A 121,896-nucleotide genomic window follows, 5' to 3' on the forward strand; every position below is an offset into this window, starting at 1 on the left:
GAGGACTATGTTAATCAATGTATAAGTTAATCCCCATGTGCTTCCAAACTGGATTCGAAGCAGTGTTCCAGGTTCAGAGCAGACCTGGGCTGGGAGGGCCTGAGCAGGTGGGCAGGAGCAGCGAGCCGTGGGAGATCCCAGCAAGCCGTGGGAGACCTGAGGACTCGGCTGGACTCTGGCTTCTAACAAAGGTGACCTTTTGAAGTCTGCAGTAGCCTGAATACCCTGGGACCTTCCCTGGGAAAGGCGGGGGGGTGGGGGGGTGGAGAGGCTCCGAAAGCCTGATTGCTCTTTTTGAGATTTTCCACAGGCTGTTCCTGCACTTCAGGAAGCATTAGAGGGAAGCAGGACCTGGCACAGCAGCACCACCCATCTGCATACTTGCCTGCGAGTCAGCGCCATGCTTCTGGACAATTCTACATGCTGTGGGCCTGGAGCAGAGATTGTTCTCTGAGTGACGATGTTCACCTCCCAGCAGAAGCTGCCTTTTGCTATTGTCCATTGCCAAATTGAGCAACTGTACACTTGGTGTGCTAGCCCCAGAAATCCCTGGGGGGTTACCTGGATGTGAAAAGCCACAGGACTCCCCCATCTCATATATTCTGGACACTGGCCCACAAAGGGTGGAAACAATAGTTATTTATTTGGTTTCCTCTCTCAGGAGTGAAAATACCAAGGGAAATTACGGGTGCAGAACAGCAGGCTCTTGGGTGAACCAAGGAGCACCAGTGCCAGCGCCCAGGGATTCCTGGCAAGAAGCCGCCTACCATTTTCTTGCTTTTTCCTGAAACTCAACCCTGGTTAGGACCCGAAGGCAGAGAAGGCTGCTTTTTGTTTTTAAAAGAGAGGCAAAATTTGCATAACATAAAACTCACCACTTCAAGAGCTGGAGTCAGAGGCATTGAGCACGTTCACAGAGCTATACTAACACTCCTACCTATCTCCAAAACATTTCCTTCCCTCCCAAAGGGGACCCTATGCCCATCAAGCCATTACTTCCCATCTCACCACCCCACCCTGCCCCCAGCCCCTGGCAGCCTTTCTGTCTACTTTCTGTCTCTGTGGACTTGCCTATTCTTAATATTTCATACACATGGAGTCGTACAAAGCATGGACTTTTGTGTCTCACTTCTTCCACTTAGCATAATGCTTTCAAGTTCATCGGCCATGTAATATCCACCAGCACTTCATTCTTTTTTTATTTAAGTACAACTGACATATAATATTAGTTTCTGTACACAGTATAATGATTTTATACTTCGTTTCATTTTATAGTCCAATAACACCCCATTGGATGACAATACCACATTTCATGCATTCATCCATTGACGGACATTTGGGTTGTTTCCACCTTTTGGCTATTGTGAATGATGGTGCTATGAACATTCATGTACAAGTTTTTGTTCAAACATCTGCTTTTAATTCTTTTGGGCATATACCTAGGAGTGGAACTGCTGGGTCACGTGGTAACTCTGTGTGCTTAACTTTTGGAGAAACCACCAGAGTGTTTTGCAAGGGCTGCCTCTGGAAAAGCCCACCGAACACCTGTGCCTGTTGTTGTGTCCAGGGAGCAGAGCCTCTGCATCTGTGGGCTGTGTGGGGCTGAGCACCCTGGAATCGGCAGCCTGTAGGCATCCTAGAGCATGGGAGGGTCAGGTCAGGCACTACCAGCTCCTTCTAAGCCATGTCCTTCCCCCACCAGATGGTGTGAGGAGCGTCCCACCCCTGTGGTTGAAACCGAAGGACAGTTACCAGGAGCTGCACCTGAAGACGTTCAGTCCCTAGGCCATTCACCCAGAGCCTGGTCTTCAAATCCCAAATACATTTCCCATGAAATAGAGAAGCAGGTCTGAAAAGACTTACTCTTCCTCTGTTCTCATGATGTCTGTGGGAGAGTTGGGTCCAGATGCGGAACCCAGGCCTGTATTTCATAACTTACAAGTATGTCACAGGTATTTCTGGCATGTAGTTAATCCCAATGCCACATTTCTGCTCAGGCCTGGAGACCAAGGGCTCCACGCAGGAGCCCTTGGCCTGCACAGAAAGTGCTGTGAGCCCTTGACCTTCAGTGTGTCTATACCACCACCATGCCCGTGCTGCGGAGAATAGGCAGCCTGCAAGTTGCTAGCCAAGCTTTGCAATAGAAATGCCGATCCACAGAGGTTGCTTTGCTTGCAACAGGCACGTGCATGAAAGTGGTGACTAAATCATCTGGATGGCTCAGTGGGTACAGCATGCGACTCTTGATCTTGGGTTCATGAGTTGGAGCCCCATGTTGGGAGTTTGAGATAATATAATATAATATAATATAATAATATAATATATTTTTTTTGAAAAAGAGAATCACTAGGACAGATCTCAGGTATCACCTCCTCTATCCCCCCTTATTTGATGAATATTGAAACTGAGGCCTGGAGCAAGGATTGAGCAAGCTGGTGGGCACAAAGGTCACAGAGCAGGACAATAGGGATGAGTTTAAGCACTGGATTCAGAGAGAAAGGAGTCTGAACCACAGCCTCACGCTCATCTGCTGTATGATCCCACACAAATGCTCTTCTCTGTCTGGGTCTCAGTTTACCCATAGGTAAAATGGGAATAACATGGCCTCTCAGAGTTATGAGGATTAGAGATCGTATAATGCAAAGCACCCCAGGCTTCAGAGGTGCTTGGGAAATTGAACAACCCTTCCTTTTTTATATCTGTTCCTTAGTGTGCGGCTCAGGCCACTCGATTAAGTGGCCTTTGTACTTGGAGCATCAGAAAAGCCCTGCAGAACAGGGACTTCTGGAGAGGCAAATGGCCACTGCACATCCCATCCCGAGTGTATGCCAAACGGGCCACAGGGTAGTGGGCACCAACCACTGGAAGGAGCGTTGCGGAGACAAATGAAAGGGCCACTTGTCTAACAGTCAATATCCCTTTCAGAATCTAGGCATGTTCCGGGTCAACATCAATAGAGCAAGGCAGAGAGCTGAAATTCACCGTTCTGTTTTCCTTTGAGTGACATGGAATGCTCTTTTTCTATGCAAAGAAAAACAGAACAACCCTTGCCATTGTTCTGACATCAATTCAAAGTGCCTTCGGTGGGAGCCATCCCCTCCCACTCCGCCCCCCAAGGCTGAGTCCCTTCCAATCCCCAGTGGCTGGAAAAGCTCCAGCTAGGTTTGCCAGGGAGAACGCAGGGAGTCCAGTTGCATAGGATTTTCAGATGAACAACAAATAATTCCGTAGTGTAAGTATGTCCTAAAGTTTGCATGGAACATACTTAGTTGCATGGAACTACAAAACTATTCATTGTTTATCTGACATTTCAATTTAACTGGGCATCCTGTATTTTTATTTGCTAAAACTGGAAACCCTAGCGCCAGCCAAACCAGGCAGGAGTTTAGACCGGCGCCTGGCCACAAATCTAGGTCACTAGGCAAATTGCAGCAGGGGATCAAGCCTGACTGAGCTCCCGCCCCGGCTGCCCAGACCTCCGGAGGCAGCCATCTTGTGGATGGCACTGAAAGAGGGACACAGCCAAACATGCTCCGTTTCCTTTCTGTGCTGGGCCACGGGGGCAGCTGAAGGGAGTTCAGCTCCCAAGAAGGAGTTCTCTGCACCCAGTTCAAAACACAGTTGGTCTCAGTGGTAGGTGCTTTTCGAGCCACTCTGGCAGACTGGTCAGCCTCCCCGTCCCAGCCCCAGCGGCAGCCTGCAAGCTCAGCCCTGCCCAGTTTGGGAACCAGTCCTGGTTGGGCAAGGCAGCGCGACAACAGATTTTCCTGGAGTGCCTGCTCATGCCAGCCCGTCTGGGAGGCTTCAGAGTTAGGCTGGGGGGCCAAGAGAATACAGCCCCGACCTTCCAGGAGACTGAAGACTGCCATTTGCCGAGGACCACTTCTGCGCTAGACCCTTCGGAGGAGACACTGCGTTCAGCCCTCAGAGTAATCCTAGTGCTGTTCCGGTCATCCCATTTTACAGACACACATAAAGAGGCCCGAAGACAGGCTGGGAAGTGGGGGTGCCAGGATTTCCACCCAGCTTTCTCAGACTCCAGGATACAGGACTGTGCTCAGAGTGTGGAACCACAATACAATGTTCGGGCGACATCCTGGGAAGGGAGGGGTCCAGGGCCCCTCGTGGTAGGAGACAGGATGCTTCTTAAGTGAGGAGGCCCCTGATGCTGGCCTTGCAGCACTGGAGGACCTTGAGGGTGTGGTGGTCCACAGAAGAGGCACCCAAGGCACCCTCCCGGAGTGGAAAGCGCTGTGGCCCTGCAGGAGGACAGTGACACGGGGAGGAGTGGACACTGAGGTTTGTTTCCCCACATGGCTCAGACTTACGATGTCTTCCCCAAGTGGGCACTGCGGTTACCTGGCTCTACCTCACCCCTCCTGGGCAGGAGAGAACAACAGCTTCCTCTTCCACAGCCCTGTTTTAAAAGACACACTACACAGGAGAATGGCCACAGCCCCACAGACGGAGACACCCACGGAGGGGAGGCATCCCCAAGGGGCCGGTCCTCAGCCTCAGCAGTCATTGCCAGGCTCCTTTCCTTCATTCATCCCTTCATCTGTTTCCTCGGTAACAAACACTTCCCGAGGACCTAGTAGGAGTGAGGTGTTAGGTGTGGGGTCACAGATCCAGGCCTCGCTGCGCTGACAAGGGCATCATGGTGGGGCTCCCTCACTGTCCTCTAGGGTGCGCGTGCCTCTCTCGCCACTCTTTCAGAGCCCGGCTAGGTGAGGCGGGTGAGACGGGTCCTTCGCAGCTGCCCCCTGGCGAGGTGGGCTTCAGCAGTCCCCCTGCAGGGAGGCAGGTGGGGCCTTGGCTGGTGGCAGCTTGAGGGTAGCAGGTGTCCACCGCAGAGTCCCCCAGGCAGGCCTACGTCTGAGGGTCCGCCTTCCGCTCTGGCCGGCCGCCAACCGGGAGGAGTGTCCCGTTCCCTCCGGCTTTGGTTCAAGGGGGAGCCCACACCGGGGTTCCTGGCAGTCGCTACCCTGCCGGACCCACCCACGCGGCAGCCCTCCCGGGCTGGGCCTCCTGCCAGGCGGCCAGGCCTGGGCGCCCCTTCTCCCGCCCTTGAGGGCTGGCAGCCGCCCCCCCAAGGCCCGGGCTCCTCGGCAGCGGCAGCGAGCCTCGGCGCCACCCCGGGCCCTTGACCTCAGTCCCCCGCCGCCCCGTTGTTGGCCTGGCAGGTCACGTGCCCGGCCCAGCGGGCGACAACAGGCCAGAGCCAACCCCCCTCCCCCCCCCCCCCCGCCAGGGTTGGGCCACAGGCTCGGCCGAGAAGCCATCCCTTGTGCCCTTGCCCACTCACGGGGCGGCAGACGGGGACCAGGACGGGAAGCTTCCCCAGGGCCCGGCCTTTCCCGCGGCACACGGCCCGGCTCTATCCCTGGGGCTCGGCCACGCCGTGCTTCCCTCCTGAGTGGGCCCAGTCCTTTCCCCCAGCCCGGCGTGCAGCCTGCTCCCACAGTCCTGCCCTGCTCCCTGCCCTGCAGACTCCTCTGCCTCTCAGCCCTGGGAGGCGGTCACCGCCACCCCAGCTCACTCCTTCCATGGGATACGGGGCCAGACATCTGGGAAATGTTCGTGGAGGCTGCCCTCCGTCACCAGGAGCATAACTGCTGATTCATGCAACACGTGTTTACTGAGCACCTGCTGGGTGTTGGGCACCATGCCAGGCCCTGAAGACAGAGTAGGGAGTGATCAGGTAAGCTCTTGCCCTTAGGGACCAGCCATTCTAGTACATAAAGCAAGACACACCAGGCCTTTCCTGTCACAAGTCACCCCGCTGTGATCAGAGGCATGTATGCAGGCGGGTGTTTCACCATTTAGCCATTACTGAGCTCACCCTGCCCTGAGTCCTGAATTCTGCTGGGCACCGCAAGGAACGGGAGAGAGCAGAGGGACAGGAGCAAGATTAACCAGCCCTCAAGAAGCTCCAACCCCAGTGGAGAATAAGATGTGCAAACCCATAATTATACTGGAAGCCAGTAAGTGCTGTGCCTGAGGTGACTGTGAACACAGAAGACAGTGTGAATGGGCCTGCTTCCTGCAGAGAACGAGAGCAGAGCCATTTACTGAGAAGGGGGGAAGTTCATGCTTGCTCACGAATACCCTGGTTATTCCCAGAGCATGGCTTGCAGCCCGGTGCTGCTACCGTGGGCAGTGTGGATCAGTGGGATGCGGGATGGGGTGGGGGATGGTACATTCACTAGGACTTCCAGTCACAGCTGAATTATGCATAAGCAGGGGCGCCTGGGTGACTCAGACAGTTGAGCATCTGACTCTTGATTTAGGCTCAGGTCATGATCCCAGAATCCTGGGATGAAGCCCCGCGTTGGGGCTTAAGATTCTCCTCTCTCTCTCTCTCTCCCTCTCCCTCTGCTCCTCTTCCCTGTTTGGGCTCTATTTCTAAAATAAATAAATAAATAAATAAATAATAAATAAGCAAAATTATCAATTTTGGTATAAGTATATTCTAAGTATTGCATGGGATATACTTACACCAAAAATAATCGTGGTGTACATGAAGTTCAAATGTAACTACATGACCTGTGTTTTTATTTTGCAAATCTGGGAACTTTGGGAAAAGAGGTGTGGCAATGGCCCAAAAGGACCTTGTCTGAGAATGGAGGCATTGATTAGAGTCCCCGGTCTGGTCTGGTGCTTCCCTCAGATGAAAATGTCTCCCCAGGGTCCTGGAGCCCTGGAGCAAGTGTTGATTGGTGTCCAGCCAGTTGTTTGCTCAACCCTGTGCAATAAAGGAGGGACAGCCACCAACTGGGGAAGGAAGGAATAGAAGAAGTAGGATGAGTCCCACCCAAGGAATAAGGGCAAGAGGCCTAGATGCTTCCAGGATGATTTCTGAAAGGGGCTCCAGACCCCCACATCAGGCACAATGTCCTGAGGACTGCAAGTGTGGAATTTGTTATTTTCCCTGCATGGGAAGACACTGGCTGGCTGGCTGCTTCCCCCTGGGGGTGAACAATGAAAAAGGGATGGGCAGGCTCTGGGTGCAGCAGGGGAGGGGAGTGTGAGCTGGTTCCATGCCAGCCAAAACTCAGGGCTCCGGGCAGTGCAGGTGTGGCCCCAGGAACTGCAGTGGCATCTGAGGAGGCTGTCCCTCTCAACACTCTAAGCCCCTGCCCTTGGGCCCTACTCTTGGTTCCCGTGTCCCTTCCAGTCCTCTCTCTCCAAGGCTACTTTCCAAAAACCTGGCAGGCTTTTCCTGTAAGCTCTCTCCTTGCCACTTGTGGTGCAAACTGAGACTCCACGTCTAAAAGACAGTTGCCAGTGCCTTTGCCATATTGGGGCTCCTCGACTAAGGGTGTACCAACTGACATCTGAAAAAGCATAACTACGACCACCATATACCCAGCCCGACAGCCATCTAAACCCGGAGAATCGCCGAAAATGGAGAAAGGGAGCACGGGGTCAGTGGGCACTGGTGTTCTCTGGCCATGGATCACACAAGGCCCAACACACAAAGTGTACACAGCCCCCATAATTGGGCCTAAAATTAAAATGCTAACCATGGTACACAGGAAGAAATTTACAAACTAGCAGCGATTTTGTTTGCTTTTTCGCAAGCTCAGGGCATTTGGGGGAGATTCTTGTAAAGGTCCAGATCTCTCCTGAAGCAGGCACACCCCCAAGGATGGTTGAGGCAATCAGTGCCTTCTCTTTAGGTCCCATAAATCCACTATAGAAATTGGAGGCCTTGGGAAGCAGCCCATCGGTCTTAGAGGTGAACGTTAAAAACAAATGAAGCAGCTAGTGAACACAGGCAGGGGGGAGATATGGCAGCTGCTGAAGCTTGCCCTCTACACAGTGCATCTGAAAGCGCGAGTAGCAGTGGGGCAAAGGCAGACACATTGGCCCTGGGGTTGATCATCCTTGGGTTCAAGAGCCACCTGACGTGAGGAGGGTCCCCCACACCTTTCTGAACTTCCATTTCCTCATCTCTAGAATGGCCATAGTAATCCTCCTAACCTCTCAGGGCAGTGGTGAAATTTTAATAAGATAATAAGTAAGATAATAAACATAAATACGATATGTTCAGGGCTCAGGAAATGGACACTCTTGTCAGAAGCACGCAAATGAATGGCCCTCAGACAGGAAGCAGTGGGAGTCGGGCTAGAGGCGTTTTGTTCACAGGGTTACAGCTCTTCACTCCGCACACGTCACCCAGGCAGATTTCTCAAAAGGGGTTTCCCAACAGTGGCTCCCACACTTAGAGCTGCCCTACCTGGCATGGGCTTGATTGCGCCCCACTTCCCGCTGGCCTGTTGGCCACCGTGAGGTTGAGGGTGCAGAACTGATGGCGTGGGGGGTGCGGAGAGTGGAGAGGTCTGTGTTCCTCTACCAAGGTCGTGTTGGCCAGCCCAAGGTGGTTGGGCTGGGGTACTCGGAAGGGCTGGAGCTGCTGCTGAAAACGTTGTGTGTGAGACGTTTTTGCCTCGAGAAAGGAGGGGAGGGGAGCAGAAACCACCTAGACTTGCTCCCCTACTCTTGTGGACACTTCTCCCAGTGTCATTCAAGAGCAGAGGGACCCCCAGCACTCATGGCCAACCTTTGCTGAGAAGCTGAGAAGGAAGAGGAAGCAAGAAAGCAGCTGGTGCTAGTTCGTCATGATGTGTGCGGAGACTGTTGTGGCCTGTCCCTCTTCTGCTGAGAGAAGGTTAAGTAAAGCGTCTGGGAAGCCTTGAAAGAAAGCCTTTCTAGAACTGACAGAACAATGGCTCAAAAGAACTTCATGTTCTTTTGAACTTCATGAAACTTCATGTCTCAGTTCTAGAGGCTAGAAGTCTAAACTCAAGGTGATGGCAGAGTCGTGCTGGCTCTGAAGTTTCCAGAGGTGGAAACTCCACTGGCTCTTCCAGCTTCTGGTGGCCTCAGGTATTCCTTGGCTTGTGGCCTCATTGCTCCAATCTCCACCTCTGTCTTCACATGGCCTCATCTTCTGTGTGTCTTTGTGTCTTTTCCCCTTCTTACGAGAACATCGGTCATTGGATGTAGGGCCCACCCTAAATCCAGGATGATTTCATCTCAAGATCCTTAACTAACTACACCTGCAAAAACTATTTCCAAATAAGGTCACATTCTGAGGTTCTGGGTGGACATGAACTTGGGGGAGACGTTATTCAACCCACTATATGCTCCTAACTGAATTCTGCAGCAGTGTAGACATTTCAGAAATGATCTTTACTAGATATTATTTAGGAAGATATCATTGATTGAGAAAAATGTGCTTCAGGGGTATCTGGACAGCTCAGTCCATTGAGCATCTGACTTTGGCTCAGGTCATGATCTCACAGTTCATGGGTTCGAGCCACACATCGGGCTCTCTGCTGTCAGCACAGAGCCTGCTTCGGGTCCTCTGTCCCCCTACCCCTCTGCCCCTTACCCCACCTCAAAAATAAATAAACATTTAAAAAAAGAAATATGTGCTTCAAAGTAGCTTCTGTTGTCATCAAATTCCCCTCTGAAGGGATAACCACAGAAACACACCCTGCTCACTGCTGAAATGCCAGTCCCCAGAAGAGTACCAGGTATATAGTACATGCTCAATAAATATTCGTTGGCTGAATGAATGTAATGAAATTCATTTAATGGCCAAATGGACTAGCCCTTCGGCTAAGAGAAACTGGTTGTGGGGCACGAAGTACCAAGTTTTCCCAACTTCTTACAAAAAGAGTGTGAGGCATTTTTGACACAAATCTCACAAGTATGAAAACAGTCCAAGCTAAGCCCCTCTGGTCTGCCCTGCCCACCCTCTGGACAGTCCCCAGGGTACTTCCTGGGGGCACCAAGAGCCACGTGGAAATCCCTGTTGTAGGTCAGGAGTCAAAGGCAAATGAAATGTTTGAGTGCCAGTGATACATCACACAGATCACCAAGGACTACCCCTGAAATTCGCTTGGGAAAATTCAACAGCGTTTTATTCCACCCCACAAGCATTTACCAAGAGTCAGCCTACACCGTGTACTCTAGTAGAGAGTGCAATTGTTGTCTTGCAAGCTGGGTGGTGAAAATGATTGGAGAGTGAGGAAATACCCTTTCTATTAAAGGGGCCCCATTGTTTTCAGGGTGCATATTTTGTTTTCTTTGATTTCCAAAACAGAAGTGCAATACTAAACAAGGTATTTTTGTAACTGTGAGGAGGGAAAAAAAAAGCCAAAAAAGCATTGTCCATGTCTAATTGGACTAAATTGAAGGGCTTGGCTGCCAGGATTACTGTTTTGAAAGAGATCATGCTGTGTGCCAGCTTCCCAACTGGTAGTAATGCCCCATGACCTTCGGGATAGTCTAGACGTTTTAACGTGGCATTCTTCTGCAGCTGTCACCATCTTCTGCCTCACTGTTAAGCATTGAATTGTGTCATCCCAAAAGAGGCTGAGGTCCTAACCCCCAGTACCTGTGAACGTGACCTTCTTTGGAAATAGGGTCTTCTCAGATGATCACATTAAGATGAGGTCATTAGGGTGGGCCCTAACCCAGTAGGACTGGTGTCCTCATGAAAGAGGGGACATTTGAACACAGATACAGAGGCACATGGGGAGGACACCAAGAAGACCAGAGTGATGCTGCCACAAGGAGCTACCAGAAGCTGGCAGAGACGCCCAGAACAGATCGTTCCCTAGGACTTTGAGTGGGAGCACGGCCCTGCCCACAGCCTAATCTCAGACTCCTGGCCTCCAGAACTGGAAGATGATACATTTTGCTTGCTTAAGCAGTTCAGCGTGTTGTACATTGTAAGGGCAGCCCTAGCAAAGGAATGCACTCACCTTCCATCCTGATCCGTCCGGCCGCCTCCAATCCTATACTCCCACTACTCTGTGCCTTGGCCAAGAGGAATCAAACGTCCGGGTTTACTGGGATAGTCCCAGCGTGTGTTTGTTGTGCCAGCATAATAATGAACAGTGCCCCCTTTCAAAGGCATCCTAGTTGGGGCGCCTGGGTGGCGCAGTCGGTTAAGCGTCCGACTTCAGCCAGGTCACGATCTCGCGGTCTGTGAGTTCGAGCCCCGCGTCGGGCTCTGGGCTGATGGCTCAGAGCCTGGAGCCTGTTTCCGATTCTGTGTCTCCCTCTCTCTCTGACCCTCCCCCGTTCATGCTCTGTCTCTATCTGTCCCCCAAAAAATAAATAAATGTTGAAAAAAAAAATTTAAAGGCATCCTAGTTTGGACTGTGTATTCTGTGGTCACTGTAGCATTCTTCTGCGCCAACTCCAGCTTCGAGCGATCTCCCTCTCGTTTGGTACCTCGTTGCTCAAAACCTGTCCCAAAAATCACTGCTTCTATGAAACACACACCACCTCAGCCAAGATTTCATCAGTTGGTCCTCTGGGTCCCCAGAGAAGTTTATACGTTTCCAGACCACGATACTTGTTACTATATCATGTCAGCCCAAACATGCCCTTCTCGGGGAAGCCTCCCTGACATCCTGACTGACTCAGTGCCCTGGTCACTGCTCTCAGTGTCCTGAGCTCTCCTCCCTTCATGGTTTGTAGTCTGGGTTGTAATGAGCTACTCGGGGGAGTTCATATCCACTGCAGTAATCTATTACTTGCTCCTAACCTGTGGCAGTGGGGACCGTGTCTGTGTCCTGGCACACAACTTGAATAAAAGAGCATCTAGGTGTTTCTTTGAGTGCTTATCCTCCCTTCTAAAGTTGTCGGGATTAGGTACCCTAATCCTCTCTGTGTCACCGTTAGCACCTAGTACTGTGTTTAGAACATCAGAGGTGTTCAATGCCTATTTATTAAGAGCATGCTTAATTTAAGAGCCTAACTCAGTTGCTATACAATACTATGAGTCAAAAAAGAATACTGCATTTGCTTCCCTCATTGAAGGATATTGGGGGCTTTCTGGACAACAAACACAATTGAGACAATGACCTCTCTCAGAGTGACTGTTCCACTGGGAAAGAGAAATGATATAGTTACAGTAATCTCCTGTCCAACAATGGCTGCAAGGTGAGGGAAGATGTGAGAAATGGCCCATTTCAACCTCTGATCCAGGTGATTTCAGGTGAGAGCTGTTATAGAAATGCACGACTAATAACTCTACATGTGTATTGAGTCACTGAGAATTTGTACAAAATTCTGATTTATATGAGCTACACCAGGTCTCACAACACCTTCGTGAACTAGCCAGGGCAGAGAAAGAAGCGCTGGAAGCTGCTTTTATTTAAAAGGGTCAAATAGTGTGTCTCCAAAGTCACACTGGTGACTGTCCAGGAGGGAGCTTCATACTTGAAAATTGAGGTTCTGTTCCCAGCTCTGCCGGCTACCAGCACAGTTACCTTGAACTACCTGCAGCCTCTCTGAGCCTTGGTTTCCTCATCTGTAAGAGGGGGATTATCACTCTATTCACTTGTCTTCAAAGGTTGCTGTGTGGACCAGATAACAAGATGGGATGAGAGTGGTTGGGGAACTTGAAGTCACCGGATATACTAGGGGCCTTCCAAGATGGTCTTCCCAATAAACCCAGAGAGAAAAGAAAAAGAAAGAAGTACCTTACTGACATTAAGATAGACATATGAATTGGTGGGATAGAATTGAGAGCTGCAAAATAAATGCTTACACATATGGTCGTTGATTTTTTTTTAATTTTTATTTTATTTTAAGAGAGAGCAAGTGACAGAGGGACAGAGAGAGAGGGAGAGAAAGGGACAGAGAGAGAGGATCCAAAGTGGGCTCTGCACTGAGAATGCAGAGCCCAATGTGGGGCTTGAATTCACAAACCGTGAGATCACGACCTGAGCTGAAGTCAGGCACTTAATCAACTGAGCCACCTAGGTGCCCCTGGTCATTGATTTTCAACAAGGGTGCCAAGACTATTTTGTGTAAAAGAACAGCCCTTTCAACAAATAGTACTGGATATCCACAAGTGAAAGTATAAAGTTGGACCCATACATCATACCATACACAAAAATTACTCAAACTGGGGTGACTGGGTGGCTCACTCTATTAAGCGTCCAAGTCTTGATTTCAGCTCAGGTCATGATCTCACGGTTCATGATTTCAAGCCCAGCATTGGGCTCTGCACTGACAGGGCAGAGCCTGCTTGGGATTCTCTCTCTCCCTCTCTCTCTGCCCCTTTCCTGCTCACTTGCTCACTCTCTCAAAAAATAAATAAGCTAAAATTTTTTTTTTTACTTATCTCATAGTGGACCACAGATCTCCATGTAAGAGCTAAAAGTATAAAACTCTTAGAAGAAAATAGTGGTAAATCTACATGGCCTTGGATTTGACAACTATTTCTTCAATATGGCACCAAAAGTACAAGTAAGAAAAGAAAAAAAATAGGTAAATTTGACTTCAATAAAATTTAAAACATTTGTGTTTCAAGAGAAACCATCCAGAAAATAAAAATACAAGCCACAGAATGGGAGAAAATGTTTGCAAATCATATATCTACAGTGAACTTGAATCTGAAATATATTAAGAATTCTTACAACTCAACAATAGAATATTTTTTTTTAATTTTTTTTTTCAACGTTTATTCATTTTTGGGACAGAGAGAGACAGAGCATGAACGGGGGAGGGGAGGAGAGAGAGAGGGAGACACAGAATCGGAAACAGGCTCCAGGCTCTGAGCCATCAGCCCAGAGCCTGACGCGGGGCTCGAACTCACGAACCGCGAGATCGTGACCTGGCTGAAGTCGGACGCTTAACCGACTGCGCCACCCAGGTGCCCCAATAGAATATTTTTTTTAATGGGCAAAAGATCTGAATGGACATTTCACCAAAGATAATATGCAAATGGCCAGTGACCTAATGAAAACATGGTCACCATCACTAGTCATCAGGAAATGCAAATCAAAACCATCAAAATGAGGCACCACTTCACACCCACTAGGATGGCTAGAATGAAAAAGTAACAACTGTTGGTGAGGACGTGGAGTCATTGGCAGCTTGATACACCTTGCTGGTGGGAACGTAAAATGGTACAGCCACTTTGGGAAATGGTCTGGCAGTTCTAACAAATGCCAAACATAGCATTACCATATGATCCAGTAATTCTACTGGTGTATAGCCAAGAAAAATGAAAATGCATGTATATGAGGATTCATAGAAGCGTTATTCATTCATAAGAGCGTGGAAACAGCCCGAAAGTCCATCAATGGATGCATGGATAAACAAAATGTGGTAGGTATGTATACACACAATGAAGTACTGATTCATGTTACAACATGGATGAACCTTGAAGACATTATGCTAGGGGCACCTGGGTGGCTCAGTCAGTTGAGTGTCCAACTTTGGCTTAGGTCATGATCTCATAGTTTGTGGGTTCAAGCCCCACATCGAGCTCTCTGCTGTCAGCACAGAGCCTGCTGGGGATCCTCTGTCCGCCACTCCCTCTCTCTCTGCCTCTCCTCTGCTGGCACTCTTTCTCTTAAAAAAAAAAAAAAGAAATATTAAAAAAAAAAGAAAACATTATGCTAGGTGGAAGAAGCCAGACACAAAATGCCACATATTGTAGGATTTCACTTAGATTAAATGCCCAGAATAGGCAAATCTATAGGGAGAAAGTTGGCAGTTGCCCCAGGATAGTCAGGACGTAGAAATAGGGAATGACTGCTCATGGGTGTGGGATTTCTTTGGGGAGTGATGAAATGTCCCGGATTTACTCTTTAAAAGTTATTTATTTATTTTGAGAGAGAGAATCCCAAGCAGGCTTTGCACCATCAGCACAGAGCCCCAGTACAGACCTCTAACTCAGGAACCATGAAACCACCACCTGAGCTGAAGTCGGATGCTTAACTGACAGAGCCACCCAGGTGCCCTGGTCCCAGATTTAGATCGTGATGGTGGTTAAACATCTCTGTGAATATGCTAAAAACCACTGAGTTGTACACTTTACGTGGGTGAATTTTATTTTATCTCAATAAAGCTGTTAAAAGAGAGAGAGAGCTCATGTAATGTTCTGTGTTGGGGGCAGGGGAGAGGAGAACGAGAGGGGGAGCTTAGCCTAAGCAGGTTTCCACATGCAGCACTGAGACCAGGCTTTCCTGGAGCTCTATTAACTGTCTGAGAATTGCCAGCCCTCTCATTCCCAGGCACTTGGGCTTTGCTCCCATGAGCCCCATCGCTGAGGAAGGACAGGTGAGTTGTCTGCCGCTCTCACTAGAAGCACTGCCACTAGAAGAAATGCTAGAAGAAACATCACACAGTTTACTCTCTTGGGGCCTGACAGAGGCAAGGATTAAGAGCTGGAGAAGGGGCTGAGGCTCCATCCCGCTCACAAATAGCTACCCCTGGAAAACTCATAAGATTAACAGGCTTCTTTGGGTGGGTGAACATGCCTTCCACTGGTCGAAGTGATCCCCAGGTGCTCTAAGTGGAAAGGGAGGACCTTCCTCAGACTCTCCCTGGGGCACATGGGAAAGAACTCCCCCCAGCTCCCCACCTCTGATGGGTGCGATCCTTAGGATGCAGGTTCTAGGGAAATTCCAAGGCATCTGCTCCCCTGCACACCCCAGCCTTTTCCTTGATGCTTTCTTCAGAGTGGATAAGAAGGGTTTAGGGGCGCAATCCGGGAAAGGACCCTCCCCAACAACTCCTGTGAGTATTTGGCGGTGACACAAAGAAGAGATGGTGGTGTTTATCTTGGAAAAGACTCTTGTTCTTGCTTCCCTCATTTTTCTAGCTGCCTGGGACTTGGGCTCTTGCTTGCTTCTGGCTCCCTGCGGGAAGTTTTGTTTTGTTTTGTTTTGTTTTGTTTTGTTTTGTTTTGTTTTGTTTTAACATTTATTTATTTTTGAGAGACAGAGCATGAGCAGGGGAGGGGCAGAGAGAGAGGGAGACACAGAATTTGAAGCAGGTTCCAGGCTCTGAGCCATCAGTACAGAGCCTGATGCCGGGCTTGAACTCACCAACTGCGAGGTCATCACCTGAGCCAGAGTCTGACACTTAACTGACTGAGCCACCCAGGGGCCCCAGAAGTGGGACACAAGACCTTCTGTCCTAGGTGGAGGCCGACGTTGAGGGGTACAATCACGTCTAAGATGAACTATGGAGTCTAGGTTTTTTGCCCCCCTTAGTTCAGACTACTGTGGAGGCTTAATCTTTTCGAAACAATTGTAATAAAATACGCATAACAAAATTTACCATCTTAACCAGTTTTAAGTGTATAGTTCACTAGTGTTAAGTGCCCTCACATTGTTGTGCGACCAATCTCCAGAACTCTTTTCATCTTGAGAAACTGAAAAATCTGTCCCCATTAAACAAGTTCCCATCCCTTTCCCTCTAGCCCCTGGCACCCACTATCTTATGTCTGCATGTATTTGACTAGTCTAGGTGCCTCATATAAGTAGAATCATTCAATGCTTGTCCTTTTGTGTCTGGTCTCTTTTACCGAGCATAGTGTCCTCAAGATTCATCCATGTGGTAGCATGTGTCAAAACTTCCTTCCTTTCTAAGGCTGAATAGCATTCCATTGTATGGATAGACCACACTTTGTTTGGCCATTCATCCATTGATAGACACTTGGGTAGTTTCCACCTTTTGGATATTGTGAACAATGCTGCTATGAACATAGGTGTACAGGTAACTTTTTTGCAACCCTGCTTTCGATTCTTTCGGGTGTACATCCAGAAGTGGACTTGCTGGGTCATATAGTAATTCTATCTTTAATTTTTTGAGGAGTCACCATACTGTTTTTGACAGTGGCTGCACACTTTACATTCCTACCAACAGTGCACAAGTGTTGCAATTCCTCCACCTCCTTACCAACACTTGTTATTTTCTGGTTTGGGGGGGGGGTTGTTTTTCCTAAAGGGTGTGAGGGGATATCACATTGTAGTTTGGATTTGCACTTTCCTAATGCTTGGTGGTGTTGAGCACCTTTTCATGTGACTATTGGCCATTTGTATGTCTTCTTTGGGGAAATGTCAATTTAAGTTCTTTGCTGTCTTTTTTAATTGGTCTATTTGAGTTTATGTTATTGAGTTGTAGGAGTTCTTTATACATTCTGGATATTAATCCTTCATCAGATATGTGATTTGCAAATATTTTCTCCCTAGGTTGCCCTTTCACTGTGTTTGCTGTGTCCTTTGATGCACAGAAGTTTTTAATTTTGATGTAATCTAATTATCTATTTTTACATTTGTTACCTGAGCTTTTGATGTCATACATTTTGAGTTAATCTTTTGTGTAAGGTGTCAGGTAAGCATCTAACTTCATTCTTTTGTCTGTAGATATACAGTTTTCCCAATGCCATTTATTGAAAACATTGTCCTTTCTCCATTGAATGGTGATGGTACCCTTATCAGAAATCATTTGATCATGTATGTGAGGGTGTATTCCTGGGTTCTCTCTTTTTGTTTTTTAATTTGAGAGACAGAGAGAGAGAGAGAGAGAGAGAATCTCAAGCAGGCTCCACATTCAGTGCGGACCCTGGGATCATGACCTGAGTTGAAACCAAGAGTCAGATGCTCAACCAACTGAGCCACCCAGGCGCCCCATATATTCTTTTTATTCCAGTACCTCACTATTTTGCTTACTATATAGCTATGTGATTTGTTTTGAAATCAGGCAGTGTGACGCCTCCAATGCTTTTCTTTTTCTTCAAGATTGTTTCAGCTATTTGGGATCCCTTGAGATGCCATATACATTTTAGGATGGATTTTTCTATTTCTGCAAAAGAAACAGAATTGGGATTTTTACAGAGATTGTATTAAATATTTAGATCCCTTTTGGGTGGTATTGATGTGTTAACAATATTAAATCTTTGAATCAATGAACATGGATGTCTTTCAATTTATTTATGTCTTTGTTTTCAGCACCTTTTGTAGTTTTCAGTGTACAAATCTTTCACCTCTGGTTAAGTTTATTCCTAAGTATTTTATTCTTTTTGATTGATTAATCTGAATAACAAAATGTTCATGCTCAGCAAATGTTTGCTGACATTCAGGTCTTTTTCTCTTTCATTTCTTGTTTTCTCATATATTCTCTTCTAGGTTTAATGTTGGGTCTCCGAATATTTCAGTGTTTGAGAAGTAGCATACTATTCACCTCAGCATGAATCAGACAGCCCCCTCAAAGACAAAGATAAAGTTCTTTTTAAACATCTATTTTGAGTAAAACACACTTGAATGTATCATGAAACAGTTCCTCATAGGACTTCCTTCCTCAAAAAAGATTTCTTAGTGTAAGAAATAGAGATTTTAAAAACCCTCATTATTAGGGGCAAAGGATGGGCATCTTGTGAGCTGATCTTTCTTTTGTGTGGCTTTGGTTTGATTTGTGATATGACTGGGGTCTGGAGCAATTTTCTCACCATGCTGCTTGTAGTAGACTAGACCTCAAAGCCATCCCCAAACACCCTACATTTGTGTAGTGATGAGGGAGACAAACAAAACTGGCCCTTGGAAACATTGTAATGTCATAACAATAATCTCTGCATGTCTGGCCCCTATGTCCAAGAGGCCCTGAGACCAAAAAAAAAATTGTGTTTCTCTTTGTGTGTGAGTGTTTTCATGTCCCATTACTTGGCTCAAACTTCCACCCAGCACCTGGGAAAATAGACTCTGCTGACCAGCGGGGCCTCTCCAAGGAGGCCCCAAACTCAACACTGAGTTCTATGAGAAAGTAGAAGGGAAAGACCAGCAAGAAGCAACAGAGCTCTCATCTGCATGTGAACAGAGTCCAGCTTGACCCCTTGGTGTTCTGGAGCCCCTCTGTGTGTGTGCTTATAGGTCATTGGCAGTTCCCAGAGAGAAGATGGGGGGAAAACTTCTGGTTTCTAGAGTCTACGGATGTCAGGTTCCCCCTGTCCAGACTCAGCTCCCAGGTAAGCACTCCCTGTCCTGCCCCCATGGGGCTTGGCCACCATCTTCTCCTGGTGGGGCTTTTTCCTAGCCTGAGCCCATCTCTTGCCTTGTAGCACACCCTTGGTGTGTGGAGGGCAAGCTGCACCACCCTCTCGCATTCAAAACCCTGGGTCTCTTGAAAACAACCAACCAGCCAAACAAAAACAGACAATTGTGGGCAGTCTCAGGAAACTTAACTGAGGCTACTCACCCTCCTGCCCCTGCCCCTCTAAACCCCAGCATTACGGAAGTATAACTTTTCCACAGTGAAATTCATTCATTTCAAGTTTAGAGTCTAATGAGTTTGGGCAATTGTATACAGTCAGGTGATCACCATCACAAAGTATAGAACATTCTCATCACCCCCAGAACTTCCCTCTTGCCTCTTTACAGTCAGCCCCCTTCCCACACCTCTGGTTCCAGTCAACCACAAACCTGCTCTCTATCACTATAGTTTTGCCTTTTCCTAATGTAGTGTAAATATAGTGTATTGTGTATTGTTTATTTCACTCAACATAATATTTTTGAGATTCATTAAAGTTGTAGCATGTATCAATGGTTCTTCCTTTTAATTGCTGAGTAGTATTCCATTGTATGCACACATCACTGTTTAGCCATTCATCAGTTGATGGAAATTTGAGTTGTTTATCTTTTTGACTATTATTGTGAAAGGCTGCTATGAAGATTTGAATACAGGTTTTTTTGTGAACATAAGTTGCCATATCTCTTGAATAAATAGCTAGGAATGGTATTGCTGGGTCTTATGTACATTTACCTTTATAAATCACTGCCAAACTGTTTTCCAAAGTGGCTACATCATTCTGCTCAGGTTACTTTTTTAATAATAGCTTTTTTTTTTCAGAGAGAAAGCCTGAGCTGGGGAAGGGCAGAGGGAGAGGGAGAGAGAATCTTAAGCAGGTTCCATGTCCAGTGCGGAGCCTGAGTCAGGGCTTGATCTCACAACCTTGAGATCATGACCTGAGCTGAAATCAAGAGTTGGACACTCAACCGCCTGAGCCACACAGGTGCCCTTGCTCAGGCTACTTTTTTTTTAAGTTTATTCATTTTTGAAAGAGAGAGAGAAAGAGAGAGAGAGAGAGAGAGAGAGAGAGAGAGAGAGACATGAGTCGGGGAGGGGCAGAGGGAGAGGAGACAGAATCCCAAGCAGGCTCCATACTGTCAGCGCAGAGCCTGATGTGGGGCTGGAACTCAGAAACTGTGAGATCATGATCTGAGCTGAAGTCAAGAGTCAGACACTTAACCGACTCAGCCACCCAGGCGCCCATGCCTACTTTTTAAATAAAGAGCAGAGGTGAGGGGGCCGTGGGTAGAATCACTTACAATAAGCTTATAATGTAGATACTAATGTCCCCATTTCCCAGATGAGGAAATTGAGGTTGAAAGACATGTACTGCCCCCAAAGTTACACACCTAACAAAGAAAGGAAGTAGCTGGAATGCCCAGGGGCCTGCTCCTGCCTTCTCCCACCTCCCTTCCTATCAGCCACAACCCGGCAGCTTAGGGACACTGCTGCCTTGACATTCTAGACAGCACATTCTCCTCTGTTCTTACTGTGCTAGGACACAGTAACCGTGAGAATTGGCATTTGATTCCTTTTTTCAGAGGAAGCCGCCAATGATCAGAAGTAACTTTCCCAAGGCCAACAGCCTTCTCCTTCTATAAGAATGCCCCTTCCCTTCCTCCACCCTCCTCCACCCTGGGCTTGAACCTGGTAGAACCAGGTGGTTGCAGTTCCCAGCCTACAGCAGGGGTTGGGACTGGGAGGTCAGAGCACCAGCACTGGGCCCGTGTGTGAGGACACTAAGGGAACAGGAATTTTCCCTTCTCGGACCTGCTTCCCACTGAGGACTGTAGAAGTGGGATCAACATAGACCCATCCTTGGGCCTGCATGCTCCATTTGCCCTAACTTCAGAGAACAGGATAAAGCCCCAGAGGACAGGAGGCACCTCCAGCCTGTGCCCTAGTCAACACCGGAGGGCCTAGGTGGGGAGATGGGTGCACTGTGTACTACCCAGGAAGGTTATCAGCCTTAATGTCACATGCATTGCTGCTCCCTCCCTAGTGTCTCAGAGCCAGCTGTCTACTGACAGGCTCCTCTGCATTTGGTGTGTGTGTGTGTGTGTGTGTGTGTGTGTGTGTGTGTGTAAAATGCAGGGAAGCCTGAAGAACCCCCAACACACACACAGATACACACACACTTTGAACTACGAGATGCAGCTCCAGCCTGAGAGACAGCAGGACTGGGTCAAGAATACAGTGACCTCACCCAAGACGAGGTGGTTGCTCCCCAGTAGTGCTCCATGTTTACAGTTTTCCAAGTGCCCTCCCCCCTTCACTTGATCCTCACACCTACACTGTGAGGCAAGGGTCACTGTCTACATCCCACAGGCCTGAGACTGATCTTTACTGGCCCTTTCTGCCTGGGCTGTATCCTTCAGAGCTGGAGCTGGGTTAACCTCTTTAGGAGGAGGAGTGTTCTTGCTCTGTAACCCCCATCCCCTGGTTGAACAAAGGGTTTCATCCAACTGTATGCAAGGTCTTGCACCGAGATGCTGCCCTCTCTCCATGGCGTTTTCCCCGATCCCTCTGCTTCAAGACTCAGATTATTCAGTAACCCACCAGGCAGCCTCTCTGGCGTGCAATGCATGCAATCAAGAAGCATTTACTGAGCACTTTTTGAAACCCAGTACAAAAGTGAATGTGATTCAAAGAAGTTCACAGTCTGGGGAGGGGAGTTGGCAGGCTGACATGTAAGCAAATGATGACATCAGCGTGATGAAAAGGACGCTGGGAGAGCTAATTCTTCCTGGCCCGGGAACAAGTGCTATTCTGCTGCCCTTCCAAGAGTTTGGCCAATGCAGGAGAAAGAAACAGCAAGTGTAAAGGGCTGGAAGGAGGAAAGAACATGGTGCATCCAGAGAATAGAAAGAAGTTCTCTGTGACTAGATCAGAATTTGGGGCGAGGAGAGAGAAGAGGCACATTGGGAGAGTAGGTGGGTTGAGTCTGAAGGGACTTGTTACTCATGTAAGAAGTCTGGACTCTTCAGTAGGGTTAATGGGTGTGTGTGTGTGTGTGTGTGTGTGTGTGTAGTGCGTTTAATGTACATAGTGACTTATGACTGTATATAGACACATATGAAAATACACACACTAGTATCAGGTAAAACAGTTGTGTTTAGATGCTGGAGTACTAACAAATATAAGAGGAAAAAGATGTTGAAGAGATCCTGTTTACCATCATTTACATGAAGTGTTGATGTATATATATTATATATTAGTAATTATTACGTAGCATGAGGAATTTTACTCCTGTTCTTCAATGTGTCCTATTAAGTTTGGTTTATTTGATGACACACGGAATTCTTTTCCTGAAGTTGTCTTGCTTCTGTTTTTTTTCTTTTCCTTTCTTTTTACTGTGTTAATGGTCGCCTGTCCCTAACCTTAAAAAAGCAGAAGGAACTTTGTCCTTAAATGTTTCCTTTCACTAAGTCTCAAGAGAGTTCTTGGAAAGATACTGGCACGGCATGAAGTACACACCTCAGCTGTTCATTTGGTTTGTGAATTGCAGATTCTGGGCCAGAGTCAGTGAAATTTCTTTTTTTTTTTTTTCCCTTGTAGTATCTCAACTTCACGCAGCCAACTCTATGTACCCAATATCAGTTCAATTTAGTGACATCCGCTAAAGTTTTATCTAGAGTTTTCCCTCTGGATTTCCCCTTTATTGGAGAAAAACAATGGGACTTAGAGGAGTCCTGGGACTACGCTTCCCAGCGGCCTCCGCCGGGCTGCTACTCCAACTTCCCTTGCTGGGGCGGCCCCTAGCATCTGGGCCTTGCCCACTGGCATCGTATTTAGAACTACAACTCCCAGATGCCTCCAAGCGCCGGACCTTTCAAAGAGGGCTTCCCAGCAGCCTCCCGGGTGAAGAGCCCCGCCTCTCAGAGTGGCTCCCAAGGCTCTACAGGCGCCTTCCACCCGCCTCAGCCATGTCACGTGACGCACACCCGCCAACCGACGCACGGAGGAGGGCGGCGGGCGGTGGCCAGGGGCGGAGAGGCCGCAGGGGGCGGGCCCTGGAGGGGGCGGAGCGGGGCCCGGGAGCGAAGCAGCCTGGCAACGGCGGTGGCGCCCGGAGCCCGAGGTGGGTGAGCGCTCGCTTCTGGCTTGGCTCCGAGCCGGGTGCTGCGGGACCTGGGGGGGAGGGGGGAGGGGGGCGGGAGGAGGAAGTTAGGACTCCCCGGGCCGACGGGTCCCGCGTATCCTCGCAGCACCCGCGGGCGTAGGTGGCGGGGGGGGGGGGGGGTGTCGCCCGAGCGCCTCGCTGTCCCCGCCAGCCAGGGCTGAGTGAGGCCGGTGAGCCGCAGGCAGGTGCCTCCGGCTTCCTCGAGTTCTCCCCGCCCAAGGTCCTGGGCTGGCGACGGGCGAAGGTCGGGACGGGAATCGGGGCCGAGGGGAAACCCTGGGGGCGTCGCGGCCGCTCCCCGGACTTTGCTTCCCCGTCCTGTGGCGGCGAGCGCGCTGGGCGGCCGTCCTGCCTCCCCGGCGACGCGCCTCTGCTGGTCCTCGCCTTGGCCGTCCGCCTCGGGTGAGTGCCCGCCGCATCCCCCGCGGGTCCTGCGGAGCGGCCGCAGCCCGGTGCTGTCCGGGAAGCCTCGGTGGGCGCTCTCGAACAGAGTTTCTGTGTCACGCACGGGAGGTTTATTTGCTTTTGCAACAGTTGAGAGAAGATCTGAGAAGGAACGGTTAGTTCCCCGATACGCAGTCGGAAGTATGCACAGGCACGAGCAAGCGCCCTTTGCCGGGTTGCCTCCCTTAACTGTCTTTTGCTGCGCTCAGGAAGTGAAAACTAATTTTAGTCTTTGCCTAGGCAAATATGAAATGAATCTGCTGCAAAGATTATATTATGGGCTTTATAGACACATATGAAGTATGGGGTGGAGTGAATTGTGACTAGCTTTTAAATAGACATACTAGACCTTCACAAGAATGGAACCATGGAATGTTAGAATTGACTGGGACCTTGAAGTTCATAGTAGTTAGTTTCTAGGATGGGGAAACTGAGGCCCAGAGAGGGTAACGCTGTTTAATGTGACCCAGGATTTGGGGCATCCTAACGGCAAAGCTAATATCACAAGTCAGGTCTCTAGGGAGTATCTTGGTGTCTAACCCGGGTACTTTTTATCACAGCTTAGTTTTGTTTTTTGTAGAGTGTCCACCTTAGAATCTTGAGACTGAGCCAGTGATTTTGCTATAGTTCAAACCATTTTGAATTCCTTCAAAACGAGTTTACCAGCCAAATAAGACAATCAGGCTTGTTACTTTATAGACACACTTTGCTTTCATCCAACATATGTTTTGGGCATGATCTCTTATTACCAGATTTGATCCAGTGACTTTTGGCTGTTTCACTAAACCAGATCTACCCTTGAGAGATTCCACTCCATGGAGTAGATTCCAACCAGTGGTGCTGCCAGTGCATAGCAGCCTCCCCAGGTGCTTGAAAGTACAGAACATTCATTGGGGCTTTTAGATTCTAGCTATTAAATGATTGGTCTCCTTACCTTAAAGTTATAACATATAGTTATCAAGTTCTCAGTGGCTTCATTTACCCATCAAACCCAGAAAGCCCATAGTGTGCCTGCAGTGTCCCAAGCACTGAGAAGACAGCAGACAGTACTACTGATGAAGCTTTACAGAGCTTATGTGTGGGGAAGAGGACAATAAAAAAAAAAAGTAAACGATATATTTTCTAGTGGAGATGAACACTATGCAGAAAAATAGAACTCCCAAACTCTATGTCAATAAAACAGGCTGGCATGTTTGAGAGTGACTTGGGAATTACATTGAATTGTTAGTTTTTGAGTGTCAGCTGCTGCTTCATTAAAATAAATAATCAAATCCAAAAGTAAATCTGTCTAAAAGAGATTCCGTGGAGTCATCATTTTTCTAGCGATTGCCTCTTGGATCCTAAATTCATCACGGCATCATTTTTACTTGCATTTTTTCTCTTACATGCAAACCGTGCTTTCAAACACCTAGCGGGGTGGTCTTCGAATCCCTTGCTATCTCAGTAGTTACCTTACTCTAGCTACAGAAGGCTCTGCTGAGGTCAGTATTCCTTGTTGATTTCATGCCAGTGTCAGCCTGCCTCAGGCTACCTTACACAAGAATTTCTCTTCTTGCACTTTGGTTTGTACAGAGAACCTACTATCTGAAATGATCCGCAATCTTTGGGTTATATGGTTTTTAAAGAAAAGAGTTCATTTTGATGTTAGCTCTAGAGTAAAGAAGCATTCAACGTCTTAAAAACTAAAGTGCTAGTGGGGTGCCTGGGTGGCTGAGTCAGTTAATCATCCGACTTCAGCTCAGGTCATGATCTCATGGTTTGTGAGTTTGAGCCCCACATTGGGCTCTGTGTGGGCAGCTCAGAGCCTGGAGCCTGCTTCAAATTCTGTGTCTCCCTCTGTCTCTGCCCTTCCCGCAGTCACATTCTGTCTCTCTCTCAAAAATAAATAAACATTAAAAAAATTTAAAAAAAACCCTAAAGTGCTAGTAAAATGGCATTCGTGATAGCTTACTCTACAAGTTCATCTGTTTGTATCTTTTCAGTTCTCTCCTATTCTGTATGTTCAATGGCTTGAAAGCAAATGTTTTCATTCTTACAGGTTCTGAAAAATGGCTGAAGTTACAAAAAAAATACTCAAATATTCTTTGTTCCAAAATGAAAGGAGGATTAACAAAATGTAGTGACTTTAAAAACCACTGAAGGAACATGTGGTTCTTGCTCTTATTGAGAGCTCCAAAATAAGGAGAAAAGCAGAGCCTCTTCAAGGCTTAGTAGGTGACATTTTGAACTGGTGGCCAAAGGATTTCGAAGGCCAGAGTTTCTTGTTACTTCTAAAGTTTTTTCAGTTTTATAGAAGAATAAGAGTTTGTTTTCATTATTCTTTAGTAATTTCCCTTCCCTGCTTCTGACCTCTTTGAAGTTCTGCTTTCTTTATTTTCTAGTTTCTCAGTTCATTATTCTTTTTTGGCAGATGGGGGAGGGGCAGGGGCTGTCATTTGCCTACGAGGTATTGACTCTGGATTTGAATCCTGGCTCTAATATTACCTGTGTGATTTTGGGTGAGTTACTTATGCCTGTGCCTTAGTGTCCTTATCTGTAAAATGAAAATAATACTGATAGCACCTTCCTCAAAGGGTTGTTGTCTAGACTGAGTGATAATCTATGCTAAGTGCTTAGAATAGTGTCTTATTTTCTTTGAAAGATAAAGAAATGATTCTAGATATGTCCTAATAAACTTTTGAACATCAAATAAGCGTGATTTTATTTTTCTAGACATTTCTTAGCATTTTGTGGGTGACTCGAGCTTTTAGTTTCAGGTGACATTGGCAGTGGTGTCCACAGTTCTTGCAGTGTGAAGTTCCCGTCAGCGTTTGGACTCAGAAATTACTCAAGGCCACATTTTGTCTGTTTCTACAAACATGATTAGAACAAGAGTGGCCTTCTTCCATTTGCTCTGCTTGGAAAGCAAGAGGGTACCAGGAGACCCAGTTGGAGTTAGTCGGGTGAGATCCAGTTGCCATCCTGTAGTTGGAGGATGGTTTTTCATGTTAAATGTTTACAACATATTTTTTCCACCTGAGCACCTGGACAGTCTCATCCTTTTCCTTTTAAGGAAAGGAACCTTAAAAGGTTCCTTTAGAACACCTCTTTAGCAGGCACCTCTTTAGAACATTGGCATCACGCGCTACCATGAGGATGTTTCTACCTGAGGAGTTTCTACCATGAGCATGTTTCTACCTGAGGATGTGAGGGGTGATAAAGGAACCCTTTGTGTGAGGTGGCCGAAAGCTTCCTGAGTCTGGATTCCAGAAGCTGGGTTCAAGTCCCATTTCTGCCACGTCTTAACTCTGTGACACCAGATACGTCATTTTACCTCACCGCTGCTGCCTCTTCCATTCGTACGATAGAGTTGTGAGCCCTACCAAGCTTCCAGAACTTTGCAGAGAATCACATGTACAACAGTACCCTTCATAGGCTGTGCAGCATTATTATTACTGCTTTCATGTGTTATATAAGCTGTCACTGTTTGGAGAACTGGTGTAAGAGAGCAGCGTCCCTCCTGTTGTTGGCCCACCTGCCCCATGGCTGTATGTGTGGCCTCTGCCTTGCTTTCCGTCTTCTGTCAGCATTGAAAAATGTGGGTGTTTCATTGCCTCTCTCAAATGGACCTGAAGCCATTGGCACACCTTGCGAGCTTCCATTTTATTTATTCCCAAGACGGTAGTACTGTATAGCCAACAATCACAGGGCAACAGCAAGCGATCTCTGCATCAGGAAATATTGCCTGCCTTTTTCTGAAGTATTTTGGAGTGAAAATCTTTCCTTTTTCAAATCGACACCTTCCATTAGCTCCTCAGTGCAGCTTGAGGCCCTGCAGAGCTCCTCCATCCACAGTAGCCTGGATGCTCTCACTCCAGGGGTTAGGGTGAGAAGACATCCAGGGCATTGATTGTGCTCCGGGTCCCTGCTGCCTTCATGTTCCAACAGAACTGGGGCTTAGTGCTCTGTTCTTGTTATTTGAAGTTGTTTCTCAGGATCCTGGAAGGACTCTATTATAAGTAGCTCTTTGAAATGTCATGTACTTAGGTTCGTCCAGTGTTGCTGAGCTGCAGCTCTTTGTTTTGATACGTAGTACCTGAATATTTCAATATCACTTGTTCCATCTTCCAAGCTTGTGCTGAAAGTTGGGGCTGAGGTTGGAGACGTTTTTTTTCCTGGGCAGGTGAAACCTAACATGGCCCTCTACACACAGTAGACATTTAGAAAACACTCTTTGACTTGAACTGGACAAGTGGAGGGGTAGTTCAGAGTTGTTTGGATGTGTTCATTTCAACAAATCGGGTTGTATGTATAGAGACCATATCCATATCTCCCCCCCCACTGCACGATGGAAGGGAGCTCATGCTGAGCCTTCCCCCCACCCCCACCCCACCATGGTTGATTAGCAAATGAATAAGAAAGTTCTTTGAGTCCAGTGATGGGAGAGGTCTCACACATTACATTCCCAGCCTCTGGATTTTTGGACTACTGTCACGAGCAGTTTGAGTTTAGGTTCATTTGTGCTTTGCTTGTTGGTAGATTTCGGGGGGTGGGGAGGGGTATGGGAAGTTGAAGGGTAATAATTAAAAGTAAAAATAAAAGTAATTTGTTTGTAACTCATTCCTTTCTTATTCCCTTGCCTGAAAACCTTGACAACACCGTGATATCCTTTCTTTAGCTTGTGATAATTGTTACATATCTATATTGTGCCCTTGGGCTTTCTGGGAAAAGGAAGCGCTGTTTCCCGGAGCCTCTTGAAATGGAACGCGCTGCTATGTCCCGGCGCCATGTTTTCCCCTTCGTGGGAGCTTCAAGGGACAGGTGGGTCACAGAGGGGATTCGTGGCATCAGATGGTGGTGCTTATATTGCCCTTGGCTGAGCCTTTAGTTTCTTTATGGCCCCGAGATGACTTAGGTGGGGACTTAGAACAAGGGCTGTGCTGTCAGGGTTTGTTCCAGCAGTCCTGGAATTGGCCTGAGCTGTTTTGCTAAAAGAAGAAACGTATCCCACGGCAGTGACCCCCAGCCATGGCTTGTCAGTAGTAGGTGGGTCAAGGTGACAGGGACGAGCCACACCATAGGAGGACAGTGCCATTGACGCTAGTCATGTGTCAGGCAGGATATGAGAAACCTCAGTCAAGATTCCATTTTGAGCTTTCTGGTCCTGAAGTGTTCCTTGCAGACACTGATGGTTCCAAATCTGAGAGAGAAAGTGAGTCCCTAGACAGAGGGCAATTGGATTTGGCCCTCACCTCTTTGCAGCTCTTGCCGTGAGGCCTGAGTTTTTAAGGTTGAGGCTGAGTGCAACCCTGCCGGCCATTTCCTTTCTTCACCGTTTTCAACTCTGACAGGGCATGATCATTTCTCCAGAGGTTCCCGTCCCTTCTATGCCACAGAACAGTTTTTCCTTGTTGATAAAAAATTGTCCTGATGCTCCTGCTGTTCCTCAGCTCCTAGGAGCCCAAGAGCAATGTAGAATTTCAGTGCCCCCCGCCCCCCATCTACACCTAGAGTCTGCATTTTGATGACAGCCCTCGGTGATCTGTTTGTAAATTAAAGTTTGAGAAGGCCAGTTTAACTAGTAGCTCACATCCCGGCTTCCCCATGATCCTTTGAGACCTTGTGGTCCATTAGAAAGATAATTTGAGCCACATGTGTAATCCATTTTCCTAGTAGCCGCATTAAAAAAGGAACAGATGAAGTTGATTTTTATAATGTATTTAACCTAGTATATCCAAAATATTATCATTTCCACATGTAATCAGTATAAGTATTAGTGAGATGTTCCCCTCCCCTTTGTTTGTACGAAGGTGTCGAGGCCTGGCATGTATTTATATTTCCGCCACCCCTCCATTTGTACTAGGCACATTTCAAGTGTTCAGGAGCTGCATGTACTTAGCGGCCCCCGCGTTGGACAGCACAGCTTCGAGAGATACATTTTGGCCTTGATTTGCTGTCGATGCCTGAAGAGCAGTTAGAGCCGTGGTCGCCTCAGTAATAAACTTGCATTCATGATCCATGTTGTAACCTGTGCCAAGTCCTTTGCCCCTTGTGATTACGTACATCCCGTATGAATCCTCACAACATCCCACAACTTTGTCACAACTTTGTTCAAGACAGTTCTCTTCTCCGTTTTGGCTTGGTAAGTGGTATGAAGAACTCGCCCTTGGTATATGAGTGAAATGCAGGCTTTTTTCTTGACGGTATCTTCAAAGAACTCATGGATTCCGCCCTTCTTCTCTGGCTCATCCTAAAGGGTGTGGACTCGCTAAATAGAAGTTTCCTTGCCACGCTGGCTGCTCATTAGAATCACCTGGGAACTTTAACGACCTGCTGACCAGGCCCCACCCACAGATGTTCAGATGTACTTAATCAAACATAGGCTTTAAAAAAAAAGTTTATTTTGAGAGAGAGAGAGAATGAATGGGAGAAAGCAGAGAGAGAGGGAGAGAATCCCAAGCAGGCTCCGCTGCCAGCACGCAGCCTGACCTGGGGCTTGATTTTATGAACCACGAGATCATGACCTGAGCTGAGATCAAGAGTCGTTTGCTTAATCGACTGAGCCACCCAGCCCCCCGCCCCGAGACATGCATTGCTCGGCGTGCAGGTCGGCTTGAGGGCAGCTGCTATGGGAGTGTATCTCCGGCACACTGAGTGTGCTTAGAATCACCTGCACTTTGGGCTGGGACACAGATCTGACTCAGTGGGTCTGGCGGGTCGGGAGAGCAGGCTTCAGTTGATGCTGCACCTCTGTGGCTCTGTCCCCAGCCCTTTGACATTAGGTAGCCGGCCACCTGACAAACACCTGAGGGTGTTTCCCAAACTACAGGTTCACTGGCAACAAGCCTGGAGTTTCTGATTCGGTGGGTTTAGGGTGGGGCCCAGGAGCTGTATTTGAGAAGGCATGTTTTCCACACTCCACCATAAAGTGTTTAGTTTACGTTTTATGTAGGCGCACGTCTAGCGCACCTTTGTTTTGGGCTATGTGGATGTTGACTGTTATCAAACCCCTTTTCTGCCTTTACAGAGCTATGTGATTTTCCTCTTGAAACCTGTTAAGGTGATGGGGGTATTTTAAAGGATTGCCTAATATAATGTAGCATTAACCAGTTTGCCTGTTGGCGTGAAACCAGCGTGTTTCTTTCTGCTGGATTGGATTGGTTAATATTTTCTTCAGGATTTTGACATCTGTATTTGAGAGGGAGATTTTGCTTTCCTGTACTTGATCTAGTATCGCTTTGCTAGCCTTGTAAAGTTTCTTTTCTCTGGAACTTTGTGTGAGATTGGAGTTATGTGTTTCTTTTTCTTTTTCTATTTTTTTTTTTTTTTTAAGAGAGAGGGAGAAATCTTAACATGCTCCACGTGTGGAGCCTGACTCAAGGCTTGATCCCATGATCATGACCTGAGTCGAAATCAAGAGCCGGATGCTCAACTGACTGAGTCACCCAGGTGCCACCGTTTCTCCAGTGTTTGGTAGAATTTACCCCTAGAACCACCTGGGCCTGGTATATTTGGAGTGGGAAGATTTAAAAAAAATTTTTTTTAATGTTTATTTTTTTTAATTTTTTTTTTAACGTTTATTTATTTTTGAGACAGAGACAGAGCATGAACGGGGGAGGGTCAGAGAGAGGGAGACACAGAATCTGAAACAGGCTCCAGGCTCTGAGCGGTCAGCACAGAGCCCGACGCGGGGCTCGAACTCACGGAGTGTGAGATCGTGACCTGAGCCGAAGTCGGCCGCCCAACCAACTGAGCCACCCAGGTGCCCCATATTTTTGAGAGAGAGAGAGCAAGTGTGTGAAGCAAGGGTCAGAAAGAGAGAGGGAGACAGAGATTGCCCCCAAGCAGGCTCCGCACTTTCAGCTCAAAGCGAGATGTGGGGTTCAACCCCACGGACTGTGAAATCATGACTTGAGCCAAAGTCAGATGCTCAACTGACTAAGCCCCTGGAGTGGGAAGATATTAAACTACCAGTTAATATATGCCATTTCTGTGGTTATGTCTGTCTTTTCATTCTTAAATCTTTTTTTTTCCTTTGGTTTATTTATATTTTGAGAGAGAAAAGTGTGAGTCAGGGAGGGACACGGTGGGGTGAGGGGTTGGAGAGAGAGAGAGAAAAAATCCCACACAAGCTCTGTGCTGTGAGCGCAGAGCCTGATGTGAGGCTCAAACCCACAAACTGTGAGATCATGACCTGAGCTGAAGTCAGACGCTTAACTGACTGAGCTACCCAGGTGCCCACATTCTTAAGTTTTAATATTGTTTGTGCCTTCTCTCTTTTTTTCTTAGTCTTACCACAGGTTTGTCAGTTGTGGTTATGTAGTATGATGTTTGTTAGGATGTAGAAATGAATGAACATAATGACATTCCCCAGTTTCTTTCTGATTAATTTTTAATGAGTAAAAACTTTATATCATTTTAAAGTCAAATTTACATCAGAGTTTATTCCAAAAAGCCTTACTTACATCCCTGTCTCTTGCTGGACATGCTGTTTCTATCCCCCATCTCAGGTAATTGATATTATAGTTTTTAGTTTCTTTTTCTGTTTCTTTCTTTTTTTTCTTTTATGAAATGCTTCACGAATTTGTGTATCATCCTGTGCAGGGGCCATGCTAATCTTCTCTGTATCATTCCAATTTTAGTTTATGTGCTGCCAAAGCGAGCATTCTTCTGTTCCTTTCGCAAATTTGAGCAAGTGTGTGCACACACATATTTGCATTTCCCCTCTCACACCCAAAAAGCATACTGTGTACACTATTCAGCCTCTTGTTTTTGTCACTTAAAATATATCCTGGACATCACTCTTTTCTTCGTTTTGTCCTCTGTTTGGACTTATTCTGTGGTTTGGATATTTCAAAACATAGAATTTTTATTTAGTTCTAGTATATTCTAATTTCCATTGTGATTATTTCATTCACCTGTGGGTTTAGAAGTGTCTTTTTAAATTTACACATACATTTAAAAAATGTTTATTTATTTTTGAGAGAGAGAGAGAGAGAGAGACTGAGCAGGGGAGGGGCAGAGAGTGAGTGGGACAGAATATCTGACATGAGCTCTAAGCTTGAGAGCAGAGAGCCCAATGTAGGGCTTGAACTCACGAAATGCGAGATCATGACCTGAGCCAAAGTTGGATGCTTAATTGACCCAGCCACCTAGGCACCCCTACAAGTACATTTTTTTAGGTATTTTTAAAACTGATTTCTAACTTAACTGTATTATGGTCAGAGATTGTGACCTGAATACTAGTAGTTCTTTGAGATGTGTTGAGGGTAGGTTTGTACAGTATTTTGTGGTTGGCTTCTTTGTCTTAGCATAATGCTTTTCAAATTAATTCATGTTGCCTCAGGTATCCATAGTTGGTGACTTTCTGTTGTTGAGCAGTGTTCCACAGTGATTTGTTTATTCACTAGTTGATGAACATTTGAGTTGACTTAAGTTTTTGGCCATTATGAATAAAGCTGCTATGAACATTTGCTTATGAGTCTTTGTGTGGACTCGATGTTTTCATTTGTGTAAATACTTAGGTGTGGCATTGCTGGGCAGTATGCTTAGTGTATGTTTAACTTTACAAGAAACCGACCAACTATTTACCAAAGTGCTTGTGCCAATTTGCATTCCCGCTGGCAAAGCAAAGCATGACAGTTCTGCTTGGGCCATATCCTCATCATCCTGTTATTGTCCATCTGGTTAAATTGTAGCCTTTCTAGTGGCTGTGTAATGGTAGCTCACTGTGGTTTTAATTTGCATATTCCTGATGTCTAACGATGGTGAGTGTTTCTTCATGGGCTTATTGGCCATTTGTACATCTTCTTTGGTGGAGTGTCTGCTCAAATCTTTTGCCTGTTTCTTATTGGATTGTCTGTCTTGTTAAATTATAAGACTTCTTTATATATTTTGGATACAAGACCTTTATGAGATATGTGATTTACAAGTACTTTCTCCCAATCTGTAGCTTACCCTTTCATTTTCTTAATTGTGCCTTTGAAAGAGCAGTGGTTTTAATTTTGATGAAGTCAGGTTTATCTTTTTTTTTTCCTTACAGTTTATGTTTTTGTGTTCTAAGAAATCTTTGCCTAACCTAAGTTCACAAAGGCTTTCTCCTGTGTCTCCCACTAGGACTTGTAGTTTTAGCTCTTACGTTTAGATCTTTTGTGTCCGTCCCCTCTCCTCCCGAGGGTTCATATCCTGTGTAACCCCTTTCCCTTGAGTTTACAGCCTTGTGAGACCTTGAGGAGAGAATCCAGGTAAGTTGTACCCAGACTCCTGACCCATGACCCACAGAAACTGCAAGATAATTGTGTGTTGTTTACAGCTACTGAGTTTGTTATGTAGCAATATAAAACTAATACTTCTTCATTTCAAGTTGTTTTGTATATTGTGTGAAGGGTCCAGACTCACTTATTTTTCCATATGGATATCAAATTATTCCAGCATCATTGGTGGAAAAGACTATCCTTTCCCATTGAACTACCTTGGTACCTTTGTTGGAAATCAATTGACCATTGTTGGGACCTCCAAAAGATGAGTCTAATTCTGAAGTCAATCTTCAGAATTAGTGGCAATCTCTTTGCACACTTCTCTATTACTGCAAACTGCCTGTTGGGCAGGCAAACTTAGTCTTGCTAGTATCACACTGTCTTGATTACTGAGGCATTTTTAGTAAGTCTGTAAATTGGACAGTGGAGATACTCCAACTTTTTTTTTTCCCTCTTCAAGGTGGTTTTGGCTATTCTCGGTCCTTTGCCTTTCCATATAAATTTCAGACTCGTCAGTTTCTACAACAAAGCCCATTGAGATTTGACAGGGATGGCATCGAATCTCTAGATCAACATTAATATCATAAGAATATTGAGCCTGCTGGTCCTTGAGCATGATATGTATCTCCATGTATTTAGGTTTCTTTAATTTATCTCAGCGGTGTTTTATAGTTTCCCTTGCATGAATCTTGTACACATTTTATTAAATGTGACCCTAAAGAGTTCATTTTTTATATTATGCACATAATATTTTTACACTTTAATGTCCATTTGTTCATTGCTAGCAATACAAATACAATTAATTTTTATTTTGACCTGTATATCCTGCAACCTTACTAAATTTACTTACCAGTTCTAATAGTTTTTCTATGGCGTTCTTAGGATTTTTTGCATATATGATCATGTCTGCAAATACAGTTTTACTTCTTCCAACATGTTCTGCGTTTCATTTCTTGCCTTATTAAACTTGCTAGGATCTCTAAGAGCTATGGAATATGCAGGCAGCAAGAGCAACTGTCCTTGCCTTGTTCCCATACTTAGTGGGAAAGCGTTCCATCTTTCATCATTAAGTATGATATCAGCTATAGTTCCCCCCCACCCCCCTCAGGTGCCCTTGACTGTTCCTAGTTTGCTGAGGTTTTTTTTTTTTTTTTTTTTTTTAGTGATGATTAGATGTTGAACGGTGTGGGTAGAAGCCATGTCTCAGGTACAATCTTTAGGAAGCTAGTATACCTCATGAATAGCCTTGTTGACGCTACATATCACTGCATTCCTATCCATCACCAACCACCACTATCCAGCTTTTCATCCTAGTGTTGATAACAGAATTTCTATCTGGAGTGTGGAGAGTTTTTTATTCTTCTATGGAGCATCATATATTGCTCCTTCACAAACCATGGAAATTCTCTGCCACATTCATCTTCTCTTTCTTTGCCATCCTTTTGACACTGGTTTGGGTTCTTCTTCATCTCTTTGCCCTTTTTATTTCTGCCTTTTTCCTGAGATTATTTTCTCACATGTATGAAAGCATTCTCCCTGCCGATAGTGCCAAGTTTTAGAAGTGTGTGTGTTCACGTGTTCAGCCCTTTGCCTTCTCGTAGAGCTAGGCTGGTTGGCCAGCGTGTTTAGGACTCTTTGCCGTACTCCGGCAGTCAGTCCTAATTACAGTGGGTCACTGCAAGCCTTTCTCTTTCTGAGTCTCCAAAGCATATGACGATGCCAATCTTTGGATGACCCTTTGGACACTCCTTTCAACTGCTGGCAGACTGCCTGTGGGGCAGGCTAACTAGTCCTGCTGCTGGTCTCTGCTAACCTCCAAGGTCAACCTACTCTTGTAAATTAGGACTAATAAAGATTCATCAGGCCCAGCATTGGCAGCAGTTGGCAACATTTGCAAACCTCACTGCTTTCTCCTTCTGGCCCATGTAGAGAAGGGACAGGAAACTCCAAAACTGTCCAGCTCATGTTTGGAACTCTTGTTTCGAATTGCATTCAGGCACCTTAAAAAAAAATATCCTCAATGGTGTCAAATCCTTGAGTGAGGACTTAAAATTTAGCTTTAGACCAAAATAATTTTGAGGCTCATCTATTAGAGCAAGTGGGCACCTGTATTGTGGGAAGCATTGGTATTCACTGAAAAACTGAGATATGGTAAAATTTATGGGATGATGTCTTATGTAGCTCTAAAAACTCTAAAGGCAGTTTCAAAAGAATAGGAAGAATACTTTGGTTGGCGGTAGTGTTACTGGACAAAGTGCACACCACCAAAATGGACTGCTTTGAAGAACTCCTCTAGCCAAGTATGTTCTGATAGGCATCTTAACAGAGGCCTCCTTACATCACACTTGTACCTCATGGGATATTTATTCTATTTCTATCCACCAATAATGAAGTTTTCCCATCTTTCTGATATAGTTTGCAAAGACTCTTCCATGATACAAAGTAATCTTACAGTGGGCGGGCAAGAAGGAATGTACTGGTTCCTTGCCTCCCAGACGTGGATTTGGGGAGAAGAGGCACTATTTGTTTACTCGTCTGTGAAATGAAGGCTAGAGTTCCTGTTTGTGACCATCCGATTTTATCACATAGAGATGGAATTCCAAAAAAACCTTTTTTGTTCAGCTGTGTAAGCATGAGGCATTCCTCATTTTTCATTTGATCATCTACTAGAGCGACAAATATCTGTTAGTGCACAAGAGGGTCCTACTGACTGGGTTTGAATTCCGATTTTGATGGTTCTTCATGGACACATTGTTTAACCTTTCTGCTCCTTGGGGTTGTGTGTTTTCGTATGAATATAGTCCTAGCAGTTGCCTTATAAGGTTGTTGGGGGGGGGGGGTGGGGATTGAATGAGTTCATCTTGCTTAGGAGAATGCTTGGTACATAGTGGAGGGTCAGTAAAATGAAGCCATGCTCATTGCCCATGAGTACATGTTCTCTTTTGTTGTTTTTTTTTAACTATACAGTATCACTTGTATGATTATCTTTATTACTGTTTAACTTCTACCTATTTGTTGTCTTTATTGCCAGTTAACTTATATTTGTTCATCTCCCCAACTCAGTTGCTAGTTCCTTGAAGACCCATCTCAGTTTCTTTTTAGAATTTCACGCCGTGGTCCAGATTAGTTGTCCAGTGTAGATTTATTGACTGATTTTGGAGCTCTTTGGAAATAGGCTTAAATAAAATTATGGAAAGAGCCTAAATGTCCATCAACTGTTGAATGGATAAAGAAATTGTGGTTTATATACACAATGGAATACTATGTGGCAATGAGAAAGAATGAAATACGACCTTTTGTAGCAACGTGGATGGAACTGGAGAGTGTTATGCTAAGTGAAATAAGCCATACAGAGAAAGACAGATACCATATGTTTTCACTCTTATGTGGATCCTGAGAAACTTAACAGAAGCTCATGGGGGTGGGGAACGAAAAAAAGGTTAGAGAGGGAGGGAGCCAAAACATAAGAGACTCTTAAAAACTGAGAACAAACTGAGTGTTGATGGGGGGGTGGGAGGGATGAGAGGGTGGGTGATGGGCATTGAGGAGAGCACCTGTTGGGATGAGCACTGGGTATTGTATGGAAACCAATTTGACAATAAATTTCATATTTAAAAAAAGAGGCTTAAATAATTACATATGCTGAGCAAGGAGTGTCTCAGAAATGATTGGCTTGGTGTCATTTCATTATTTCTTCTCAGAAGCTATATTAATATTTTAGTGCTGGTTAATTTAATCAGTGTTCAGTAAATGCTTATGGATGGATTGACAAACTAAATTGTTCTGAATGCAACCATATGTTGACATGATCATTTTGTAGGTTGTTAATTTCTTCAGCTAACCTCTTGCCTGTTACCTGTTGGATTTTGCCCCCCAAAAAGATATGCTGGTAGGCCTAGCCCCCAGTGCCTCATAATGAGACCTTACTTTGAAATAGGGTCATCCTAGATGTAACTAGTTGAGATTGTACTGGAGTAGGGTGGGCCCTTAATCCAATACAACCAATATCCTTAGAAGAGAGGAGAACACTGCACTAAGACACAGACACATAGGGGCAGCTCTATGTGACCGAGCTTGGAGTGGTACAGGTACAAGCCGAGGACTGCCAAAGACTGCCAGCCACCGCCAGAAGCTGGGAAGAGGCAAGGAAGGCCCCTCCCCCAGTGCCTTCAGAGAAGCATGGCCCTGCACATACTGTGTTTTCAGGCTCCTAGCCTCCAGAACTGGAAGGGAAGAAATTTCTCTTGTAGGCTATCCAGTTTGTGGTACTTCGCTAGAGTAGCCCCAGGAAACTCAGACAGCTATCCGTTATTTTGCCTTTTCCCTCCTTGCTGCTCGAATTAGAGTGTTGAGTACCCGGAGATTTCATCTCAAAGGGCTGATTTGCCTCTATTTTCACCAATTATCCATCTCTGGCCTCTAATCCTCTCTCTGTTTTTCTAGAAACTGCACATCTGCTTTTCAGTTCCTTTCTGTTCCTCCCCCTTCCCCACTAATTCCAGTTGGAGGAATCTTTGTCAGGAATGCCATTCTGAGAAGGTCCTTGGAAAGTAAGGAGATGTTCTGGACTGGCGCCTTCGTTGCTACCCTAGTGGTGACTGTTTCCATGAGTTTACTCTTCCTTTCAACAACTACTATCTTAATGTTTGCCTAAGAAGGTACTTTTCACTTATAAATTTCAAATGGACTTTTTGCAGTAGTTTCTCACAGGGTAAGATAGTTTGACAAAATGCAGTTTTATCATAGAGCACATCAGCTGGGTTCATGAGTTTGGGAACTGGCAGGTGGATGGGGAACTTGATCTTGTTCCTATTTTAAAACTCTGTTTACTGGCAGGTATTTGATGGTTACAAAATCCATTGGTGGATTTAATGATTTGTTTAAATGTATGTAATATTACTAGGTAGCCTTTTAGCATCAGAAAAGTTAACCTGATGGTAGCTGACTTTTTGAAGGGTTTATGTAGCATACCAATTTCAATTCAGGGAGCATTGCTAGGGTTACCTTGTTCCATGGCCACAGCTCATGCCACTGAAGCCAATCAGCTGCCTTGAAGATGTGCCATTTGTCACGAGGGGACCGTGTAATAGGGTGAGTGGATCAGCGCAAATCCATCACTAACTGCTGGAAAAAATGATTCAAAAAGCATTCGACACCGGATCTGAATTACATTGCTTGTAGCCAGAGGTCTTTGCAGCATTTAAAGAAATAGAAGTAAGTGTATTGTGATCTCTAAAATGAATAGTAAATATCAAAGGGCTACAAAGAATGAGTTTCTAAATGAAATAGATAACATTTTATTTTTATTATTAGTTTTTAAGATTTTATTTTTAAGTAATCTCTACACCCAATGTGGGGCTCGAACTTACAAACCAGAGAGTTACGTGCTCTACCTACTGAGCCAGCCAGGCACCCCTGTTTAACATTTTATAATTTCCAAAGAAGAATCATCAAAACGAAGCCCCTGGAGCCCTGAGATTTGATGTGGCTGAGACAAATTGAGCTGTGGTGCATACGTGTTGTGTGTGTCTATTTGGACAATAAGCCACTTGCTTTGATGGGTGGGCACTGTTGCAAAATAAACACAATTAGATTTACTAGAAACATCTAGCATATTTCTACATCCTTGATCCAGAATAGAAGGTGATGAGGCAAGGTCCCCATGTTAGGGATCCTGTGGAAAGTTAACCTGGGCCAGGAGTCCAGTGTTTTGGTTTTGTCTCTCTCTCTCTTTTAATGTAAGTATGCATGCTTTAAGGCTATTCAGAGCCTTGCCAAGATGAGATGGGTCATCTTAGAAGGTGTGTATGCAGAGTGCATAGGCAGTGTTAGACATCATATATTTTATGGAAAATCCAGCCAAGTGTATTAGCACCAGCTTGCAGAATGACTTAGAGTTCATCAAAGCATCTCTGTAGGAGGGGGACCTTGGTATTTGAGTGCCTCTGTTTTGCCATCTGCTGTGGTAGTATCATGCCCATTTCACAGACTGGGAACTGTAGTTTGTCCAACAGTGCAGAGTTGTTATTATTAATCAAGTGACAACATTGGGGTTTGAAACACAAGCTGGTCTGAGTACAGAATCCCTTTTTTTCAACTGTAGCACCCGGTTTTGCAGCTGGTCATAGTGCATTTTTATAAGGTATAAGCTACAAATTGGGAGTGAGTAACAGCTTCTATTTTAGCTTAAAAGGACATGATTGTCATTGGGGTGAAGAAAGTTCATTTGGAAATCATTTATTTTAATAGTTTAAGGCAGAAGGGTGACAGCTTGTTTTTGTAAATAAAATCTTACTGGAATACAGGCACACCTGTTCATTTCTGTATAGACTTTTACTGTTTGTTTGTTTTTTTTTTTAAAGTAAGCTCAACACCCAACGTCGGGCTCGAACTCACGCCTCCAGATCAAGAGTCGCATGCTCTACTGACTTTGCCAGTGAGGCGAACCTGCCTTTTGCTGTTTTAGTGCTACAACACACAGTTTAGTAGCTGCAACAGAGTCCGTATTGCCCACAAAGCCTAAAATATTTACTATCTGTCCCTTTGTAGAAAAAGTTTGCCAACCCCTGTGCAAAGGAAAATGTATAAAAATGAAACTCCTAGTTTTACGGACCATCATTTGTTTCCCTGTGGGTTGAGCACATATGGAACTTGAATTGATGGTGTACCTGGTCTCAAATTGGCTAGGATACAAACATTTCTCTTTTGTACAGTGATTTCTCAAGGCATCATTTTTATTTTCTTGCCTCCTAGGTGGTCTACAGTGAGAGGAACTTCAATGCAAAAATCAGAAGAAGTTAATTTAGTAAATCCTGTGTTTACAGGCACTCCGGGTACCTAATGGAATGCTTGAGTGGATCTCATTGGGGGTGACACTCCCCCTAGAGGTCAAATTGGAAATGGGGGGGGGGTGTTTTTATTTTCAGTGTAATGTGTTGAAAAATACATTATTTAACAAATTTTTTAAAAGAAAAATACATTATTATAAATCACTGTCCTTTTGTTTCTCCTTTACACTGAAGTTGAGGCACTATATTGATTATTTTTTGAAATTGTGTTTAGATTGGTAGTATCTATGATTTTCATTTCAGGCTAGCAAAGGGCCTTTGCAGGAATTTGCTTTAATAACAAAGAGAGGATTGGATCTAGTGGTATTGAGCACCACTGCCCTAAGTATTTGGCCTTTTTTTCCAAAGCAGACTTCCAAGTAAAGAGAGTGCCTTCAGAAAGACTTGTAATTCTGGACCCGGAGGCTGCTTACGCACAGCTTCTTGCTCACTGGCAGGCTTTAGAAGTGGGTTTTCAGACTGGGTAGCTTTCCACAGCTTTCAAAGGAGCCTCCAGAGAAAGACTATCTTTACACTTCATTTACACGTCAGCACAGAGTACGAAAGCACATTGAGTAAAATCCAAAGAGAAGGCCCGTATGCACTTTGTCACTGTACATGGAAAGTTTGCATAGACCACTAATTGAGGGCCACTGATCTCCAATCATGTGACCATGGGAGTTAGAACTCCTCTTGGAGTTTAGATTTTGCTTGCAAAGGCCCTGTGAGGTGGAGGTCAAAACTATTTTCTAATTCTGTTAGATTTTTTTAATGTTTGTTTATTTTTGGAGGAGAGAGACAGAGCCAGAGTGTGAGTGGGGGAAGGGCAGAGAGAGAGGGAGAGACAGAATCCAAAGCAGGCTCCAGGCTCTGAGCTGTCAGCACAGAGCCCGATGCAGGGCTCAAACTCATGAGCTGTGAGATCATGAGTTCAGCCTGAGCTGAAGTCGGACGCTTAACCAACTGAGCCTCCCAGGCGCCCCTGTTTTTAGATTTTTTTTTTAAATCTATTTATTTATTTGTGGAATCTATTTATTTGTGGAATCCTGTTTTTCATATGCAACAGAGAGGGCAGCAGATCCTTAGTCTGGAAACAGGGTCTGGTGGAAGAGGTTTCTGTACCTGAATTGGAAGTATGTCTCACAGGAAAAGTGTCTAGCGTGGGCTGGTAAGGCTCCAGTTCTTTGTGGTGCAAGCTGCTTCAGAGCAGCATAAGTTAATGTTGCCCTTCCACTGCCCAGAGTCATCCGCCTTGAATATCCTGATGAACCAACCGTTGGTTCTACCGTTTTCTTAAGTTTGTGTCGACTTTTGGCTTAAATGGAATATTGGGTGAATGACAGTTCGGTTCTTTGGCTAAGTCTTTATTGCCCAGGTCATTTATTTAACAAGTAAGTAAAACAGACCAGAATCCCCATCTGGGGGGTGGCTTGTATTCTGGTGGGGGAAGGCAGACACTAACAACAGATTATGTGAAAGGTGGTAAGTGGTAGGGAGAATAGACTGATAGAGGCAGAGAAGAGGGGGAGACAGGCGGAGAGGGGGAAGAGAGGTGAGAGAGACAGGGTAGGGGGACAGAGAGAGTGACACCATGAGTTTAGTTGTCTTGAATTTGTGAAGAGGGACTCAGTTAAGGCCGTGTTGTGACTTTTACATTTGATATATTAAATAATGCCTCCTTTATGTAGCTTTATGTGAAGGGGTTAGGGGGCCCCAGATTGCTTGCCTAGATGAGTTGAGTCTTAACTACTTCTTAGTCTCAAACTCCTTTTCTGCTGAGATTGGCACCAGTGACACCCAACCTGGTTTCTTTCAAAATGGGGACCACTTAGAAGTGCTTTTCTCTGAGTGGAAAGGACACTGCAGTGTTAGTCCAGAGGCCTAGGCCCTGCCACTGACACATGCCCTCGAGGCTCTTCTGGACATCTTCTCTGTCCTCAGAGAGGATTGGGCTGAATGTATGACAAAAGTTGTTTTCAGGATCAAAAGTGAGAGATGCCCACCTCTGGTTAGATTCCTGGAGAGAGAGAGAGAGAGGGAGGGAGGGAGGGAGGGAGAGAGAGAGAGAGAGAGAGAGAGAGAGAGAGAGAGAGAGAGAGTGTGTGTGTAGATGTAAATAGATACAGGGATTAAGCTTCATTTTTTACTTTAAAGCCAGGGTAGCCCAAATTCAATGTTGTTTTTTTTTTTGTTTTTTTTTTTTTTTAATAAAAAGGAGTGAAGCTCAATCTTTAGGTGTCTGGGACAAAATATAACCAAAAGGGTATTTTCATGTACTTTTTAAAGAAAAGCTTTATAACTAGGTCACCGCCGGCCATGCATTTATCCCTGTGTTAGTTAACTTTCTAGCTAGTATTTACAGGGTCAGGACTAATTTGTAGCATACTTTTTTGTGATGTCAGCATTCAAGAAGTATCCTTTCATAATTGAAAAAATGGTAATAATTTGTTAATGTATATACTAGAACATTCTTCTGAGCCTGTTATATATATTCGTTCATTCATTTTGCCCATCTATGCTGCAAAAAAAAAAAAAAAAAATAGAGATCATAGCAGCCAAAGTCCTGAGAAGTTAAGTAACCCGCCTCACGTCAGTGAGTTGCAGAATCAGGATTTGAATGGAGTTGGCTCCAATAACTGTGCTCTCCAACATCGTGCTGTTCCAGCTTCTCTGCATTTCAGGGATCAGTTGGAACCATTCAACAGAGAGGTTCACTGATGAGATTTTAAAGCGAACCTCATGGAACTGACCCATGTTACTTGGACCATTGGATTTCTCAGATTTGTGCTTGATCCAGCTTTTAATAGTAGTAGTTTCTGTGTAACTCTAAAAATGACTTTAGACATATTACAGTTGACTCTTGAACAACTTGGGGGTTATGGGTATCAACCCCCCATGCATTTAAAAAGCCACATATGGGTTTTGACTATGCAAAAGCTTAACTACTGCTACCCTACTGTTAATTTAGAAGCCTTATTGATAACATAAAGTTGATTAACATATTTTGTATGTTGTATATTATATATACTGTATTCTTACAATAAAGTAAGCTAGAGAAAATATTAAGGGAGTCATAAGAGAAAATACATTTACAGTACTCACTCAACTGAAAAATCCATGAGTGGACCCGCACTCTTCAAACCTGTGTTAAGGACGAACTGTATTTGATTCCTTACAAAAAATGTCCTAAATGGGCATATCTATAAGGCTAGAAGGCAGGTTTGTGGTAGCTTAGGGGCAGGGGGAATGGGGAGTGATACATGACTAATGGATACAGAGTTTCTCTGTGATGAGAATGTTCTAGAGTTGGTGGTGGTGATGGCTGCGCAATTCCAGATATACTAAAAACCAAGCAGCCACTTGGTTGCATGCTTGAAAGGGGTGAGTCATGTAGTGAGTTGTTGTATCTCAATAAGATAGTTAGAAACGAGGAGGAAATTTTCCTCTGTTGTATTTAATCCATTTTATTTTTATTTATTTTTTAAATGTTTATTTTTGAAAGAGAGAGTACGCACACACGCGCATGAGTTAGGGAGGGGCAGAGAACGGAGGGGAGGGAAGGACAGAGGATCTGAATCGGTGAGCCAGATGTAGGGCTTGAATTCATGAACCTCTAGATCATGACCCGAGCCAAAGTCAGACAGATGCTCAACCGATTGAACCACCCAGGCACCCCTGTATTTACTTCATTAAAAAAAATTTTTTTTAATGTTTATTTATTTTTGAGAGAGAGAGTGAGACAGAGTGTGAGTGGGGGAGGGGCAGAGAGAGAGGGAGACACAGAATCGGAAGCAGGCTCCAGGCTCTGAGCTGTCAGCACAGAGCCCGACGTGGGGCTCGAACTCCTGGACCGCGAGATCATGACCTGAGCTGAAGTCGGACGCCCAACCAACTGAGCCACCCAGGCACCCCTACTTCATTTTAAATTGAAGTTTGTTTTTTTTTTTAATGAGGACTGAATAAAATAGGAATACTCCTCTTTTCTTTTATGACTTACAAACATGAACAGGAAAGTGAAGACTGAATTGACTGTGTAACCCATCATTTTAAATTTCTTATATTGACAGTAATAATTTAACTTTATTTGAAAACATTGACCTATATTAGTAAAATATTTTAAATATTACAGTATCTGATTATTAAAAAGTAATTTTATATCTAACTGGAGAAAATCCCCCAAGTACATAATCTTGTTTAGTGCGTAGAATAATTTCAGGGCAGAAAAATGTCTGACTTGCTCTCGCTAGTCTATCTCATCCATTCTGCTTCTCTGAGATAATGAGTTATTTTGCTTGGATTTGAACTTGAGGTTAGGTCTTTCAAAGCTATTTTTTTCTTAACTGTTTTATCTGCATCTCACTCATTTCAGAATTACACATTGATCTTTCTAAAAAGCTATTTCTAATTTTAGATTGTGCTACCTCTTAATACTTTCAGGTTTAAGTTTATAAAGAAGCATTTTATTTTGCCGTAATTACTTTCAAGCCTCAGGGTAGTTCTGTAGTTCCACTGTTGTAGGATTTGGTAAACCAGTAAACAAGCTCACCCCATTATGATGTTTCACAATATTGTGTATTTTGTACATAATCACTCATTGACCAAATAGGAGTGCCAAGTGTGTGCCAGGATGCAGCCATGACCCAGATGGACCCCATCCTTGCCTTTGGTGGCCTGAACTCCAGTGGGGGAAGCCTGGCAGTCGTAATCTTGGATGATTGTTCTCACGTAGCCTTTCCTGCATCTTTATCCTGGTGGTTACCCTTACCTGAATCTTTGTCACCTCTCTTGGTCCTTGCTTCTTTACCGTAACCAGCACTGTGCAGCTACCAAATCACTAGGTTTTGTGCCAAGGTGTGTTAATACTCGCCGTGCCAGGTTTTGTTAGTGGTTGCTTTTTTAATGAGCCTCACAAAAAGATCCCATAAATATCTGCAGCCCCCTAGTTGATGTGGTTCACCTCCCAGTGACTTCATGTGTATCTCTCTGTGTCATTCACTTTGAGAAGGAAAATAACTAAAGCATTGCTTAGTTTCCTACTGTGGCTGTAGTCTTCACAAATCTAAATCCTCGCATTAAAACGATATTGTGTGTTCTGAATACAATGCTTTCATTTAAGTCTGAATTGTGATGAATATGCATTATTTAAATGAAGTATAAACTTTCCCTAGAAAACACTGATCAAATCAAATGTCGCTAATTTGATTTCCATCAAATCCATGCCACTTTAAATTGCCTCAATTTGGAGAAGACAGAATTTTTAAAGGCGAAATAAGTGTGACGGTTCAGTTGTCTACCTTTTTTACTACTCTGCTTGGCTGCTTCTAAATTATCTGTAAAAATTAAGAAGTGTAGAGATTTGAGGCCTGTTGCACGATTACTAAACATGGTGTTTTTTTGAGATGACAATTTGAATGCTATGGATAACAATTCTGGGAGTATGTGTAATGTCTCCCACTGTGCTCCCCCAAGTACACTTAGCTGCCCTTTTCTTCCCCAGATCCCTGTACCTTTGTTGGAGCTCTTCCACGTGACCTGTGCTGTGCTTAGTCCCTCGTGTGTCTCGTTCCCATTGGGGAGACTACTATGGAAATGGGGCCTGGAGAGCAGAGTCCTTTGGTTTTCAGTTGCAATACTCCAATCTCAGGTGCCTTATTGTTGGACATTGCATACAAATTCAGTTGATATTGAATGTTGTCTTTTTTGTTGTTGTTGTTAGAGTTTCCAGAATGGCTTCTGCACCAACTTCTAAATATAATTCACACTCCTTGGAGAATGAATCTATTAAGAGGGTAAGTTGTGTTTTCAGCTTTATTTGTGCCTCTTTTTCTGCATTTCTCTTCTTATATTTGCATACTAGGTGGTCAGTTCAGGCTTATTGAATTATTAATTTCATTATTCATTCACATAGTGTGAATTCTTCAATATATGTGGTTTTATATGCTATCCTACCTTGTTCCAGAAAAGACAGAATGCCGTTTACATGTTAAGTTTTGCATTTGTAAATCCTTTTGTGGAACTTGAGCAGGCTGTTACACCTTCCTAAATATTGGCCTTATTTTCTAATTATGATAAAATGGTTGTATGACCGAAACAAATACAGCATTAAGAAAAAAATGTTCAAAGTATCAAGGAGAAAATTATGTCATTAGAGAGAGATTTTGAAACCTATATTGAAAGGAAGGGTTGAATTTAAAATAAGCTTTACTCATGGCTCTTTGAATCTTTTGATACATTTACCAATTCTCCAGCTGAAAGGTTGATTTACACCCCCGCCGGCAGTGTACTGAGTGCTGAAGCGATCAGAAGGAAGCCAACTAGTGTCTTTGAATTTGTAGCTCCCTGAATACTAATGAGGGTGACCTTTTTTTAAAAAAAAAATAGTGTTCATTGTCCATTTGCTTTTCTTTTTTGAAGTGGCTGCTCGTGTCCTTTGCCTGTTTGCTTTTTGGGGTGTTTGAGGGATACTTTTCTATTGATTCATAAGTGTTCTTTACATATTGTGATAATCAGTTCTTTATAATATACAAGTCTTTTTCCTAGCTTATTATTGGCTTGTGATTATATTTGTGGCATTTTGATTTTGAAATACAGAGGTTTACATTTTTTGGTGTGTAATCACATCCCTCAGTCTTTTGTATTTCATATTTTCTGCTTTGGGTGTCATGTTTACAAGGACCTTTTTCATCCTCAAGATTATATAAGTTTTTATTGTGTTTTGGTATCGTTATGGTACAAGAAGCCATTCTAAGCACAAGAGTTACTTCATGAAGCTAATTGTAAGTCCATGTGGAATGTGACTCTAATAGTGTATCCCATGTTAATCCCATGTTATCCTGTGTTAATCAAACATGTGTTTCCCTAATTTTGTGGTTGACTTCTACTTTCTTCACCTAGCCCAGAACTCTGGTCTTTAAAGGGTATAATGAATATCAATGCTTGTTACGCCTGTGTTTAGTTAGTGAGAGGCAGCATTAAAGGGTGTTGATGATCTCTTTCTGGTCTTATCATTAGTGTAAGTTGTGCAGGTTTGCTCCCCATTGGGGAAGGCATTCCTGGCTGGGAGCAATCTGTCTTGCCCTCCTAGTTAAAATGCTTAGCTTACAAGCACTAACACGTGGAAAATTGGCTAGGAATTTTCACATTGTGCCTGAATAAAAATGATAAAACCATCAAAAATCCAGCAGAGCACCTAACTTTGACAGCTTGTATCTGACCTAAATACACAACTGACACTCCCCTTATTTCATAATACTTCACATCTGCACAGCCCTCGATAAGTCACCAAATGGTGCCTTGTGCATTTTGTGTCACCTCATCTCAAAAACCCTTTGAGAGAAGTATTACTAACTTTACACATGGAAAGTCATGCTGAAAAAGTCTTGTGCCTGAATAGATGTTAAGGATGTGGACATAGGCAGCGCATCCTTGGCATTGATTGGCATGGACAGCTCAGTAAGGTTGGGGTCAACTGTGGGTGGCTAAACTGCTCAAGTTCAATTCATAGTTTAAGTCTCAACAACAGATGTTGGCGAGGATGAGGAGAAAGGGGAACCCAGTTACATACACACACACAACTTGCCATCAATATTCATTAGCTGTGTTAACTTTTAGTCTGTAAATAACATTAGCACACTTTTCAGTATTAATTTTTAATTTTTTTTTCAACGTTTTTATTTATTTTTGGGACAGAGAGAGACAGAGCATGAACGGGGGAGGGGCAGAGAGAGAGGGAGACACAGAATCGGAAACAGGCTCCAGGCTCCGAGCCATCAGCCCAGAGCCTGACGCGGGGCTCGAACTCACGGACAGCGAGATCGTGACCTGGCTGAAGTCGGACGCCTAACTGACTGCGCCACCCAGGCGCCCCTTCAGTATTAATTTTTAAATACTGGGTCCAAGTGCTTTACAGTTAACAGCATTCAGGAAAGTGATAAAAAGTCAATATCAAGCATATTCTTTTTTTTAAATTTTTTAATGTTTATTTATTTTTGAGAGAGAGAGAGCGAGAGAGACAAAGCACAAATGGGGAGGGATGGAGAGAGAGGGAGACACAGAATCCGAAACAGGCTCCAGGCTCTGAGCTGTCCGTGCAGAGCCCAACGCGGGGCTCGAACCCATGGACGATGAGATCATGACCTGAGCCAAAGTCAGACACTCGACTGACTGAGCCACCCAGGTGCCCCAATATCAAGCATACTCTATAGACACACTTTGGCAGCTTTTTAAAAAATTTTAAATATTTAATCATCTAAATAATGGTAAATATCACTGTAATTTTTTTCTTTTTAAAAAGTATGTTTTTGGTTGGTTGTGTTCCAGGTTGCTTAAAAACCTGTGCAAATGTAATGTCATTTCTTCTGATGCCCCTGTTTAATTTCCAGACTTCTAGGGATGGAGTTAATCGAGACCTCAGTGAGACTGTTCCTCGACTTCCAGGAGAAACTCGCATCACTGGTAAGGGTCCTATGAATTTAGGATTCACATAGTATGATGAGCGTCCCAGCAGGGTCAGGTGGCTTCAGTCCCTCCTTCTCTTTTAGAAGTCACATTGAGATAAATAGGCTAGCTTTGTTTGAAAGTGTTAACATAAAGACAACCCTCTGCATTAGTTTCTTGATCAAAGAGTTCCTTCAAGAGTTTCGTGTGGTCCAGGATAGTGATATTTTCCCCTCTGTACCCAAGACTGAGAATTATTTTAGAAAAGTGGATTATCTCTTGAACGTCCTTGTTGGAGCCCTAAGCTCTCATGGTTTGAGGTTGTAAGAACAAAGTAATACTAAATTTTTCCAGCCTATGATGTGTGCTTTTTAAAATGATCAACCTGAAGACTTAACATCTAAGTAGTCTTCCTTTGAAATATAGGAGACCATATTGGTTTAAAATATCTTTCATTTGTCTGAAAACATTTGTAGTAATGTAGTAGTACATTTGTAGTAATGTTGATACAATATTTTGATTGTTCACTTATTTTTTTCATGATAAATTCATATTAAGGGGAAGGGATTTACTTTGGAAGGACCAGATCATTCTGGCTTAAGAATACAGAAGCATGTGACAGCTTCTAAGCCAAATGCTGATGTTGTGGGCATTCACATTTTGTATTGGGGTCAATACCCTCCCTCACCTCAGATCACCACATATTTGGTGGTGATACAGTTACCATTGTTTCAAGGAACCCTTTGGTTTGTTAACTAAGATCTGGGTTGTTTAGGTTAAATGGCTAAAATATGGTATTGATTAGATTAATGTCATAAGATATGGTCCCTTTGTGAATTAGTTAGCCATGCACCATGAGAAACTATTCCACGTCCACAGACTTGCACACATGATCCTAGTCTTGAAAAGAAAACCAGTGGCATGTGCCCATCCCAATTTCTGGATAAGAGCAGAGAGGATAGCTTACTTTGGGCGGTCTTCCTCTATGAGCTTTTTGTGCTCTGTATCAGTCAGACGCTTAACCGAGGTAGTAATTTATTGAATTAGCATGAAGTAGCCTTACTGGGTATTTTTCATTTAGTACCCGTGGAGAAAGGGATTTCAAAGTAGTTAAAAAAAAAAAATTAAAACCCAGTACCACATTCAAGGACACCCTTGAAAGATAACAGAAGGATATTTTTATTATAATAAATTTACTCTCCTGATTTAGTCTCCCCTTATGTTTGAGTCCACTAAAGATGTACTATTCTTTTGGCCATCTGTTTTTTTAACACTTAAATAATTGAAGTGAATCAAGCTTAACACTCTTCTCTGGACTATTAGAAAGAATAGACTATAGAAATATTTCAACCACTGACATTCATTTATTAAAAACGTCATGATGTCGGTGTGATTAGAGGCTGGCAAACCGCAAATCCTGTCTGGTGGTTAGGCCATGAGACTGTCCTCCTCCATGAGTTGCCATCTTCTGGTTGAAGTAGCTCCGTAGTTACCTTTATAGCCACCTGGGGGGAGCAGTGGCTGTACCCTCCTTCACTTCTGCTCTCCAGCTTTTACCACCTTGCCCAAGCTGGTGACAGCATTTTGGTCAAGCTCAGGGGAGCAAAGCTGGTGCCTGGACATGACGTGTGGCCCCTCTTGACCTAGCACGGTAATGTGGAAACATTGCTGGTGCTTGCTTTCGACTTTTCTGGTGATCTTTTTTTTTTTATTGTAGTTATTCTTAGCCAAATAGTTTATATTAAATTAGTGCCATTTGTTGTGTATTTTGGTATATATTTCCATTATTTTAGGGTACTTTTTTTATCTTAATAGACAAAGAAGTTATTTACATATGTCCTTTCAATGGCCCCATTAAGGGAAGAGTTTACATCACAAATTATCGTCTTTATTTAAGAAGTTTGGAAACGGTAAGTAGAATCTAAGACCATAAAGATGACCCTAACTGTTAAAGATAATGCTAAACTGTCTCTCTTCTACCTTGCAAGACTGACTGTGGACCAGATTAATATGGGAATGCATTTGCTTCTCAGCTCTTAATTTTTGGCTTACGCAAAGCTCATTTAACACTAACACCTGTATATGTAGGAATAGAGTGAATTTAAAAAGAAGTTTTTATCCTGGGAAATACTGGGGAGGGGTTGGTAACTGGACCCATTTGCTAGCCTGGAGAAGTTGGTTAATATAGAACTGTGGTTCTTCACCAGAAGCACAGATGAGAACCATTTGTGCTACTTAACAGACACCACAGATGTCCTGGATGTCCTGCATCAGAATGTCCATATCTGTAGTTCAGGTGTGGCTGTTATTTTTAAAACTTTACAGAGGAGGATGCTGATGTGAGTCTCTACTCTAGAACTTTCCTAGTGTTCAATTACAAAGTACCAGGTAGCAGTTTAGAACTAGGATGCCTATGGTATGGCTTAGTGCTGTTCTACCTTTTCATTCTAAGATGAAACGTTTGCCATAGCGTTTCAAGGAATGTTCCACTGATGGAACAATGAAATAGAGACGAGGTGCTCTACAAGGAAAGGGAAGAGTATAGCTGTTGTGGCTGACACAAAGGACTTACAGTAGATAGGTTGTTGTCTAGGCCAGCCTGAAGGGGCAGCTGTATTTTGGGGGTGGACCAAGGGGAGAATAGATAGATAGATAGATAGATAGATAGATAGATAGATAGATTGGTTGGTCCAGGGTACATGGAAGAATAGCCTAATAGTGGTTTATACACAGGAGATGGTGAGACTGTTAGGAGGAATCTAGCTTGTGTTTCATTGTTTTTACCCTATAATTTCTTCAGGACTGTGTTATTGATGCATTATCTTGATTGAATCAAGGCATATGACTGATGCTGACTAAGAAACATGGGCTCAATGGTGGTGGTACACTTAGGTGAGGTTATACACTGGTGTTAAAGGCTCATAGCCATCCAAGAAGGGTGGTCTCTAATGTCTTGCTGTGCAGGGCCCTTCCTCTGCAGCGTTTCTAATGCAGTACAGTTGAACACCCAGAAAGCACGTGTGTCCAACATGTGAAAAACAGCAAACCAGCCAATGTGCTAGACTACACAGGTGCGATTTGAAATGGTCTTAATCAACCAGGATTTGGGAGTGAAACTAATAATATAAAGTTTAACATAGGTAACATTTACTTCATACAAACCGGTTGTACCAATAAAGGGTGGAGGAGGTCTGTCTTAATAGTGGCTCAAGCTTATTTGATCCAGTAATTGGGCATGATTGATTAAAAAGTTAATATACCTGTAGGCTAAACTAACAAAACTATAATATAATAGCAAAATGAGACTGTAGTCCCATCTGAAGTGTCGTGTTCAGATCCAGGTGCCATGTTTTGAGAGGGACATTGGCAAACCAGCAAGGGTTCAGACAAAGGGAACGGCTTGTGAAGAGGCTGTAGTATGAGTGATGATTAAAATAAGCGTCGATGTTTCCTCTGAAGACCAAAGGGAGGCATGACACAGCTACCTTGGAGTGTTTGGAGTGCCTTCTGTGGAGCAGGGATCAGACTCATTCTGTACAGCTCCCAAGGGGCAAATTGGGACAGATTGAGAGATTTTATGCTGATATATGCAAGAGTTGTCAAAAATGAGAATTAAAGCAAGTGTTACGGTGCCTTTCCCCTCTAAGAGTCTTGGCTCATTGGGCTGCCACGCGTGCCCAGTTCCATTTCATGCTATCACTGATGATGAACTGGGGAAATTTTTTTTTTAATTTTGTCTTTAATTTTGAGAGAGAGCATGGGAGGGCCAAAACGGGAGTGGGGAGAGAGAGAATCCCAAGCAGGCTTGGTACTGTCATGCAGAGCCCGATGAGGGGCTTGAACTCACAAACCGTGAGATCATGACCCAAGCAGAAACCAAGAGTCGGATGCTCAACCAACTAAGCCATCCAGGCTCTCCAAGTGGGGAGATTTTTTAAACTGGGGTGCCGTGACAGGATTGTATGATCTCAACTGCATAAACTATCCATAGACAAGAGGCCAGAAGGAAATATAGCAAACGTCTTAGTACTTGGGGTATCTGGGGAGTGGAATTATACATGCTTTGTTTTGTCCCTTCCACTTGGAGTGAGCATGTATCACTTTTATAATTGGGAGAGCACTTAGCAAGCTTTATTTTGTTCTTATACAGCATCTTAAGAGGTGGGGATTAGCACCGAATGGGTGTACAAAATGCCCATTTGACACCAGCTACTAACTTTTTCCTCCTTCCACTGTTTCACATAAACCTTTTGACCAATTGGCTATAACATTTAGTCCAAGTATAAAAGTGGGAAGCTAATGGCATAAAACACCATATAAAGAAAGCCATGTAAGTGGTTCTGCAGAAGCCTCAAAGCATAGGCCTCATAGTGTTTCTCAAAGTCTAAATAAGAGCATCAGTTGTGGATTCTGCTGCAGACTGTGTGTTTGGCAAAGAGCTGTCCTCTCACGGGCATTTGGAAGCGGACACCTGTGTGTTTCAGGTATGTAAATACTGCAGTGGGAGTCGGCTGTCCCATTTGGTTGAGGTGTCAAGGGCAAGTTTCCTGTCTGCCCCACCCACCCCTGCACCGTCCCCTTCCCAAGGACGGTAGAAGCACAGTGGCTGTATCCTTAGATTGTCATTGTGGCCCTCCTTCATGACCTCCCCCTCCCCCACTGTCCCCTGCATGCTGCCTGCACAGTGATCCTCCGTGGAACGAGGCCAGCCAGCTTACTTCTCCATTCTATAACTCTCGTTGGCTCCCTATTGCCCATAGAATAAAATCTGCTGTCCTTTATATGGCATAAAAATCCTTGCAACTTCTCTTGCTTCGATCCACACCACTCCTGCCCATACTGTTCTTAAACCACCTTCCCTTCTCCCAACACGCAAGGCCCTTCCATGCATCTGTGTGGATGCATTGCACATGCTGTTCTCACTGTCCCCAGATGCTCTTTTCAGAAGCTGCTGTTTGTCCTTCAGAACCCACCTCAAAAATCACACCATCTTCGGAGCCTCCTCCAGCTCACGGTGAGGGACCCCCTCCCTCTTTGTGTCTCGGTAGCCTTTCCCCATGCCTCTCTGTTAGCATTTATTGCTGTGAGCCCTTCACTGGCCAACACTTCCTTTTTCCTTTTCGTGTTTGTTTCTCCTGAGCACTTGCCGCCACCTCCTATTTTATATATGTCACTGCTTCGTCTTGTTCCTTGACTGTGTGAGGACAGGGATGATTGTCTATCGCCCTGTGTCCCCTCTGCGCTTAGGGCCTGGCACATTGAAGGTGCCCAGTCGGGCTGTGCTGAATGAAGGAACTCTGGTGTTCTTTACTTGCTGCTATGTCTGTGGCCTTTACTAATGGTGCGTCTGCTTGGTCCTGTGTGCCTAGCTAGCACGGTGCCCACTAGATAGTAGGCACTCAGTAAAAATGTATTCCGGGAGGGAATAGGCTTCATTGCTGTGGTGTCTTTTTTTTTTAAGTTTGTTTATTTTAAGAGAGAGAGCATGAGCAGGGGAGGGGCAGAGACCTGGGTCGGGGGGAGAATCCCAAGCAGGCTCCACACTCTCAGCATGGACCCCGACAAGGGGTTGGAACTCACGAACCGTGAGAGGTTTTGACCTCTCAAAACCAAGAGTCAGGGGCGCCTGGGTGGCTCAGTCGGTTGAGTGTCCGACTTCGGCTCAGGTCATGATCTCACGGTTTGTGAGTTTGGGCCCCGTGTCAGGCTCTGTGCTGACAGCTCAGAGCCTGGAGCCTACTTCGGATTCTGTGTCTCCTTCTCTCTCTGCCCCTCCCCCACATGTGCTCTGTCTCTCTCTGCCTCTCAAAAATAAAGAAAACTAATAAAAAAAAATTTAAAAACCAAGAGTCAGACACTCAACCAACTGGGCCACTCAGGCGCCCCTGTCACTGTGGTTTGACCTCAATGTAGGCCCCACTAAATCGTGGCATCTTGAATACCAACATTGCTTCTGGAGTTTGGAAATTTCATAGTCCCCTTTTAACCTTGAGGGTGTTCAGGAATTTGGCTTGGGGTCGATCTTGTGACCACAGCAGGGACACTTTAGGCACAATAATAGTCTATAATCAGTACACCACCATGGGGAAGACTGCTTCAGCTTCCCTTCCAGGAACACTGGGTTCAAGTGCTATAGTGGGTTAGAAAAGCAAAGTAACTCTTTGTTCACGTGCTCATACCTTTATTCCGGAACCTTCAGCAAGCAGCGTGGTGAACTAACACTGAACTTGGTGAACAACTCAAAAACAAGTAATTGGGGTGTAATATGACAAAGCCCACACTGGTTGCATAATGCCACGAGGTTACGAGGGAGAGGGTGATTAACTGTGTGATGACTCATAGCATGCTTTGTAGAGGAGGTGATATTTGAACCGAGTCTTGACGAATGCTAACAATTTCCTGGACAGGAGGGAAGAGAGGGAGGAGCACATCAGGTAGAGAGTTTCCCTATCGCTTGTATGACAATATAGAGAAGACCACATACTGTAAAACAGCTGAGTTGTCTGTTGGAGATGGAGGGGAGCAGGGTGGCAGGAGATGATACTGGAAAAAGGGTGCACCCCAACAGTCTCACAAGTCACGTGTCAGCGCCCACCTTCTGTGGACAACCACCTGGTGGATGTGGGTTTCTGGAAGGGATGTCAGGTTGCAGTGTGTCTGATGGATTACGGAAGGAGACTGGAGGGAGGGAGAGCAATGGAAAAGTCAGCTGTCCAGGTGAGCATCCCAGGCCTCACAAGGTCACCGTTGCACCAAGAGGAGGCAACAGCGTGGAAGGTTCAGGAGAATAGGGTGGCCCTTTGGAGGCGGGAGTTGGAGGAAGGACCTCAGGTGGCAAATGATGCCTGTGATCCTTTGCCTTTGAAATGAACCTCACAGGAGAAGGAACATGCGTGAGAGAAGCCCCTGGGGCTCTCAGAACACGTGGGCTTGATCACCGTACAACCACTGGGTGGAGATGTCTCTGAAGCAGTTGGAAGCGTGACTCTGAAACTTACGAAGTTGTTAGCAACATCAGTGTTGGTGAACACCGCATACATCCATGCGATTACCTGAGAAGATGTGACAAGGACATGCGGGCTGTGGCGAGAACCCTGGGGAGCACGAGCATTCTTGGGAGGGGGGGGCGGGAAACAGGGGGAGTGCCAGCATAGAAGAGAAGCGGCAGTCTCAGCAGTAGAAAATGTGAGTGAAGGCTTTGGTGGAAGTCGGTATAGAAGAGAAAAGACTCAGGAAGGGAGCAGACCACCGACGGAATGCTGCAAGGCTCAGTGGGAGAAAGAATGAGCAAAGGCCACAGAGGGTGGTCATTAGGTCACTGGGAGCCCTGGTGGGAACCGATTCTGTGGAGATGCCAGTCTGATTGGCATCTCGCTCCTTCCACCTTCCAGGCCTCGGCACAGCGGGCTTGTCTCCAGTCTCCCTCCCCAGGGCTTCCCCTGCTCCCTGGCTGCAAAGAACTCCGCTGCCTGCTGGCAATGCTCCTTCCTACATGCTGTCCCCATCTGGCCGCAACTGACATGCAGGGCGATTCCCTGGTCATCCCTGGGCTTCCTTTGGTTTCAAGTGCCACCTGTCTTTCTGGCCCCTTTCTCATTCCTTGCTGCCCGCTCGAGACCCCTTGCCTTTTCACCCACCATCCCAGATGCCTGGACCGAGGTGGGGGCCTTCAGCTCTGCCTCCCTCCCCAGTTCCTTCCTTCCTGGTGCTCTAGCTTCTCTGGGTGGCACTGCTTGTCTTCCAGTCATCCTGGGATCCCTGCCCCTCCCCTCCCTTCTCCATAGTCCTCTTCACGTGTGCTGTGCCCCACCTTAGTCCAAGGTCTTGTCCCAGTCTGCTGGTGGGGCTACACATCAGCTTCCCTACCCGCAGCCTCTCCCCACTCCCTTCTTTCTGGCTCCCAAAGACATCCTGATAGTCATGCCCTCCCCTTCCTCAGAGGCTCGGCTCCTTTCCTCCCTCATTTCCAGTGCCTTAGCCAGGGAATTAGGGGCACCTTTCCACCTCTGTCCGGTGTGCCCACTTTGCGCTCTGGCTCAAGTGCCCTACTCACTGTACCCCGACTAAGCCCTGTGCTTTCTGTTCTGGACATGCATTCAGGCCAGTTTTTTTCACCTAGAGCACACATTCATCTCTACTAGAAAATTATTTTGGAATATTGAAGATAGAAAGTTTATAAAGAGTACCCTAAACATCTACAGATCCTCCACCCAGCTGAAGAGACCCCATCTTCCCTTTGCTGCGGAGGTAATCCCACTTGAAAGTTGGTATTTCTTGCTCCTGGTCACCCACACACCCCTTTCTAAACTAGAATGGACTACAGCGGATGCATGGCAGCTAGATGAATACAGGATTTTGGGCCTTCCAACTGAGCAGTGCTGATGAGATGAGAAACATGTTGTGCACACACCTTCCATTTTCTGATGGTTAAGTCAGAAATAGTGTGTTCTTCCTGGATTAAATGCAAGGACAAATCTCTCTGAAAGGAACACAGTGATTCCATTCTCCAGGCAGAGTATTACCCAAAGATTCTTCAGTCCCATTTAAGACCCTCTATAAGGATATGGGACACACGTTCATCTTTACTTGGTAAATGTATTTCTTTGAGGGACTAGAAAAATGAGGTCCATTTCCTTAGCTTTTCGATGGTTTACCAGTCAGTGTACAGACAGGACTTGGAGAAGTGAGTTGAATGGATGGCGGTGTGTCCGTCAGAATCTGTCTCTCAAATACGCAGTTCTGAAATGAGCTTTGGGCAGGTGCTGGGTATTGTGCCAGCTGGAAGCTGGGTGTTTAACAAGAGTGGGAGCACTTCGGTTCTGTGGTCTTTGTCATTGGCTGCAACTGGAGATGTAAGCCTCGGACACCACCCTTGCCTTGTGGTATGGACAGTCAGAGCCACATATGTATTCTTTCCCAGAGGGAAGGCCCATCTCATTCATTACAAGGATGACTGACAAGGATTCCTATAATACTTTTCTTTTCAAGAAAGTCCATTGGAGGCTTTTCAAGATTGTTCTTTCTTGGGTTCCTCAGGCTAATAGATTTAGCACCTGTTTTTGTTTTAAGGGAGCTGAAAAAATGCAAAAAAGACTGTAATAATAAAATATTCTCTTGTGTCTATAAGTAGGAAATTCAGCGGGAATGTGGGACCTGTGCTGTAGGTATTCTGCTAAACTTCAGTCTTGAATCCTCTTACACTGCTGCTGCAAAATGAATGCTGTCTTCGGTTAAAACAATGCCTACTGCCACCTTCGGTTCCCTTGCCCCTTGTTGCCATATCATTCCCACTTTTCCAGTTCCCAAACTTGAGAGTCTGTGGGCTACTGAACCCTGCTGTGCAAGTCCCATAGTAGATTTAATTCATTAGTCCCTTTACAAGTCCCTTTACAAGTCCCTTTACAAGGCTTTCAGACCTCAGGGTCTCCTTCCGCCTGGGCAGTTCTTTGGATTTCAGGTTGACTTTTTCCGTCCCCCACTGTGTCACTGACAAACCCTCCATGTTCTTCAGCGGACTGCCTCTCTTGTTCTGCTGAACAGGTAAAAGCCCTCCTCCTTGAGCTGCTTACCTGCCCCCCCCCCCCCGCCGCCACTACCCACTGATATCTGTTTTCACCCATCCTTTCCTCCTCTCATCTGAGAGGAAGGGACTAGTTGCATTTTTGAAAACAAAATTCCTCTACTTGAGCCTTTTTTCCTTTGCTCTTTTACTTCCTCTGGAGTTTAGTGCCCCCTCAGTCATTCTCTGTCTTCCAGTTGTGGTGTCTGTTGGCTCCTTTGCCCCACCCGGCCCCACAGACCTGCTCACGTCTCTATGTCTTGGATCCCTGCTACCCCCCTGCCCCAACACTACCATCCTCTTTCTTCCCCTTCTTTAGGGGACTTCTTTAAAAATTAGTCCACACTCACTGCTTCTACCTCCAGACTGTTAACTCCTTTGTGTTTTGTGGTCTGACTTCTGTTCCCTATTGAAAGTCCTCTTTCAGTGCTCAATTCCAAGTGGGCTTGGTTGAGTTCTCAGCTCCTTTTAAAAGTGTATTTATTTTGGGGGGGAGAGAGAAAGAGAGAGAGGCAGACAGCAAGAGAGAGCATAGGGGAGAGGCAGAGAGAGAGAGAGGGAGAGAGAGAATCCCAAGCAGGCTCTGCACTGTCAGCACAGAGCCCTATGTGGGGCTCAATCTCACAAACTGTGAGATCATGACCCGAGCCAAAATCAAGAGTCAGACATTTAACCGACTGAGCCACCCAGGCACCCTAAGCTCTCAACTCTTTAACTTCTGTGCAGTGACAGATATTGTTGACTACTCTTTCTTTCCTCTGTAATTTTCTCCATATTTCTTGGGTCTTCCCCCACTTCTGCCATTTTGCCTTTATTGCCACCCATTTTTTCCTTCTTACTTCCTAGATATATATTGTCCCCAGAGTTTGCTTCTTTCTCAGCTGTCAGTTGCTCTCCAGTTCTATAGCTCCGGTCCTAATCTTTCATTCCTTATTTGTTGACCATTCGAGAGGCCGCTGTGTGTCGAGCACTGTGCCAGATGCTAGGATCCAGTGGTGTGCACAGCAGACACAGTCTCTCCCTCATGATGCTTTAGTTTTGATGGGACTGCCAGGCATTAATCAGATACTCATACCAGGTATATGACAACAAGTTGTTGTGTTGCTTGTTGAGTAGCACAGGCGTGCAGCTGTTTGAGAAGCCTGGGAAATTGTCCTGAGAAAGTGATGTTTCACCCCTGATCTGAAGAATGAATGTGAAAAGAAAAGAAAGGAAAGAAAACAATGAATAGGAATTCCCTAGATGTTCGGCAGAGACTGGGTGGGAGACAATGGGCAGAGAGAACAGCCCGTGAGAGGCCCTGAGAGCAAAGGGAACACGGACCGATGAGCGAGCGGGTGGCTGGGTTGGTGGTGGGAAGAACGGCAAAGAGTGAGTGGGAGGGAGAGGGGTTGGGGGCCAGATGGCCGAGACCTGGTAGATCCCGTTAAGGATGGAGGTGTTTGGAGTTGAGCAGTGAGAAGTTTTGGAAGCGCTTTAAGCAAAGGAATGATACAGCCTCAGACTGACTTTTGTAAGCGATCAGCTGTATGGAGGGCAGACTCTAAGGGGAGCAACGGTCCATGCAAAGAGGCTGCTGTGCCTATTCCAGTGGCCCAGAGAAGTTGCTGCTAGAAGTGGAGAGGGGTTGACGGACTCAAGATTGATTTAAGAGATAAACGTGGGAGACCGGATGAGGGATAACAGAGAAGGGGATGTCAAGGATGACTCCTAGGTTTCCAGCTTTTGTAACTGGATGGAGCACCAGCCACTGAGATGGGAAGACGTAATTGGGAGAGAGAAACATCACATGATTAGTTCTGGACGTTCTGAGTTCAAGGGGCCTTTGGAATCTCTCCCAGTTCTGTATTTCCAGCTGCCTCCTGGTTATCTATACTTGATTAATTTACCATAACCTCCAGCCCAGTGTATCTCAAAGTGACCATGTTAATCTTTCTCTAGAACCCCTTTTTGTGTTCTTTATGTCTCTTTGTGGGACCACATCTCTCGTCTGGGCCTAAATCTGAGTCATTGTTGATGCTTCCCCAGTGGCTCATTGTCTCCTCTTCTCAAAACACATTCCATGGATCCCATTCACCCCAATCCAAACCCTGGGGTGCTCCCCAGGGAATTCCCCTGCCATCCTTTTGTAAACCTGACCCGCTTGCTTTTTTTTTTTCCCCCTGCAAAATCCCCATACTTTCCCACATGTGTAGCTGATGTCACTGTTACCTGTGTTTGGAAGGCAGATCTCCCAGCTGCTATCATTCCATCCTGTAAGGATCATTTTTCACATCGCCATTGCCCCAGAACCTTCAGGAGACCCAACCGATAGGAAATTGTTTTGCTCTCCTCTGATCTCTCAGCCCATTTGTCTGGATGTGGGTGGTTTGCTTTGGTTTTTGTGGCCCTTGTACTTGCGGCCTGGCAGCATGGCTATTTGGGTACCTGTGTGTTCTCTCCCAGTCTGTGCCCTGGGTTCTGTGAGGGTGGTGCTTGCATATTGTCTCCGTGGCTCCCGGCATCCAGTGTGGCTTCTGTTACTCTGTACATACTCGAGAGAGAGAGTAAATGCTTGCATCTCTGCAGAGTTTGTGTTCTGTTTACTTCCCCACTATTTTAGATCCTTAAATGTATAGAATTTTGAGTTAGAACGGGCCTTTGAGAATTCTTAAATATTTAATGATATTTAGATAGTAACAACTCAGGTTTCTACAGAGTTAAGCTAATTTTCCTATTCCTGGATCTTCCAGTTTGGCCTGCTGGGTTATCTGATCTTGAACCTGTCTCTCGGGGAGAACATGGCAAGTAGCCTCATTAAACTATGGGTGTCTTTGGTCAGGAACTGGCTGGTTCTCCTCAGTGTCCTTTTTCTGTTGGGTCAGAATAGTCAGAGCTATAGAGTTTCCTCCATACAAGGACAAAGGACAGTGAGGTCTCCTCTCACTTTAAATTTTTTTTACTTTTTTGGTTGCATTCTTACTTCCTTGTTGATGTTAGAGCATGAGACTTTTATTTAGTATCTCATCTGTGTATTTTTAGATCTAACTGTAAGTTTGGTATTTAAGCATATAGTTGGACACTCCTAAATCTCAGTCTAAACAGACTGCCTGATCGTGTGCTTCTATTTTATGTTATTCTTAATTTTTTAAATATTTTTTTATTTATTTTTGAGAGAGAGAGAGAGACAGACAGAGGGAGACAGAGTGTGAGCCGGGGAGGGGCAGAGAGAGAAAGGGAAGACAGAGAATCTGAAGCAGGCTGCAGGCTCTGAGCTGTCAGCACAGAGCCCGATGGGCCTCGAACTCACAAACCACGAGATCATGACCTGAGCCGAAGTTGGACGCTTAACCAACAGAGGCACTTTGGCACCCCTGATAGTTTTCAATAACTAGATTGTAGGGAGAGGTAAATACGTTATAATATGCAGCTACAAATGTACAGTTACTGAGTACTGTCTCCTTTTCTCTAGGCACTTGGGTTTGAGTCATGTAGAGAGGTGTCTTTCCCCACGGCAACAACTATAACCTGCGTCCTTATGGGTACAAAGAGACCTCTAGCTGTTTGCAAGGGCGTACTGATCCACATTTGTAGAATACAGTTATATCTTCCAAATGCTAAAATAGTCTTCGTGATCGTAATAATAACTTCCTTTGTTTTGTAGCTACCAAATGACAGGCACCATGCCAGGTGCTTAAGTCCGTGATCTTTAATCATCCCTACTTGACAGGAAAATGTGGCCAAGAGGTACCATCACTTGCCAAAGCCATTCAGCTAATAAATGCCAAAGCTCTACTTTGAACCAATTTTGTGCAACATAAGAGCTTGTGCTCTTTTCTCTACACTGTGATAACTGTGCTCTTACGTTTCCTTTACCTTTTTATTTTGAAATAATGATGAACGCTCAAGAACTTGGAAAACTAGTACAATACCTATAGCCCCTCCAATAACTATGCTGCTTGATCACAACCAGGAAATTTATGGCACAATACAGTCGACTAAGACCCTGACTACTTGAATTTCACCCGTGTTTCATGCACTCATGTTTTCATGTTTCTGCATACAATCCTATGACATTTGATCCCATGTATCACGTAACCACGCACTAGCAATCAAGAAAAGCAGCCATTTTGCCAGTGTGAAAGAACTTCCTCATGCTGCCCCTGTATAGCCACACCCTACTTCCCCTCGACCCCTGACAACCACTCCTCTGTTCTCCATCTCTACAATTTTGTCACTTCAAGAATGTCCTAAGTCAACTCCTATAGTGTGTGACCTTTGGACATTGGCCTCATCCACTCAAGCATGATGCTCCGAAGAGCCTTCCAGGTTGGTGTGTGTGTCCATAGTTCATCCTTTTTTGTAGCTGGGTTGTATTCCATGGCATGGATGTACCACATTCTTAGACTTTTTGAATTTTTAGAACACCTATAAGCTGTATTCATATTTTATAAAGAAATGCTTAGTTTTTCTATTATATAAAGGAGAAGGATTGGAAGTAAAACTTCAGCTTTCCTTGTATCCCCCAAAAGGATATCTTCTAAAGAATGAAAATTCAGTGAACACCTTTAAAACATTTTCTTTATTATCAAAGTAATCACCGCAATAAAGGAAGTATTGGATTTAAAAAACCTGTGTAGGTCTCCCTTTGTCCGTGGCTTTTACGTTACTGTAGCCCATGTAGTTTGTATGCTGCTGCTTCCCACGTAAGCTTATTTTTCCACGTACTGTAATTATTTTAGTAGCTGCATGCTTAGTCCATCACATTGACGAGTGGTAATTTTCTCCACCCCGATGTCCACCTCCGGCTCCATTGAGCATCTTCACGTATACAGTGTTCTTCCTGTCGTGCGATAGCTGGAGCCAAGCTTTTAAGAATGCTTAAGAGTCAGAAGGCAGGAGCATTTGGCTCTTTTGATGCGTGTTCCCAGAGCTTGGCTCAAATGTCAGCCCTTCCCCGTATTTCCTAAGCAAGCCACAGAAGCTTTTGAAAGCTTTGATTGCCATGTCAGGAACCGGGAGTAGTACGCCAGCATCTGGAATGGTTGTGAGGACAAAATCAGAAAGATGGCGTGCACGATGCCCCTGTACACCTGGCACAGGCGGGTTTCTCCGTGCATGGCTGCTGCCGTCGTCTCGTGATGCTTGTGGTGTGACTTCACTAATGTGGTTCTGTCTTGCCAGCAGTTGTATGGACCCCTCGCACCCAGCGGTGGGGAAGGAATGATGGAGAGGCACGGCTATTCACTCAGGCCCTTCTACTTCGTGAAGTGCGCCCCTGCCTAAGCTAGGTGCTCCTTCCAGATGTCTGGTTTCTAGCGTGGGGAATATAGACCTATGAATTTCGGCAGACAGAGTGAAGCAAGTGACATAGCAGCAATCTGAATCAAGTGTTCTAGAACTTCAGAGGAAGGAGTGGTCAACTCTAATTAGGAAGCAATGCTTTGTTAGAGGTGATGTTTGCTGAGCCAGGGCTTGAGCCACGGGGAGAAGACATCTGGTAGTTGGGAAGGATAGAAGATCCGGGGCAAAGAGAACACCATGCCGTGTTTGAGGACTGCTGAAGGTATTCACTTCGCCAGAGTGCAGAACGGTGTGGGAGAAAGGCCTGCAGAGACCAGGTGGATGTGACACCATGGGGCCCTTGAAATTGTGTGCCTGGGAGTTTAGTCTTTATTCTATAGGCGATGCAGAATGGCACATGTTTGGGGATGCATTTCGATTGCATAACTGGCTGTTGTAATGCTCGCTCTTTCACGTGTGATCTGTATCCTATTTTTGTTTATAAAAAGTGGTAAAAGGGCCAAGGTAAAATGCCCTAAAGCATATGTTCTTTTTTTAACAGACGTTTTTGATGTTTTAATGATACTGACAGAGATACTGACTTTTGCGTTTTTGTCCATTACAGGATTCTGCTCTAATACTTGATGTTCCTCTGGGTGTGATCTCCAGAATTGAAAAAATGGGAGGCGCGACAAGTAGAGGAGAAAATTCCTATGGTCTAGATATTACTTGTAAAGTAAGAGATTCAGTACTTTCTTGTGTGAAAAAAAGACACATTACTGTTGAATGATAAGTAAAGGTCAATGGGGGCTTAGAAAAAAATAATCAAAGACCCTTGTTCCTCTAAGGCCCTAGAAAGAATGGTTCTTCCTCAGGATCAAGCTTCCAAAACCGCCTGGGGAAATAGTTCCTATGAAAGAGTCCTGCTGTTGTCAGCATGTGTGAGGACTAACACCTGTCCTTCTGTCAGCTTGACTGAATAGGAAGAAAACTTCATAGATAGAATTTTCACACTCTCTAGTCTTTGCCCGAGTCTGCTCCTGGTGTCCCTTTATGTGATGTGTTGCCAGCTGGACATCTTCACACCCTGAAGAGTGGTAATTTTCTCCACCCCGATGTCCACCTCCGGCTCCATTGAGCATCTTCACGTAGAAGAGAAGTGCAAGAGATTCTACCCTCTGTGAACAGGCTGCGCCTCTAACAACCTCTCTAACTGGTCTACCATGTTGCTTTGGCGTGGTGGGTGGCAGGGATTTAATGGTAACAAAATTCACTCAGCAGTAATAGTAACGCTTCAGTGAGCCTCTGTGTTAGTCCACACACGTGCTAGGTGCTTTCCGTTCAGTCCTCAGGGCAATGCTCGGAGATGGACAATGGTGTCTCCACTTTATAGTTGTGAAGCCTGAGCATAAGAAGAGTTAAGTAACTGAGCTAAGATCACCCAACAAATGGCAAGGTTGGGATCCAAATACAACAAGATGGTCATTTTGCAAACAACAGGATAAACCTTCTGGAAAGAAAACTTCCTTTCCAGGGATTAAGGATCAGAAGACTACAATCTGAATCGAGTAATAAAATAGAATAATAACAGAATAGAAGAGAATAATGGCCAATCCCAGAAAGAGCTAGAAGGGGTTTGGAGGTCATCTGTCCCAGTGGTTCTCACAGCTAGATCTGGAAGGTGTGGCCTTTGCTCAGGCACTTTGATTTCTTAAAACTAATCTCCTATGATTTTTTTTTGATTATGAATGTGGTACATTTGTTTTATTACCTCCAGTTTATAAAAGATGAAGACTAGTACACTCCATCACGAAGCAAAGGATTGTGTCACCATTAGACCTGAACTGAAATTCTCCGTCACTCCCCACCTTGGCTTTTTTTTTGTTTTTGTTTTTTGGGGTTTTTTTTTTGGTGTTTTTCTTTAAATTTAATTTAATGTTTTTAAATTTACATCCAAATTAGCATATAGTGCAACAATGATTTCAGGAGTAGATTCCTTAATTCCCCTTACCCATTTAGCCCATTCCCCTCCCACAACCCCTCCAGTAACCCTCTGTTCTCCATATTTAAGAGTCTCTTCTGTGTTGTCCCCCTCCCTGTTTTTATATTATTTTTGCTTCCCTTCCCTTATGTTCATCTGTTTTGTCTCTTAAAGTCCTCATATGAGTGATGTCATATGATATTTGTCTTTCTGTGACTAATTTTGCTTAGCATAATACCCTCCAGTTCCATCCAAGTAGTTGCAAGTGGTTTTTGGTTTTTGTTTTAATCCAAGCTACCTTAAATTCCTTATTTATGATCCCAGCTACTGTCTTCACTTTGGGGCCTAGAAATACAAGGATTTACATTTAAGGAAGGTTTTTGCATTTTGCATAAAAGATCCATGGGAGTATAGAGTTTCCTATTACAGTACTCAAGAGAAAATGGGGTTGCTCTATCGACAGTTTTGAAAGTGACTTTCATTCTGATAGAATTTTTTTAGAAGTCCTATTTGTTGCCTTATCAGTAGGAAGAATTTTGTATTTAAACATTAGTCCCCCCAAAATTAATAAGACAGGGCACATTTCCCCCTTTGACTGCTTATTATAAAAACAGAGCTTAGGAACAACTCCACTAGGCATCACTTGCAAATGTTACACACATGTTTCTCAGTATTAGCATTCAGCCCAAAGATGATGGCCTAGAACACTTGTGGCTCAGCCTCTTAATTCCATTCTCTCCCTGGGAATGGCGATATCTCAAGAGTCCAATCCCATGTTCATAGAACAGACCTGAAGGTGATAGAAAGGGACCCTGCTGGGTCCAAGGCGGATGCTTCTGTCTCTCGGAGGTCAGCTCCAGCTGGCATCAAGAAGCATCGTGCAGCTGTTACTCTACTGACACGGGTAGTTCTGAGGCCCCCAAATTTGGTCCTGTCGGCTCTGCACGTGGGGATTTTGGCTTGCCAGTAGTGTCTTTCACCCTGGGGAGGCAAGTCCCAGTGGGTGTCATCTAGCAGCAGAGGAGAACGTAGCTCTGAATATGCGAATTTTTAGCCAGGTGCCACAGGAGCCCCTGTTGACACCTTGGAGCCTTAAGGAAAAAAAAAAAAAGAGCAAGCCAAATCTTACCATCACAGAACCTCCTCTCTTCTTTCATGCCGCACCCCCGTTTACTCGCTTTAAAGACAGCCTGGTATTTCGAGGTCAGCGGTGATGGGTGTTGTTTCTATAGAAATGCGTTATAGAAATGATGTGTCCGTAAATCAGCCCCTTGGTGTTGGTGCAATGGGGGGATGTTCACTTGGACTCACTACAGCGAGGCTTGGTGAATCATCACAGGACCCACTTGTCAAACAGGCCGAGGGTCTGACCGTCCAGTTCTTCTGCCACAAGGCTCTTTGTCAGGTGCCTCTTCCCTGACAAGTCAGGCTCTCAGGAGACCAGGTGGAACTTACCACTTAGGATCGGCTCATATTTCTTTTGCAGATTTGGTGAGCTGCTGCCTGTGAGTCATTTGCCTTTTCCGTTTCAATTTTCTTGTTGGCAAGATGAGGTAGTAATTCTTTCTGTCCTTTAATTACAGCTGAATCAGATGGCAACAAGAAGTTGCTTGAATCACTTGTGCTTTGGCACAGTGCAAGTAGTTGTTTGAATCACTGATAGATCAAAATAAATGGTTATCCAGAAATGGTCTAATTTCTGGCCAAGTGGTGAAGAGCAGTGAGATTCTGGCGTTATCATCTGACCCCGGGCTGTTAGGAGGGAAGTTCTGTGCAGGTCTTTCAGCCTCGTGGATCCTTGGCGATCCAGGGCTGTGCTCATGGCTCAGTTGCAGACCCTTTCAAACCATGTCATCCCAGTGAGATGATTATTCCCTTTTATTTGACTACCTCTTCGCATCCCGAGCCAGCAACTAATAACCCAGTTTTCTTGGAATATGTTGTGAATCGGTTTTTGGATTTTATTCAGTTATGTGCTTTTAAAAACAAAAGCACAGAATCCTGTAGCTGGCAAGGCCCGGCAGATGCCATCTGTGTATAGAGTAAGCAATCTTGGGTCACTCATCAGAGGTCTTAGGGTCCAGTTCTTTATACCGCCTCTGCTGCCAGTGGCATTCTGGGATGTCTTTTATATGGCAAGGAGCTTGCTAGTCCTTCATGCCAAAGACTTACGAAGCTTTAAATGTGATCCTGAGATAATAAATGAAAAAGCACTTTGAAACAAATATAAAGATGGTGATGTCCAAGACAAAGTACCCCAGGGTCCAGCACAGGGCTCGTTTTTTTGTAGCTGAAAGCACAGTGCAGAATGTGCCGGTTTTAGTGTTCAGCCATCACTTGGTCACAGCACCATGATCAACTTAAGAGACAGCCTAAAACCCCTCACTTCAAAGAGAAGACAGAATGTTCTATAAAAACAACTTGATATATAAGGGAGCACTTTTGGTTTGGGTTTGGTTTAAAAGAAGGTTTTATTATCAAAGAGCTACATATTAGAAGCTGTTTTTACAATCCAGGTTTGAGCATTGATTTTTAGTTCCTGGAAGCATAGGGGTCCTTCACTGTGGTTTATCTGGAACTCTGTGCAAGTCAACTCGATAGGAAGAATACGTCCCATTGCTTTGCATGAGCACTTACTGTGCCAAGCATTTCCTGAACTGTTAGACTTGAAAGTAGCAGGAAACAGAGGGAGAGAGCTTCCGTGTTTTCCTGACATGTTTGACAATTTTGAGATTACATGTGATAGCAGGTACACATTTGAAAAGTTCTATGAATAAAATACTCTTTTGTGATGAAAATACCGCAGCAGCCAGTTGGAGCAGATAGACATCATAGAGGGTGTGCAAGGCAGGGTGTGATTTTTCTCGTTACAAAATGATTGTAGCTCTGTCTTCTTTTTAGCACTAGTTGCTTTGTTTTTACATTCGTGACTACGATGGGGAGTGTTTTGAGGTGTTCTTAAACTGGATATTTCAAAATACCACACAAAGCAAAGTGATTTTCTTAGTAATCTCGATTAATTGTCCTTTCAGGTAAGTGAATCTTCCACTCCTTTAGTTGAATAGATTTTTTGCTAAGGAATGTCACTTTATTTGAAGACTGAACTGTCGAATCTGTCTGCCCCCTAGGACATGAGGAACCTGAGGTTTGCGCTGAAACAGGAAGGCCACAGCAGAAGGGATATGTTTGACATTCTCACGAGATACGCCTTTCCCCTGGCACACAGTCTGGTAAATTCCAGGGTTCTCCCCAGCACTGGGGGGCTGTTGGGAGTCTACTCTTTCATCTTACGCTCTGTGCTGTACTTCCCGGCATGATACATATGCCAGGACGTTTATTAAAGATGATTGAATTGTTCCGGGGGTGGGGAGGGGGCAGGCCTCTCCTCCGCTAGTCCATGTGGGATGGCTCACCCCAGGTGACTGGAGCATCACCCTGGGCAGCCTGTGCTCTCCCCCCACCCAGGGCGCCCCCCGCCTTGGCTCACCCTCTTTAAAAGGCATGAGGTAGCGAGGCAGACCGTCGGCACCTTCCTTTCTCCATTGTGCCTGGCTTCCACCTCTTCTCCCCTCTCCTGCCCTGCTCTAGTCTAAGCAAACTTGGAGGCAAACACCTGCTACAGGGACGGCAAGGAAGTAATTCTTATAAATATGAATATAAATATAAATATAAATATGCGCCTTTGCTTTGAGTCTAGGATGAGTATGCCACTGTGTAGATAAGGGGATCAAGGAGATCATTTGATTTTTGTTTTCTTTTTAATAATTGTTTATTTTTGAGAGACAGAGAGAGAGAAATAGCATGAGCAGGGAAGGGGCAGAGAGAGAGAGAGAGAGAGAGAGAGAGAGAGACACAGAATCTGAAGCAGGCTCCATCCAAGCTCCGAGCCATCAGCACAGAGCCCAACGTGGGGCCCGAACCCACAAATCGTGAGATCATGACCTGAGCTGGAGTTGGACGCTCGACTGAGCCACCCAGGTGCCCCTGAAGGAGATCATTTGTAATGTAGCCCTTCTCCCTGAGGCTGTCTTTTAGGGCTTTTTGGCAATAGAGGCCTGAGGTTTGTTTGTTTGTTTTTCTAGTGAGACAAGGTTCCTCTCTTCTCAGATTTCATCGACAGTTGTTTTGGCCGAAGGAAATTCATGGTTGATGGAAGGGACAATTATACAAAGACTGGAGGTCTAGAAAGATATGAAGAACTCATGAGTCATGTGTTGATTACAGATTCACATGTAATGCTTTAAACAAATGTAATGATACAGAGTTGAACACGTTTTCAGCCTTTTCTCAGTTTTTGATTAAATGTGGGTTTGAAAACCTATTTAAGAACTAAACAATTTCCTTAACTATTAGGGCTAATAGAGTTTTATGGGAACACATCTTTGGAATATGAACGTGTGAATGTAAGTCTAATCCACGAAAATGCAGTTAGGGGGTGTGTTCTGTCTTAGGCTTTGCATATCTGGCCCGAAATAATCAGAAATTTGCTCCTATAAGTCCATCTCTCTGGCATCTTTTGTCTCTTTTAGGGTTTACTCCCCTAAAAAGTCAGTTCTTACACCAACTTTTTCCTAAACTACTGTCCCATCTCTCTCCTCCATCCAAAGTTCTGGAAAGAATAGTCTGTTCTCCTCTCCAGTTTATTCATTCCTCCAGCCCATTTCAGTATCTACCTTTAAAAAAATTTAAAAAAAAATTTTTTTTTCAACGTTTTTTATTTATTTTTGGGACAGAGAGAGACAGAGCATGAACGGGGGAGGGGCAGAGAGAGAGGGAGACACAGAATCGGAAACAGGCTCCAGGCTCTGAGCCATCAGCCTAGAGCCCGACGCGGGGCTCAAACTCACAGACCGCGAGATCGTGACCTGGCTGAAGTTGGACGCTTAACCGACTGCGCCACCCAGGCGCCCCTAAAAAAATTTTTTTTAATGTTTATTTTTGACACAGAGAGACAGAGAGAGAGAGAGAGAGGGAGAGCATGAGTGGGGGAGGGGCAGAGAGAGAGAGGGAGACACAGAATCGGAAGCAGGCTCCAGGCTCTGAGCTGTCAGCACAGAGCCCGATGCGGGCCTCGAACTCACGGACCGTGAGATCATGACCTGAGCCGAAGTCGGATGCTCAGCTGACTGAGCCACCCAGGCGCCCCCAGTATCTACCTTTATTGCAGGTACCTTTTTGGAACTCAAGCTCTTACTGGCCAAATCTAGTGGCTCACTTCAGTCTTTATTCTGTTTGATCTTCCCTCAGAATTCACCAGTTTTGAGCACCCGTTCTAGCAAGTCCTGGTTTCTGTGTTATTCTGCCAACTTGACTGCCCTTCCCAGTCTCCACTGCCTCTGTCTTTTCCTTGGTGGACCATCTCGGTGCTGGTCTGCTCTCAGATACCTTCTCCTGTTACGCACTTTGCCTTGATGGTTTTGTTTCGTCCCATAGTGTAGGCCGCCACTGCTGTATTGGTGATTTCAAAATCTAGCCCTGACTCTGGCCTCCAGTGAATCTAACAAGCCTAATTCTCAAACATCTTCCTGTGGAAGTCCATGAGAATCACAAGCTTGTTGTCTCTCCCGACCTTTTTGCAGCTCACCAGACCTGTTCTTCAGCCTACATGTCCCTCAATCGGGGAGGATCCTCACTTGCTCAGGTTCGAGAGTTTGTAGTCAGCTGTCTTATTCCGTTGCTGCCTTGCCACCCATAGCTACATCCATTCCAAATCTTAGAGGTTCTACTTACTAGTAACTCTCACATATTTCTTCCCATTTCTGCTTGTGCTTCCTCTTTTAAGCCATGCTTCCTAACTGGCTTCTGTTCTTTCACTTTCTCTCCTTCCAATTTACTCTTCACGGTGCTGCCAGTTGTTTTTAGTGGAACTACAATCACGTCAGTGCGTCCCACTCTCCACACACACGCACACACAAAATGCTCAGTGACGTCCCGTGGCTTATACCCTGCGCTCCGCTGTGTGCTCCTCTGGTATACATGGAGCTTTCGCAGCGTGGAGTCTTTGGTTTTTCTATCCCCTTTACCAGCAGGCTTCCTGTCTCTTTAAAGCCCATCCTCCACCACCTCGCTCAGCCCTAAGTCCTTTTACATACTGTGTGCATCCCTCACCGCCCCCTGTAGGGTTGGTCTGGCCTCTCACTTGTTAGACTTTGCAGGTCCCTCCATTAAAGCACTTACCTCAGTCTGCCTTACGTAATAATTATGTAGTAATTGCCTACCTCCTGCTCTACTATGGGCTTATCAAGGCGGGGACCAACCTTTATTTTTCTCACCTCAGCATAATGACTTCTGCATGGGAGTTGTATAATGATGGCTTTTTTATGGAATTCAGGGCTAGTAGAAAGTGAAGGAAAAATCCATTTTATGGAAATGAGCGGGATGCATTTCTGGACGTTGTGGATGGAGCTCAGACGCCTAGGATCGCAAGTTGCTGCCACTGGAGCAATCCCCAGAGGGGTTGATTCCTCAGGTCTGTGGTACTTCACCGTAGCTCTTGTACCTGTGCTAGAAATCACTACGTCTTCCTTGGGAAGTCAGTAAAGTGACAAACTTGAGAAAAAATGTGAGCCTGATTGCTTATACAGAGTTTTAGGAAATTACATTCTCTAAGTTTTAACCACTAAAAGTCAGCTTTAAAAAAAAAGTTAAACTAGTCATCAAATCAATACAAGACAAGATACAGCTAAAAACTGATCGGCTATTAGCATGGCTTTTGGAATATCCGTTCCTGCTCTGCAAGTTGACATGTACAGCCGCCTCATGACTTCATTTCAGGGCACTGTGTTGGGTGGCGTCAGGGAGCAGAGGGCACAAATGAGGAGTGGTTGCTACCTCGTACTATTCACAGATGTGATACAAAAGATAGGACACACATGTGTGGCCCCGATACGGAACTGTTCCATATCCCAACTTTTTTGAATCTGGAAAAGTGGCCCGAGCAAGGAGACAGAAGCCAGTTGGTAGGGATCTAAAGAAAGAGTTGGTGGTGTTTAAAAAACAAAGGGGTATCAGCTGGGTTGAGGGAAGAAGTGTTTCACTTAGAACCCGAGAAAGGTGAATGAATATATTTGGGTGCAGGGGAGAGGAGCCTTGCCTCTTTTCAAGGCAAGAGAGAGAAGGAATCTTTCTGGAGCAGGATCCCTGGGGAAGGCTGAGGGGGACGGGGTGAAGTCCAGTTGGTGGGGCAGTTTGGGAAAGGAGAAGGGACAAATTCCTCTGAGACAGGAGGGAAAGAAAAGTTTGCACACTGCCACAGTGGGGAATGTGAGAGTGTGCCAGAAAGGGATTTCCTGGAAGCCCTAATCTAAGCCTGATTGCATTAAACAATACAAAGGGCCCTGCTTGAAAAATATCACTTTGTTAACATTGTTGAAACTGGTAAATCAGCTGCAGATTATCTCAGTGAATTTTTTTTATTGTAAGCATTTGAGGCCACAAGTAATCTTGCTGTTGTATCCATGAAATGGTGTATGGAGGCCAGGAGACCTAGGTTCGAAACCCAGCCATGGGGTGAACAGTGTACCAGGGGGCTTTTTGCTTTCCGACCACCCCTTTGGCTCTGTCTTGCCTCCTTCCTCAGTAGTATTTTCACCATGTAGTGTGTTCACGTTAGGACTTAAACTTTGTTTTTTTATTTGTTTCAAATTTTTATTTAAATTCTAGTTAGTTAGCATATAGTGTAATATTGGTTTCAGGTGTAGAATTTAGTCATTCATCACTTACATACAACACCCAGTGCTGCTGATAACAAGTGCCCTCCTTAATGCCCATCCCCTGCCCCCCTCCATCAACTCTATCGTTAAGAGTCTCTTGTGGTTTGTTTCCCTCTCTCTTTTTTGCTCCTTCCCTTATGTTCGTCTGTTTTGTTTCTTAAATTCCACACATGAGTGAAATCATATGGTGTTTGTCTTTCTCTGACTTATTTCACTTAGCAGAATACACTCTAGCTCCATCCACATCATTGCAAATGGCAAGATTTCATTCTTTTTGGTGGCTGAGTAGTATTCCATTGTGTGTGTGTGTGTCTGTGTCTGTACACATACATACATACACCACATCTGCTTTATCCATTCATCAGTCGGTGGACATTTGGGCTCTTTCCATACTTTGGCTATTGTTGATAGCGCTGTTATAGACATCGGGTGCATGTGTCCCTTCGAATCTGTATTTTTATATCCTTTCTATCCTTCCTAGCAGTGCAATTGCTGGGTTGTAGGGTAGTTCTGTTTTTAAGTTTTTAAGGGAACCTCCATACTGTTTTCCAGGGTGGCTACACCAGTTTGCATTCCCACCAACAGTGTAACTGGGTTCCCCTATCTCCACATCCTCGCCAACACCTGTTGTTGCAACCTAAACTATGAATTGAACTTGAACAGTTTAGCCACCCACAGTCGACCCCAACCCATTAATTCAATTGTTTCTATATTATGTCAATCCATTAAGACTTGAACATTGTTCTTGTAGCATTTTCCACTTCAGCCAAAGTGTTTATTTTCTTGCTTTATTTTTGTTTTGCCTGACAAACGCTAGAAATTGTATTTTTACAAACTGCATTGTAAATGCTACTTCTAGGTAAATGATATATTTTTATAAGAAACGTGACCACACTTCTGACTTAACTTTTTGAAGGCAGGAACAAAAATTATACATATGAACAGAGCCTGATAGCACTACAGAATAGAGTACGTAATCATTGGGGTGATTTGCTCCATGCCGAAATTCTTCTTTCATTGATTTACTTTATTGTTTGCTCATTTGTTACTCCGTTGGGATAACCAGACAGAATATAAATTTTAGATGAGTGTTTAACTGTTAATCCCAACGTACCATTGAGTCATGAACTCAATTTATTAGTTTTCAACTAGCATTTTTAAATTGAGTAGAAGAGAAAATGTTAACAGCACAGTACCTAATACAGGTACATATGGTTTGGTCAAATGTTTGTTTCAGAGGTGTGTGTGTGTGTACAGGGTCAGGGGGAGTGTAACGTATATGGTTTTCTGTTTATCATCATCTAGAAAGCTTGAAAAACAGTCTTTGAGGTAATGGCAGAATATGTAGAATAAAATGCTTTAACTTAATTTAGGCATTAATAAAGTCACTTCCATCTGTTTTTACCACTGTAGGCTATACTGTCTTGAATTTTGTTGCAGTGAACGGCTTGAGTTTTGACAAAAATCCTGGGGTGTAGACTCACATAGGGAAGTGGAGAGCTGGAAGGAGTAGAGCCTGGGACCCGGTCGCCAGGTTCATGGCAGCCGCTGATGAGGGAGAGGCAGACAGAGGACTTGTTTACAAAGCCCTTCTGGTGTGGGGTCACGAGTACATGCCATGCCGTCCAGTGGCCCGTGTCTGAATCTGGCTCAGTCGCATACCTGCTTGGCAACTTCGGAAGCCACGTAATATTTATGTGCTTCAGTGTTCTCATCTGTAATGAGGATAATAACAGGCTCTACCCCATAGAGTTTTTATGAGGATTAAATGTAAACTGTTTACAACAGTGCCTGGCACGCAATAAGTGCCCTTTTGGTGTCAGCTGTGCAGTCGTGCGCCATTTTCCCAGCAGGTGCAAAGAAGGATGATTACCCCAACACACTTTTGTTCCCCAGAACATTAATAAAGTAATTGTGATAATATGTGAGACACTTTAAGTCCCTTAAAACAAAGATGCCATATAGATAAGGTTACTGTTCTTAACAAACCACCGGTTGTACTTTGATAAAGGATTAATTGAAAGTGTTAAATTTCGGTGTGTCAAATCCAAAAAGCATCTTGAAATGTGAATGAGGGGCGGCAGTGATACTCTTCAGAAATGGTTTTCCGGTGTTGCTTTCTTTCCATCTTTTGACCCCACGTAGGCCTCCTGCTTTCCGGGTGGCACAGCTCACCCGGGTGTGTGTCCCTGTGCTTTGTACTTTTCTGTGCCGTTCTAGATGAAGCTCTCGAACACTGCATGGTTTCTTGCCTCTTGTTGCTCTGTGAGCTCATCAGCACCCAGGTAGTTTCAAAGGTTGGCAGTGTCTCATTTGTTTTCGTACACTTGACCTTCCTGTGGGCAGTAGGAATAGGCACAGGAGAGGAGACTCTGGCTGTGCTTTTGAGAGAAACAGCTGGGTCTCAAAGCCTTTTCCATGGATACTAGCAGCCTTCTGGGGACCGATGGCGTGGCGCCTGCTACGGTGAGCAGCATAGGAGGACAGAGTGTTAAAAATGGCTGCACCTTTAGGACAGGGCCTGTCTGCATTTGCAGGTGTCTGGGACTCCTGCCTTTGCTTCTGAGTCTTTGGCACTCTCTTCCTTTTGGCCAGCTTTGGTGAGCCACATCGAATCTGGTATCTGGCTGAAGCACTTTGCCGGTTCTACCTTGTGTCCTCTCTGGCTCAAGTCCAGTTGTACTTGCTTATAAAAATGACGATGTACACATTGTGGGGGTGCACATCTGTTCTGATGACTTGAATGAGAGGTGTAAATGGTCCTGTGGATAGGCTATTAAAAACAAGGGTGCTTTTCCCTGGGCCTTTGTTTTCCAGTCCAGAATTGGGGAAATTTTTATAAATTGCTTTGAGATTTTAAAAATTTCAGACTGAAATTTAGTGGACTCTTACTTCCCAGGCTGACCACAGGATAAAAGCACACAGCTCATTTTCAGAAGGCAATTGAAATGAGAAGCAGTACTGTGTGTAGACACACACACATGCACGCACGCATGCACACCCCTACACACCTACCTCTACCTGTCTTTCAGCCTAGATGTGGCTTTAGGACTGAAGAATGTCTTAGTTCTCAAGTTTCTTTGTGCCCAGGACTCTTTTTTCTTTCTTGGATAAGCAGTAAATGTGTGCCAATTGAGGGTCTCCTCGTGCCTCCTGCCGCCTCCAAGACTTGGCCTTGGTCTCTGTCAGTCTCTCTCTTCTCCCTGCTCTCCATCTCCTGGAACCGTGCTCCCAGCTGGGCTGTCCCCGCAGTGCCACCCCCATTCAGAAGTCTAGTGTTCACTGCCTGCCTGCACGTCCTTGGCAGCTGCTCACTTCACAGCTCACCTGACTTCTCGCCCTCCTACTGCAGGGAACCTGTGCTTTTGAACGTGACTCAAGACCCTGTAAGTTCTCAAGCCACTGCTCCTTTCAGGGGTTTGTTTGTTTGTTTGTTTGTGTTTTAACTACTGAGTAGCTATAAGAAAATGTTTGTAAAACATATGTAAAGTATAAAGAAGTATGCGATCTGGAACATCCATCTGTTTCCCAGGATATCATGTCTTTGACTTCATTCACCACGGCTCTCTGCAGCCCGGCCTGGTCTGCTGGCTTCTGGTTTGCTGGCTCGAGGTGCCTAGTTTCCCAGGCTGTTTTGTGATTTTTGCCGGTGAGCTCCTATTCCTTGGACCTTTATGGGAATCCTCTGAGGCCAGGATTGAAGGCAGTTTGGCATTTCCTTCCGCCAGGCATCTTAGGGCACCACAAATGGGGGATGGTTACAGATTAGATTCTCTGCCTGATGTCTTCTGGGCCATCTGACTTTTATGAGTTTGGGCTACGAATTGGTTAAATTTGCTGCCGTGTGGCTACAAATTTCTGGTGAGGGACAGCAGTAGAGATTTTTTTCTCCCTTAATTAACACCAATAATCTAGACAGGTAAGTTCCTTGGAGTCTCAGGGGGCCAGTTCCTATTTGTGCTTAACCCTGAGGTTGTAGCACTTGGGAGGCCAGCCTGTACAGGAGCTCATTTCCAGTTTGATGCCCATCCTAGCATCTGGGTGGGCCTGGGGCTTTATGTCCTTATGTCCTATCTCTTGGACCCCAAGAGGCCATGGAAACCAATTCCGTGAGTACCCTGAGGTAAAAGCCTGTGCTTTCCTCTTGGTCTCTGAGTTCCTGTTTGTGGCTAGTTTTTAGCTTCTGTGTATTTATTCCTCCCCAGCCAGCTCATCGGAGCATTTTTAGAAAGGTTTCTGTTTTATCCAGCATCGTTAGATGTTCTCAGCAGAAGGCTCACTTAGGGCATCTGTACCATCACACTTCCAGATACCTCTCCGTGTGGCTTCTGAGATCTGAAGGGCCTGGTCCTCTGCCTCTTTAGCTTCTTTTCAGCTTCCTTGGCTTCCTTGCGCTAAGTGTGGGTTTTCTAGAAAAATCCATCCTTGCCCTCCTCCTCGCTCTATGCCATCCCCTCATCAGTCTCTCTTCCCCTCATGTCTTCCAGCACTGCCTGTCTGGGCATGACTTGCAATCCAAAGCTTCATGTTTCCCTTTCGTGGCTCCATAACTTCAACTGACACCTAAACATTTGTCTAAAATTAATCTCTCCTCTTTCCCTTAAACCTCCTCATTTGTGCTCCCAGTTTCTTGTGCTGTCTTCCCCTCCTCCAAAATCCAGGCCACTCGAAGATTTCCCTTTTCCTGAACATTTACTGAAGCCAGCCTGACTTGGTTCAGGTTTTCATCTCCTCTTTTCTCAACTGCCGAGATGGTACTTAAACTAGTTGCCGTGCTTCCTTTTTGTCTCCGATCTGGTCCAGCCCTGCACGTGCTGTCTGTCGCTTCCCTCTCCCCCGGACACGACTCACATTCCCTTGCCCCTAAAACTTTGCCAGTCCCTCCCTCTCAGTCAGTGTCAGTGCAAACTTCTATCTCCCTCATTTTGTGTGTGGCCTCACCTCTCAACTGTCCCCACTTTTTTCTACCCCCTCCTGTGCTCTGGTGTTTGCTGATGGCCTCATATTCTCGGAGTTTGGGTCCCATTTGGGCCTTTTTGTCACATCATTGTTATTACCATGTCCAAAGTCATCTTACCCTTCCAGGCCCCTCTCTCCAGAAGTAACCTAGGCATTCTCTGGAGCCCCAGGTGCTTTATCTGTACCTCTCATGGCACTTAACTGCTCTCCTCTTTACACGATTGATAGTTGTGCCTCCTTGTCACTCTCCTTTGGAGGATTTCTAACCCCTTACAGACAGTACCTGGGTCTTACTCGTCTTTTTGTATACTTAATACCTTGTTCATAGTAGGCCCTTGGTAAATGTTTGTTGAATTAATATACTAAGGTCAGTAGAGTGAATAAATTAAGAACCAGCAGCAACCAAGTCATCAATAAGAATATTCTGTTGAGAAAGGGCATTTATTCAACAAGTACTACTTTAAAATTTTGAAAATAGGCCATATATGACCGTAGTTGAAAATTCAGGAAGTATAAAAGGTATTGTTGTGGACCAAATGTGTGTGTCCTTCCCAAATCATACTTTGAAGCCCTAACCCCCCAGTGTGATGGATGATATTTGGAGGTTGGGCTTTTGAGAGGTGTAGGTTTAGATGAGGTCCTGGAGGTGGAGCCCCATGATGGGATTAGTGACCTTGGAGGAAAAGCGATGGACCAGAGCTGGTTGGCTGCCCTCTGTAGACCAGGAAGTGGGTCTCACCAGAACCCGACCATGCTGGCTCCTTGACTTTATGCTTCACAGCCTCCAGAACTGTGAGAAATAAATGTTCACTTTTTTAGGCCCCCAGTCTGTGGTAACTTGTTATGCTAGCCAGAGCTAACTAAGACAGGCATGTAGTAAAAATCTCTCCCTCCCAGCACTGTTCACCCATCTCTTTCCCCTCCTCACAGACATCCAGGGTTGTCACTCTGTTAATGTCCACCCAGTGATGGTTTAGGCCTGTTCATGCAACTTGTTAGTTGTATTCTTTCCCCCTTTGACCCTAGCAATAGTATGCTATATGTGCCCTTCCATACCTTGATTTTAAATTTACCAGTACATATCACCTAATAATAGACTTCTTCATCCTATTTATGGCCATATAGTACTCTGTTGACCGTACCATACTTTATTCAGTCCTCTATTGACGGGCGTTGAGATCATTGCCAATCATTTGCTGTTACACAAACTGTGGTCGGTAACCTTGCACATACATCATTTTGTATGTGTTCATGTATGTTTTAGGATACATTCTTAGAGTAGAATTACTGCTATTACCAAATTCCCTTCGAGGAAGATGTACTGGCATTCCCTCCCGTGTGCACTGTGTCTGCCTGTTTCCAGACATCCCCTCCAACTCTGTTAGTTTCCTAAAGCTTCTGCAACACACGGCTGCAAACTTGTGGCCTATGAAAACACAAGTCTTACAGTCCTAGAGGTCACAGGCCGAAAATGAGTCTCCCTGGGTTAAAATTGTGGTGTGTGGGGCTTGTGTTCCTCCTGGAGGCTCTCGGGGAGAGTCCATTCCTTGCATTTTCCGGCTTCTAGAGGTGCCTGCATCCCTTGGCTCATGGCCCCTTGCTCCCTTTACAGAGCTAATAGCAGTGGTCAAGTCCTTTGAATTATTCTGACTTTATTCCATCATCACTCTCCTTCTCTGATTCCAACTCTTCTAACTCCTTCCACATCACAGGACCCTTATGATGACATTGGCACTCCGGGGAAATCCAGGGTACCCTTCCTATCTTAAAAGGCGATTAGAAATCTGAATTCCATCAGCAACCTAATTCCTCTTTGCCATGTATGGTAACATGACATGGGTCACAGGGATTAGGACATGGACATCTTCGTGGGGTCATCCTGCCAACTGTACCAATCCCAGTATGCTTTCTGTCTTTTTCAATCTCTGCTAATCTAATAGGTGAAAATGTGGATTCATAGTTTTATTTTGTATTTATCCTATCCTATTTGACTAAAATTGAATATCTTTTGGTTTGAGCTGTTTGCCTTTCTATTTGTTCTCTGTGACTTCTGCCTATATTTCTTTTGGAATTTTGGTCTTTTTCTTGTTGAAGGAGTTCTTTATGTACTAGCTATGCTCGTAATACAAGTTGCAGTTATTTTCCCCATATGTATGTCTTTTGACTTAGGGTGGCTTTTGCTATGGGGATTTTTTTTTAATCTTTATTTGTGAGTGTTCATCATTTTTTTTCTTTTTGGGGATGGGGATCCCTAAGACAGCCCTAAGTTTGATGATTCATCAGGAGAGTTCACAAGACTTTATTAACACATAGTCATACTCACAAGTGTGATTTATTACAGCAAAAGGGTACAGAGGAAAAGCAGCAAAAGGGAAAGGTGTATGGGGTAGAAGTCATGGTAGAAACTCTGCACGAGCTTCCAGAGTTTTCTCCCCATGGAGTCACACAGGAAGCACTTAATTCCTACAGCACCAAGTTGAGACCACGCATGGGAAATGTTATCAACTGCGGAAGCTCGGCACCTAGGGTTTTGATCAGAGGCCGGTCATGTAGCCCCTCTGCCTAACATGTACCAAAACCCCAGCCTCTCAGAAGGAAAGCAGGCGCTCAGCATAAATCACGTGTATACACTTTGGGCACCGCCAACCACTCTTAGCGATTAGGGAGCAATGGGAACCCTCCCGAGAGCCAGGTTCCCAGAGTCCGGCTGAGGGCCAGTCTTGCGAGTGGACCTGGGTAATGACAGCAGCCAGGGTTGCTAGGATAATTCTTGTCTGCATGGTTTTCTTTTATAACTTCTGGGTTTTGTATCCCTGTTAGGGAGGTTTTCTCTACTCAGAGTTCTAGAAGAATTCTCCCTAGAATATTATTTTAATACTTTCTTTTTAAAACTTAAATATTCCATCAATTTGGAATTTTTTCGGGGTGACCGTGTCCGCGTAAGATCTGGATCCCAATCTTTCTTCCACTGTTGTCACCACACCATTGGTTATCTGATCTGCTCCTTTGAAACACCACCTTTACCACACACTTCGTTCCGCTTGGTGTTTGATTTCTGAATGTTTCCTTTCTTGCATCAATCACTCTTCATGTACCAGTAACATTCTTTTTAACTCTTGAGGCTTCATAAGATGAAAGGCCTGGTAGAGCAGGCTTCTCCTTGTTTCTCCTCTTTTTTTCATCCCTTTCCTCCCTGTTTGTGCTGTCCAGGCATTTCTGGAACGCCTGTGTTGTGGCTAGGTGCGGGGAGCTGGGGCTCATGCCGACCCCCTGGCCCCTGGGAGAGCAAACAGACACATACGATATAGATGCATGTGCACAGGACATCAGGGGAGTGGCAAGTAAGGGGCTTGTTGTCGAGGAAGGCTTCCTAGAGGAGGTGAATCCTGGAAGACGAGTAGGAGTGTTAGCCAGGCAGAAACAGCCAAGGGCAGGAACAGTGTGTGCAAATGTGAAGAGACTGGATACAGACTGGACCCACACGTGGGCTGGTGGCTATGTGGGAATAGTGGTGACAGATGGTGTTGGAGGGGAAGGCTGGGCCCCAAAGCTCGCAGAGCCTAACCTGCCCCACCAAGAGGTTCCACTTTCTATCTGAAGGGGAGGGGAGCCATTCAAGGGGTTGAAGCAGTAAAGTGACATTAAATTTCGATTTCAGAAGATTGCTTGGGCTGCAGCATACAGACTGCATGGAGAGGGGCAGGAGTTTAATTCTGGGGATGTTCATTAGTCACCTGGGTACATGATTGTGAGCCCTTCAAATGGGGCAAAGGAGAGGGGCAGGAGAGTGAGGATTTGAGGACGATCTAGAAGAACAGTAGAATTTGTTGATTGTGTGACTATAATTATGATGGGGGATGACATGATAGGGAAGAATCCAGCCTGGATAAACAGGTTGACATTGGTTGAGATGGGCAGCATTGGAGTGGGGAGGGAAGAGGCGGTGAGCTCCATTTCAGATATGTGGAATTGCAGGTGTCTGTAGGACAGCCAGACAGACATATCTAGGAGGCAGGTGGCCGCGTACCTGGAGCTGTGGCCTGGGGCAAGGTTTATTTGGCAGGCCCAGATGTGATCATTGGCATTTTCATAGATGTGGCCAAAATTGCCAGGAGAGACAGTTACAGTGAGAAGAGGTATGACAGATGAACCCTGAGAAATGTCACCATAAGTGATTATGATTGTAGACAAGTAGGAAAGAATGCTCTTTTTCCAAATGGTTTCAAATGACATTTCAAATGTACTTACTGAGTCGTCTTCTCCTGAATAAATGACTGTGTATATTTATATATGAAGGTGATGGCAACCCAGAAATATTAAGCCACTTTCCCCAGGGAAGGTGGTAGAAAGAGGACGAGGAGAATTATTTATGCAGGAAGTATAAATGGCAGTTGATGTGCTAGCTGCTTTTGACCTATGAGACTTGTGTCAGATTTTTCGACTCAATTACCTTTGATGCACTTACCTGAAGATGTTACTTAGAATTACAAACGTTGCCAAGTGTCAGTACCTCCTGTGGTTCTTCCTTAAAAATTTGAGCTCCTCCCCTTTAATGAAAGCATTTTTTCTTATATGAAGAGGTCTGTTTTTTAAGTGTAATCTAAAAGATGAAAATGACATGCATTTACATTGCTTACCCTTATGTGGTAGATGGAAGCTTTTAGAAAGGCGGGTATCTTCAATTTCAGAAATCAAGTTAGAACAAAAAAAAAAATGCTCCCTTAAATTCCTGTTCCAACACTGCAAAATTCTATCTGGAAAGAGTTAACAGTCCCCTGACTTTTAATTTTTTTTTAACATTTATTTATTTTTGAGAGAGACAGAGCATGAGCAGGGGATGGGCAGAGAGAGAGAGAGAGAGAGAGAGACAGAATCTGAAGCAGGCTCCAAGCTCTGACCTATCAGCACAGAGCCTAACGTGGGGCTCGAACCCACAAACCGTGAGATCATGACCTGAGCTGAGGTCAGACGCTTAACCGACTGAGCCACCCAGGAGCCCCTGAACTTTTAATGCTAGATATTCAGAGTTATATTTTGTTTACTTCCTGAAAAGGGTCTTCTCGTTCTAAAACTTGTGTCCATCAATGACCGTGCCATTGCATGGTGGTAGCATCATTTGAAAGCACTGTTAAATCTCCATAGTTTATCGATTCATTCCCCTGCGTACTATGAAAATAGTTTTCTTCTGTAACTGTCTCCCTTTTGAATGATATTTAGTTTTTACAAATCTGATTCTGTGACATCCAGTTCCGAGACATACTGTGAAGAGTCCTTGAGGGAAGAGGCTGTCCGTGAGGGGCTCCATGAGATCTAGAACCCTAATTCGCAGACAGCTCTCCCACCTCAAAGAAGGAAACTTCTAAATCACTCAACATTGATAGAGTCTACTAAATAAATAAATAAGTCCAGTCTAGGTGTTTTAAGTGAGTTGATGCGTCTTCATGTAGTTGCCATTTAAAACCAATGGCTAATTAAGTGAAAGCCAAAACCTGTTGTCGTTTCAGATTTTTTCTCCCACGAGACACAACAGTGATAAATGTAGGAAAATTTAAATGACAAGTTACATTCTCTTTGTCAGAGCTGTTTTTATCCCTAGTGTGAAATCGGAGATTTTCATCTCAACTTTGTCCTTTTAACATTTTTCAAATGTTACATTGTGCTATTTTTAAACCTGGAAAAAAATGCACATGATTGCTTTTTTTTTTTTTTTTAAGTCTCCATGCATGGGATCTCTTGACTAGTAGGAATCTGAATTGGTGAAATGCCAAAATACCAATAAAGAACCAAATAAAGGAAGACCTGCTCATTTGAAACCAGGATAGGCACTTGATGGTGGCTGTTTTCTGGTGTCAGTTTCCTGATTCTGTTACTGTACTGTAGCTGTCTATGCAGTATGTTCACATCGGGGAAGCTGAGTGAAGGCTGCACGGGACTTGACTGTACATCTTTGTCACTTCTTGTAAATCTGTAATTATTTCAAAATAACTTTTTTAAAAAAGGAGAGCAGCCGGCCAGATAGGTCATCTGCACAGAGGCCCGAGGCTGTGTTCCTAAGTGTCATCTGTGTATATTGCACGGCCCCCCCCCCACCCTCTGGCAGCAGCCGAGTTGCCGGTTCGGTTCTGTGGGGCCAAGGCGGGGCCCAGGCACCCCCGCCCCTATCCTGAGGCAGAGCCAGGCTGAGGGACCAGGCCCCAGAAGAAAGCCACGGGGGTTAGGGTGGGGGCGCTTCCCGAAGCACCGAAGCACCAATCGGATTTGGCGATTTGGCGAACCCCTTGGCTCTGAGGCTTTGCTGAGCCCGCACTGACTCCTGGTTGCCTTGTCCTCGGGCGGGCCGTGAAAGGAGTGAAAGGAGATCGGTGCCGGGACCAGTTCAAGCGGCCGACTCCACTGTTTCCCGCCTCACACACCCCTCCCCCTGAGCCATCCTCGTGAAGGAGGGTTCTCTCCATGGTGCTTGGGTCTCCCCAAGAGAGGGTCCCGATCGGGCCAAGGTTATCATTAGGAATGACTGGGAAATGGCAACCCCACTAATAAAGCACTAAAAGACTCGAAGTCTTGAAAAATGTGTTGTCTGTAAGAGAAAATAAATGTCAGCTAAAAACCTCAAGGTGTGTAGCCCATTAACTTTAGGTTTTAACAGTTTTCAGACAGAAGCCTTAATTAGGCTTGTCACAAGTCCCTACTTGTAGGGAATTCTGTGCTTTGTAATAATGCAGATGAAGGGTTTTGTTTCTGTCCTTTAATGCTTAGTAAGTTTTTTTGTATAATCCTCTTTTATGTTCCTCTGTTGAGAGCTTGTATTTTAACATTCTCGCTTTGTTCTCTTATCTGGATCTTGAAGGAGAAAAAAAAAGGGTAAAAAAATTAAAATATCTGGGACTTAAGTCCGGGTACATTCAACTTTTGAAAATATCCTCATGGATTCTTTTAGAATGCTTGCCTCAGTATGAGAGCCAAGTATGGACAACTTACTGTTTGCATCGTGTTCTTCTTTAAAAAGTAACAAGTTGTCCTTTATAAAAAAGATTTAATTCCTTGTAATTGTAAGCTAATTTATCTAGATGGTTAAAATATTAGTTTAAGCACCTGGTCTTTTTTACCTTAAGCTCCAGTTTGGTATTAGATATGTTGCTGTCTATTTCATGACCAGAAATATCTGGCTGTTAGGTGACTCGTAAACCTTCCTGAAATATCTGAGGTCCAAGTCTGGCTCTCAGCTCTTAACCTGGGGACAGTTTCCATCATAGAGTTCTCATAGCCATGTTTCAGGGATAAGGGATGCCAGTTCATGGCATCATCCTGTATATCTGGGCATCATCATAATGTGAAGTGTCATTCCAGAATGATTTCATGAGAAAGGCCACCTGAGATGTTGCTACTGCGAGCACATTGTATCTTTCTCTTGTTAATGACAGTTTTTTATATTACTTGTGTTCAGAGTTCCCTTAAATCAAGCATGTTAAAGAAATCATGGAGAGGTGCCTAGGTGGCTCAGTTGGTTAAATGACCAACTTCGGCTCAGGTCATGATCTCACGGTTTGTGAGTTCAAGCCCCGCGTGGGGCTCTGTGCTGACAACTCAGCCTGGAGCATGCTTCAGATTCTGTGTGTGTGTCTCTCTCTGCCCTTTCCTGCTCATGCTCTGTCTCTCTCTCCCTGTCTGTCAAAAATGAATAAACATTAAAGAAATAAAAAAAGAAATAAAGAAATCGTGGATATCATTTTGGTTTGGGCTGTATAACTTTCATCTTCTGATAACAAACTTGTAAACTTATGCTTATCAGTAATTTTAATATAAGATATAAGAGAGTATTTGAAGCAAGAGAGGAATTGCTTTATTATTGGTGACTGAGAAATAGTAAGGTACGTTGAAAATGCTGCTGGCAAGTCAAAGGACACTGATAGCATTAACATATATCATGAGTTTTCTGGAGAGAAAGTTTTATCTGGCCTTTGGGTTAGCAGTGTTATTCTTTGTTTTTAAAAGGCTGCCATATTCACTTGAGCTTCATGGGAAAGATGCAAATAACTAGAAGCAAACTGAACAAAAACCATGTTGAGATCAGGAACTTATTTCAAGAAAGCAGATTATAGGTCTTCTTCTAAAGTGAATGACACCCCTGTGCCTTAAGCCTCCTGCCATGTACAAGTATGTCAACAGCACAGCAGCCAGGAGTGTTGAGCAGTACCTGTGCTGGCTACTGACCAGTATAATATCCAGGGCTCAGATGTCACCCAGAGACTGCTTTGCTGTGTTCTACTGATTCTGTTTCGGGATGAAGAAGTACACCATACATTTTCGTGTTGTTTTCATCAAAAGTCCCTCTGTCGTTTAAACTTCAGTTAATAGAAATCATTTGTTTTCCCCAGTGGTACTGAATAATTAACTATTTAAGCAATCAGCGAATTGCTTAGCTAGATCAGTATCGTGTGGTCGGCATGCTACCCATGCAGAATACATAGCACTTGGACCTACCACCGCCAGAACTGAGACCTGCTGAGGGTGTCCTATGCTTTAGAAAGTTGAAGAGGAGAGTCTGGACAGCATGTTCTTGATCAGTTTTCACCTTAAACCTCCTGCCTTTTAAATTTATTTTAATGTTTGTTTATTTTTGAGAAAGAGCATGAGCAGGGGAGGGGCAGAGACAGAGGGAGACACAGAATCTGAAGAAGGTTCCATCCAGGCTCCTACTGTCAGCACAGAGCCCGATGCAGGGCTCAGACCCACAAACCGTGACATCATGACCTGAACCAAGTTGGACGCTTAACCAACTGAGCCACCCAGGTACCCCCAAAACTCCTGCCTTTTAGACACACTAAACTGTTGCTGCCAAGTAAGCCTTTTCCTGAAACTCTCTGTAACGTAGGAGAGAGAATGCTGCCATTCAAAGTTGTAGTATGATAACAGAGGAAAATGGGTGGGAAGGAAGACCCCCAGAGGAAAAAGTGCCCAAATATGGTGCCTCCAGAGAAAGTCATTGTACAGAGGCTGGATAGGCTTCACAGTTTCATTGGCAACAAAAAATACATATTCTGCCTACTATGGACGGGACACTGTTCCAGTTACTAGGAAAAGAGGATGTGGCCAAAGCAGTCATCTGTCTTTATGGAGTCCATGTTCTAGGGAGGGGACAGTGGGAGCCCAACAGTAAACAAGTAAATCTACAATCTGTCAAATGGTCCTAAGTAATATGGGGAAATAAAATGGAAAGGACAATAGGGGGTGCTGTTCTGGGGGTAGCATGTAGTTTTTCTATAGGGCATCAGAGTAAGTCTCGCTGTTTAAGGTTACATTTGAGCAGAGATGTGAAAGAGTAAGGGGGAAAGCCATGGGCGGGGGGAAGGATTCCAGATAGCTGGAGCAGTGGGTGGAAAGGCCCTGATGTTGGTATACACTTGGCACTTTGGGGGAACAGCACTGGAGGTGAATTTGGCTGGAGAGGAGTGAGCAGTGGGAGAGCAGAGACGTGGTAGGGGATGTGGCCAGATGGTGGACAGCCGCGTAGACCATTGGATAGACTTCCACTTTGGCTCCAAGTGAGATGGAAAGCCACAGGAGGATTTGGGCCAGAAGAATAACTTGAGCTGACCTAGGTTGTGACACTGTTACTCTGACTATAGAGGTAAATAAATAGAAAGTAGGGGACCAGTTAGGAAGTTATTATAATGATGCAAATGGGGGACAGTCAAGACTTTAACCAGGTGGTAGCAGTGAGCTGATGAGGATGACACCAAGGTTTTGGGCTCATCTAGAAGGATGGGGCTTCCATCTACTTCAATGGGGAGGCTGTGGGAGGAGCAGGATACAGGGGTGGTCAGGGGTTTCTCTTTGGATGTGTTAACTTTAGAATCTTCCAGATGCCTCTTAGGCTGGAGTTTTGGGGTGGTCCCTTGGACTGCCTGGCCTGCAGATCCAAGTTGGGGCTGGAGAGCAATAGCTACTAGGTAGGAGTCACTAGGGTCTGGATGGTATTTGAAGCTGTGAAATTCATCAGAATCGCCTCTAGAGTAACCACAGAAGGAAAAGCGAGGAGAGGTCTGGGTCCTTCATCTCACAGAGATCATGGCATTGATTCCGAATTCATAGAGAACAAACAGTTAAAAATTTTCCTAATGTCCTGTCCCTCATGTTTTGAGACAGCTGTACTATTTAATAATTATTCCTGAATTTCCTTTTTTTTTTTAAGTGTGTTTTACTTGATCAATTGCTGATGTTTAAAATTGATAGGTGTAGTTTTGGTCTAGAAATCTGACTTATCTGGAAGATAATTTCAAACAAGGGCAACATTAAAAGAGATGTTTGCAGTGCACCTGGGTGGCTCAGTCAGTTAAGCCTCCGACTTCTGCTCAGGTCATGATCCCATGGTTTGTGGGTTCGAGCCCCACATTGGGCTCTGTGCTGACACCTCAGACCCTGGAGCCTGCTTCGGATTCTGTGTCTCCCTCTCTCTCTGCCCCTCCCCCACTAGTACACACACTCCTTGTCTCTGTCTCTTTCTCTCTCAAAAATAAGAAAACATTAAAAAAAGAAAGAAATGTTTGTAGGGGCACCTGTGTGGCTCAATCAGTTGAGTGTCTGACTTTGGCTCAGGTCATGATCTCACAGTTCGTGGGTTTGAGCCCCACATTGGGCTCTGTGCTGACAGTGCAGAGCATGCTCAAGGTTCTCTCTGTCTCTGTCTCTCTGCCCCTCCCCCACTCAAGTTTGTACACATGTGTGCACATGCTCTCTCTCTCTCTCTCTCATGATAAATAAACATGAAAAAAAAAAAGATGTTTGCAGCCATGGAAACTTGAGGTCTCAGAAGTAATTATTACTCAAGATAGAAGGCAGTAGGGGGGCACCTGGGTGGCTCAGTTGGTTAAGGGGCTAACTTCGGCTCAGGTCATAATCTCACAGTTGGTGGGTTCAAGCCCCACACCGGGCTCTGTGCTGACAGCTCAGAGCCTGGACCCCGCTTCAGATTCTGTGTCTCCCTCTCTCTCTGCCCCTCCCTTGCTCATGCTCTGTCTCTCTGTCTCAAAAATAAATAAACGTTAAAAAAAATTAAAAAAAAAAAGAAGGCAGCAGAAGTCTAGTGTGCACTTTTCACCATCATTTCTTTTTGAAAGTCTCACTTTGGGTTGTGATTTCATGGTAGGCAAATCTGGTGAAAACTTGGAGGGTGTAGTATTAGTAGGCTATCAGTTCTGTCACGCTGCACTTTAAATTCTCTTTTTCCTTTTGCCTTTTTTAGCCAATATTTGCATTTCTAAATGAAGAAAAGTTTAACGTGGATGGATGGACAGTTTATAACCCAGTAGAAGAATACAGAAGGCAGGTAAGTCAACAGGTGCTACGGCAGGTGGTAAATCTCAAACGCGCATGGTGACACTATGTTGTCAGTCATACTCTGAGAATCAGTGAAATCCTTGCTTAGTATATTTTTCGTGGCAGTTATAGCTCATTTTTTCGATTACTGTGTGATTTATGAGCTCATTCCCTAGCAATATTCAAGTTGCATTGAAGGCTGGGTAGCCAAGTTCTGTTTCCTTCTGGTACATGAACAATGTCGGTTGTATGTTGTTCATGAAATGAATCAAATACGTGGGGTCTAGAAAAGTCAAACTTCTATACCTTACTATTGAGGCATTCGTGTCACTACGTATTTACACATTTGGGAGCATAACTATCACTGACAGCTAAATTTAAATTATATTTATTCCACTTTGCAGATTGAAATGAATTAGGACTGTTTTCCTATAATGCTGACTTTTCCAACAAAGCTTTGATGAACATATATTAGAATAGCTTTTACTGCTCTCTTCTGTAAACTTCACCTGCATGCATGTTCATTTGCTGTAATAAAGGCAAGAGGCTTGGTACAATGTTGCTGTTCAGGGACAAAGGTCTCTTGTGGCATTTTTTGTGAAGAAGAGCCAATGTGTATTATGTAACAGGAGCCACAATTTGACCTGTGGTTTAATCAAGTTTTTAGGCCAGGTAGGAGTTTTGTGATGGAGGTTTTCATAGTCCTCATCCTACAAAGCTCTTAAAATAATTGGGAGCATTTGCTGAGTGAGCTGTGAGACTCCGATGGAGCCCAGTTGCTTTATATGAAAAGGCAGTGAATGTAAAGTAAAATTCTAGGACCCTAGACTCGAGGAGAACCTTCTAGCCACCACCTCCACTACCAAGCACCTGGGTTGATTATTCTTTCTAGTCTTGATCGGCGGCATACATATTCATAAGCAGATTCAACGCTCAGGAATGTGGGTGTGGGAGTTTAGATGGCACATAGGAACTAGGGCGTCCTGTGCTTCCAGAAGTCCGCTTTAGACTGGTGGGTTTTCAAAGGCTGTATATGTGTTTCATTTTAATAATCTCTGTTCTGGGTCAGATCTTGAGGCAGAAGAAAGACCATTGAAACATTTTGCATGTTTTGGAGGCCTCTGTAGCATTATGTATTTAAATATTTGTACCTTAGTTTTGGAGTGTTATGGACAATATTAAGACTTATTTTGTAGGCCAATGTTTCTAGCTTGAAACAAAACAGTTCCTGTTTTTCAGATTGCATGCATATATGAACTGTTGAAGGTATCTTGTTCTAGACTGCCATTATATTTCATCTTTTCTTCTTATAACTTTCTCATGGGACTTATAACTCTCTAATTGGACTCAGCATCAGACTCACCTGTTTGGTCCGTGGTCTATAGGACCAGACCTAAGGAAAAGGTACAATGTCTGTCCCCACAGCAAACACCCACATAGCTCACCTTTGTGTGTGTATTTGTGTATTTGTGAGTATGGGGAGAGAATATTCCACCACCTCTGGATCTTGTCCATACGCGGTTTTGTGGGTAGCTGGCAGGATGGCAAGTGTATTCCGTGTCTCCCTGTCACGTTAGCCATCTGCTTAGAATGCAGGTGGCTGTATTTCTCACACAGCCTACGGAGTGACCGCCAATCCCAAACAACTTGGTTGAAAACACTTTTAGGAGGTGGCGAAATGAGCCTCCCCAGAGGGGTTTTCCTTTACTTCCCCTCTGTGACTTTCTGCATAATCTTAGCCTCTTTCTACTTTGGAGCAGACTGAAGCATTCACTCTCTTTTGAGTAGGGAGAGGCAGTTGCCCAATGTCTTTTCTACCTCAAGTGGACACAGGTTAAAATTATGTGATGCACTTTTCTCTGGGGTGGGGAGGGTACGTAGGTGAGAGATGCACTTGGGCTTACTGTTACACACATAGTAAGGAATAGTTTGACGTGAAATTAACGAGGAGCTCAAATTCAAGAGAATTTGTATTTACCAATGACATTTTAGAATTATGGAAGCCACCAGTGTTTTGTCTTGTGTTCTTATGTTGTCCAGATGACTGATTTGGCTCCCTTTATTATAAATCAGTAGACTGTCCCTACCCTGTGTTCAAAGAGGCACGTGCAGATTCTGCTAGCAAAAGGAAAGGAGACCCAAGGCCAGTCCGGAGACGGAGCTGTGCAATACTGACTTGGACATCCTTCTCTCCTGCAGGGCTTGCCTAACCACTACTGGAGAATCACTTTTATCAATAAGTGCTATGAACTGTGTGACACCTACCCTGCTCTCTTGGTGGTTCCATATCGTGCCTCAGATGATGATCTCAGGAGAGTCGCAACTTTTAGATCCAGAAACCGAATTCCAGTGAGTACTACAGTTAATGTTTTCTTCAAAGACTGCCTTTTGTCCCATAAGAACAGGAATCCAGTCAGAGACACACTCTTGGAATCTCAGTCCACCGTGTTGTTTTTGAGTGCCCGCTGAGCACACAAAGGACCGCGCTGAACAGGAAAAGAAGTGAGACTGCACCTGCCTTCCGGGAGTTCACAATCAAGGACAGAGAATGAGCGCAAGTAATTCTCATACAGGAGAGGGTGAAAGTGACGCTACCATACCTAAACCAGGTGCTTGCTGGAAGGACAGAAAGAAGTATAGGGACTTTCCGGTTTTCACCTTTGCAGCCCCATACCTTACGTGCGACGGGCCCTTGACAAGTGTCGGCCAAATCATACTGGAAACAACGCGCTATCTGTCTAATGTCACAGAGCACAGAGCACATGGGTACAGGCTTTTGGGTGCGGCCACCTTTATTAGGGTTAGCTCATCCTCATCATGTTTGCCGGCTGCCCGAGTGCCAAATGCACATGATTCCAGACGGTATGCTTACAGTATCCTTGGACCTAGTTCACCAAGTTCTCTTTGGCTCTTGAATATTTATGTGAGTCACGCCATCTACTTTGTGTACATAAATTTTCTTGACTAAAAATTTAGAGAATTTTTCCTCTCTTAATTATCAGAGCATGTCATAATGAGTACATCGCTTTGTTTTTGTTTTTCTAAATAACAGATTTTGGAAAAACAAGGATAGAAGAAATTAAGATTTAATGTCACCTTGCCTTTAACTCCAAGTCTAGACATTTTTTATCCTTAAAAGGACATTCATGTGAAACTTTGGTCTAGTGTCAACATAACAGGAATCATAACTTTAAAATTCGCTCCCTTCTCTAATTCTCAGTGTCTGTTCAGATCGTAATGATGTATATTGTATTTGAACATGTTTTTCAGCTCATTTTGCTAGAATACAGTGCCAACGAAGCTAGAATTACAAGTTTACTCCTCTCGTGCTCTTCTGCGACATACTTTTCTGTGTTGTAGCCATAGACTCCACCCCTGCCTTGGCCAGCTGTCTTTGCTAATACTTGTCTTGCCCACAGGAGGAAGAGGTTAGGGTGGTGTGGATCGACTTTGTTCATGCCTTCATTCAGTTGAACGTCTACCATGAGAAACGTGTGTGTGTATGTGTGTGTGTGTGTATTTCATGGGATTTGGGTCAGGAGAGGTGGTGTGTGTGTGTGTATTTCACAGGATTTGGGGCAGGAGAGGAGAGGTGTGTGTGTGTGTGTGTGTGTGTGTGTGTGTGTGTGTGTGTGTATTTCACAGGATTTGGGGCAAGAGAGGAGGGGTGTGTGTGTGTGTATTTCATGGGATTTGGGTCAGGAGAGGAGAGGAAACAAGTGTGCTCAGGCTGCCTTCTTGACCCCCTAGTTTCCACTCTTCTGAGTGAATGAGAGCCCACTGTAGAACACATAAGATGCATAACTTTTTACTTATTTACCCATTTTATTGATCCTTCTTACTTCATAGTGGCCACAAATTTGCATTTATTTTTCCTAATAAAACTAAAGCTAAGCTCTCCTTCACATCTATATCTTTATAGATTACCATGCTTAATCATATTTAATAGTAGATAATGTACTTTTTCTGATATACCTCATAATCATCTGACTCTTGACTATAACCCAGAAAATGCATTTGCTTTTAATGTGAAATCCTTACTATTTGATATTTAGTTCTTTTTTTAAGAAAGCCCATGTAAAAATACAAGAAGAATTGATGAGAAAGCAGTTTTGTTATTTGTACATAAATAGCATATGAACTATTATAAGATACCATTTAATAACAAAATGATCCACATGCATTGATGTTCCCATCAATGCATACATATGTTCTGTTATGCATTCCTTTTTCTCCCATAGGTTTGTCTTAATGTTACAGAAGTCCTTAACATATAAGTAACACATAGTTACTTCACATATTTTACAAAATGCCGATAAAGAAAAAGGATTCTGCCATCTAGTGAGAACCACAGTTAACATTTTGGTCTATGTCCTTCCAGACTTCCTTCTATGCATACATATTTTTATTTGGAAAGAAAAAGAAATTATGCTGTCATTTGTGTCTCTGCTTTCTCTGTGTAACATTATCTTGGAAAGAGCATTTCCTGCTGTTAAACATCTGTGTGCCGGTGTGTACATGTACCATATGTATTTAATCAGTTTTCTATTATGAGGTATCTTGGTTATTTTTTTATTTTTTTGCTATTATAAACAACGCTGTGATAAACATCTTTTTTGGTGGCTAAATATTTGTGTACATCCTTAATTATCTATGGCTTCTAGATATTAACTTTAGTAGGAATAACCTAATATAGTACCATATACTTTGAAAGCAGTCATGGTAGTTGATGTTGTGAAGCTACTATTATTTATACCTGTGAGCCAAACAGCAAGCATCCTTTTAAAAAGGTAGTCAAGGGGTGCCTGGGCAGCTCAGTCAGTTAAGCATCTGACTCTTATTTTTGGCTTGAGCCATGATCTCATGGTTTATGAGTTTGAGCCCCGTGTTGGGGGTCTATGCTGACAGTGCAGAGACTGCTTGGGATTTTTTCTCTCCCTCTCTCTCTGCCCCTTCTCTGCTTTCTCTCTCAAAAATAGGGGCTCCTTGTGGCTCAGTGGGTTAAGCGTCTGACTTTGGCTCAGGTCATGATCTCACAGTTCATGGGTTCGAGCTCTGCATTGGGCTCTGTGCTGACAGGTTGGAGCCTGGAGCCTGCTTCAGATTCTGAGTGTCCCTGTCTCTCTGCCCTGCCCCCACTTACACTCTCTCTCAAAAATTAATAAACATTAAGTAAATAAATAAATATTAAAAAAAATAAAAAGGTAGTCAAGATCCCTCAAGAAAAAGAAAAGAGGAAGTGAAACAACTTGTAAGAGAAGCATTTCTTAATGTGATCTGGTGACTCCAGCCTTAAACTTCCCGAGCAGAGAGAAGAGGGGTGGAGGAAGGGAAGGCATGGGTGGTGGCACAGGGCGGTGTCTTGCCCAGGACCTGATTTCAGTTTAAAACTTGGGAGGGTCTCTATCAAATAATAGGTCTCTTATGTGTAGCAATTTTCTCTTTTGAAAGTGATCTTGTATCAGATCAACATGTACAGCTTAAACTTCCACAGTGCCGCATGTCACTTACATCGCAGTAAACCTGAAAAATGACAACTCCGTGCACATGTCAAAGTGATCTCGTGTCTCTTACTGGTCTTAAAGCGAGGGCCACAGGAGGCAGGCTGGGCAGGTCCCATCTCTGCCTTGTTGATTACAAAGTGGAGGTCGGGGAGGGCCAGTTCTTGTTCCGGGGCTTCCCACCTCTCAGCCTTTGGACTCTTAGGAGTCACAGTGGTGTTTTGTACAGGTCTCTTCATGGTGTGAAGAGTCCATGAATGAGTATTCATTAATGCCATCACATCCTCTTTTCTCGCTAACCCAATGTCGGCATCATGTACATCGATTTTCATGGACATCAGTGCTTATCATTTGCCGTCATGGAGGGGGCGACTTCAGGGATGACGGCGCATTTGGCCTTCTATTAAGTGAGCTCAGACACTTCTGCTTCTTTAGTTCTTCTGTCTGCTTTTCATAGTTTTTCATATCTGACTCCGTGGGCTGCTCAGCTCGCCCCTGGAAGGTACTTCACCTGTGTTTTTCATTCATCCTCCCAGCAGGGCCATGGAGTCATGCTCCTCCTCATTCGATGGCGGAGGAGACAGAAGTGACACAGACTGTGAGCTCAGTACCCAGGCTACAGCCACAGCAGACATGTGCTTCACATGTACATGAGCTGTAGATGTGAGTTGGTATTATGGAGACACGTTGTACCAGACGTGATTTCCTTTACGTATCACTGAGAAATCCAGTACAAGCTACAGAGCAGAAGTAATATCAGAAGCCTTTTATTTCCTTTAAGCGAGAGAACTTTTTTTTTTTTTCGGTAAGCATTTAACTTCTACAAGAAAACACTAGTAAAGCAATTGGTTATTCTAGCTGCCTCTGGATAATTGTCACTGTTAAATGTGTGTTGCTGAGCACATTGCGTAAAATCGCAGGTGAACCGGTATTCTGTTTTGGCAAAATCAGATTCACTTCCTCATGATTGTTAGTGCTTTCTGTTTTGGGTATTTCTGTTTTGAGATTTGTTTTTTTCCTGATAGCTTAAAATTTCTGAACTAACCTTAGGTGCTGTCATGGATTCATCCAGAAAACAAGACCGTCATCGTGCGTTGCAGTCAGCCTCTTGTCGGTATGAGTGGTAAACGGAATAAGGATGATGAGAAGTATCTCGATGTTATCAGGGAGACTAATAGACAAATTTCTAAACTCACAATCTATGATGCAAGACCCAATGTAAATGCAGTGGCGAACAAGGTGAGTGCATTTAGTGACATGACAGATGCTTCTCTTAGATACAGTGTGCCATGTTTTACATGATTGTGTTTGCCGCGGCGTGTCACTTTGTGGGCTTACGTTAATAGTTAAACTTAGTTGAAATAGGAAGACTACTTTGCTGACATAGGAAGTAGTTTTAATCACAAAACGTATTTTAAAACGTGAATCCGTTAAATGAGAATAACCTTTAGGTAAATTAGATGAGTATCGAACTATAATGAACTTCAATCCTGGCGCAAGTTCAGCCCTCTTTGGAGTGCCTTAGGCATCTACGAGGAGTTGTGGGAAGCTGCAATGTTTAAACCCTAAATCTGTAGCTTCATCCAAACGGTCTCTTCACTGCACTTGTTAATGTGCCTGCTCATTTATATAAGATAATTCAGTAAAAGGAGATTTCTGTATATGGATTTTACAATCAGGCACACACAATGTTACTGTTTTCAGCGGCAATCTGTCTCCATTGTCTTCTTGGCCTTCTTAAGCAGAGTGTGCCAAGTGCCCCTAAAATTGGTCGGGGACGTCGCTGTGAACATCAGTGACTATGTAGCGTTGCTTTCAGAAGCTCCCCAGAAGTTGCCTCAAGATATAAGGCTGTTTGCCTGGACTCTAAACAGCCCCAGATTGATATGCTTTTAACATTCGATTTCTTCTTTTCGTTTTGTGTTTTCTGTCTCCTGTTATTGCCAGCTGTCACTCGCAAGTGCTCACAGTGGGCCTGCCCCGCGTTGTTCGCCACCATTCCGCCTTTCAGATTTATTGTTTCTCGTCAGCTGTAGGCTTAAATTTCATCATCTTGAATACTTTGCTTATCCCAAGGTCACTTTTCTGGCATCTTCAATTATTCATAGCACAAGACAAGAACCCAAAAGCAAAACACATCCTCCAGTGGCTCAGAGAGAGATGCAGACTGTGGTTGTTTGCACACAGATCGTGTGTCTTCCACATTTGCATCGGGGGTGGGGGTCCCCTCTGCTCCCTGTGTGCTCTTGGACAAGCTCTCTATTACTGCAGTAACAGTTTTTGTCTCACTAATGGAAATCATTTGGAAATTCTATGTAAAGCAATCAGGAGTGGTATTCATGAGTAAATTAGGAATTATAAGTAAAACATGTAGGAAATTAAGTCTAACTATGAATATCTTCTTGCATTCTTCATAACTTTAGATATTTCTGTTCCTTCCCTCATATATAGTTGAGAGTTCAAAACATGCATAAAATGCGATATCTGCATGTACACATTTAGCCTGAAATAGATATGGTGTTACATTAAAATGAAGTATTTAGAAAGAATATTTTAAAATACGTAAATGTATAAAACAAATACCTTCATCATATTAACTCTCAAGCTTACTGCTATAGCAGTAGAATTCTTGAATGCCTTTTTAACACTCAGGAAATATGCCTGTGTTGCTAGTCCTGTTAGGGATGAAGGGAAGAAAAAAATTAAGGAAAAAACCTAGGCTTTAAAGATCTCTGCAGCATTCTTTAAAAACCAAGCTCTGGTTCCCTCCTCCCTTGGCTATGTCTCTCCCCTCGTCATCTATATCCATAGCAACAGGCCCTTGAACCTTCGCGTTGTCATATTAGATAATCTGGGTTGTTCCTTTCTGTTGAAGAGAAGGAAACTGAAAAGACTTCCAAAGTAACCAGAGATGGAGAATTGGAACTTTTGGGAACTCAATCTATGCTTGACTAATTGATTTTTACCCTTGTGACTTCTGTTCTCTTTGGACCTAATTGTTCCTCCCTTGTGGAGATTTAGAAATTTACAACTTCCGATGTAATAAGCGACATTACACCATTTTAAAGTAAACAAACCAGGGGCGCCTGGGTGGCGCAGTCGGTTAAGCGTCTGACTTCAGCCAGGTCACGATCTCGCGGTCCGTGAGTTCGAGCCCCGCGTCAGGCTCTGGGCTGATGGCTCGGAGCCTGGAGCCTGCTTCCGATTCTGTGTCTCCCTCTCTCTCTGCCCCTCCCCCGTTCATGCTCTGTCTCTCTCTGTCCCAAAAATAAATAAATGTTGAAAAAAAAATTTTTTTAAAAAATAAAGTAAACAAACCAACCCCAGGCTTAGATAAAACTCAGCACCAGGCTGCTTCAATTTGGTGGCGGTCTGCTGTGATTAGAGTGGAACTGCATTAATGCCTGTCTTTGCTCTGGCAATGAGCAGCAAGTATAGTTTTCCTTTTATTTTTTTTTATTTTTGCATAGTATCTTCAGTTATGTATGAAAGAAACTCCAGCATTGAGAATCTCTTTGCAAATCACTGTAGCTTTTTAAAAACCACATGTGTAGAGAAGCAGGTCAGCTCTGGGAGGGTGACGTGTGTCATTGCTTTATAGGCTTGCAGCTCCAGCAAAACTTAGGCCTGCTATCTCCTCCCAGGCCGGGAGCCTGCAGCTTAGGAAGTGACTGCCAGGTGGATAGGAGCGCCTCTGTCTTGGCCTCTGATCTGAGCTGCAAAGTGCTATGCCCTGAGGCATGGATAACCAACAACAGGGAAATACGGCTCATCTGTCTATTCGCTAGCTAATAACTTTTTAAAAACGGTAATGTGAATGTGTATTGTCTACTTACTACTGATGATGCTGTTAGTAACAAGCTCTAAAATATATGTTATATATTCTTCCTATTGTTATAAATAAAAAGAGGCAAAATGTAGCAATAGCACATTTGTCCAATGCCTTCCCCTTCCATTTCAGCTTATAGAACATTGCTTTCTTGGCAAGTCTATGAATTATTTAACTTTTTCTTAAGGGGCCAGAGGCCACATGTTCCATGGCATGTTAAAACATTAAACAAAATGCAGCCAGGTTCTTCAACAAAACCATTACATTTCTTTTTCTCTACGTGGAAAATGGGTATCTTCACCCCATTGTGAAGGTGGACGGATGCCTGCCCTGGCAAGATAATACTTTCAGGTGCTGTGGTGTAGGTGGTGGCCATCTTGGCTCCCCTCGAAACCTTTTGCTCTTTGAGGGCCTACTACGTACGGCTCTCTGTCCTTGGTGTTTGCACAGCAGACAAACAGTCATGGTGCACTAGAAAAGGTTTGGGCTTTGAACTCAGCGTGAATTCTGTTGATTACCATGGGGCTTTGGGGATCATTAAATAGTATCTCTTCTCTTTTGCAAAATGGGGATAGTAATACCTCCCTTGCTTGCAGCATTGCTGTAAGAATTAGATAAGATTATGGAAAGCAAGAATCAGTATCTGGAACGTCACTGGGGCTCATTAAATGGTGGCTGATGTTAGCTGTGATAGAGTGTGCCTCCTTTTAATCCTGTTTAACCTACTGAAGTGTTATTGCCTATTCTGTGGGAGAGAACGTTGAGGCTCAGGGAGGTTGAGAGCCTTGCCTCAAATCACATAGCAAAGAAGGGCCAAAGCGCCTCCACCCCCTTCTACCCCCCTCCACCGCTGCTGAAGAAGAGTACTTCTACAGAGCTGATAGAGGACAAGGACCCTTGAGAACCTGCTCATGCCTTTCCAGATCCAGAAGAAGAGCTAGTAATTATGGAACATTTTGAAATGATTTTTTTCTTGTGAATACAGATCCCCAGGAAATTGCCAGCCCGCTATTTTCTTCTAGCTCAGAGTGTGACTAATGTTGTTGAGGCTGTTTTGGGTAGGAAGTCAGGTCACATCAGTCATCGCATCTAAGTCAAGTCGGAAGGTTTTAAGTTGAGATTTGGAGGACCAGTAACTTGAAATATTTGGCTAAATTACTGACGAAGTAGAAAATCCAACTGATTGTTTGTATATCTTGCTGTTTCTCAGGCAACAGGAGGAGGATATGAAAGTGATGATGCATATCACAACGCCGAACTTTTCTTCTTAGACATTCATAACATTCATGTTATGAGGGAATCTTTAAAAAAAGTCAAAGACATTGTTTATCCTAATGTGGAAGAATCTCACTGGTTGTCCAGTTTGGAGTCTACTCACTGGTTAGAACACATTAAGGCAAGTAAACATATATATATATTTTTTTATGTTTATTTTTGAGAGAGAGCAGGGGAGGGGCAGAGAGAGAGAGGGAGACACAGAATCCGAAGCAGGCTCCAGGCTCTGAGCTGTCAGCACAGAGCCCAATGTGGGGCTCGAACTCATCAACCATGAGATCATGACCTGAGCCAGAGTTGGATGCTTAGTTGACTCAGCCACCCAGGTGCCCCAAGGCAAGTATATTTTTTTTTTAAAAAAAGATTTACATGTATAAAAAAGGAAGTCATTGTTTAGTGGAACAGGAATCTCTTTTAATTCCTTCAGTTTTAAAATTGAGCAGTTATTTGTAGTGTAGGGTTCTACATTTGACGGTTTTGTGTCTCTTTATAATTTGCTTACCTAAATTACAGATTTCACAGCATCACTCCAGAACAGTTTGAGTGTTGGTAGAGATGTCACTTCCCGTGTTGTCGATAGCAAGTAGTTGGGGTTTCATGCAGATTTATTTAGGAACAGCCAATTGATTATCTAACCGTTACTGGGTATGACCCTCAAGGACCTAGAGATAGATTGTTTTTATTGAAAATAATCTCAAATTGACTTATTTTAAAGAATGAACTTTATGCCTTGATTATATTCAATCCTTCATCTTGATAAAGGCATCAAAAGCCTGCAGTCTTTAAGAGTAAAAGTACTTGAAGCTATCTGAGGAAACTAACACTTTTAGAAACCACCATTTAGTTCTGTAAACAAACAAAAAGCCCACTTTAAATAGGTGCATTTTTGATATAGATTATTTTCTAGTCAAATTGTACTTTCAAATTTGATAGGAATCATATTTCTCTTTTGCCTGTCTATAACTTTCATTTTTTTCTTAATTCATTATTCTCAAAAAGGAGTTAGCAAAACAAATTAATTGTGACAGCTGAAGGTAATGTGGGGTCCTGGATGGCAGCCTGCTTTAGAAAAAGGACATTAAGGGGCACCTGGGTGGCGCAGTCGGTTAAGCGTCCGACTTCAGCCAGGTCACGATCTCGCGGTCCGTGAGTTCGAGCCCCGCGTCGGCCTCTGGGCTGATGGCTCAGAGCCTGGAGCCTGTTTCCGATTCTGTGTCTCCCTCTCTCTCTGCCCCTCCCCTGTTCATGCTCTGTCTCTCTCTGTCCCAAAAACAAATAAACGTTGAAAAAAAAATTTAAAAAAAAAAAAAAAAGAAAGAAAAAGGACATTAAGTAGAAACTAAGGAGACCTGAATAAAGTATGCGCTTTATTAAAAATAAGTTAATATGCTCATTGATAATTTCATAGTATGTCAATATCGCTTCACTGGTTGTGACAAATGTACCACACCATTATAGGAGGTCAGGAATAGGGCAAACTGGGTCGAGTATATGCAAACTTTCTGTAGTACCTTTATAACTTTTCTGTAAATCTGAAACTATTCTAAAATAAACATTTATTTTTTAAAAAAGTAGTATTAGAAACAAAATTACTACCATTTTCAGAATATATATGTATCAGTTTGTTAAAACTGGAGTTAAATAAAATTAGTAAAAGGTAAACAAAAAAGTAGTGTACTCTTATATGCAAAGCATCACACTAGACCTCATGAATGGAAGAAGGTATGAGACATACTTCTGCCTTTAAGGAGGTTTGTGCGGTTGAAGACGTGGTATGTACGTGTGACAGGAAAGCTTCTGCTCCTTGCTGCAGTGTGTTAAGTGGAAGGGACGAGGGAACCCATTCTAGAGAAGGAGGCACTCTGAACCAAAGTCCAGGAACAGGCCTGGGGGAGGCCCCGTTGGGAAGAGTGAGGAATGCTGGAGTTGCAGGTTCATCTCAGAGACCTGGGAGAAGCCAGGTGGTCAGAGGCCTTGGCCTTGAAGCTAGGTTGTTGGAAGCCCCAGAGGTTTTGGAATAGTGAAGTAGTAGGAAAATGTTCTGGCAGGTTCTTATAGGAAAGGGAAGAAGGTAAAGTCAGAAAACAACCACTTCAGGTATCCTGAGGCAGGGTGGTAATGATCAGAATTAGAACATTTCCAGGTGGGGAGGGGGGCACTATGAAAGGGACAGACAGGAGAGCTTTCCCAGAAAGGGCCTGTGGGCTTGATGATTACCTAGACGCAGGGTCTCAAGAAATGTAGGCTGATGCCAAGAGGGTGAAGCTGGGTAACTGGGACGATGACACCACCATTTGCAGATGCAAGATTGTCCTGAGCAGGGTCTTGGTTAAGAAAAACATCATCTGTTTGAGGCAGCGGCGGGCCATCCACCTGGTGATAGGTAACAGGCAGTTTTCTTCCTGCAAAACAGAACTCAGAACAGGGGCTTGGGACTGAGATGGAAACGTGAGAATCAGCTGTTGGGCAGCCAACTCAAGCTGAGCCCTTTAATGACGCTGAGAGGGACACATTAGCAATGATTCTTGCTGAGTTCATGGGATTATGGTCATTTTTAGTTTCTTTTTTGCGCTTTTGTTCACCTTCTCCATTTTTATCCAGTGAATATATATTACTTTTGTAAATAAGGGAGAGAGCTTTTTTTCTGAAAGACAGGGCACAGGCACAGGCACAGGAATTATTAGACAAGGTGAGTCAGCTCCTACTCTGAGCTAGATAGAAGAGATACTGGTCAGAAGTAGGTCTTCTTCAATGGCTCACATGTCTGAAGAAATTAGGAGTCAAGGCCATCACATAAGATGAAGTATGGAAGTTAGGACTTAAGGAATATGGAAAATGCCATAAATGACCCCTGTAAATTTTTATCGTTTTGCCGAAAGAGAGGGAGATACAAAAGAAATGAAAGAAACTGTCATTGTTCTGTCTGGAGACCATCTGTAACTGGGGAGCCCAGAGAGACACCGGTAATGACATCTGACTCACGGCTACTTAGGCGTAGGTCAAATTGTGCTAGAAGACAGAGGAGTAGAGTTATGGGTAGCGTTGAGCTCGACCTTGAAGATCAGGTGGGAATGGGGGAGCACGTTTGGGCTGTGCTGCTTCTGGAAGCTCTAGAGGAGAATCTGTTCCTTGCCTCTTCTAGCTTCAGGTGGCTGCTGGCATTCCTTGCTGTGGCCAGATCACTTCAGTCTCTGCTTCCACGATCATGTTGCCTTCTCTCTGTGAAATCTCCCTCTGCTCCCTCTTATCAGGATATATGGGATGGAATTTAGGGCCCACCTGCATAATCCAGGATAACCTCTCCATCTCAAAGTCATTATCTTGATCACATCTGTAAAGTCTCTGTTAACCATATAAGGCGGTATTCACAGATTTGCATGGGCTAGGACCCAGCCATCTTTGGTGAGCATTATTCAGCCTCCCATGCTATTTTGCGGCCCCAGGACTACTGATAGACACGTGGCATGGCCACCACTAGCCTGCGTTCAGGCAAAACGGTCCGACCACTCTGTGCAACACAGGGCAGGCTTTGCGAGCGAAGAGACCACCACCTTGGCACGTGTCCTATATCGTCATTCTAGTTCACCGATGGAGCCCTGACAGGGTAGAGTGTCTCTCTGTTTCCTGGAGCTTACATTTTTTCTCTGCCCTTTTTTCTTTTTTTATGTTTATTTTTGAGAGAGACAGAGACAGAGTGAGGGAGGAGCAGAGAGAGACACACACACATAGAATCTGAAGCAGGCTCCAGACTCTGAGCTGTCAGCACAGAGCCCAACACGGAAGTCACGAATTGTGAGATCATGACCTGAGCCAAAGTCGGACACTTAACTGACTGAGCCACCCAGGCACCCCGCACCCCCCTCTGTCCTTTTCAACACTCTTCCCCTATAGACCTTCCCGTTGGAAAGTGACATATTATTTTGTGTTTCCTAGAAGGCGACATAATCCATGTCATCATGTTGTGGGCATTGTCTCTTTTAGTCCAACAGAAGCTAGTGGTGGGGGCGGGTACCATTACTTTAGAAAGGAACCACAATTCTGTGATTGGCTCAATGTGTCACATGTCATTACATAACTACCAGGCGTTCCTGTCAAGAAGCAATGGCGGGAATTCATACCCTATTGGCAAACATCTAATAATTTCTAAAGATAATTGGCTGAGATTGCGTTCTTTTTCGTGATAAGGGACGTGTCTGGAGTAAAGTTGCCCTCTGTAAAAATGTTCCTTCAGTTGAACTCAAGTGACCTGCTGCATTACCACAGCTTCTCAACAGCCCTTTCTTCACAAGCACCTTAAATAAAAACTGTAAACGGGAGTTTGAGGAGATACTTAGAACGCTGGAAGAAATAAAGCTGCGCTAGTCATTTTAAAAACAGTGATTTTTGCACAAATAATTGATGTGCCATCAGGTCCCCTAACCTGTCCTTCTTGGGACTACTTTGTCCACTTATCTTTGGTTACTGTTTATGTCAACATGATAAAAGTACCTATTTTTAGGGGTGCCTGGCTGGCTTAGTCTGCAGAGCAAGCTACTCTTGATTTTGGGGTCGAGTGTTCAAGCCCCACATTAGGCATACAGCTTACGGAAAAAATAAATAAGTAAAATGAAAAACCAGATCTTTCACTTACTCTTTTCCTTGAATTAGTGAAAGCGACCATAATACTTGACTGTTGCACAGCTGTTACAATTTGGGGAGCCCCCAAATGGCATCATGTAGGTGAACGGCTGATGAACACATGAAAAGACAGGGCCCTCGTACACTGACAGTGGCAACGTGAAGTGGTACAATGGCTTTTGAAAACAGTTTAGCAGTTTCTTAAAAAGTTAAACAAGTACACATTAGCGTGTGAGCCAACCATTTCACTCTTAGGCATTTACACAGGATAAATGAACACTTAAGTCCCTAGAAATGTGTGTATGTGCATCATTCATAGTAATCAAATACGAGAAACAACTACATGTCTATCAGCTGATGAATGGATAGATAAAATGTGATCTGTCAATAGAATGGAATTTTTTTTGGCCTTAAAAAGGAAGGAAGGACTGATACAGGCGACAACATGGATGTACCTTAAAAACACTCTGCTGAGTGCATTAAGCCAGTCAGGGTGCCTGGGCAGCTCAATCAGTTAAGTGTCTGACTTTGGCTCAGGTCATGATCTCCCAGTTCATGGGTTCAAGCGCCATGTCGAGCTCTGTGCTGACAGCTCGGACCTGGAGTCTGCTTCAGATTCTGTGTGTGTGTCTCTCTTTCTGCCCCTCCCTGCTCATATTCTCTCTTTCTCTCAAAAATAAATAAACATAAAAAAGACCACCTATTTTATTATTCCATTTATATAAAATTTTTAGTAAACACAGAACTGTAGAGAAAGAAAGCAGATCATTGGTTGCCAGGAGCCGAGGAAGGGAGCAGGGTTTGACCTCAGATGGCACACGAGACTTTTTATGGGTGATGGGTTGTGATGATGGTTGCACAACTGTATAAATTTACAAAACCTTACCAAACCACACACTCATGGGTAAATTGTATGGTTCGTAAAGGATTACTCCATAAACACCTAAATCATCCAAAAATGACATTGTGGCAATAAGTGTTTGTGTACATAAATTTAGTAGTACTTCTAAGTCTCAAACTTTTACTAGAAGGCCATCCCTGTATCCTTACATAAGTATTCTACTAGTGAGCCACAGAATAGTTCATATTTTGTCAAAGGCTCAGAGATGATTTCCACTGTATCAGGCCTTTAGGGTCTAGACCTATTGGACCAGTGATTTTTCTAAAATGATCACTGTTACGAGCTGAATTGTGTCTCCTCCCCCACCCCAAATTCATATCTTGAAGTCCTGAGGTACACCCTCCCCGTCCCCCAACCCTCCGTACTTCAGAGTATGACCTTTTTAGAAATAGGGTCAGTGCAGGTGCAGTTAGTTAAGATGAGGTCCTACTGGAGTAAGGTGGGCCCTTAATCCAGTAAGCTAGTAAAAAACTGTAATTTCACATTTCAGCAGTCTCTTACAGCCACCTACTGACTCGCGTGTTCTTTGCCAGCTTGTTTTGACGGGAGCCATTCAAGTAGCAGACAAAGTTTCTTCAGGGAAGAGCTCAGTGCTTGTGCACTGCAGTGATGGATGGGACAGAACTGCCCAGCTGACGTCCCTGGCCATGCTGATGTTGGACAGCTTCTACCGGAGCATCGAAGGGTTTGAAATACTGGTACAGAAAGAATGGATAAGTTTTGGACATAAATTTGCATCTGTAAGTAAACCATAAAGCTCATTTTTTAAATGTCAGATCACTGCCATTTGAGATGTAAAAACTAGTCATTAAACCACATATTTGCTTTTGAAAAGGAAAATCTGAGGGATTGAATGATAAAAATCCGAGGGATTGAATGATAAGGACTCTACAGGTGTGAAAACGTGTGATGCCTGGGGTCAGGTAGAAGTTGTTTTAGGAGACTTCTTTATCCATCTGCAGTATTTACAGTTTGATTTGAAAGTAATACCAGAAGTCTGCATGAAAATGTTCACGTTGACTTTGTGTGAAAGGAGGAGGATAGGATGACAATTCTTTCTCAAATACTATTAGAGCTATTAGAGCCAAATACATTTTACAGAGATACTAGATTCTTATTATTCTGATACACACATTTCCAGTTCTCGGTTCCAGATATCCTTTGCATAACCCTTCTGAACAAGATCACTCAGGTGATGGTCATCCACATTTCCTAAGTAGTGTGAATAACATTTTCAAGTAGAAAGAATCATGGTTAATAAAAGAATAAATGGTGAGGCTTTTGTCTTGTTTTTAGGAGAGAAAGAACTTACTTTTAATGATAATGATAACACCCTTTTGGACCCAGCTTCAAGGCTTCAAACTTGAGGGTTGGTCCCTTCGTGCCACTGACATAACCACAGAGTCATCTGGCCCTGTCTTCCTGCAGCTGCCCTGGACTGGTACAGAATTCCAGTCAGATGAAATAGTTGGAGCACATGTGTTGGTATTGCTATTTTATAGATGTTTATATACTTGATTTCCACTAGTTCAAAATTCGGCATTGGAAAGCAGATCATGGACTTGTATTGTCACATTTTGTGGGTTGTATGCTTTCTCAGTCTCGTGCCCTTAAATTATAACAAATCGTCTTCATCAATTCCTCTTAGAGAATAGGTCATGGTGACAAAAACCATGCCGATGCTGACCGATCTCCTATTTTTCTCCAGTTTATTGATTGTGTATGGCAAATGTCAAAACAGGTAAGGGATATATAGGATAAAGATACGTTTGACTCAGTGTTTAAATATTTTGTTCTAATATCTGGGATTTGCCTCATCTCTATTTACATTCGTATGTTAATAATCGTTGAAGCCAGATGATGGGTATATGGGGTTTGCGGTTTTATTCTCACTACTATTTATGTCTGGGATTTTCCATAATGTCATAAAAATTCAATATCTAACTGTAGCATCTCTACTAACGGAATTGACAGTACGTGTATAGAGGCATGTGTATATAGCTATGCCTGCTAACATATGACACCATAAATAATAAAATACCCTATATGCCCTGTGCACCCAGGAGAACTGAGATAATTGGCTTGCTTTCCTATTTAGTTATTCAGTTATTTTATTTTGAGAGACAAAGACAGAGTAAGCAGGGGAGGGGCAGAGAGAGAGGGAGAGAGAGAATCCCAAGCAGGCTCTGCACTGTCAGCACAGGGCCCAGTGCTGGGCTCGATCCCACGAACTGTGAGATCATGACCTGAGCCGAAACCAAGAGTCGGAAGCTTAACCGACTGAGCCACCCGGGCACCCCTACTCGACTCTCCTTTAAACCCCTCAGTCCTGTGCACAGCACCAAGAAAAGAGCTGTAGGATGTGTGCGGATTATGCACCTCTTTTCAGTTCTGTAAGAGATCAGCCTCAAGTTTTCATGCTTTGTTGGCTTGTTTGCTTTTGTCTAGTTCCCTACAGCTTTTGAATTCAATGAACGGTTTTTGATTACAATTTTGGATCATCTGTATAGTTGCCGGTTTGGTACTTTCTTATACAACTGTGAATCTGCTCGAGAAAGACAGGTGAGTGGAAATGCTAATCGTTTTAATTAAATGCGTCTGGTCTTTCCTGAAGGAAGAAGGAAAACAAAACGATAGCTTGGTTTGTGTGAAATGCAAATGTTTCTCATTTTTCACCACGGAGCCTGGGTGCTTTCACTTCAGCCAGGGCTTGTTGAGTGTCTGCTATTCAGTGCAGGGGTAAGACACTAACTTTGCCCTCAGAGAGTAGGAATGACTTTAAAGGTATGCAAGGGCTCCCTCCCAAAACACCATAAAAATGTCAGTAGAGGAAATTGTTTTAAAGGCATAAACCTACAAGAACAGGGAAGATGAAAAAGGAGATGTGGCAACCAAATTTTAGAAGCTGATAAGTTTGTAGACGACGTAGCTTGAGAAACTGAGTCTCAGATCAGCAGCGGGGGAGCCAGGAAGCAGCCCTCTTTGCACTGCCTAGAGTCCCAGATGACTCGGGTTTTCGGGCAGAGCGGAAGGATAAGACCACCCGAGGGTCTGTTGGGAATCAGCAATTAGCCTCCTCAGATCCCCTCCACTCTTCTGGAGCTGAGGACTCTGGCAGAGTGAGTCTCTGGGCAGGGGACCCGAGTGTCATCTGGGGGTGAGGCGAATGGAGAGGAACTGACTCTGAGGGCCGCAGCTTCTTTCCCCTACTGACTCCCAGCATTCTGGAAGCAAGTCCTCACGTTCCGGGAAGGAGCATGGAAGAACCTCTGTCGGTAAGGGTCGGGGGACAAAATGGAGCCCTCGGCCATTGTTGGTGGGGATGCAAAATGGTGCAGCCACAGTGGAAGACCGTGTGGTGGCTCCCTCAGAAGGCTAAACATGGAGTTTTCCTAGGACCCAGCAATTCCACTCCTACGTACATACCCAAGGGAAATGAAGGCAGAAGTTAAAACAAAAATTCGCACACAGATGTTCACAGCAGCACTACTCACGATAGCTAAAAGGTGGCAATGACCCCAGGTCCATCAGCGAGGATGGGAGAAACAGAATGTGGTCTATGTATACTCTGGAATACTATTCAGTCATAAAAAGGAATGAAGTCAGGGTCCAGGCAACAGCATGGACAAACCTTGAAAACATGCTAAATGAGGGGAGCCAGACACAGAGGCCATGGATCGCATGATTCCATTTATTTGAAATGTCCAGAATAACAAGTACATCGAGGCAAGAAAGCAGATGAGTGTTTTCCAGGGGCGGGAGGGGAGAATGGGGGGTGCCTGCTTAATGGGTATGAGGTTTCCATTTGGAGTGATGAAAATATCTCGGAACATGTTCCATGTGGAGTGATGAAAATATCTCGGAATGTGATAGAGGTGATGGTGGCACAGCTTTTGTGAGTGTACTGGATTGTAGACTTTAAAATGGTGAGTTTTATGGTATGTGAATTCCACTTCAATTAAAAACAATCATCTCTGGGGAAACTGGCCCGAGAAGAAGGACCTAAAGATACCAACACCTACGGTTCCCCACAGTGAAGCTCACCTTGACAAGCCTCATGATCCGAGAGCTTCCAGTCAGCTCTTCAGCCCTCCGCTCTTAAATTGTAGCAGACAGCCAGGAGTGAGAAAAAGCAGCGTGGAGAAAAGAGTTACCAGGTAGGGAGGGCAGAAACGCACACAAGCAGTCATCATTTAATATCCCAAGAAAGATCAGAAAATGTTGGTGGTGAGAGGTAATAACAGGATGTTGTTTGGAAAGACCGTTTCGAGATCAGAAACCAACTTGAAATGAAACACATGATGTCCACAGAAATGAAAATCTCAGAAGAAGAGCTGGAAGAGGAGGTAAAATCTCCCAGAAAGACCATTAGAGATAGAGGTGGAATATGGAGACCAGATCACTCCTGGAGATCCAAAATCCACATAGTAGAGGTTCTAGAAAGAGAAAATGGGGAGGCGATAGAGCAGGAAATCACAGAAATAATTTGAGAATGTTTCCCAGAATTGAAGTACATGAGTTTCCACATTGAAAAGCCTGCCAAGGGCCCCAGTGCAGTGGAAAAAAATAGACCCCTACTAACACACATCTCCATGAAGTTTCAAAACAACCGGGGACAAAGAAAAGATCTTCCAAGCTTCCAAAGAGAAAAGGAACAGGTTATTTGCAAATAAGCAGATTGAGAACACAAAATTGTTCAGTATCAGTATTGGAAACTAGAACTCAGTAGATCATTGCCTTCAGAATTTTATTTGTTTATTTTTTTTTAGAGAGAATGAGAGTGCACGCAGGAGCAGGGGAGAGGGGGAGAGAGAGAGAGAGAGAGAGAGAGAGAGAGAGAGAGAGAGAGAGAGAATCTTAAGCAGGCTCCACGTTCAGTGCGGAGCCTGATGAGGGGCTCTATCCCACAACCCTGGAATCATGGCCTGAGCCAAAATCAAGAGTCGGACGCTCAACCAAGCCACCCAGGCACCCTTACCTTCAGAATTTTAAAGGAAAATGGTTTCAACCTAGTATTCTCCAGCCACCAAACCGTCAAACAAATGACTAGGTAGGCCAAAGATATTCTCAGACATGCATGGCATCAAGACTTCCCTCCGACACCAGCTTCTCTCGAAGCTGCTAGAACGTCTGCTCCACGCAAACAAGGAAGAAGACTGGAATCCAGCTCAGAGAGAGGCAAGAGGGGGTGCTCAGGGCGAAACAGGAAAGAGATCATAGACGCGAGCTGGACACAAGACACAGAAGCACCCGGCGCAGCTTGCTTTCCTCCGAGGATCAGACTGTGAGCTCTGAATGTACAGTGTCTTGACAGAAGTTCGAGACGTTGGAGGAAGAGTTGGGGATTGGATTACTGGTAAATGCCAAGGAAAGTTAGCAAATGGAACAGGCAGTTGTTAAACCAAGGGAAGACGACAAAAATTGGGGAGAAAAAGTGACTATGTAGCCTGCCTGGGAAAAGCATTTGCTTCGCGATAGTGATCAAAACACTAAACGTCAGTCTCTTGAAAGCTGTGGGGGGGTGGGGGGTGAGGCAGGAAAGAGACTGAGTGCCCGGAGCCGTTTAGCCCCCAGGTAGCAAGGAGGGCATGTTATCTAGAGATGTGGAGCTTAAGTACCAGGTAATCAAATCAACTTAAAAAAATCAAGCACAGTTGCTTGTGTGGAGAGAGGTGAGAGAGTTAATCTTTGTATAACAAACCTCGTCAGGCTACTTGATCTTTTAAACTATGTGCATGTATAAAAATAAAAACAAGCATGCAAATAAACACAACGCAATATAGATTGTGGCATCCGAAAGGTACAAATGAAGTTTTAGGTGGATTCCAAGGAAGGCAGACTTTTGCTGCCATTGTTATTGTTCACACATTAATGAAATATGCATGCTAAAGACATGTCTTCAGTTCCTGGCTTCAAGCTGTTCTTTTTTAGCATCCAGTTTTAGCTTATTGGTCCTTTCTTATTGAAGTCATTACTAGGAAGAATTTCACATTGTGCCGTTGGTAATTTTAGTAGTTGTACCTTTTATTTCCCAAGCATTGGATTCTTCCTAGTTTATGTTCAAAATTGGTAGCAATCTATAATAAACTGCAAATGTGAATCTCTGTGTGGGATGATGGACACTGAATGAAAAAGTAAAGATTGAAGTCCGTTATCTAGGTGTTTTCAAATACCTGGATGGCAGCATATGATAAAGATTACACATCTGGATGGTTGCTTAAAATCACTTTATGTCTAGATACCAACTGTCAAGTAGGCACAGGTGAAGACCTTACAGTTCTAACAAATCTAAAAATGAAAAGAGCCAGCGGGATCTTGCGATAATTTTTCTTTCTGCTGAATTAAAAAGAACATACTGCCCAGATATGTGTTCATAAATGTTTTACCTCGCCAGGAACAGTCATTTTAGGTCAGTGAATTGCGTTTAATGGTACAGCGTTCTGCACCTCTGTCTTCTGGCAGAAATAGTGGCTCTCAAGCTAGGCCATTATCTATGCAAATATCAGGAAGTGGTTGCTGGGCACTCACTGGCCCGTGAGGCTTTTTGAGCCATTATGGGGATAATGTAAATGTGTGATTCAAGTTGAAGCTCAAATGTATTGCCACAGGCTGAAAAATGGTTCGCGTACTTGTGTGTTTTTACTTAGGCGTTCCACTTTCTCTTTCTCTATAGAAAGTTACAGAAAGAACAGTATCTTTGTGGTCACTGATAAACAGTAATAAAGACAAATTCAAAAACCCCTTCTATACTAAAGAAATCAATCGAGTTTTATATCCAGTTGCCAGTATGCGTCACTTGGAACTTTGGGTGAATTACTACATTAGATGGAACCCCAGAATCAAGCAACAAGTAAGTGAAATGACATTGTTAAAAGGCAGTGATGTGTATTAATTATTGCTTCTGGACTTAGATAATGTCATTTGGTAGTTTTTTTTCAAAAATATTATGAGGGGGAAAATAGACAAAAAAATACACTTGCTTTCAAATGCAGCTTTAATTGCTAAGCCACTTATTTTGATTGGCTTTAACTTATATTCCTATAAATAATACAATTTTGGGGGCGCCTGGGTGGCTCAGTCGGTTGAGCATTCTACTTCACTCAGGTCATGATCTCACAGTTTGTGAGTTCGAGCCCCGCATCAGGCTCTGTGCCGACAGCTCAGAACCTGGAGTCTGCTTTGGATTCTGTGTCTCCTTCTCTCCCTGCCCATCCTCTGCTTGTGCTCTGTCTCTGTCTCTCATAAATAAATAAATAAATGTAAAAAAAATTTTTTTTTAGATAGATAAATAAATAATACAGTTTTGGGGGCACCTGGATGGCTCAGTCAGTTAAGCGTCCAACTTCAGCTCAGGTCAAGATCTTGCAGTCTGTGAGTTCGAGCCCCACCTCGGGCTCTGTGCTGACAGCTCAGAGTCTGGAGCCTACTTCAGATTCTGTGTCTCCCTTATTCTGCTCCTCCCGTGCTTGTGCCTCTGTCTCTGTCTCTCTCAAGTAAATAAACATTACAAAAATAATAATACAATTTTTTTTACTAAAATGTAAACTGATTAGAAGCTCTGGAAAATTTTCGAGTTTTGATAGCCAAGGTTTTCCTTCAGTTAGTGGACATTCTTGCACATCATAAGAAAATTCTTTCCAGGAAGTAGACTTAGATGATCGTTCAAAGAAAGAAAATATTTTCCAGTATCTACCCCAGGTGTATGTACCAGGTCAGCTAATATCAGAGCACATTTCACTGAGGGGCATGTCTTCTAAAATACAGATAAGTGATCTGTCAGTGGATAGATTGGCCATTTATCAATCAAAACGGGAAACTGATTTTTGAAGCAAAAGATTCCACATTTTGTTGGAGACACACTCGGGCTTCTCCATTCTCCCCCTTACGCTCCGCTCCAAAATCAAAGAAAAGTACAGCCTGCGCTGTAAAGGCACAGAAGCACTGCCAGTTCATGATTTGTTTTAAGCGTGGTAAATCTTCAGTATTTGCAATTGCTCTTTGTAAAGGTTTGCACGTTTTCCTGCAGTGTGGATGGTCGACTGACTACCGGTTCTCACAGGCCGGTGTGGCGTCAATGCCAGCTTTAATCCCGCTAGAAGTCGCAGGGCGACAGCAGGGCCCTGGCTCTGCGGTCTGTCTCTTCGATTGTTTATCCCACTCGGGCAGCTGGCCACGGGCCAGCCTGTGCCCTCTCTTCCCACTGGGGAATGCCCGCTCCTAGCTGGCACTCTCGTTTCAAGGTCTCTGCTGCTCACATGAAAGGCTTCTGCAATTCGGCAACGGTAGCAATGTGTAATCTCTCAGAAAGTGACAGATTCCAGGGCTGGAGAGCACTCGCTTGCTTAGTTTGGGATTTGAGAAGCATGTTGAGGGAATTTACTCAACAGTAGTTCTTGCATTTGAAATATCAAGTAAAGAGGAAATGGGAATTTTGCCAGGGTTCTAACTGTTACAGAGGACATGTTCCTTTTCCAATTAGAAAATATTCTATAGATGTGCACTGTGTCTTGCACATTGATCCTTTTATGTATTTATTGTAGCCTTTTTTTTTAAACCATTAGTAATTAGAAAGTATCAACAATTTCTGTACAGATCCTTTAATCTCCCCTCACCCATTTGTACTTGGAGAAACTCTTAAGATTGGAGGAATTTAGAGCAATTCATTTCTGAATATATAAAGGTGACAATTGGGTGACAAGTCAAGTTGGAAGAAACATCATTAGAATAACTTGCATCTCTCTCCCTTTATTTTCATAGAGCTTAGCAAAATGGGCCTGGTCCAGATAGGAACACAGATTTTTTTGATAGAGGTTTCTATGTTGAGACAGTAATTGGTCTGTGTTATGATCTGTGAAAGTACTCAAAAAAGAAAGTAACTTACGCTTTCTCTGTAGATTTCTACATGTATCTTTGTATTTTCAGGGAGGGAGACACAGAGATTAAGAGGAGGTAGTGTCAGCCCCCAGGAGCTCCCAGGTTGATGGGGGTTCCCAGGAACATAAGTCCATGAAGATAGTGCTCAGGGAGAAATGTCATAATAGAAGTGTGAGTTAGGGGCGCCTGGGTGGCGCAGTCGGTTAAGTGTCCGACTTCAGCCAGGTCACGATCTCGCGGTCCGTGAGTTCGAGCCCCGCGTCAGGCTCTGGGCTGATGGCTCAGAGCCTGGAGCCTGTTTCCGATTCTGTGTCTCCCTCTCTCTCTGCCCCTCCCCCGTTCATGCTCTGTCTCTCTCTGTCCCAAAAAAAATAAATAAACGTTGAAAAAAAAATTAAAAAAAAAAAAAGAAGTGTGAGTTAAATGCCTTAGATTTCCTTAAAGATCTCACGTAGAACATTATTTCATACAGAAATAGATTTAAATCTGATCACATAGGGCTTCTTAAATTACAGAATGTAAACCTAAAGAAATACACTTAACCACTTAAAAGTTAAGTTGTTCAGTTGTCTGGCCCAGTGGGTACACACACCTTTACTGGGTACCTACAGCATTCAGAGCACTGCAAGTATCCCATCAGTACCGAAAGATACAAAAGCATATACTACATCCAGCCCCTCCCTGTGATGAGCTCTAGCCTAGAATAAGGCAGGATTAGTGTGCTTTGCTTTTCTTTTTTCTTTTCTTCTCTTTTAAATCTTTGTTTTGAGAGAGAGATTGTGAGCGAGCAGGGGAGGGGCAGAGAGAGAGACAGAGACAGAGACAGAGACAGAATCCCAAGCACCATTAGCGCAAAGCCCGACGTGGGGCTTAAACTCAAGAACTGTGAGATCATGAGCTGAACTGAAATCAAGAGTCGGACGCTTAACCAACTGAGCCACCCAGGCATCCCAGGTGTGTGTGCTTTTGAAAAGCAAAAGCCACCAACCTTTGCTATGACATAAAAATTCGGCAGAGTTGATGGAAAGACCAATACTTACATTAGAGGAGCTCTCCATAAGCAAATTCGGTACCTGTATTAATACGTGGGACTTGCTCATGCCGGAAGCACAAGTATTCAGTGAGTCCTGTTATAAACCTGAGTGGGGCCTTGGGCTGCTGGGGAGCTTCATATTCTACTTCGGGGGCCACTGTGCTCCCTACAGCTGTTAACCAGGCTGGCACTGGCAAGCTCACGTCTCTGCATAGCGATCGCCAGAGGTTGAGAACGAGGACAGTCAGATATGGACAGGCTGGCCTGTGTGGTGCTGAAGTCGTCTCCAGTAGGAGGGCCTGTCTTCTGTGCTGTGTCGACACTCTTTATTTCACACTCAGTCCCGAGTGAGAGGCCGTGGCGTGGCATTTATGGCCACTTGACTGTATTTAAACCTCATTTCTCATGGTTTTGTCTGTTGGACTCTTTCCTTGTATCCTCTAAATGGTTTGTATTTTTCTGTAGGCTAATGCCTTCTGGACATTTTGTACCCATCACTGGACTGAATTCGTTTTATTTCTAGTCATTTTTTTGGTCTACTCTCTCGAGTTTTCTAATTACACAGCCTTGTCCTCTGCAAAAATGAGTTTTACCACTGATTTCTTTTTCTTGTCTAATTGTGCTTGCTGGTACAATAACAAACTGATCCTCATAGTCATATGAAGAAAAGACAGTTTTAAAAATAGCCAAGACAGTTTTGAAGGAGAGAATCTTGAGAAAGAACTTGCCCTGAGATTCGAAAGGGTAGAGCCCAGAAACAGACTGTACAGGTGTGGGGCCCAGTAGGTGACACCAAGCAGAGAGGATGGACGGTTGATGGTGAACAGGCCTGGCACAGCAGATCAAAGTGGACGTGTCTAAAATGGAACTCTTCGTCCCCCAGAACCTGTGCCTCCTGCCATCTTCCCATCTCTGTTCTCGGCAACCCCATCCTAGTCACTCTGGCCAGAGACTGGGCAGTCCTCCTTGACTCCCTCCTCCCTCGCACCCCTTATCCAGTCTTTCGGCAGAGCCTGCTGGACTGGGCCCTCCGAACCTATAGGACTCTGGATACTCTGCACCAGTACCCCTGCTGCTGGCCCCGTGCGGGCTGTGTGATGCTGCCTAGCCTTGTAGCTGGGCTCCCCGATCCCACCCTTGCTTCCTTCTGGCACGTTCTCAACATGGTAACCAGAGCAGGCCTTGCAAAACGGATCCCAGATCCCACCACCCCTCCACTCGGAAGTGTCCAGGGAACCAGTCGCCTCACCCGGCACCAAAGCCCAGGTCCCTGCAATGGCCTCTGAGGCCTAACGTGGCATCCTTCCAGCCCTGTCCCTCTTACACTGCTCTACTTCTCTTCCATAGTGTTCCTCACCTTTGAACACCTTCTGTAACTCAGACCTGTAGTATTCTCTGTCTGTCTCCCTCTGCTGGAAGAGAAATGGCATTAAAAACTGGGATTTGGGGCTCCTTTGTTCACTGATGGGTCCCAAGCACCTGGAATAGTGTCTGCCCTCAGCTGAATACACAGAGAAAGATGGACAAAAGACATTACCAGGCCACGCACAGCACTTTACTGGGTATCAGGCGCTCTACCAAGCATTCCTGTTCCAATGCCATATGCATCTTTCTGGAAAACCTCGCGTTCTGCAGTTACGGTAAAAAAAAAAAAAAAAAAAAAAAAAAAAAAAAAAAAAAAAACGAAAAAAAACCAGGGTTTACAGGAAGAATAGGATTAGAAGGGAGGAGGAGACCTCTTCTGGCCTGTGGGCCTTTGTAACCAGAGCTCTAATGGAAGCACCAGTGCCACTAGAAATGCACGCACCATCACACATCTGTGGCATTTCATCTGGCCTCTGTCAACCACTCCTTGGCAGCCTGAATTGGGTTGAGTGGTCTCCCCCAAAAGACGTGGCCCCTCCGAACCTGTAAGTGTGATCTTATTTGGTAAAAGGGTCTTTAGAGATGTTACTAGGTTAAGGATCTGAAGATGCCATCTTCCTGGATTTGCAGTGCACTCTATATTGCGTGACAGGTGTCCTTGTAAGAGAAAACAGAAGGAGATTTGAGCCACAGACACTCACGGGGAGAAGGCCATGCGAAAACAGGAGAGGTGGGAGGGCGGGAGGGAGGGAGGGACACAGTCACAAGCCAAGGAAGCCTGGAGCCACCCGAAGCTGGAAGAGGTCACCCTTCCCTGGAGCCTCCAGAGGGAGCACAGCGCTGCCGCTGCCGTTGGCCTGATTTCAGGCTGGTGCCCTGCAGGGCTGTGAGCAAGTACATTTCTGCTGTGTTAAGCACCCCGCCCCATTTTATTTAATGTGTCATGGCAGCCAGAGGAAGCTCAGACACCATCTTAAAGCCCCGGGCTCGTGCTCCCTCCTTGAGGTACAGGTCCCAGAGGGCTTGTGCCCCTACCACAGCCCGCTGTCCTCCGCGTGCGGTGCGGGCTGCGGCCTGCATATCAGGCGTGTCTTCACAGCTTCCTTGTTCTGCTCAGCTCAACACAGTAGGAACGCACTTGTATAGACTTTTGGCTTTTTTCTTAATGTCTTCATATACTGCTCAAGCTTTCTAGGAGCTTGCCTTTGATCTCCTCAAAACACGCTGGTGATGAGGGAGTCTTCGGTGGGCCACCCTACCGTGTATCTTGGTCTGGGTGCTGATTACATGAGTGTACGTATATGTAAAGGCTCACTGAGCTGAGCATTTTAAGATTCGTGCACATTCCTGCCTGTTAATGTATACATCAGTACCAAGGTTTTGAAAGTTAGCATGCTGGGGAGATGCACACTCTGTTCCCGCCTGACTTCTAACCTTTGTACTGCCGCAAGGCCCCTGTCCATCAATGAAAGAAATCGTCCAAGCTGACTGTATTGGCTGACTTCACTCGTGCAGCAACCCTGTGAGGTCTGTGCTGGGTTTTTTTTTGTTTGTTTGTTTAATTTTATTTTTTATTTTTTAAAATTTCCATCCAAATTAGTTAGCATCTAGTGCAACAATGATTTCGGAGTAGATTCCTTAGTGCCCCTTACCCATTTAGCCCATCTCCCCTCCCACAACCCCTCCATATTTATGAGTTCTCCATATTTATGAGTGTCTTCTGTTTTGTACCCCTCCCTGTTTTTATATTATTTTTGGTTCCCTTCCCTTATGTTCATCTGTTTTGTCTCTTAAAGTCCTCATATGAGTGAAGTCATATGCTTTTTGTCTTTGTCTGACTAATTTCACATAGCATAATACCCTCCAGTTCCATCCACATAGTTGCAAATGGCAAGGTTTCATTCTTTCTGATTGCTGAGTAAGACTCCATTCTCTATATATACCACATCTTCTTTATCCATTCATCCATCGATGGCCAGCCATTTGGGCTCTTTCCAGACTTTGGCTATTGTTCACAGTGCTGCTATAAACATGGGGGACCCTTTGCGCGTGGCAGGGACCCTTGTGTGGATCAGGGCCCCTTGTGCGTGGGCAGGGAGAGCCCTAACGCCCATCTGTGCTCTTTGCAGCAGCCCAACCCGGTGGAACAGCGCTACGTGGAGCTCCTGGCCTTGCGTGACGAGTACATCCAGCGGCTCGAGGAGTTGCAGCTCGCCGGCTCCGCCAAGCTCGCCGAGCCCTCCACCTCGCCGGCCGGCCCTTCGCCGATGATGCCCCATGTGCACACCCACTTCTGAGACGGGACCTGGGCGCCGCGGCGCAGCTCTGGGCAGAGGACGTCATGGCCTTTCATCAGGGGCCTCTGTACAAAGTAGATTGAAATACTTGCCTCCATGTAGAACTGGAATTAACACGATCTTAAACTCTTGAATATGTGCCTTCTAGAATACATATTACAAGAAAACTCTAGCATCTACACGGCAATCAGAAGAAAGGAGCCAAGATGAGGTTTTGGAAAATGCTAACACCTTTCACGAGCAGGTTTTGAGAGATTAAATTTAATTTACCTCTTTTGAAATACTATGTATACAATATCTATTTTGTAGGCTTAATTGGAACGACGTGATTTTAAACTAAAGTGAAAACCTGTGTTTGTGAAACGAATTTGCCTTAGGTTGCTCGCGACAGTTGCTTTGGATTACCTAAAATGAATCCAAATGTGAAAGATGTTATTGCCAAAACCAAATTGAGCTCTTCTTCTGAGGCATCATCCAAAAGCAAGGTGTTTAAATAATTGCCAAATTTTATACCATCGTCAAGTGGTGACTTAAAGAGAAATAGCTGTGTAGATGAGTTTTTCATTAGTTTGAAATTTTAGAATATGAAGTGTTTTCCCCTAATTTTCAAGAGGAGCGTATTTTTATATTACACAGATGGGGCCCAGTCAAATAGGATTTGATTTTTTTTTTTTTTAACGTTTTGCCCGTTCTATTTTCTGAGTTCTTCTATGAGCTTGCCTAAAATTCTGACCCACTTTCCAGTTATGGAAAACCCCTCATATAGCACTGTTTGAGGATGGCGGGGGCGTTATGCTGCTGAGGTGACTGTTTTCGCAAACATCGCTCTAGTCAGACCAGCTTATCTGCCAAAGCGTAGGGTCGACCATCTCGGACGTATGAGCTGTTGCTAGAGCATCATTCTTTGAAATAAAAGCTGCAGTTGTACATTTGTTGAGCGTATTCTTGAAAGTATTGTATTTCCATTTACATGGTGTTGGATGCCCTTCCCCCCAAGCGTGCATTAAACTGGTTCTACAAATTTTTACTTGAAGTGTACCCGGCAGTTTGCTTTTTCAGGTTTTGGGTTTTTTGTTTCTTTGTTGTTGTTGTTTTTTGTAGTAATAGTAGTAAATGAAATTGCAAATGCAGTTCTATTTGATACCTGAACTAATTCATTTAGTTAAGTATATTTGTAAAAGTTAAGGCTAGAGTTAAAACAATTAATGTTTTACAGTGATTTGTAAAGGACTATTTATAGCTAATATGGTTTTGTTTTCAATGAATTAAGAGAGATTAAGTATATCTTTGTAAATTATTTTATGTCCTAGCTTAATTGGTCTACCAAATAAGACATCTCAAATATAGTAGTATAATGTATAAATTTTGTATGTATAAGAAATTTTATTAGACGTTCTCTTGCTTTTTGTAAACGCTGTAAATATTTCATAAATTAACAGTGTCACTCCATAAAAATAAGAAAGCTAATACTAATAGCTTAAAGGGTTTTGTGAAATTTCATGAAAAAGTTTTCATGACAATAATGACTAAAGTCCTGCTGTAATAAATATATTAACGAAACATAGCACTCTGTTTTCGGGGGTGTGACTGTGTGTGTGTGTCTTCTTTTCCTGGTTCTGCTACATATGTGCTTTATCTTACTAGAGACCTTACAGGGCTCTCCCAAAATTGTGACAATATGGGACATTTGAGTGTATTAAAAGTGCTGTTTTTTTTGTTTGTTTTGTTTTTTTAGTGTTTATTTTTGAGAGAGAGAGAGAGAGAGAGCGTGAGCAGGGGAGCGGCAGAGAGAGAGGGAGACACAGAATCCGAAGGAGGCTCCAGGCTCTGAGCTGTCCACACAGAGCCCGACATGGGGCTCAAATCCACAAACTGGGAGATCATAACCTGAGATGAAGTCAGAGGCTCAACCCACTGAGCCACCCAGGCGCCCCTAACAGTGCCGATTTTAAGCCACAACCGTCTTTATTAAAGTAAGGAGAGCTTCTGCAAAAGAGCCAGGGTGCATAGACCCAAGACTTCAGACTGGATGCAGAACATAGCGGCTGCCATTGAGGGAGGCTAAGACATTGGTGGGAGCAAGCCATACGTGGTGTCCCTTTTGGTGAGAATTCAATGTTTTCTCAGATACAGCCAGTTGGAAATTACATTTGCATTCTAAGGATGCTTTTAATAGTTCTAGCAGTAAACTAAAATTAGCCACTTTTTAAAAATCTGAATAGGACTCTTAAAAGATCATGTCTATTTTAGAACTGTATTTGAGATACTTCGCAAAGGTTCTGCCTCAGACATGGCTGTGTTTAGTCCTCACTACAACTCCATGGGCCACGTGGTATTTCTGTCATCCCTGTTTTCCACCTGACGAGAATGTCGTTGCTCCACAGATGCAGTGACCTGCCCAGAGTCCCACGGCATCCAAATAAACGTGTACAGGTATTAAACTGAATTCAATCTCT

The 121,896-nt window shown here is 44.3% G+C and overlaps 1 protein-coding gene and 1 non-coding gene across 2 annotated transcripts; one reads left to right on the plus strand and one right to left on the minus strand.

Moving 5' to 3' along the window:
• The first annotated feature begins 22,898 nt into the window (after window positions 1-22,898).
• MTM1 (myotubularin 1) lies at window positions 22,899-121,004 on the plus strand. Its single transcript, XM_043571053.1, has 15 exons — window positions 22,899-22,975; window positions 46,240-46,312; window positions 48,905-48,977; window positions 50,775-50,869; window positions 64,406-64,516; window positions 68,890-68,991; window positions 89,675-89,758; window positions 91,948-92,097; window positions 96,300-96,488; window positions 100,289-100,474; window positions 106,405-106,611; window positions 107,520-107,612; window positions 108,320-108,433; window positions 112,545-112,721; window positions 119,273-121,004. The coding sequence occupies exons 2-15, from the start codon at window positions 46,250-46,252 to the stop codon at window positions 119,438-119,440; spliced, it is 1,812 nt and encodes a 603-aa protein (XP_043426988.1). The 5' UTR covers window positions 22,899-22,975; window positions 46,240-46,249; the 3' UTR covers window positions 119,441-121,004.
• Window positions 32,001-32,106, minus strand: LOC122478073. The gene has a single exon (XR_006295839.1). It is a non-coding gene; the product is annotated as a U6 spliceosomal RNA (small nuclear RNA).
• Window positions 121,005-121,896: the final 892 nt, after the last annotated feature.

This window comes from Prionailurus bengalensis, chromosome X (assembly GCF_016509475.1).
Source record: "Prionailurus bengalensis isolate Pbe53 chromosome X, Fcat_Pben_1.1_paternal_pri, whole genome shotgun sequence".
Lineage (NCBI taxonomy): Eukaryota > Metazoa > Chordata > Mammalia > Carnivora > Felidae > Prionailurus > Prionailurus bengalensis.

Bases quoted from the DNA above. Each gene is read 5' to 3' on its own strand.
- MTM1 (XM_043571053.1), top strand. From the start codon at position 46,250: ATGGCTTCTGCACCAACTTCTAAATATAATTCACACTCCTTGGAGAAT. The intron at 107,613-108,319 runs GTAAGGGATATA...GCTTTTGTCTAG, and splicing joins TATGGCAAATGTCAAAACAG to TTCCCTACAGCTTTTGAATT. The intron at 108,434-112,544 runs GTGAGTGGAAAT...CTTTCTCTATAG, and splicing joins AATCTGCTCGAGAAAGACAG to AAAGTTACAGAAAGAACAGT.